At 36.7% G+C, this 144,179-nt stretch overlaps 1 protein-coding gene across 3 annotated transcripts; it reads right to left on the bottom strand.

The window, feature by feature from the left end:
* Positions 1–50,943: 50,943 nt before the first annotated feature.
* On the bottom strand, positions 50,944–97,901 carry LOC149238863 (lactoylglutathione lyase GLX1-like). 3 transcript variants are annotated; one of them, XM_089373206.1, is made up of 10 exons: positions 97,724–97,901; positions 90,394–90,553; positions 90,164–90,288; positions 89,819–89,883; positions 89,471–89,683; positions 87,312–87,359; positions 87,050–87,157; positions 86,799–86,951; positions 52,586–52,641; positions 50,944–51,213 (listed from the first exon to the last, which is right to left on the bottom strand). In XM_089373206.1, exons 2-10 carry the CDS (start codon positions 90,498–90,500, stop codon positions 51,186–51,188), a joined length of 903 nt encoding a protein of 300 aa, XP_089229332.1. In that variant the 5' UTR covers positions 90,501–90,553; positions 97,724–97,901; the 3' UTR covers positions 50,944–51,185. The 3 variants fall into 3 exon arrangements, with proteins under 3 accessions (XP_089229332.1, XP_089229333.1, XP_089229334.1); XM_089373207.1 differs by lacking the exon at positions 97,724–97,901 and adding an exon at positions 97,561–97,579; XM_089373208.1 differs by lacking the exon at positions 52,586–52,641 and having other exon boundaries at positions 97,724–97,900.
* Positions 97,902–144,179: the final 46,278 nt, after the last annotated feature.

Here is a 144,179-nt window from a genome sequence, read left to right as displayed (position 1 = left end):
ACAGTTAAGAATCAATTTTGAGTTAAGAGCAAAACAAATCATTTGAAAATGCAGTGTCATTGTTTGATAGGCAAGCCCAACTAAAAGGAAAACACTACCATTTCGTGCTAGGAAAAACTCAAGCAAAGGTTAGGATATAAGCTTCTTGTTGTGAAGACGTTCTTAGCAATTTTTCAATCTTGTTCGCATTTTAACTCATATCTAGTAAATATAAAGGCAATAAAAAAAATAGCTTTTATATAGAAAGCATGAAACTAAGTTGAGATATTTATATCGATGAAGGGCCACAAGGGCATCCTTCATCACCATTTCTTATTTTACTTTGTTGGAGAGGGTTTAAGCAAGATGGTTACAACATCCTAAAGGGAAGGCTCTTTTAGGGGCATAAAACTAGGGAATTCTATGAATTAGACTCATTTACTATTTGTATATGATGATTTATTGTTTAGGAAAATATTTCATAAAAAGGTTTATGTACAATTATCATTATAAATAATCATTATTATTTAATGCATAGATTGAAAATCTAGAAAAAAAATGCTCTCAAACATTATCATACACATTTGAAAGATTTTAGTGTGAATTAAAAATCTGCCACTGAGTAAGAATGAATTAAAATTCTAATTGAGAGTGCAGATCACTTTTATAACTATTTCCTAAGCATAATAAAACTTACCATTGAATGTTGTTTTTCCCTTTTATATTTATGGGTAGGAAATTTTATTATTTTGTTGTGTTTACGTGTTGTGAAATCAGGATATCATGTTTCCTTATTTTGTTAAGGTGGTACTTCTCACACCCCACAATTATTGTGCTAAGTATTTTTACTTTGTAGAAACCAAAGGTAACCACTCATCTATGCACCACAACCTACAACCACCAATCCACTAAAAGTATGCTCTAGGAATACGACCTCTTGTTGTGCACTAATTGTAACTCAGGAAAAATTATATATATGCAAATTAGGTTGAGTCTAGGTTGGGGCCAATCCCAATGTTGTATGGAAGAACTATCTGCCCACCAATGGGACATTATCACCACGACCATGCAGAGCTTAGTTGAGCTTGGGCACCCCTTGGGATAGTTGAATTCTCCCAAAGGTAGCTCCCATCCTCAATCGTTCCCCATGAGATTTGAACCTATAACCTAGTGGGACTAAACCCCACACAAACCAATTAGTCTACACCTCATAGGTGTGTGTGTGTGTGTGTAGAGAGAGAGAGAGATGAGTTGAATATCTCACCTGCAACGGACATTAATTGGGAAAATGTTTCATAGGAGAAAGAGCTAGAAATCACTTTTGTTGTAAGACATAGTTTACATTAATATTTAATTGGATTAAAAGAATCATGAGCAGACTCTTGAAGCCAAATTATAGCACAGTTGACTTGAATTAATTGGTGACCATTGGCTTTGGCAACACAATCAGTAGAGAAATCGTGAAAAACCCATCTTAGAAACAGAGTAATTACAGAGTTTCTAAGTACATAAACAAATTGAAAAAAACAAAAACCCTTGCATTAATTGAAACTAAATTCAAATTACAAAGAAATTGAATTCTATTTTTGCAAAGTATCTGTGTCGATGAGATATATCGGCAACCTATCATTTACCCAGTTGTAACCAAGTATTTACTCTTGCCTTCAAAGTATTTAACCCTACCTCATGTGTATGTTAAATTCAAACTCGTGATTCAACGATCAAATTTGCGATATCTATTACATGGTTTATTGTTGATGCATATGAAGTTAACTTTTGTTGTTTTTTAATCAATTTAAAATTATCATTTTTTTCATATGAACTTAGACTTTGTGATGTCAGCCTAAGCCAACAATACCCACATTATGCAAATAAAATTGCATGTCACTGGTCTCAGGCCTTAATCACCTGATCCATGGTGAAAACCTTCTCAAATAAAGGGTTAAGGCCCCTTAATTAAATCTCATGCGGAACCGTTTATTTGACTATTCAATAGTCTAAACTTTAGTCAACCTTTCCAGCGGAAAGGTTGTTTTAAGTTAGAAATTCCCCAACTCTACGTGCCAACTCATCATTTATTGCAATCGCGGAGATTCAAAGGACTCTTAATAATATGGCATTCAGGACTTCCGATTTGCGATATGAAATTTCTCTTTCTGCCATTCCACGACCTTGCACATTTTCTGGTGCTCACCTTTATCGCATTCAATCTTCCACCGTCTATTTCACTTCCTCAGATCAACAGCTGCTATGCAATTTCCATTCATCCTCCGGAACTCAAACAAACTTAAACTCACATACATAAACTTCTTGGGTCTGCTCAAGCCCAAGTCCTATCGGCTTCAATCTCTACTGTTGATCTTACCATTCAATCCGACAATTATTGATACACCCAAGCATCGCACATCGCAAATCACATTTTCTTAAGGCTAAGGTTAACCCACTCATGAAATATTGTGATGTGAAACTAATTGACGATCTCCCACCGTTGATCAAAGCACTCTTGATCCAACAGTTAACAGCGATATCAGGTTAGGCACTTGCACAAGGATTACCCGACCTTATGGAGCCAATAAGGAATATAAATCCTTGATCTATAAATGTTCGGGTCTGATTTTGAACTTAAATTTTGATCACTTTATGACCCGATATCCGTTGGATATACGAGGCCATCAAATCTACAGGTTTGTGGGACTTCAACTAGCATATGGTTTAAAAACAGGCTTAACCCCCGTCATTGACTGTGATCTAAAAGGTTGAATATGAGATCGACAACTAGGAGTTGTTGACCTTGATCGTCATTGATGTCAATATGGAAATATTTTGGATGAGTAAACAATGATGTGAGGCCAAGGAGAAGTAGAGCACATCCGTGAAGAAACAGGAGCAAGAAGCCATGAGGAGAAACCAAAGGAAATCCAAGAAAGTCAAGCCATTGGAGAGAATATCGGAAGTCATAGGAGCTATCAAAGCAGAGTTATCAAAGCAGAGAAAAGGTATTGGAGTGGTATCGAAAGCCACATGAAAGCCAAGTAAGTGTAAGAGCGGAAGTAGGAGCCATATCGGTAGTATCACATGTAATATATGCCAAAGAAGTTAACAGAGGAGCCAAAAGAGCGGAGGAGTATATAATATCGGTAGAAATCAAGAAGATGGATGAAGAATGAATGCACGTGGTTATATTCCAAAATGCGGGTTTGTAATAGTGGCAGTGGTTTACAGGCAAACGCTAGGCGGTAAGTGGTATTTAGAGGAGAGTGCCCGATTCCATTAACCGAGCGACACATAGCATGAGGGTGGAGAGAGAAAACCGCTTTATCGGGCGGGTATTCTCCGTGCTATTTGTCCACCCGAAATCTTTGATAGTCGTTGGATCTAGCGCGAGTTAATCTACGGTGGAGAATGAGCCTGATAAAGGTAATCATCGATAAACGTGCCAAGGCTATGGAAAGACGAAAAATGCAAATTCCTATGTGTTTGTGTATATTCCCATTATACGAGGGCTATAATAGAATTAAAGTGGATAAAGGGTTATGAGTTAAGTCTGCATTAACAAAAGTTAAGAACGAAGGAGTATATATATATTATATAGATGCGATACAATACACGGGCCCGAGGATTCCATTGTAATACACTTTAAAGTTACATCGCATCCGCCATATCGCAAGCCTCTTTAAAGCCTTGCCACATTAAAATGTCAATTGCGATACGTATGCAGACCCGCTGCAACGTTATAACATGCCCTATTGTAATATCACATCCGTTGCAATATCGCAAGCCTTGTTAAAGTTTTTGCCACATTGAAATCCACCGATTGCGATATAATTGCGGACCCGACTACACCATTATAGCATGGCTTAATCAAATGTCGCATCTGCGGTAATCGCAATGTACAAAGGAATGTCAATCCGAGGATTGCGATAAGGGTATGGACCTGACGGACTTATTAATAATTGTTTAATACCATATCGCATTCGCTCCGTCGGAAATTTGGAATCGGCTATGTTATGTGCGAACCTCCGAAAGCGACGATTGCAATAAAAAGATGACGTGGCATGTGGGACCTCTATATGGCTATAGTCTCTCTTATATGGTTTCAGTGAACAATTAATCTATATTGTATGAATATTAAAAATGGCCTCTCTGATATTCTTTAATATTCAACACTATTGTAATTCGGCCTTTCTTCCACATTAACGTGTCCTGTGTGTATTGATGGATTTGAAGAGACAGAGGAAGCCGAAGAGTGAGCACAGAGGAAGCTGAAAGATCAAGCGAGCGTTGAGGAAGCTGAAGAGCCAGCGGAGAAAGGAAGCCAAAGGTCAGGGGTATCAGGAATATAAAACAGAGAACAAGGAAAGTTTAGGTGCACTGGAAAACTGTAAGAAAATAAAGGAAGCCGAAGCTCTGGCAGAAATGGAAGGAACAGGAGGACAGAAGTAAGTCATAGGCCCAGCAGGGTTGGGAGTATAGAATTACAACCAAATAGATCCAGACAGTTTACAGCAGAGGGTTGGAGCCCTTGAGGTTGGTGCCTCAGAACTGAAAGGATTGGTGTCCTGGGAGTTGGTGCTCCTCAAATCAAGGTTGGTGCCTTGACAAGACAGAGTTGGTGCTCTGGAGGTCACAAAGAGTCCAAGTTGGTGCTTGCAAACTGATTGAAACCATATATATATATATATATATATATATCTATATATCTATATATATATATATATATATATATATATATATATATTATATATATATATATATATATATATATGCAAATATCACATTAATAAAAGCATTTATTCTTGTTATCTATTTTTGTGTTCCAATTATAAATGTTTTAACTAATAAAAATAATAATTGAAAAGAAACACTAATTCACCCCCCTCTCAGTATTTCCAACAAGAGCGAGTGCTCGACTTCAGCCATGATCAAGAAAATTCGTACTTTCCTATCCTCACAGTTGTTGATCACCATTAATCTATCAGATTTGTTGATATGACAATCCAAATCTATTCCTCTGCCATTCTTCTTCCACCATATATATTCGTCGATTTAAAAAATCTGACGGCTCCTGTGCACGTTTACTTCCTTCCTGCGTGCCTTTACCTTCTTCGCCTTTACGTGGTTTCTCAAAGTTTTTTGTGGTTTTGGGTTCCTCCAGGGTTTCAATATTTAGTTGTCCTGCAACACAACTCCCTCTTGATTTAACTCTGCATGCTCTTAACACAGTCCCTCCTGAATATCAATTGTTATCCTTCGAATGGATTCAAGCAATCCAATACTATCCTTCATATTCCTTCTTCTCTGTGTTCTGCTCGAACTCCACCTACAACCTCTGTTACACAGAACTTACTCTAGTTCACACACAGATTATAACTAACTTACTCCATACACACATATAAACTCATAATCGAGTTGTTTGGATTAATAAACAGGTATTTACACAGGAACTCTCTCCTTGGCATGATCTTCTGTATCAGTGGCCTCTTTTTTCCTAACTGCGTGTAGGCTTACAATCAACCTCTTCACACCCTCTAACTAGCTAACCAGCTAACTATCTAACTTGACTATGCCTTTTAGGCTTACATTTATACAAAAGGATTCTATAACTAGTTTATGGTTCAGATCCTTAATAATTTCAACTAAAACCTAAGAATCCTCTCAATCTTATAAATCATGAACTAATTTCTAATTCAAGATCTACAATTAATTTCCAAAGATATCAATCCCTATGAACTCTCAACTATCATGATTCTCTCATGTTCCCCTTCATTCGAGAACAGTTACAATATGCCTCACAATACTTAATTAATTCCTATTTTCATTAAAATCACTCAAAACCTAAGTAATTACATTAATTCAACACTTAGGAAACCAGCTTACTTAAAACACAAGACCCCCCTATGTCTACTAAAATACAATGATTCTTCTAAGCTAAATGCTCCTACATCAGACTCCCAAAGTAGAAAAGATACATGATCTCCTGATCATGTGTCTTCATAAGTTGATAGAAAACCTATAGGGTCCCAAACTTTATTTTGTAACTGCCCAAATTCCTTGCACTTTTGTTGTTGTTGTAGGTATGTTGTCTTCTGGTTCATCTTCCTCTCCTTATCAATCAGGTTCAAATTCTTATTGATCACACTTCCCACTGTCATTTTCCTCAACCTGGATTGTTTCATCATCAACTGCCATAGATCTTCAATCTCCATTTTCAGCACATCCTTGGGTTGGTCCATACTCTGCCATTTTCTGCTATCTCTTTCTCTCTGCTTCAAGTTGTTGTTGTTGTCCTCTAACTTCGGCACCTTCACATTCTGCATCTCACTGCACATTGTCCATTCATATTTAAACTATTGATTACTTTTCTCGGCCTTTTCTATTTCAGCTTCTACTATTACTCTTGATATAATTTCTCCAAGTACTACTGTAGATATTGCTTCCACCCAAAATTCTTGAATATCCTTGAAAATATCTTCCTCTGCAACATCTAATTTTTGCTCCTTGTCTGCAACAAAACCTGTAATTATAAAAAAAATGTTAAAATAAAATTCATAATGCTTTTGTGCCTTTTCTTCCTTTGGCAACAATTCATCTTGTTGCTCTAATTCTTCCTCCTCTGTCAGCACATCAGTATGTTGATTTGAATTCTCAAAAGAATTCACGAGACTGTCATCTAGTCTCTCCTCCACATCATTTGTTTCAATGATGTTTTCAAGTCCTTGTCCACTGTAGTGAACTTCTTCATTCTCTTTCAGTTCTGATTTTACAACCTGAACACTTACTTTTTGGTTTTCTAGCCTTTTCTCCAAAAGATTTAATTCATGCCATAAATTCGCCATCTCACTTGGAATTTCTCCTAAAAGATCTATACAATCCTCACTATCTTCTTCCTTGTCACAAGTATAACTTCTAGTTGACACTACTTCTTCATTCTTGATTAGAATAAAATTCTGATCCTCCATCTCTGTGATAGTTTTAGATGTATTTCCATCACTCTCCCTTTTTCCATTTAAGAAAATCAATTCTTCGTTGTTCTTACCAATAAAAAATTTCTTATCATAAGACATAATTGTCTCATCTCTACTGAATATATTTCCTCCACTAAGCAAGGAATTTATGAACTCCTTCTGTTGTAATAACTCAACTTGATCTTCATTTGAAAGACAGTCATCATCAGACTTTACTTGGCAACTTTCAGCTTCATTCAAGACAGTTCCATAAGATGGTTTGTCTTCTGCAATACCTGTGTTCACACACAACTTGTCAGTTGTAAAAAAACAAGACCCGATGAACTCATTTGATGACTCAATCATCAAGTCCTCCCATTGTTCCAAGTTCTTTACATGACTCAGAAATATTTCAATAATCTTCTCTTCTGTTATCTCAAAATTAAACCCTGATAGGCTGCTGTGATCAGGTAGACTTTAAGTAACTATTTCAAACCTACTTTAGGCTGAGGCTTAGCCTCCCCAACCTGAGAGGGCTCTCTCACAAGATTAAAGATTTGGATAATGAATAAGATGGCTAACTCTATGAAACAAAATGAACAAGTATAAGAGGTTGAAACACAATTAAAAAGTATCCATTGGGCTTATGGAGTCAGATATGCTTCAGTATTGACAGTAAGGTTAGCTTTGCATAGAAGTCAGGGCATTCAGAATCCAACATATGTAAACACACCAAACACATAGAGGACCAACACAGTTTACAAATGTATGAAGGAAATTAGAGCACTGTTAGTGATTTCTAAGTAATCAGACATTCATAACACTGTAGATAATAGGAAAAAGACAACACAAGACATTCAGAACATCGAATTCCTTTTGATTCCTGAGAAGCAAGGCCAATATTGTATTACTAGAAAACAGAGTCTTTACACAAAGCACAATATGAGAGCTTTTCTCAATAATTTTCCAACCCCTGGTACATTGCTCTCTCTCCTATATATAGAATTCTTGAGATTCCTCCTCCAGCATGAGGGGAACTCGAATTCTGCTTGCTATGACACCTACTCAAACTTTAACTAACTATTAAATGCAACATACTACTAACTGGAAGTTTTTAGAGACCTAAGACAATTAGGAATCTAACTCCACATCATGTTGGTAATAGTATTTATTACAATCAAAACTCGTTCTCTGACAAGTGGTCTCCTTCAGTTTAGCTTTGGTGGATGTTTAGAACTCCTTGATGGCTCTTAATGTCTCATCTCTTTACTGCTCCTGGAAAGTAGGAAACTGCTCCTGGAAAGTAGGAAACTGCCCCTGTTTTTCTGCTTTTGGTCTCCTCAAGGATATTCAAAATAAATTATCCATGCTTTTCTTCTTTGATTACACAAAAATAGGTTGGAGTGCCACGTTCTTCATGTGTTGTAGACCTTTCCCATATACCTGTGTGAAGACAAAACCTCTTCGAAGTTGTTTGAAATGTCATGGACAATACTAGCGGTGATCATTTGTATAACAAAAAGTTTAGAGTTCATATATCTTTTCCTCCGCTTGTTTTACCCTTGCTGGTTGCTTGCACATTGTAAATGATCCTTTTCTGAAATCCCCTTTCAAAAAAGTTTCCCCTTGATTACTCAAAATTGGTCGACTGATTTTAATTATGCAGCTACAACAGTTTCGTAGCGCGCTACGAAACTGCTGTGCATTATGCTTCACCTACAGCAGTTTCGTAGCGCGCTACGAAACTGCTATGTAATCACAAAACACAGTTTTAATACCAAAATTTGACTGTCTTGAGCCTCTTTATATTGAAATGTCCTTTTCAACTGCCCTGAAGCTATTCAAAACTGAATGGAGATGCATCATTCTTCAAGAAAAACTGCAACAAGGTAAATCATCAAAATTTTGGATATAACCTTACTTGCTGTGTGATTTCCTTAAGGAAATATTTCCTGTTGGCTTAGCTGTATCTTCAAATCCTCAATTTGCCTCTTCATAACTCTGATCCCAGCTCTCAGTTTCGTATTAACTCTTCTGATGAATTTTGCTTCCTTTATTGCAGGAACTAACCAGGTGTAGTATTGAGCATGACAGTCGACCACCTCGGGTATTTGAATTGTTTTGTCTTCCCACAGAGCCTCCATTTTGTTAAAATGAGCTTCCTTGATTGCATGTTTCCTTGAGGCTTTCTTTAGTTTAGCAATTTCCAGGTTTGCTAATTTCAACTTCTTTTTTAACTCTTCAACACTATTATCCTCCTGAGGGATAATTGCCTTACCTTTATCTTTTTTATGCAGCTGAGATGATATTTTTGATGAAGTCACGAGTCCTTCATGAGACTATGCTATCTCCTCTGTTTCACTTGCTTCTAGCAATGTCTCTTGTACCTGTCTTGAATGCCTCGTCACAGGTCTTCTTGGCTTAAAGACAAATTTAGCAACCGGATCATCAAACTTGAGCTTTTTCGAGGCTTTGATCTTTTTGGTCTTGTCCTTTCCTGATTCTATCAAATCTGCTCGAACCAAGGGAGATTCTTCAATATCAATAGCTTGCAGTAAGTCATTAAGACTTCCCTTTGAAACCGGGCTTTCCTCAGTAACCACTGTCTTGCCTTTTTCCTTAGCTAACTAGCTCCTTGTCATTCTTCTCTGGACTACTTCACCTGTAGATGATTCATGTACACCCTCTCTGATCTGAGTTTTCTCTTTCTGGGACTGTTGGGGTGTGTCTTGGATTATCAGTGGTTTGGTGGGTTCCTTTACCTGTTTCCTAGCCTTCAATTTTACAAATCTCCTGGATCTTGTTTCTGCACGTTGGCTAGTTGCTGTTGAAGAATCTTTTGCAGCTTGAGGACTGAGACTAGTCTCGTTCTTGAAACCAGACATAAACATGAACGTGGGCCAGTCCCTACCTACTTTCTGGAGCTCATGCAAAACGATTAATTCAACTAAGGCATGATGAAACAATGAGGTCTCACAGGCTTCCCTTTTTAACTGCACCTTGTCACACATTTTGCCTATGCTACGAAACAAGTAGAAAGGTAAATCAAGAGATACCTTTCCTGTGAAATGCAGTAGAAGCTTGAATTGATATGAATACACCTTATGATACCTCCCCTCACAGGTAAATTACCTCCGTATGCAGGTAAGTAAATTGGCATATGAGTCCTTGACAAAATGCCTGGGCACAGACTTGTTTAAATCTGAACCAATAAACTCCAGTTTCAGAAATTCCTTGCAGGGGGTCATGTCAAACTTGAAATTTTTTAACCATTTCTCCTTTCCCCTCAGAATCTCAGTGACTGTAGATATGACCTCTAGAGTGATTGGCAATTCAAGCATCCCAACTTTTGTATTCAGTCCTGTGAAATTCAACGCAAACTCCTTGGTGATTTGCATATGGCCTCCTTGAAGCTTTTCGCAGAAATTCCAACAGCCAACTTGCTTGAATGCGCATTCAACTTCTCTGTTCTTTAAGATAATGTCTAAACCTTCAGGTTCGTTCCTCAAGAACTTGCCTGACCTGTGCTCCTTTCCTTCTGTAGCCCTCTCCATGGGATTCCAACGGAATGAAAATTTGAAAGACTGGCACTGTAGTGGCCAACCTAGGGTGCTAGATTAGGCTAAATTTATTATCGACCAGGGTAAGTAAACTTCGAGGTATGCATCTAAAATCTATAAACATAAAGGATTCCTAACTAAGTGTTCATTGTGGTAGGTTACAGTACTTCTTTACGAAAGGTTAAGATATGTTTCCTATCACCTTGACACACAGGTCACTCAACTCATCTAACTGTCCTAAAGACACTGTGTATTGCTAGACCGAGGTTTTAATCCCCTTACAAGGATGTTGTGCATAAAAGCTCTGTCTAGTTAACACTCAGCATTAATGAAAGATCAAAAGCATACTACAAATTTAAATACATGTAAACAGAGTCTATGAGGATGCTTTAAAAATATAACAATGGATCAGATCTCTTACAAGATATGGTTCAATGATCTTAATGATAAATCCTTTAAGCTATCACCATAAACACCATTCATAAGGATTGCTAATTAAATCAACAAAATTATAAGCATAACTCTAATTACTATGCATGCTATTCAATATTCAAAAGCTGCTAATGAAATGAAAATGACAGAATACTAGTCCACGCAGGGCCCGTCCGCGTTTCAATGGTACACTAGAATACGCTCAAGCAACTAAGGTATTAACGCATGAATAAGGTTATCATAAAACCGTGACTATAATCGAGTTCTGGTATTAAGTTATGAAGATCTTACAAAAAGTTCTGTTCTCAAAACGATACACAGAGATCACCAACCACGTAACTGTAACTATATCTGTGTTTTTAAAAACAATTAATACACCATTTTCATTTGGATTGAATGTACATTCACTATGCAGTTGTTTCCGCTTTTACTATGGAATGATTTTTGGGTCATTTCCATTCTAAACCGATTTCCAAAAAGAAACAAAGCAAAACCGGTTTGGGAAACCTATGGTTGTTGCTGCGTTTGTCACCAAAACGCTGGGTCTTTGACCAGCGTTGACCGCATAACCAGGAGCATTTGATTTGTTGTAGGATCGATGTTTCTCCATGCTTGTACATTCCAGTTTTCGTTCCTATCCATTGCTTTAGCTTGCCTGTCATGCCACGTGTCAGATGATGAACCATTTACAGGATGTTGTGACTTCCTGAAACCTTTTTATTAAAAATTCCTAATTTCTAACATAAAAACTCATAAATTAACTTTAATGAAAACTAACAACTATAATGCTATTAATTAATCAATTTCAAGGAATATAAGGGATCTATGGAGGAAAAAGGTAGACAAATGATGATGTTTTTAAAAGGAAAAGATGGTAATGGAATGGTACCAACAGGCACTATTTCAATTTTCAATCATTGCCTCTCTTGAAAGCTGCCTCGCTTGAAAGTTGGCTCGCCTGATTTTCAAGGAATTCAAATTGAACACTTGACAATTTATTCCTTACGCATGAATCCAACCACAAATCATGACTGTGAATACTTGGCTCTTCTTGAAACTTGAAATTTGAGCGTACCAAGGTACCTAACGATTCTAATGATGAGGATAAGCGGTTGGACATGATAGGAAAAGTGTATAAACTGAAAAATGATGATGTAAACATAACGAGTTTTGATAGATATGACAGCTGAGCAAGATTTGGTACGAATCCGCACAAATCCCCGATTTCGTAGCGCAGCCAGTGCAAAATCTGGGTTTTGCGCTACGAAAACACCTAAATAGAGTTTATGCGCTATGAAAACTCCTAAACAGTTTCGTAACACATAAGAACCTTCAAACAAAGCTGATACATGGAAACTATGTGAGTTATGAGACCAGTGATGAATAAGAACGGATTATTGACCTTTGTTTAACCATACCACGAAGACTCCTAAGGCTTAGACACTACATTAAACATGGAAAGACTGAACTTAAACTAACACCTAACCTTTACAATCAGATTGATGTGAACAATTTAGAAATTGCTTCTTAAGTGATAACATCTTCAATCTCATCAATTCCTTCACTTGATTGCTTGATATTCTTCTCTACTTCTTCGTGCTTTTGGCCATCCTCATGAGTCCAACTTCCTCTACTTTTAGTCCATGCAACATGCTGAAAAACCTTTTCCCAGCTGTGTACAGGTATTTACACGAGACCTATCTATCTCATCTTCTTTCAGAACATAATTTAGATTTTGCCTTTCTTCTTCCTCCTTTATGTCAATATTAGCAAATTGTCCTTCTTCACATGTTTCACCTGCAAACATACACAAATTATCAGATTTAAAATTGTGTGACCCTTTGGTCTCACTTGAAGTTTCAGCCTTCAAGTCTTCATCTTCACCCCGTTCTGCTTCACAAATGGAAATTTTCATTTTCAACTTAGCTTCTCTGAGTTCTTCCACCAGGCCCTTCACTTGCCTCTGTTGTAGCCTTCTTTGTAACTTATGCCACTTCACTGGCTTTTTCTTCAAGACCCAACCTAGTCTTTGGCTTTCCTCGAGTATCATCATTAATACATTGAGTTGTTCTTTCGTCTCAACAATCTCTTTGTCAATTTCCTCTTGACTCATTCTCTTTCCAATTGCCTTGGCATTCACTTTCTTCACTTTTCTTTTGTCGTGGTCTTCCTCAGAACCTCCACTATGACTATCAGTATTCATCTTCTTCTCCATCTCTATGAGTTCTTCACTTACTCAGTATGAGCTACATTAAATCCTCTGCAACAGCAAGTCCTCCCTACTGCGACTTACCTCACCAAGATTTCCTCTATACTTAGTCTTTTGGCAAGCACTTGGTTCTCTATCTCTGGAACCTCTTTGAGCACTTCTCTCTGCTCCTTCTAGGCTTCAACTCATCTGCACCTTTCAAGAACACAATTATCCTCTTTATCCAACCTCTGTTAGAATTCCTCAAGGTTCTGCCACATTCTACTTTCATTTAGAAACTTTTACCAGCTTCTTTTATCCTTTAGCGATTCCACCCACATCCTCTATGGAATTACCTTTGTGAGCTGCAACAATACCTCTGCAGTAACCAGTCTCCTTCTTGCTACATATGCCTCACTAAGCTTCTCTCCTTTGAGCTCAGTCTTTTGGCATCTCTCTAGTTCTTTCCTATGTAACCAATTGAGTACTCCTTGCTCTAGGTTGTTGCAATATTCTCACCTTCTTATTTTGCTACCTTCAAGATCTCTGCATGATCTTGTTCTACCATTCTCCTGCATTTTCAATGGATTGTTATCTGTTTCTCGCATCTGTAATTTCTGCTGTACTTTATCCCTATGTGCCTACTACTTGTCAGATGAAAATTTGATCACCTCTTGCCTGCATACACATCTTAAAACATAACTCTGTTCTAAATTTCCCAAATACCTTTTACACAGAATTTCCTTATTCCGCTCTGACACCAAATGATGCCAGCCTAAGATGACAATACCCACATCATGAAAATAAAATTTCATGTCATTGTTCCCAGGCCTTAATCACCTAATCCATGGTGAAAACCTTCTCAAATAAAGGGCTAAGACCCCTTAATTAAATCTCATGCGGAACCGTTTATTTGACTATTCAATAGTCTGAACTTTAGTCAACCTTTCTAGTAGAAAGGTTGTTTTAAGTTAGAAATTCCCCAACTCTACGTGCCAACTCATCATTTATCGCAATCGTGGATATTCAAAGGACTCTTAAGAATATGGAATTCAAAACTTATGATTTGTGATATGCGATTTCTCTTTCTGCCATTCCATGACCTTGCACATTTTCTGACGCTCACCTTTATCGCATTCAATCTTCCACCGTTGATTTCACTTCCTCAGATCAACGGCTGCTACGTGATTTCCATTCATCCTCTGGAACTCAAAAAAACTTAAGCTCATGTTCATAAACTTCTCGAGTCCACTCAAGCCCAAATCCTATCGGCTTCAATCTCCGCCATCGATCTTACCATTCAATCCAATGGTTGTTGATACACCCGAGCATTGCACATCGCAAATCGCATTTTCTTAAGGCCAAGGTTCACCCACTCATGAAATATTGTGATGCCAAACTAATCGGCGATCTCCCACTGTTGATAAAAGCACACTTGATCTAACGATTAACAGCGATATCAAGTGAGGCACTTGCACGAGGATTACCTGACCTTATGGAGCCGATAAGGAATATAAATCCTTGATCTATAAATGTTCGGGTCCGATTTTGAACTTAAAGTTTGATCACTTTATGACCCAATATCTGTTGGATATATGAGACCATCAAATCTATGGGTTTGTGGGACTTCAATTAGCACATGGTTTAAAAATAGGCTTAACCCCCGCAGTTGACTATGATCTAAAAGGTTGAATATGAGATCGACGACTAGGAGCAAGTGGGGTACATGAGCCACGATAAAGAAAATCCATACTTTCCTACCGCTGCAGTCGCTGATCACCGTCGATCTATCGGATCTATTGATCTAACGATCCAAATCTATTCCTCTGTCATTCTTCTTCTGCTATATATATCCGTCGATCTAAACGATTCGATGGCTCCTGTGCATGTTTACTTCCTTCCTTCGTGCCTTTACCTTCTTCTCCTTTACATCGTTTCTCAAATTTCTTTGTGGTTTTTGGTTCCTCCAGGGTTTCAGTATTTAGTTGTCTTGCAACACAACTCCCCTTGATTTAACTCCGCATGCTCTTAACACAGTCCCTCCTGAATCTCGACTGTGATCCTTCGAATGGATTCAAGCGATCCAATACGATCCTTCATATCACTTCTTCTCTGTGTTTTGATCGAACTCCACCTGAAACCTTTGTTACATAGAACTTACTCTAGTTCACACACAGATTATAACTAAATTACTCCATACACACACATAAACTCATAATCGAGTTGTTTATATTAATAGACAGGTATTTACACAGGAACTCTCTCCTTCGCCTGATCTTCTGTATCAGTGGCCTCCTAACTGCCTGTAGGCTTACAATCAACCTCTTCACACCCTCTAACTAGCTAACCAGCTAACTATCTAACTTGACTATGCCTTTTAAGCTTACATTTATACAAAAGGATTCTATAACCAATTTCTGGTTCAGATCCTTAATAATTTCAACTAAAACCTAAGAATCCTCTCAATCCTATAAATCGTGAACTAATTCCTAATTCAAGATCTACAATTAATTTCCAAAGATATCAATCCCTCTGAACTCTCAACTATCATGATTCTCTCATGTTCCCCTTTATTCGAGAACATTTACAATATGCCTCACAATACTTAATTAATTCCTATTTTCATTAAAATCACTCAAAACCTAAGTAATTACATTAATTCAACACTTAAGAAACCAACTTCCTTAAAACACAAGACCCCCCTATGTCTACTAAAATACAATGATTCTTCTAAGTTGAATGCTCCTGCATCACCTTGCTTCTAACAAACTTTCAAAATGTATACCTTGGCAATATATGATATGATATGATTTCTTTGTAATTTTTAAGTTGCTTTTTGGTTTAATCCATCTTTCCTTTTATTTTTCCTCATCATTATGGCTATGCAATGTGCATGCATTTTTTAATTGTTGATATACATGAAAGGCAGTTTTTATATTTTTTAATTCATTTATCATGATCAATTTTGTATATGAATTTTGATTTTCCTTCGGAAAAAAACTTTCACCATGTGTACCTTGGCAATATATACCATGATATGGTTTCTTTGAATCGGTTGCCTATTAGAAAAATAATTCATTTATCATCGTCATTTTTTTATATGAATTTTGATTTTTTTCAAACAAACTTTCAACATGTGTACCTTGGCATTATATACCACTGTTGGAGGGGGGTTGAATCAATATTTATTTACAATTGTTAAATTATGCCAACTAAGATCATTAATTAAACCAGAACATAAGATGTACAACAAGAAAATAATTTTACTAATAAAAATGATGAGGACTCAAATCCTCTTACAAACAGCTAGGCTCCAACCTGTACAATAAATACAAACTCCTTCAAGGCTCCAACCTAGTCTCACTGAGACACCAACCTCTTATGAGGACTCCAATCCTCAAAGACAGTCTAGGCTTTAACCTAGTTTCCTACAATACTCCAACCTTGTATGAGGACTCCAATCCTCTAGGGATCCAACCTTGTATGAGGACTCTAACCCTCTCTACTTGCTTCATTATTTAAAGGTAGCTTCAATGCTACTTCAAGTCTTCCAAAGTATTCTTCAAAAAGAATTGAAATATCTTTTCAAAATACTCCAACAATGCTTCAAAAGATGTCTCCAATACTGCTCCAAGATCTACTTCAACAAGCTCTTCTAGAGCTGCTAAAAATTCATCTCCAAGTTATTTCAAGATCTGGTTCAATTCAAATTCAACTCCAGCAAGGCTTTCATATTCATTGAATGTGTTTCCAAGGCTTTTCACATCTACACAAGGAATACTCCATATATATTCAATGAATGCTATAGTATCAGCTCCAAATGTGTGTCGACTAGGTGGTTGCTTCAAAAGATTTCAAGTTCATCCAAGATATTTCAATAGGGATTCAAGTATTCAACTCTCTTCTCCAAAGTATATTCAAAATACCCTCAAAAAATTTTCCAAGGATGTCATTGGTCAACTCCACAAGAGGCGAGATAAAAATATACTCCAAGACCAAGTAGGTCTACTTAACAAGAGTGATCTAATAATCCCAAATACACTACTACTCATGTTCAAATCTTCTTTAATTAATCTATATTTCTGCAACTAGAGATCTTCTCTTAATAATTTTTAAGATTTGCTACATAATTTTGAGGTAAGGTTGAGCTCTATTCAGGGCTAATTGTACCAAGAATGAGCCACAAAAGGATACGGAATCTGAGGTCAGTCCTAAACTCAAGGCTGAGCCACTGAGGAGCAAAAAATAGAAGTCTATTCTAGCCTTAGTTCTGAGCCACATAGGGCCGAAAACAGACAAGAAGGAGGGGCTAAAAGTATACTCTTTTCTCATATATTTCTGCTCCAAAAGAGGCCAAGAAACTTCTCCAAAAATTTTTCTAAAAGGCCAAAAAAATTATTCAAGAAACCATGTAAAAACAGAGAATTTTATTCATACAAAAACCAAGACAGATCACACCTTCATTCTTCACTTTTGATCCTCCTACAGGTCCACTTTCGTTTTTGCTTACTTCGTCGGGTTGAATAAGTGAAATTATAAGTTTTTTATGTCAATTTATACAAGTCTAAGCACGGGTGAAATGACATGTTTGTTGGGGAGGGTCGACTTGAGTTGTAGGTTGACTTATTAGTGGAGGAGCTGACTTCTAATATTAACCTTTATATCCTGGCCTTTTAGACTTAGAGAAGTTGCTAAGGACCTCTTATAAATTTGATTGCAAGGGATGTGCCATTGTAGCTACCAGAAAGATGTGTATTGATACACATATTGCTTTCATCTCAACATTCATAGTTGGTGCATTAGGTGTTGTTTCTAATTATTTCTTGCTAGAATCAGTGAAGGATTTTGTGACCATTTCATAGCATTCATGAGCGAACCTTTTATTTTCCATGAACTAGACCTTACTTTGATATCAATGATAAATGTCTCAACAACCATGATATGATTTCTTTGTATTTTTTAGCTGTTGGTTGATTTAACCCAATTTTCTTTTCATTTTGCCTCATCTTTTGTCATTGTGGATGAATTTTATTTTTTTGTTATTTTGTGTATAAACATCTAAGTGAAAGAGATAAATCTACACAAGTTTCATACTCTAGGAACAATGTTATATTAATTTTTCAAGAAAAAATTACATATATTGATTAGAAGAGTTTCAACATACAGAAACTCCAATTAAATGTTACTAAGAGAATTTACCAAACAACAAAATAATTTTAACATATTACAATTCCCTACACTCAAGGCAATGGCACAAAGATGGATCAAGAAATTTGTAAACATTAATGAGTCATGAATTATCTCAAATAAAAGGAGCGGGAAAAATTACCAAAAATTGTTGTGTGGGGAAAAATTATAGTGCTTGGAAATAATGCAAGGAAGATGACATGGTGATAAAAAGACTCGTTTGAATTTCAATATACATAAACTACAAGTAAATTTTTTTAGAGTTTAACCAAACAAAAGGAAAATATCCTAATTCCTTATACTCAAAACATCAGCATGAAGATAAAAAACTATTGATACTCAAGAACTAATAAAATAAAGTTGTGAATAACATGTCCCAAGGGCATCTCAATTAGTGATGGTAGTGAAAATGAAGTGTTATGTGCAAGGAGGTTCGAAGTTCAAATCCCCTGATTCACCTATCTCCAAAAGGAGCATACGTGTGAACCTAAATATTATAGTGGTATGGTTGGAATAAACCTCGTGTCATGTGAATATTAAACCCCATGAAGAAGAAATAGAGAGAGAGAAAAAATAAGTATGAAGAAAATAGATTGTACCCAAAAAAAAAGTATGAAGAAAAGTGATCTTACCCAAAAACAATGCACATGAAATGATACATTTAATGCTTTGAATATTCTAAGAGCTTCAATGTAAAAAAAAAAAAAAAAAAATATATATATATATATATATATATAAGCAAAGGCTTTTAAGGACATTTATCAAGAAAGAAAGGAATTTCAAAATACCCCACTATCCTATGTTGGGGAAATTTCTATGGAGACAAGGTGTTATTAATACTTAGTAAATTAACAAAAATTGAGTGATGCAGGAGCATTTAGCTCAGAAGAATCATTGTATGTTAGTAGACACAAGGGGGTCTTGTGTTTTAAGGAAGTTGGTTTCCTGAGTGTTGAATTAATTTAATTATTAAGGTTTTGAGTGATTTTAATGAGAAAAGCTAGAATAGGGATTTAATTAAGTATAGCGAGGCATATTTGTAAATGTTCTCGAACGTTGGAGAACATGAGAGATTTAGGATAGCTGGAATATTTGAGAATCAGTTGTAAATCTTAGATTGGGAGTTGGTTTCATGATTTGTGGATTAAAGAGGATCCTTAGGGATAAAGATGAGATTTTAGGATTTTGTTGAGAAGTTTATGGATCTAAACTAGGAATTGGTTATAGAATCCTTTTGTATAAGTGTAAGCCAAAAAGGCAGAGGAAAAGTTAGTCAAGTTAGATAGTTAGTCAAGTCAGCTAGTTAGAGGTTGTGAATTAGAGGTTTGATTGTAAGCCTATGGGCAGGTAGGAAAATAGAGGCCACTGATACTAAAGATCAGGCCAAGGAGAGAGTTCCTGTGTAAATACCTGTTTATTAATACAAACAACTCGATTCTGAGTTTATGTGTGTGTATGGAGTAATTGAGTTATAATATGTGTGTGAACTAGAGTAAGTTCTATGTAACAGAGGTTGCAGGTGGAGTTCGAGCATAACACAGAGAAGAAGAATGATATGAAGGATCGTAATGGATCGCTTGAATCCATTCGAAGGATCACAGTTGAGATTTAGGAGTGATTGTGTTAAGAGCATGCAGAGTTAAGCTCAAGAGGGAGTTGTGATGCAGAACAACTAAAGACACAAAACCCTGAAGTAAACTCGACACCACAGAGAACTTTGAGAAACCACGTAAAGGTCAAAGGAATGAAGTGACGATGAACGGGAACCATCGAATCCTTGAGATTGACGGATATTAATGTCAAAAGAAAATGACGGAGGAGTAGATCTGGATCGTCAAATCGACAAATCCATTAGATCAACGGTGATTAGTAGCTATGGGAGGTAGGAGTGAACGAATTTCTTAATCATGGTTGAAGCTCCGCACTCGCTCCTAGCCTTCAATCTCATATTCAACCTTTTAGATCACAGTCAACTGTGGGGGGTTAAGGTGTTTTTAAACCATGTGCTAGTTGAAGACCCGCAGGCCGTAGATTTGATGACCTCGTATATCCAACGGATATCGGGTCATAAAGTGATCGGACGTTAATCTCAAAACGGACCTAAACTTTTATAGATTAAGGATTTATAATCCTTATCGGCTCCATAAGGGTGGGTAAACGTCGAGCAAGATTCTGTGCAATATCACTACTGACCGTTGGATCAATTGTGTCTTGATAAAACGATGGAGGATCACCGATTAAATTGGTTGATCGGGTGTATCATCAACTGTCGGATTGAAGGGTGAAGATCAACGGTGGAGATTGAAGCCGATAAGGCTTGGGCCTAAGCGGACCCGAAAATTTTATCGACGCGAGTTAAAGTTATTTGACTTCCAGAGGATGAGTGGAGATCACGCGATAATTGTTGATCTGATGGAATGAAATCGATGGTGGAGGATGAATGTGATAAATGTAGAGCGTCGGAAAATGTGCAAAGACCATGGATTGGCGGAAAGGTAAGGTTTATGTATGCTTTGTGGAGTATTTCTATTATGTAAGAATTATAATAGAAATAAAGCGGATAAAGGTTTTATGGGTTAAGGTTGAATACAACCAAAGTTAAAAAATGGGGTTTGGTTAATATGCACGGGCATAAGATTAACTAAAGTTTATGAGGGTGTATAAAGTCCCGATGGAAAGGATTAATTAAGGGTCAAACTGTGGTTAGTCAAATATAATGTTTCCACATGAGATTTAATTAAGAACATTAAACCTTGGGTTAAGAAGGTTTTCATCATGGATTAGGTGACATGCAGTTTTATTTGCATAATGTGGGTATTGTCGGCTTAGGCTGACATCATTTTGGTATCAGAGCAGAATTGTGGTTGAAACAATTGATATCAGAACATAATAAGGAAATTTTGTGTAAAAGGTCTTTGAAAATTTAGAACAGAGTTATGTTTCAAGATGTGTATGCAGGCAAGAGGAGATCAGATTTTAATATGACAAACAGTCGGCACATAGAGATAATGTGTAGCAGAACTTGCAGATGCAAAAGAAACAGAAAACAATCCATTCAAAGTGCAGGAGAATGCTAGAACAAGATCATGCAGATATCTTGGAGGTGATATGATATGTTTTTTTTTAATTTTATTTGAATACTTGAGAATGTGTGGTTTTTATATTGATGCACAGGTGGCAGCATAAGAAGGTGATACGATTGTAGCAACCTAGAGCAAGGAGTGCTCAATTGGTTCCAAAGGAAAGAACCGGAGAAATGCTAATAGGCTGAGCTCATAGGAAAGAAGCTTAGTGAGGCATATGTAGCAAGAAGGAGACTTGTTATTGTAAGGGTTTTGTTGCAGCTCACAAAGGAAATTCCACAGAGGATGTGGGCAGAATTGCTAAGCAATGAAAGAAGCCTGTAGAGTTTCTAAGTGAAAGAAGGGGTGGTTAGAACCAAGTACTTCATTGTGATTGAAATACAAGAGGAAAATTGTGTTCTTAAAAGGTGCAGACGAGTTGAAGCCCAGGAAGAGCAGAGAGAAGTGCTCAAAATAGGTTCCAGAGATAGAGAACCAAGGGCTTGCCAAAAGACCTAGTATAGAGGAAAGCTTGCTGAGGTAAGTGGTAGCAGGGAGGACTTGTTGTTGCAGCAGCTTTGATGCAGCTCATAGTAAGTGAGTAAAGATCTCATGAAGATAGAGAAGGAGAAGATGACTATTGATAGTCATAACAGAGGTTCTAAAGAAAACCACAGCAGAAGAAAAGTGAAGAAGGAAGATGCCAAGGCAAATGGCAAGAGAATGAGTCAAGAGGAGATGGACAAAGAGATTGCAGAGATAAAAGAACAACTTGATGCATTAAGGAAGATACTTTAGGAAAACCAAAGACTAGGTTGGGTATTAAAAAAGAAGCCAATAAAGTGGCATAAGTTACAGAGAAGGCTACAACAGAGGCAAGTAAAGTGGCTGATGGAAAAACTCAGAGAAGCTGAGTTAGAAATGGAAGTTTCTATTTGTGAACCAGAGTAGGGTGAAGTTCTGGGTGAAGAAGAAGGAATTATTGATGATTTTATGAACTATTGGACAAATGCAGACCAACAGGAGAATGTAAAACCTTATATTGTTGAATCTAATAATTTTGATGTGATTACAGGTTTTGCAGAGGATGAGAAATCTTTTGAAGCTGTCAAAAGTATGGAAGAGTATCTTTTAGAAGATAAAAACTCTAAAGTAAAGAATGATGGAGAATGTCTCTTGAATGAGAAAAGCAATGAATTATTGCAGCATAAAGAATTTAGTAATACATTGATGTTTGAAGTTGTGACAACACAGGAAAAAATTCTTGTGAAAGGAGATGAAATTCAGTCTGAAGAACTGATATGTGAAGCAACAATTGAGACTGTTGAACCTTGCAATTTTCAAACTGATAATTTGTGTATAAATGTAGGAATCATAAGTAATTATAAGGAGTTCACTACAGTGGACAAGATCAGAAAGACATAATTAGGTCAGATGATGTGGAGGGGAGACTAACTGATAGTCTTGAGAGTACTTTAGAGAATTCTTTAAAGAGGTTGAATCAGCATACGGATGTGTTGATAGAAGAGGAGAAATCAGAGCAGCATACTGAAGTGTTGCCAAAGGAAGAAAAGGCACTGAGGCCTTATGTTTTTTATTTAATAATTGTTTTGTTAGTGCAGGTTTAGCTGCAGATGCTAGAGGAAATTTGGCATAGATGAGTAGCCAAGTAAAGACGGTAGAAGAGGATTCTGTGGAAGAATTTAATCCATGGAACAGAGATGTTAAATTGTTGGAGAGAATGCTAGAAAGTTGGGATTCAATGCAGAAAGAGATAACCATGAAAGAGGGTAAGAATGAAAGGAAGGAAAAAAAAGTAAGAATAAGCGGAGAAAGAGTAAGAGTAAGAATTAGACAGCTTCAAAGAGAAGAACAGTGGTTTGAATGGTTAGTGGACAGTAGTAACAACCTAAAACAAAGAGAAAAAGTTAGAAGTAAGTGGCAGAGTATGGACCAGTCCAAGGATGTGTTGAAAATGGAGATTGAAGAATTATGGCAGTTGATGATGAAACGGTCCATATGGAGGAGATTGACAGCAGCAGGAAGGATGATAAATCAGAACTTGAACCTGATTGACAAGGAGAGGAATATGAAACAGAAGACAGCAGACATACAACAACAGCAAAGGTGCAGAGAATTCAGACAACTACAAACTAAAGTTTGGGACCCTAGAGGCTTTCTATCAACATATGAAGACCCCTGATCAGGAGATCGTGAATGTTTTCTACTTTGGGAGTCTGATGCAGGAGCATTCAGCTCAGAAGAATCATTGTATTTTAGTAGACATAGGGGGGTCTTGTGTTTTAAGGAAGTTGGTTTCATAACTGTTGAATTATTGTAATTATTAATGTTTTGAGTGATTTTAATGAGAGAAGCTAGAATAGGGATTTAATTAAGTATAGCGAGGCATATTTGTAAATGTTCTTGAATGTTGGAGAACATGAGAGATTTAGGATAGATGGAAGATTTGAGAATCAGTTGTAAATCTTATATTAGGAGTTGGTTTCATGATTTGTGGATTAAAGAGGATCCTTAGGGATAAAGATGAGATTTTAGGATTTTGATGAGAAGTTTATGGATCTAAACCAAGAATTGGTTATAGAATCCTTTTGTATAAGTGTAAGCCAAAAAGGCAAAGGAAAAGTTGGTCAAGTTAGATAGTTAGTCAAGTCAGCTAGTTAGAGGTTGTGAATTAGAGGTTTGATTGTAAGCCTACGGGCAGGTAGGAAAACAGAGGCCACTGATACTGAAGATTAGGCCAAGGAGAGAGTTCCTGTGTAAATACTTGTTTATTAATACAAACAACTCGATTCTGACTTTATGTGTGTATGGAGTAATTGAGTTATAATTTGTGTGTGAACTAGAGTAAGTTCTATGTAACAGAGGTTGCAGGTGGAGTTCAAGCATAACACAAAGAATAAGAATGATATGAAGGATCATAATGGATCACTTGAATCCATTCGAAGGATCACAGTCGAGATTCAGGAGTGACTGTGTTAAGAGCATGCAGAGTTAAGCTCAAGAGGGAGTTGTGTTGCAGAACAACTAAAGACCTGAAACCCTAAAGTAAACCAAACACCACAAAGAACTTTGAGAAACCACGTAAAGGTCAAAGGAATGAAGCGACGATGAACGGGAACCATCGGCTCCTTGAGATCGACAGATATTAATGTCAGAATAAAATGACGAAGGAGTAGATCTGGATCGTCAGATCAAAAGATCCATTATATCGATGGTAATTAGCAGCTGCGGGAGGTAGGAGTGAATGGATTTCTTAATCGTGGTTGAAGCTCCACACTCGCTCCTAGTCGTCGATCTCATATTCAACCTTTTAGATCACAGTCAATTGCTGGGAGTTAAGGTGTTTTTAAACCATGTTCTAGTTGAAGACCCACAGGCCGTAGATTTAATGACCTCGTATATCCAATGGGTATCCGGTCATAAAATAATCGGACGTTAATCTCAGAAAGGACCTAAACTTTTATAGATTAAGGATTTATAATCCTTATCGGCTCCGTAAGGGCAGGTGAACGTCGCGTAAGATTTCGTGTGATATCGCTACTGATAGTTGGATCAAGTGTGTCTTGATCAAACAGTGGAGAATCGCCGATTAAGTTGGTTGATCGGGTGTATCATCAACCATCAGATTGAAGGGTGAAGATCAACGGTGGAGATTTAAGCCGATAAGGCTTGGGCCTGAGCGGACCCACAAAGTTTATCGATGCGAGTTAAAGTTATTTGACTTCCAGAGGATGAGTGGAGATCACGCGACAACCATTGATCTGATGGAATGAAATCGATGGTGGAGGATGAATGCGATAAAGGTAGAGCGTCGGGAAATGTGCAAAGACCGTGGATTGGCGAAAAGGTAAGGTTTACGTATGCATTGTGGAGTATTTCTATTATGTAAGAATTATAATAGAAATAAAGCAGATAAAGGTTTTATGGGTTAAGGTTGAATATAACAAAAGTTAAAGAATGGGGTTTGGTTAATATGCGCAGCCATAAGATTAACTAAAAATTTTATGGAGGTGTATAAAGTCCCGATGGAAAGGATTAATTAAGGGTCAAACTGTGGCTAGTCAAATAAAATGTTTCCGCATGAGATTTAATTAATAACATTAAACCTTGGGTTAAGAAGGTTTTCACTGTAGAAATTCCCACCTGTAGATCACCTGATAATGCAATAGACTAAAGCAACATACTTGATCTACTTTTACAACCAATTTAGCGGAAGCTTAATCGAACATGAGCAACATCAATAAGAACACATATAACTGATATGGAGAAATCAAACACGCATAACACAGAATAATTTACCCGAGGAAAGCCTTAGCCTAAAACCCCAACTCTCTATTATCATTCATAGGATTTATACAAAGCCTTAGCTCTCACACAACTAGCCAGCTCTCAGTACAATACTCACAGATGAAGGTGGAAATACATCAGGATTACACAAAGCCTTAGGTCTCACAGCTAGCCAGCTCTTAGTGCAATCCTCCTAAATGTCACAGGCAATCAAGACTTCTCCTAAGCCTTCTCCTCTGCCCTCCAAGCCTCTTATTTCCTTGCGCAATTTTTTCTGGGTGATCCTCCTGTTACCAAGTGTAACATTGATCTCTCACACTAATCTCACACCCTGCAAAACTGCACAATCCTCAAGGAACCTTGATCCTTCTGCTTGGATGATTTTCCTTTATAGGAAAAATCCATCCAACTGATAGTACAATGTCCCTCCTCTGATCTCAACTGGGTCTTTCTCTAAACTGACCTGCATGAGTTATTCATGAGAGAATATTCAGTTATTTGAAGTGAAGCAGTTATATGCAAGCATGCATTAACTAATTGAACTCACATTAATTTAAACAAACTGTTTAAATAAATTATAACTGGACTTGAATCAGTTAACAAAGCCAACTAATTACAACTCAAATTAGAACTCATCCTTATCTCTTTAACTGATGGATAAATTCCTCAATTAATAGATAAATTGTTGCATGTTCTCACATAGACTTCAAGTTTGTTTTTCCTTAACTAATTAACTCATGGAGAATTAATTTATTTATTTTCAAACAGCTGCTAAGACCAAATTCAAATTTTACTTCCTATTTTTAGTCCAGGGACTGACTAAAATAGGAATCTATCTTGAACTGCTAAAAATAGAATTTATTTTTAGCACTTCCATTTTTCATTCCCTATTGCTCAATCCAGCACTAGTGCCCAAACTGTTATTTTTAGCAGTGCTATTTTTAGTGATTTTTTCAGCATTTATTGTTGCCATTTTCAACACTCCCTCTTAACAAGAAAGGCATTCAACTCAAACCTGATCGTGTACCTATGGAATGTTCTGCATGCAACACTTCTACCAAGTGTCGTTGCTCCAGCAACTCTCGGAACAAAAAACTCCCCACTGACCTCTCTGTTGGGATAGAAACATACTCTGATGCTAAAGCTCTACCTGCTGCTGACAAGTGCTCCCTCTCTAACCTCTGAGCTGCTACAACACTCCATGTATCTCGCACTGTTGCACACCTCTCTGTGCCATCTTGCACTGGTGCAACACTCCTGTGCCTCTCGCATTGTTGTAGCCTACTAGCTCTACATAGTCCTAGGACTCCTGCACTGTAGCTCTCTCTGCCGCTCCATCCGCATCTGTCTCTACCCAATTAGCCAGTCCTGCTACTCCTCGTCGGGGCTCCTGTATCAAAGTCGAATCAAAGAGGTTGGGTACCTCAAGGATCCTGACCCTATTCCAGCCTTCTTGGGACGATCACTCCACATCGCCCAACTTCCTACCTGGAGGTACGGCTGCATGTGATCCCTCTGCCCACCTGGCTCGAAGTTTCCCCCTACTGGAGGTCTCTACATGAGTGGATATCTCTATTCGATCTCCTCTCAGCTTCTCTAGTTGTGGCTGCTCCACAAGCTCCTGAAGCTGCTTCACCAATCGTGACTCCTCCACAATCGTCTGAGACTTCTTCTGGCACTGCATGTTGAGAGGTAATTTACTCTCCCTCTCAACCACCAAGTATCTAACCTTTGCCTTGCTCCTCAAGGCTTTGCATGCATCTTGTACCTCAAGTGCATACAGGTTCTTGGCTAGCACACCAATCTGTTTCATCTTTCCTGCTGTCACAAAATTTACTAGAAAAAGCGCTGATTTTAAATCAGCGATATCTCCCTCATCCGAACTCTGATTCAACCATTTTTTTTTTTGAATTTGGGTGTTTTTCTGCAAGGAATCCAAATCTGCTAATTATTTCTGAAAATTTTGCACAAAAATTTTCAAATCTGCTCTGAAAACTCGCAGCCCAAATTTTTTTACTTCAAATTCTCTTCATCATATACTGTTCACTGCTTTGATCACCTCTGCTCTGATACCATGTAGAAATTCCCACTTGTAGATCACCTGATAATGTAATAGACTAAAGCAAAATACTTGATCTACTTCTACAACCAATTTAGCGGCAACTTAATCAAACATGAGCAACATAAATAAGAACATATATAACTGATATGGAGAAATTAAACACACATAACACAGAAAAATTTACCCGGAGAAAGCCTCAGCCTAAACCCCCAACTCTGTATTATCATACATAGGATTTATACAAAGCCTTAGCTCTCACACAGCTAGCCAGCTCTCAGTACAATCCTCGCAGATGAAAGTGGAAATACATCAGGATTACACAAAGCCTTAGCCCTCACAGCTAGCCAGCTCTCAGTGCAATCATCCTGGATGCTCACAGGCAATCAAGACTTATCCTAAGCCTTCTCCTCTGCTCTCCAAGCCTCCTATTTCCTTGCGCATTTTTTCCTAGGTGATCCTCCTGTTACCAAGTGTAACATTGTTCTCACACCCTGTAAAACTGCACAATCCTCAAGGAACCTTGATCCTTCTGCTTGGATGATTTTCCTTTATAAGAAAAATACATCCAATTGATAGTACATTGTCCCTCCTCTGATCTCAACTAGGTCTTTCTCTGAACTGACATGAATGAGTTATTCATGAGAGAATATTCAGTTATCTGAAGTGCAGCAGTTATATGCCAGCATGCACTAACTAACTGAACTCACATTAATTTAAACAAATTGTTTAAATCAATTATAATTGGACTTGACTCAGTTAACTGAGCCAACTAATTACAACTCAAATTAGAACTCATCCTTACCTCTTTAACTTATGGATAAATTCCTCAATTAATAGATAAATTGTTGCATGTCCTCACATAGAATTCAAGTTTGTTTTTCCTTAACTAATTAACTCATGGAGAATTAATTTATTTATTTTCAAATAGCTGTTAAGACCAAATTCGAATTTTACTTCCTACTTTTAGTCCAGGGACTGACTAAAATAGGAATCCATCCTGAACTGCTAAAAATAGAATGCTATTTTTAGCACTTTCATTTTTCATTCCCTATTGCTCAATCCAACACTAGTACCCAAACTGCGATTTTTAGCAATGCTATTTTTAGCACTTCTATTTTTAGCATTTCTTGTTGCCATTTTCAACAATCACCATGGAGTAGGTGATTAAGGCTAAGGACCAGTGACATGCAATTTTATTTGCATAATGTGGGTATTGTCGCCTTAGGCTGGCATCATTGAGTCATGAATAATCCATAGTAATTAATTATGAAGACTAGACTAAGTGTATATGTATAAATTAGTGTTTAGAATCTATGTCACAAGGTTCGTCGAACATTAACCTTGAGGTTCAAATTTTGGAGAACATCAATAAAAAATTGAGGTTCGACGAACCTCATAGCAATTGACCAAGTTCATAGATCAAAACTCATAACTTCATGTCACAACTGAAGTTTGTAATGTATCCTTCCATTTTCCATGTCCATGATAGCAATTTTTATGTTTACTAATGATGATTTCTTACTATTTTATCCTATAATTCATTATCTATATGTGTGTGTGTGTGTGTGTGTGTGTGTGTGTGTGAAGCTAATGGTGAACGTCATTTGAACCTCATCAAAAAATCCGAATTGAAACTGAACCTAATCATTGTTGAACCTGAATCATGTGACATTTCTTGGAATAATGCATGAACGATGACTTCTTGTAGTGCCCAAAGTATTTAAGAAGCTTCAATGCACAAACACTCGAACACGAGGTTTATGAAAACATTCACTGAGCAACGGAAGAATGCCAAAATGTCCCATCACCTAGCACAAAATATACAAGAAAATTTGTGCATTGTTTAGAGCAATACATAAATTTGTGATATTGAATTTATTACCATGCATTCAATGCATTTAATTTTTCTAATTTTGGCCCATAAATAATAGTATTTGGTCTCATTATTGAACGTTTTAGATTTGGGCTCATTATTGAATGTTTTGAAAAAAGTCTAGTTCAAGGCTCCCTTACTCAAGGTCTCTACCACACCTTTGCTATAAAAATTAAATTGGTGAGTCAAACAAAAATGGGATTCCAAAGTAGAGATTGGTGTAAGGAGATAATATAAGAACTTATCCCCATTTAGAATCTTATAGATATAAATCTTCAAAAAATAAAATTTCACTTGGTTTAATAGAAAGATATGCTTTGGGTTTATTATTTGACCATTTTGTTAAATTAATAGATTAGGATTTTTTTAGGTGAAGGTTTGTATCTCTTCAAGAATTAATTATTTGTGTTAAACATAAGCATGTAATTTTAGAGATCTTTAGTGGCCATGAGTTTGGGCCAACTTCATTCAAGTTCAATCCCCAAATTAGTTCAAGTTAGATTATTACAAAATTTCTATACAAGATTCATGGAATGCCCCTCTAGTTAAAGGTAATTATACAATTTAGTATAAAAGGGGAAATGTCATAGAGTTAAAAGAGAATATTAAATTATAGGTTCCAAAAATTTCCATCTATCAAGGGATAAAAAAATTTGGGAGGGTGAATGAAAAGCCTACAATAGGGATTTGAAAAAGTGAACTATTTATATGAGTTATTGAAAAAATAGAAAGATCTAAATGATAGGCAATTGACAACCCAATTTAAATAATTGCCTTATTGGAGGGTAAAATTAAAGACATTATGGTTCAAAGTTGGGGTTAAAACACTAAATCCTTCCATATGAAGATAAAGCAAGAGCCCCAAGGGTTAACACAATTATTGATTTATCCACCATAGACACGATGCTAATGAGGAGGCCATAGATCCAAGGTTCAAATCCAATCATGTCCATGGGAATTACCAAGCACTAATGTGGTTGGTGGTTGAGCTTCCCTCCATCTACATATTCCAAGGAATAGGAGGGGGATCCCCCAAGATTTTCCTTGGGTAAGAAAGCTAATGCAAGAAGGATTCAAAACATCATCTTGGAGATATAACTTGCTAGCTGAATGGAGACTAAGGATTTCCAAGGCATAGCAAAGAACTTTCACCATGTTCTTTGATCTCTTCTCTCGCATAGATTTTTATATAAATGATGCCCAATATGAAATATTCGGAATATATCCCATTGTTAATGCAAGATGAGGACAATGTTTCCCTTGCTTAGACCAAACTCACTTGAATAGTTGGAAAAGTTGAAATTTATGAATCCTAACAAAGCATCTAGGTCATGCATATCCATTGTTTCCTTCTATAAAAACTATTAGGATATAATCAAATTTGATTTTCTTAATTATGTTGAAAAATTCAAACAAACTAAGGGATTAAAAGCTACATTTACTCATTCTTCTTAACTCTTAACCTAAGAAAAGAAACCCTTAAAAAAATCTCAGGATTCCACCCAATTTCTCCATGTAATGTCTCTTACCAAATTACTATTAAGATTATGAAAAAAATGTCGAAACAATTGATCAAATTTTTAAAATTCCCATCTACGAAACAAGGTGGCTTTGTTCATGTAAAAATTAAATCTTTGAGAAAAAAAGTCGTGTCAAGGAAACCATTCATAATATAAAAACAAGTAATAGGAGAAATATGGTTCTAAATATACAAATGGATAATAAATTGGCAGAGTCATCTTTGCTTGTGTAAATAATTGGGAAATTTTAGCCTCAAAGATGATTGGATCAAAAAGGTTAAATCTTGAATTAGTAAACCATGGATTTCCCCTTTCATAAATGGTGCATGAGAAGGATCCTTCAAAGTAACCAGAGATATAATGAAATCCTAACCATTTTCCCTCACCTTTATATCAATGTAGCAAAATCTTTGGGTAGGAGGATTGAAAGGGAAAAAAGAAGAAGATTTATCCTTGAAGTTGAAATGGTTTTAGGAATGAAATCTTTAAACAACTCTTTATATGTGGATGACACACTTCTTCTTGGAAGAGAATCTACCATAGTCACTGATGGGTTCAACAAAATCATGGACATAATCCTTCTAGTATATAGAAGTAACTTAAACAACTAGAAACATCAAATGCATGGTTCGAATGTTCCTATCTATATGCTTAATGAAATTTTCCAAAGTATTAGATTTTTTTGTAGAACCAAACTAGAAATCTTCCAATATTTGATAGTCATGTCTCCTTTTAGTAGCTTTGGATTTTAGAATAAAATCCTACTTTGGATTGGTCAAAAAGTGTACATTCTACTTGGGGTACTTAGTCGTTTGCATCTAATGGAATTTATGATAAAGAATCCTCTTCACCTCTCTCAATTTATTTAACCTCCATCTTGGTAGCCCCGGTGAGATTTCTTAGAGAACTTTGAAATGTCACATGTAGAATCCTTATGGTATGCCTCTTCATCTGGTCCTGATGATGAACCACACTTATTGGTTCGAAACGCGTCGGCCAAAAATTTCTCTTATGTGATTTATACCGAAAGACTTGCTTAGAAGGGAAATTATAAAATAAAAAATACTTCTTAGTGGCGTTGGAGAAATATATGTTGCAAACTTTAATGGGAGATCTTCATATAAGACCTTGCTAATATGAGCATCCCATTAGAGGCAAATATTGCATGGAATATAACATCAAAAGACACCTCATATTTGATGGAGTTTCTAAAATACTATTATGATTCCCCAATATAAAAAGGGTTTTAGATCATTAAGTGCTTGCCGAAGATGACTTTATCATTAATCAATAAGTCCTTTCCCATGGCAAATCCTCTATTGATCACTAGATCCTTGCTCGAGGTGGCTACTTCGTAAATCAATAATTCCATTCCCAATGTGGCTCCTCATTAGCAAAATGGTTAATCTTTCAAGATTTCTAATTAATGAACATATATCTTGGGAACTAACCAGGGGAAGCATATTCTACTATAAGAGGATAAATGCTTTCAAATTAAGCCTTAGCAAAAATTGCTTATATCTCTAATGGTATATAAAGGACGAGGGGGAAGGAAATTTTCACCTTGTATATTTGTTTGCATGAAACTCAAGAATTCTCGTAAGATGGAATCAATTAAAATGTATATTTCCTATATTTCTCCCATGATCATTTAGATGAATTATATGCCTTGAATTTTCCATTTATGATCTCAACATCTCTCCAACAAATCATGGAAGATAGAATGGTATGGGTTGGTGAATAGTTTTTAGAGTGTTCTTAGTTAAGGAAGGAGTACAACAAGAAAAGATTAAATCATTATAATTGGAATTAAATATAGGAAAAATAATCACTAACAAAAATTAATGCATTATGTTTACTCAATTCCATAATAATATTTTCACGTCATAAACCTTCATAAAATAGAAAATGAAGGCCCCTCCTTGTGTAGCATGTGCAAGGAAAATGATAAAACAACTTTGTCTCTTCTTGGAATGCAAGATGACTAATAAAAGAAGGATTTGTGTTCACAATTGGGCTTCCCTATGTCAGTGTTCCCCTATCGAGATTTAGTCTTCGATTCTTGGAAGCATTCGTATCAAAGAAATTTTAAGAAGAAATGTATCACAAAGCTTTAGCTCCTCTTGCCCAAGTATGTTTTTGAAAGACATAAGTAGCTAGAAATAAAGAAATATTCAACAGTAAATAGTTGAACATTAATATCATCATTATCTCAACAACTTCTCAAGAAAAAATATTAATCTCAAACTTTACCAGAGATATAATAATTAATGAACTATTGGATCTTAAAAAGAATTTTTGAAGCAATGGGACCTTTATGACTAATCCAAGTTTTATTGAGCTCGCAAAAATTATGTGAATCCTATTGCATCCTCCCAAGTTCAAATAAAGCCTCCAAATGGAAAAATGGCTTCTTCGACAAGACCAAACCTCAGATTCAAAGTGGTTCTTTAATGCTTCTTCACAGGGAAAACCTAGAATGGTTGGAGCATGAGGCCTCATTCTGGAGCTAGGAAGATGTATAATGTTAAATCACTTGGAGTCTAACCTATGCTATAAATAACATAACAAAAGAGGACACAATTTGCAATGAATCTCATTTTACATTTAAAGTTTACCTCAAGTCTCGTCTCCTATATTAGAGACTCCACACTTATTATAAGTATTGTAAACAAGAGAGATCAAGGAAAGAACCTCTAGATTGCATGAATTCTTGAAAAGTGTAATCTCCTCCTATGAAATTTCAACGACCATACTATTAGACATAAAAGAACATGTTATAACAAAGAAGATTGTGGGTTGGTGAATGAAGCCACAAAAATGCAATCAAGGACTTTTACATGATGGAATGATGGAGGGAGGTGGAGCAATGGCGGTATGTCCATATCTATATAGATAGGACACCACATTCCAAGTTATATTCTTGAGTAGCATACTTAGATGATATGTTATCATAGTGTCTATGCTTCCCAATTAACAATAATTTGGCACCATGATTACAGTGCATCCCAAACATAGTACATGTTAGGGTTAGTTCCCTAGATTTGGTACCCAAGTTTCAAACAATTTGGCACATACACAACACTTAAAGAACATTTCACCCACCTAATTTTATTACAATGAATTTATGGAACATAAGAAACCGGAGATCATTTTCCTCCTTTGCACCTCCTACAAAGAGAAAAAGTCAATACTTATTCTTCACATTATTAATATATAATTTTGAATTTGTGACCAATTGTCAAAAGTCACATTGAATAAGAAATTTGTGCCATCATGGAACAACCTTGTCTTCATATGCACCAAATCAAATGGTATAATTTTAAGCATGATGGTGGTGGAAGTGAAGGCTCAAGGATACTCGTGTGTGGGGTGGGTTAGATATATTTAGTTGCCATGATAAAAACATGTTGAAAATATGAGATCCATCTACTCCCTTCCATAGATAATGTCGGGTAAGAAGGAAAATGATGATTCACAAAGGAGAGAATATTTTAGTGGGAGCACCATGTTGATGGCAATCTGACCATAGGCATGATGAGAATAACTCCAAACTCTAATCCAACACCTAGCTTCAACAATAGTGAGAACCAAAAAGAAACATGGTTGAGTCTAACAGAGACCATGTAGAAGCAAGAAATTCTTAACATCAGTGGTTTGGCTAGGTCCATAAATTATGTGCCAATGATACTTGAGGGAGTATGTTAACACATTGATGTTTTCTTGTTGTATTTTGTCATCTTTTTAAACCTGTCAATGGTTTATTGGATAGAGTGATAATGGAGGATAGACATAGTCCTAACTTTAATTTTTGTTATATACACTTAAATATCTCAGTATTGTCAAAAATCCAATAGTTAAAATCACTATTATTTCTTAGAATTTCATAAAATTATTATAATTTTTTAGAATATTTATCTTTTGTAATTTAAATTAACTATAATCAAGGTTTTTAAATTTATATTATAAATATTAATTAAAATACTTTGTGTATATTAAATACAAAACATAATATTAAGATACATAAAATACTTAATTAAAACAAAAACCAAAAAAACAAACAAACATTTTTATTAAAAAACAATCCATAGTAAGATTATTGTAAAACAAGCCATTTAAATTTGAGTCTATATAAGAACATAATATTGTAAAACAAGCCATTTAAATTTTAGTCTATATAAAAAACGTAACGTAAAAAAGCTAAGTAAACAAACAAATAAACATTTTATAACTAATTACTCCATATTAATTAATATAAACTATTAAAAAACTATATTAATAAAAAAAGTACTTGCAAATTATTTAAATTTAATAAACACAATGTTCCTTTTAAAAACTAGGAAAAATACTTTCAAAACATGGCCCCTATGTAGTCATTCATCCTTACATATGATGCCATGAAAATAACTAATATTGTTTTCACATATTAACTTCATAATCGCAAACTTGGGGGCAGAGTGGAAGCCAAACTGCAACTGGTTGGGATGGGTGGGTCCCTTGTTATTCGATGTTTGTTTGTAGAGTGTGGCTAAAGTGGTATGGGATGGGTGGGTCCCTTGTTATTCGATGTTTGTTTGTAGAGTGTGGCTAAAGTGGTATGGGATGGGTGGGTCCCTTGTTATTCGATGTTTGTTTGTAGAGTGTGGCTAAAGTGGTATGGGATGGGTGGGTCCCTTGTTATTCGATGTTTGTTTGTAGAGTGTGCTAAAGTGGTATGGGATGGGTGGGTCCCTTGTTATTCGATGTTTGTTTGTAGAGTGTGGCTAAAGTGGTATGGGATGGGTGGGTCCCTTGTTATTCGATGTTTGTTTGTAGAGTGTGGCTAAAGTGGTAGTGGTAGTGGTTGTGCCTAGTGTACCTTGTTTTCTAAGATCACGCATATGCTGGGCTCCAAACCAAAGCATATTCCTTCGGAGATATGCGCAGCTAAGATTGTGGTAATGGTAATGGTAATGGCATAGGAGTATAAATTAAATCAAAAACAGCAGCCTTGTCCCACGAATTTGATCATGCCAATCATCGACTTCACTTATCCGGGGGGTTCTTCAATGGGCCCAGTCAAGGCCATCCGGCTCAGTTTAGAGTGGGATTGATCCTCTATCTTACCCATAACCATTCTATTAAACATATATATATATATGTATGCCAAGAAGAGGATCAAATATTAATATCACTCTTTCTTTGTAAACTATATATTATTTTAGTTAAGTATAATAAAACTAAATATAATCATCAAATCTATAAAAATATTAACTTGAATATGATAATAAATAAAAACATAAATTATTAGTAAATATTATTAAATTTAAAAATGTATTTATCTCCCCCATGGCAGGTGGAAATCCAAGCCCCTCGCGGACGCCAGACAGTTATCACAGTGATGGGACAAGCACTTGGAATCACAGTTATCACAGTGATGGGACAAGCACTTGGAATCATAATGAATAGCCGCCTGATGTAAAGAGGTACAAACCACCTCAGCCAGCCATATTAATGTGAGGTGGTGGATGTTAATGAACCCTTGTGCTGACAGGAGGATTGTAATGTTGGTCTAATGTTTCACCTCGGCTCTGCATTCAACCAAGATCAGAGAATGTACTTGGTTGATCCATGCTTGCACCTGGTTACGGTTTGTCCCAATTAAATTATTGCAGGATGTGCATAATAGTGGAGGGTAGTGACTTAGATAGGAAGTTTGATCGGATCCCAGCGAACTATGGGGTATATTATAAGCATGGGATGGAGTCTGACAGCATGTTCTGCACCAATCTACCGAGAATTGAGAAAAAAAATTGCCTTCACGGCTATTTACCTTCTCAGTCATGTACAATCTGCTTGTAGGTTGGTGTCAGGATTTTGATACCTGGCATAGCAATGGCAAGTTCCTTCAATTGCCTTCTTTCAATGGTGTTGGGGATTTCTCAGGGTTGGTCTGTAACGATGGGATTATCCATCTCATTGAACAATGGACGTCCAATGCCAGTGATGGAGATGAATCTGGAACTGGAGCAAGGGCACCCAAGAATACAGTGTCTAGTATGGCTTACAAATATGATAAGCTACATGCTTATGATCCGTCGAAGGTAATGCGGGATAATTATATCATTTAAATTCTGAGAAGCAAGGTAGCTTATGGCATAATTATATCATTTAAATTCTGAGAAGCAAGGTAGCTTATGGCATAATTATATCATTTAAATTCTGAGAAGCAAGGTAGCTTATGGCAGTGTCTGCATAATTTTTTCCTTCTCGTGGTAAGAGGTAACATGTGGGAAATTCAGCACGGTGGGGTTTGTTATGAACTCCTGGGCCGTGAGAGCGTTGGGAATGAAGCAAGGACTTGTAAACCACCTAGCCGATGTGTGGAGCAATTCTGATATTTGGTGAAGGATAGACTCTGGTCGCGGATGGACTGTAGTTACATAAACGGATGTGGTTCTCGAGCGAGCAGTTCTGCTCAGGATGTGGACGTGTACCAATCTTGCTCAACCAGTGCAAAGCATGGACTTAGGTCCCTTTATCAATAGACATTATGTACAGCTTTTTTGGTATATGGTCAATGCTGTGTGACCTCCCTAATATATGCAAGATAAATGCAATCTATAGACCTCTGCACTATATAGCAAGTATAAGCGAGGTTTTTTGTTTATCAAATCGCCTTATAAGGCATCATACTTACAATATCAAGAAATTAAGACTATACCACTGGTTTGGTTTCCCTACGCACATAGTAGTATAGTGAAGCACAAATTATAAGCATTTTTCTAGTAATTGAAAGCTGAAACTTACACACATTAAAAAAAAAAGTTATAATAATAATAATAACAAATATATATAAAGGGGTAGGAAGGTGGGGAAGAGGCTGTATAAGACTTGAACCTACATTAAGGCGAGTTAGGGTTTTTTTCTAGGTTTACTGCATACTGACAACTCTGGTCACGCTTTCTTTCCTACAATCTGACGACACCGGTGCCCTTTTCGTAGTCTCTTCGGGGGTTTCGGCAGCTGGCATGGTTTCCTCACGGTTCGTCAGCGATCGGAAGTATGGAGACGGATCTAGTGGATTACTCGGAAGATCCCTTCACATCGGTCCCCATTTGGACAACCACACCCCCCCTGATATTGGATGTGTCTTTGCCCTCCCCTCCTGCATCCCTTGATGGTTACCCCTTGGCGGTTTCTATGCCATATCTTTCAGACCCTGGCCCCTCGTTTCCAGTCGATCAACTACTCGACGTCTCCCTCCCTTGGCCGGATTTTGTTACCCCTCCTCCCTCTCTGGCATCCCTACACTTCATGGCATATTGCATAGACCCTTCTTACTCGTTTTACCCATCAGGGTATCCCATTTCTCCCCCTGTCGGCATTTCATCCCTCCCCTCATCCTCTGTGTCGATATCCAACCCTCCGGTTATTCCCTCTAGGAAATCCTCTGATCATCTGATTAACCTTGTATCCGTCCCTCCCTCATCGGGGTATTTTGAAGGGACTCTAAACTACCCGGTGGAAGGAGAATCCGAACAGCGGGCGGAAGAGCAGGAACTTCCCCCTGAGCCTTCCTTGGGTGCTCAAATCAGCAAGCAAGGGAAGAAATCAAAGTGTGTAAAGGCTAAGAATCAGGACATATCTCTCTATTTCGGGGAAGGAATACAGATGGGGGAAGTCGTGGATACTGCAGACCAGGCACTTGTTGGGCGTGTTCAGGGGTGTACCTATTCATCTGTCAGAATTCAACAATGGATCTCTGAGATTTGGGGGCACATTCTATCAAAGTCACCGACTATTACTACCCTTGCACGGGGTTCGTTTGCTCTATGCTTTCAGCGGGCATATTATACATCGTGGGTGCTCTCCAAGTACTGGCATATTGAACTCACTATGGTCTTGTTAAAGAGATGGAGCCCTATGTTTGATCCAGAGCGGGAGCAATTGGGAGTTGAACCCCTTTGGGTGAGACTACCGGGCCTGCCTTTGCATTTTTGGTCTGACGACATTTTCAAGCGCATTGGTAATGCATTGGGCACCTATAAATCCTATATTTCTTCTAGCAATATGTCTCTGGCTCGTATATTGGTTCACCTGGACACGCGGGAAGGGTTGGAGGAGCATATTACCCTCTACTGGAAACACTTCACTCGCATACAAATTCTGGATTACGAAGGGGTACCCTTCACGTGTCGACGTCGCCACAAAGTTGGGCATTTTTTTAAGGAATGCCCCCTGGTTAAAAACTCTTATGCATCTATGCATCAGACTAAGGAAGAGGAGAATTCTCTGGGAGCACAAGACCGTCACACTCCTACAGGCTATGTTCCCTTGTCTTCTGCAAAGGCACGAGAGAAGAAGTGTGGCACCTCTCAAATCCAGCCTCCCTCGCCACCTCTTACCAGGGCTCGGACGGCGGCTGCTGCTGTGCTTTCTTCGGGTAATTCCAATCTTTGTTCCTTTGTCAATTCCCTTTCTTCTTCTACATCTATGTTTTTTTCCACTTCATCTCTTTGTAGCTCTACATTTGCATCTACCCCCCGCCCCCCCCCTGACCTACCCCCTGAATCAACCCTCCCTTATTTTTTCTTGTACCACCCCTCCCTCCCGGAGCTCAACCCATCGGCTACTCCCTCGGAGGCTTCAGACTCCTCTCTCCCTTCCCATTCCTATAACCTTCGCTCCTTGAATCACCCCCTAGCCCAGGGTACCTATGGAATTGGAATCATCTCCCCCCACCTGCCTCCTAAGCCTCCTCGGGGACGCCCATCCTCTATTTCGAGAGCTATTATACAAGATGGTATTGATGTGGTTGTTGGTCGAAAACTAGCTATTGATCGGGTTCTTAGAGCACAAAATACCCTGGTGTCTTCCCCCCATGAAGTGGCTCTCCCTTAACTGTCGAGGGTTAGCTAGTCCCGCTAAAAAACTAGCCTTTCGAAGACTCATGGATTCAAAAAGTGTGGATGTCATTTTCTACATAACACACTTGAGCTTATTGATCATATTATTCCTGCACTTGAAACATTGTTCCTGGTTGGCATTTTCATGCTCTGGATGTGCGTGGGAGATCTGGGGGCATCGCTTTTGGATATAATCCTAGACTGGTCAAGCTAACCAATATCTGGGGAGGATATGGATACATTGGGGCGGACATTTATTCTTCTGATCTTTGTCCGGCTGATCAATGTATATGGTCCCTGCCACAATAGGGCTACCTTCTAGGAACATCTCCTCAGATCTAGTCCCCTACAAGCTGATAATATCATATTGGGTGGCGATCTTAATTTTTCCATTGGACATGTTGAATCTTGGGGTCACAATGCCCAGATTGACTCCCTATCTGATACAATTGAAACACTCCTTGAGGAGCATGGGTTTATTAACATACCCATGGCTCGTCTACAGCCGACTTGGAGGAACCGGAGAACTGGGGAAGCATTGTTGGCTCGCAAATTAGATCATATCCTCATCAAGGACTCTTAGGGAACGTACACAACTACAGACAACGTGTTGGAACGGCGGTTTTATCTGATCACTCTCCCATTTTTCTTGAAATTTGCGGCCTGCACCATTCAAATTCAATGTTACTTGGTTGAAGGATCCTGATTATCTTCGTCTTGTATCTGACTTTTGGAAGGCTAATCCCCCCAGTATGGGCCGATCTATCTCGAAGGGGTTCTTTTATAACCTCATAAACCTCAAGTGTATTTCTATGAAATAGGCCCATAACAAAATATTGCATGATGATAACTCTTTTCATTCTATTGAGACTGAGATAGCTAGCTTAGAGGATGAGCATGGAAGAGGCTATCTGTCTGATGATACAAAGTCACATCTCATATCCCTAGAATCTGAACAGGATAGAATCTTGAAGGACAGGGAGGAATCATGGAGACTCTGGAGCAGAGCAATTTGGCTGAAAGAGGGTGATGATAATACAAAATTCTATCATAAATTTTCCAATGGCCATCGTGCTATCAATACTATTTGGCAGATGACTAATGATCATGGACAGCGAGTCCAATCATTTCAGTGATTGGTCTCCCTAGTCTCATCTCACTTCAAGAAATATAGGGCTCCTCGCAATGCATCGTTCGCTGAAGTTATAAGACTGGTTAGTTTATTTCCTCGCTATGTGGAACAGGAGGATGTTGAGGATCTGCTTAACCCTGTCTCGATGGGGGAGCTGGAGAATACTCTTAAATGGTTTAAGAAGGATAAAAGCCCTAGACCAGATGGTTGGCTTGTTGAGTTCTATATTGCTTTCTTTGACATATTAGGGGAGGACCTTCTTAGCATTATTGAGGATTGCCGCACTTCGGGGCACATGTATGAAGCATTCAACTCCACCTTTATTGCTCTCATTTCGAAGACAAACTGTCCTGAATCCTTCAATGACTTTCAACCTATATCCCTCTGCAATTGTATCTACAAAATAATGGCCAAAATCATTGCCAATCGTCTCTGACCCATCCTCTCAGCTCATATTTCACCTGAGCAATTTGCATTCCTCAATAATCGCCAGATTCATGATGTTATTGGTACAACCCAAGAGGTTCTCCACTCCATCAAGACAGAGATTGAAAGGTATGATTCTTAATATTGATCTTACAAAAGCTTTTGATCATGCTAGCTGGCTATATCTGAGAATGTTATTAACACATCTGGGATTTCCTCTAGAGTTCATCAATTGGATAATGTGTTGTATCACTAAGGTTTCTTTCAGTGTACTCATAAATGGCTCTGCATCCCTTTTTTTCATGTTGAAAGGGGACTTAGACAAGGATGTCCTCTCTCTCCTCTATTATTTCTGCTTATTATGGAAGGCCTTAGTCGCCTCATCTCAGAAGAGCGACGCTTGGGGCGCATACAGGGCATCAAGATTACCAATAATTGCACCTTAACACACTTATTATTTGTAGATGATGTCCTTATATTTCTCAATGGAAGTATTGGGGATCTGACAGATTTACACTCTATTATGCTACTATTTAGTACAGCTATAGGCATGGAGTGCAATAACAGAAAATCCACCATTACAACATTTGGATGTTCTCCCAACAAGATTCAATATGCTCTCCACAGATTCCCCTTTACTATTCAATTTTTGGATGATGGCCTCAAGTACCTTGGTTTTAGACTTAAGCCCTTACATTATAGAATCACATATTGGATCTGGCTGGTCACAAAGATTGAGCGCAAACTCAATATCTAGCATCATAAATACCTCTCCAGGGTTGGTTGCCTTGTACTCATCAAATCTGTTTTGGAAGCAACTCCAGTCTACTGGATGTCCATGGCCTGGATCCCAAGGGGCATTCTAATGAGAATTCAAAAACTATGTTGCAGATTTCTATGGAAGGGAAGACAGGATGGTTGAATCTATGCATGGGTCTGATGGGAGTTGATAGCCCTCCCAAAGAAATGGGGAGGGTGGGGATTAAAAAACCTGGTTCATTTCTCCACAGCCCTGGTAGCCAAAATGGGGTGGTAGATCCTTACTGCACATAGCCTGTGGACTGAGGTTGTATTTCATAAATACATTTGTCCCCTTCGAACATTGGATTGGATTCGGTTACCCACTTGGAACAAGATAGACATCTTAGTGATCTGGAAAGCAGTTATCAATTCTATTTCATATATACGTGATGGACTAACCTGGAGGATTAGGTTAGGCACCTTTGTTCAGGTGGGACTAGACCCCTGGATAGGCAGTGATAATGCTTATCGTCTTCCACAAGATCTGATCACCTTCTTATCAAATGTGAGCATCAGACATCTTGATCATATCGCAAACCCTAGGAACACCAACCTATTCTCCCAAGCTTGGAGATCATCTATGCAAATTGGAATCCCAAACATACAGCATCATGATTGGCTTAACTATATAAATGCACTTACTGAATCACATGTCAAGATCATTGATGGGACGAAAAATTGATATGGGCAAAGGCAAAGCATGGGATATACACCCCCAAGGATGGATATCCTATTATATTTTATGCTCATCGACCACCTGTTATTGAGTGGTGGTGGAGCATTCTATGGAAGATGAAAGCCCCTCCACCCCCTGCTCTAGACTATTCATGTGGACAGTCCTCCAAAACAAATCACCCACAAGTGAACCTAATGAAGCAATCCTTCACTGGACCTACATGGTGTTGTTTATGCCAACAAGACTCTGAATCCATTGAACATCTCTTTCTTCACTTTCCTATCACAAAGGAGTTATAGGGGTTGATTCTTTCTTCTCTCCCTTTATCTACCAGTTGGCAAGGCAATTCTATCCAAGAGGCTTGGCAAACTTGGTGGTCATTGGTAAGGCCACTTAAGGCCCAAAATCTTCCTATACTAGTCTGTTGGGCCATTTGGCTTGTCAGGAATAAGCTCATTTTTAGTAACATTTCACCTCTCTAGAATCTTGTATATGCCTGTGTCTTGTCCATCTACTCCTTAATTCCAGATGAAGATAAACATGTCCTCCAGCGTACTATCATCCCTAAAGTGATTGATAAAAGTATCCCCTGGGCCTATTTTGATGGGTCTGCACAAGTTACGGGATGTGGGGGGGAGCCATATGGGATTGGGCAATGGGACAAATAATTTTGCTGAATTGATCACCCTCAGACATCTTCTACAATTTTCTTTAGAGAAACAATGTAGGCATCTGCAAATTTATGGGGACTCCAAGATCATTATAAATTGGTTCAACAACATATCTATCTGTCATGCATTTTCTCTGAGACACATATTGGATGATGCACTTCGTTTAAGGGCCCATTTTGATACCATTGTACATCACCATATTTACAAGGAATGCAATCAAGTTTCCGACCAGCGTTCCAAGGACGTTGCGGTCAGGCCTCGAGTTACATCGCTGATTCTAGAGTAGCGAGACAGGGAACACTACAAGTACCACCACAGGCCATATATTGACATCAGAGTATAGGGGCCTGAAGGGCTTGTGATTTTATGTTTATTTTGATCTGTATCTTGTATATATTTTTATTGAACATTATATTTTCTATATATATTTAGACATGTAAATATGATATCATTATTAACACTCCCTATGGGGTTTTTTGTACTTTGTATATTTGAAGGGCAAGTCGCCCCATCCTACAACATATGCTTCTTTAAACATCTACAACATATAATTTTCAAATATTAATGAAAATTACGATTTTTCCTTCCCCTATATATATATATATATATATATATATATATAAAATAAACATACTCAAATTTGAATCATACTATATATTTATATTTGAATTTTATAAACCACATAATTAAATAATTGATTTGATCTATGAGCCAAAAAATAATTACATGTAATTATATAGCGAAATCATATTTAAACCATACTATATTTTTGTATTTAAATTTTATAAACAACCAACTTAAATAATTGATTTGATCCTAGCCCCAAGAGTTAGCTCAATTGGTCAAATCAAGTGCCTCGCCAATGGGAGGTCACAAGGTCGAATCCCGAAAGCTCTTGGGGTCAGGTCAATAAATAGGCCGAGGGGTGTTGATGCCCTTCGGGTGGCGTCCACTCAGTGTTAAACAACCCTGGACGTAGCGGCTACCCACTGACCCGAGTATCCGTGAACTAGTATGTGGAAAAAAAAATAATTGATTTGATCCATATGCCAAAAAATAATTACATATAGTCAACTTTGAACCATACTATATCTTTATATTTGAATTTTATAAACAACTTACTTAAATAATTAATTTAGTCCCTATTCCTAAAAAATTATTACAACTTATAACCATGAGATCTCAGGGGAAGTGATGTTGTTCACAATGAAGTGATAAATAAATAATTTAAAATTTTATTGAATTGTTTTAATATCAAATATTAAGAGTATTTATATTTTTAAATTAACTTAAATGAATTTTTCAAACAATATATATATATTTATGGATTAAATTTAGGTTGGTAAGAGCGAGAGGGATAATTTTATGCTTCGATAATCAAAAAGAGTCACAATTTGCGTGGAGATTGGGTACTTTAACTAGTAAACAAGCAAAATATTGGCTTTATGGCAAGGACTAAAAATAGCTATAACAAGAAGAATTCGAAGGGTAATGGTTTTTGGTGACTCATTGATAGTAATCAAATAGGTAAGGCATGTCAAAGGAAAACTTAATCATTCCCTTCTGTCTCATTCTGCAAAGGATAGTACTGCAAATTTAGCAATTCAAGGAAATTGAATTTTACCATATGACACTTGAACACCATGGTTGATGCACTTGCGAACAGAGTAATCTTGGGTCAGGGAAGGATGGAGCAAGATCAAAGCCACATATTATATATGCATTTGCCATGAATTGTAGGAATCATTCTCCTATCAATAAATATGAGCATCTACAGTTGTGGATCATGTCGACAGATAATTGAATGGTGAATCAGTAATAAATATCAGCATTTAAGCTTCTCGATGATGTTTATTCACCCATTCAAATGGAGAGTAGAATGGCGACCCAATTTACACCGGAAATAAATGGGCTTGTTGGAAGAGTACCCTGACTTGATGGCATGCGCCTTTGGTTAAAACATGGCAAAACTTGGAAAGACAAGTGGCAGCGAGTTGAATATTTATGAGGTGATGCGTGGAGGTTGCCGACAAGGTTACTTATAGCCCTAAAGAAGCAAGCAAGCCATTTCAGAGATGATTTAAATGCACAAACTCTCCATATAGGTCTTTGCCCAAATGATTCAATAGAGGCGAACTACAATATCAGTGCCATGGATCTGGAAGATATGGAATTTAATATCCTTGAATGGTGACCTCAAGGAAGGAGTTGGACAACATACCACGGCACTATTAACAAAAGGATAACATTAGCTATCACACTTCAAGTGCCAAGTAAAGATGCCAAGACGCCGAATATGATAGGTATCATCCAAAGCGTTTTGATGCACAGGAGAGTTATAATGGTGACAAGTGACTTGAAATCCCTTGAATAAGCACAAGAGAGGATGAACAAATTGTTGGAAAGATTGTTAGAGGCCATGGAGAACATGTTGGACATAATGAGGCATATGAGCGACATGGAAGATAAGGAAAGGAGGGCACAATTGGCACTATTTGATACAAAAATGAGCTATTGCAATGGAAATTTGAGAAAATACAATGCATGGAGTCTGAAGTGGTTGTTTTGGACATCATAATGAACAAGATGGAGACAGACTTCAGCGGTGAGACAAAGAGCCATCAAACAACTTGGACACCAATGAGAAACCGCCAAGGAAGAAGACCAGAAGTGCAATTGAACGAGAATTGAAGGCTAAGGATGATGTTGAAATTGGACCTTCAGTGCCCAAATAATTTGAACTACTCCATCTTTTGTTGATGTATTGCAAATTTATGTTGTTGTTAGTAGTTTATTACAAGGTATATGGTAGAATTATGCATAGGGTAGTGGGTAAAATTGGCCATAGGCATAGGAATGAAATCTTTTGGAGACGCGTAAACAGTGCAACATTAGAACAAGCTAAAATTTGTAAAGGTTTTGGCCTAGAATCCACATTTTGTTTATAATATGAAGTTGTTACCTGTTCCTTTAAAAAAAATACAATTAGATATATGTAGAGTACATATTATGTTTCAATTAGCAAATTCATATAAATTAAGTTAAATGATTAATAAACATTGATAGTAATCGAAATACTTATATGTAATTTGTAACTATGAGTATTTATAAGGGATGGCACAAGGGAGATGAAACATAAAAACTATTGGGAAACCCTTGACTTCATTCAATGGATTGTGTATATCACTAGAAATATTCTCAAATAATTAATTTTGATTATATCAACTGGGATTGTGTATACCACGCCTATCAACTTAATTAATATTTTGAATTTTAACTCAAGAATAACCATAGTTAAATACTCTAGAGTACATATTATGCCCACAACTGAATGCTTCTCAAATTTCAATACAAGCATTTAGTAGTTATCATGATATATATAATTCAATTATAATGTATAGTAAAAATCAAAACTCATCTAAATACTTCTATAATTATATAAATGTTATCAACGCGAAATTCCCTATAAATTTTTCCATGCAAATCAACTTTCTTGACGGTATACTTTGCTTTTACGAAAGATCTGGTACCACATACACTATACCAATATTCAATTAAATTCCTTATAAATTTTCCCTCCAAAGCAACTTTCTTGATGGCATACTTTGTTTTTAAGAAAGATATTGTAACATATACATTATACCATTATACCAATTTTCAATTAAGTTATGTATATTTAATTATATCAACTTATTATTATATTAATTATCTTACTTTCATATTTTAAATGTACATTTTTTAATCTATAATTAATTAAATTTCATTTATATTCTTCAAATTAATTATGTTATAAAAGTAATTATATTAGGTGACCAAGGGTTAGCTCAATTGTCAAATTCTCATTGCTAAGTATCTCACCGATCGAGAAGTCATGGGATCAATTCTCCTCGACATCCTTGGGATTAAGTATAACTTATTTCTTATTAAAATTCCAAATATATTATACACTTTTAACTTAATCCCCATTTTTAAATAAAAGTATATATCTCCCTGATTCTCATTATTTTAATTTAATATTATCTTATCTTATCTTAGATTTTGGGTGAAAAAGTAGAGCTTAGTATTTCTTTTACCATGCCAACTTCGAATTAACATTTTTGTGAAAAAGTATGATAAAGTGTTCTTGGGTTTTGGGTTAGATTATATTATATTTCATTTTGAATAATGTTTTAGGTTAAATTATATTATATTTCATCTTGAATAATGTTTTGGGTTAGATTATATTATATTTCATTTAGAATAAAAATTAACATTTTTGTGAAAAAGTATGATAAAGTGTTCTTAGGTTTTGGGTTAGATTATATTATATTTCATTTTGAATAAAATTTAGTTATTATGTTTTGGGTAAAGAATATATTATATTATTTAATATTTTTTAAATAATATTATTATATTTCAATAAATAAAATAAAATAGTAATATTATATATTTTAATATAAATACAAATACAAATGTCTTTTCCATTTCCATTTGAATGTAAAACATGTTATTTTTTGTTTCTACATAACATTGAAATACTTGAAAATACATGTTCGTCAGGTTTACACAATCTGGGCCAAAACATAATATCGTTGTATCGTTTACAAATAATTAGCATAAGCTTATTTTAATTCAGATTTATTACCTATTGAAAGGGATCCAAAAAGAGCTTTATATTTTTGTCTCTAAGATACTATCTAATAAGTAAAGTTTCATTAGTGCAATTAGATAAGTAAAGTTTCATTAGTGCAATTAGATTTTGATGGTTTCATTCTGTAAGAATCCCATGGGCTATTGGCAAGGAAAAAAGGGTCAGCAAAATAAATTAATAAATAATCAAATAAAAATGGTAAGGGTCATTTTGGAAAAATAAAAAGTGACTAATGGTTTTTTTTGCTTACCACCTATGGTTTTTAAAGGAAAATATTATAAAAAAAGGAGACTCAAAGGGTCAAAGGGTATATGTGAAGAATTATTTAAGAAAATATTATAAGAGAAAGGAGACTCGAGGGGATATGTGAAAATTTATTTGTGAATCTCAAATGGCTTACTAAGTGGTGGAGGTGGAGAAACCCTGGGCATTTCTCAGTTTCAATGTTGGATCATACACCCTAGTTGGTTTGGTGGTGGCAGTTGGTTTCGATGGTTGTAAAGCCACCCTACCTTTGGATCATACACCCTTGATCCACCCTAGTTGGTTTGTTGGTGGCAGTTGGTTTCGATGGTTGTAAAGCCACCCTACCCTACCTAATCATTGCTCTTGCAAGGAATTTGAATTGATCTGGTAAGAAGGCTACTTTATCTTATCCATCTAGAGAGAAGATCGAATTTCAGGACACCGAATCAAAATATAATCACAGATGTCGAATTGTGTCCCTCAAGAAGCAAGTTGACCTCTGGTGAAGAGGCCGAACGTTTGAGCATTAAGGGAGGTTGAGTCCCATCCATTGAAGGACGGATTAATCTTAAGAAGACGTGAATTACCAATCCTTGAAGGAGCAAATTATTAGAGGTCGAGTTAATTAATTGCCATCAATTTGTGTGGCCAAATTCTTCTGAAAAGACGCCAACTTCTTGGGCCGGATTGTTGAAGTTTCAGGAAGGTTTATTGCTTATATTGGAGCTTAGAGGCCGAACTGCATTTGGAGAGGGCCAAATATTGTGAAGGCTGAGCCACATCTGTAGGAAGGCTGAAATTGTCAAGTTTTGGGAGGCCGAATTGTTCCATATTAAAGGAGGCCGAGTTGATTCAGCGAGAGGCCCATTTCTATCATCAAAGGAAGGTCGAATTGATCTTCATTAGAAGGCCGAATCACATTATTAAGGAGGTCCAAATCGCCTGTTGCAAAACGGCCGAAATACTCTATTGAAGAACCAAATTAGCAAGGCATTCAGGAGCAAGCATTTTCAGGGGTTCATCCATCATGTTTTGTTTGTCTAAAGAATTTATGTAAAAAATTCTTCAGAAGTCCATTAGTAAAAGAAGCTAGGGTTTTGCAATATTCTCTCACATTTTTGGGTTTTCAACTTAATTCAAGTGCTGGTAAAATTTATTGTGCAACTGAACAATTTATTTGTGAAACTGGAAAAATATATATAGTGTATTTATTTGAAAATAATTTAGCCATATAAATTGAAAATGTATCTTACAGAAACTCAGTGGTTTTTAGGACACACCTAAAAAAAATCAATCATTTTAAGGGTTGGTGTGCCCTAAACCAAGTGTGATCATCGGTTGATTTTGAAAGTTTAAATGCCTCTGGATCACAGTTTCTTAGACCACAGGCTAGTTCCTCAAGTCACTGACACACTAGTTTGATCTTATTTATCTTTTTGTGTGTAATAGATCCAAAAGTTGAGATGGATCTATACCAGTTTAAATATGATATAACATATAAACAAACATTTTATTTATCCTTCTGTGTAATAGATCCAAAGTTGAGATGGATCTATACCAATTTAAATATGACATAATATATAAAGAAACATCAGTATTTTAGTGTTACAATATAACATATAAACAAACATTTTATTTATCCTTCTGTGTAATAGATCCAAAGTTGAGATGGATCTATACCAATTTAAATATGACATAATATATAAAGAAACATCAGTATTTTACTGTTACAGTAATCAAAAATATAAGAGTCAGTTTTTTCAATTTTATTTTATTGGCATTACACACAAGCTCAGACACCGTAGAGTACCTCACTCCTATCACAACCTTGAGGCATAGAGAAATTGGAACCCAATTCAACGGTTCAATGATTTACACAGCGCAGCAGACGATTTCAGTATAATGTGAAAGAGACCAGTCTGAATGCCACGGATTAAATAGTTTCAACTTTTACTCAGCAAAGATCAATAAAGTAACAAGAATTAGTTCCTTTCGCATGCATATAAATAAACCCATCTAAATCCCTGTAGACTCTATAATTTTGATAGTCATTTTACATTTGCTATTCGCTACAAATTCCACCTTCAAAGAGAACTTTGGATTTATATACAGCAATTGGCATGCAACTTTGCTTCTCAAAGTACCAAGTTGGTATATATTTTTTAAAACAAAAAATAGATACTACATGTGTTTAAATAGATACAGTTATATACATGCATGAGATACCGAGTAAATACACAATACAATGTTATGCCTTGAAGACTATGTAATTTTAATTTTGGTGGCTATTTAAATATACGAATTCTTTATATAAGCAACAATACAAGTAACAATACAATGTATACATAAAATGCATAATAAACGAAGTAAAAATACATGAAATATATATATATATATATATAAATATATATATAATATAAAGCATATCATAAAAAATATGTCTGTATGAAATTCAGTCTGAAAAATACCGTATAGTGCTATGCCTTTAGAGATACACCGTCCAACCATTACTAACTGTGGCAGATATTTAAAGATGTTTATATCAGCAAAAGGAAGTGTACTATAACCTCCTGGAACTTAATCTTCCTGTTTGAGCTCTTTCAAGAAGTCATTGTTATCAACAAAGACCTGCAGATATAAAATAAGACATGAACATTATTGATACCAGATGAGATATGAAATATTGATTTGGTATTGAGACAACAATGCAAAGCGCACTTTGAAGTTGCATACATTATTGTTTTCTCAGATGACATCCAACACTGATCGATTACCTACAAGATGCTAACTTGCAATAATATGTGCATAATATTGAAATGTTTCGTGATAACTCTTTTCTTGTATACTGTGTACAGGGTGCATTCAAATTTCAATAGAGAAAATAATCAAGCCTCCACAGGACAAGCAAAATTCACACTTTAAAGCAGCATATGAAAAATCTTCCATGGGATGTGTTGCATTCATGATCATCCTTCAAACACAGATGTCCAATTAAAATCAATTAAATAATGCATAACAGACAAATTCATAAAGATGAGTTCAGCCATGTTTAAAAGCACTAAATTGAATTTCATATCTAAAACCTAAATGCTCATCTAGCTGCTTCTAGATGTGAATCCAATACAACAAAGTTTCTATAGTGAAAAAAGTCAGAAACAACCATCTTTGCCTCATAACTTAGACGTCCATATGATATCCTGAGATCAATTTGAGATTTGAACATAAGTTTCTAGGCAAACAAAAAGATATCAAAAGCATCTAAATTAATCATTTTCTTGCAAACAAGAACTCTATCGCCATAAACATCCCTCAGTGGACCTAATGGTTGAAAATGTGTGTTTCTCCTAGAAGGTTACATGTTCAAATCGAGAGGGGTAGAATATGTAATCCTCTATAGACTTTAGCAATCAAATCGCTACGTGGAGAGGTGTCCCTTGTCCTGTAAACAGGGAGATCTCATACACCAATTTGGTGTCTGGCTTGACTGTGACCTTAAAATTAGATTATTATTATTATTATTATTATTTCTACTACTACTGTCCAAAAAGTGGGAAAAATATTTTGCAGGTTCACTCTGCATTTCAAATGCCTGTTTGACTTTTTCCAGCCCAACATATATGTTTTCAAACAGATTTATGGTCTCTTTCAGCTGCAGTTTGGTAACAACATTTAGGCTTTCTGGGATTTTTCTTTTGAACCTACAACTGAAAGCTGGAAAGATAGCTTAAAAGAAACTAAAAGCACTATAGTAGGATCAACAAGCACCATTTCCTTGATTTCGTTTACTATAAATGTAAAAGCTCATACATACAAGATTTTTCACTGTCATGTTTGCTTGCAGCTGTAAAAGCTTTCAGATTAGTGAGCAATTCCTTGTTTACTTCGTTACGTAGAAGAAAGGTGCAGCTCAAAAATAAGTCATTACATATTGTTCAAGAAAAATCCTCTTCTAATCTGCTCTTATGTCTACTTCAGTAAGTTACTGAACTCTGAAAATTACCTAAAATTCTCCATCCTCTGCATAGATATGAGATGTGTGATATAAGTTTTAAATATCTGATACATACGATAACATGAAACAAGCCATCAGTTAAATTTAGTATCCAGGTGTAAATGACAATCCAAAACTAAAACATATGGATATAAAAGGTGCCTGAATGTCTTATCTAATATGGATGAAATTAATGCAACAAAATACAGTTTCCTATCTTAATCGAATCTCAATCAGAAAACATTTGCTCATAAGACATTGAAAGACAAAAAACTTCTCGCAGCTCCCAGAGGAATGGTCAAAAAGCCGAACCATTGTAAAAATTATAAAGACAGCAAAAACAACAGTTTCATTCATTCAATCACATGCAGACCTAATGCCAGAAGTATATGGGACTTCGAATACAGTTTTAATTTGCAGAACTCACCCTCAGAAACCCCCCCTCTCCCCAACAACCCCGACACCCAAAATCATATCTGTGACCTGACACCTGTAAGTATTGATATGCATATAAAAAATCACATCTTCTAGAAATCCCAATATAAAACGTTCAAAAGCATGAAATGCTGTAAAAATTATAAAGATAGCATAAAACAGGAGTTTCATTCATTCATTCACCTGTTTATGTGAAGGCCTAACGCCAAATGTATATGGGACTCGAATACAGTTCTAAGTTTGCAGGAATCACCCTACACCCCCTCCATCATATCCATTTGCCAAAACCTTCGAGTGTCAATATGCATGTGCAACACACCAGAAATGTCCTGAAACATCAGGCCCTGCTTCATGATTTGGAAATGTGGCCCAAAATGCTTCAGGACATTTTGGGCACCTTTCACACCCGCAGTTGTGTGTTTCAGGCCTATTCTAGCATGTTTTCAGACCTGAAAAAGTCATTCGGAACTGTATATAAATTTTCATATTAATTCTTAAAGTTAATGTTGATATTTATCTTTACTTGTTAAATTTCAACATTAACTTGACTTTTGACATTAAAAGTTAACTGAGGCCCCATGTCAATACGTTTGGTGATCAAATCAAATTCGTTTGTTCTCCTTCCCATGTGCCGTCCTCTTCAGGCAAGTCCGTCCACCTAATGAGATATTCTGAGATCATTCTACCTTTCAATCTTCTCTCTCCAACTGCCATGATAGCCTCTGGAATCAACTCTGAGTCTCTGACTGACCTTCCTCGTCCAGAAAAGCATGTAGCTCATCTAAAGTAGTAACCTGCTGACCGGAGGGCTTCTTAGGGCATGACACATGGAAGACATTGTAAATTTTGCCTCTTTCTAGCAGCCCCAGCTCATATGTTACTTCACCAATTGGTCAGAGTACTTTGTAAGGCCTGTAAAATCTTGGATTTAGTTTTTCTGCACCACTCTTCTTGAGTGAAGACTGTCTATATGGCTGCTACTTTAGGAAAACTAAGTCTCACACCTCAAAGTTGTGATATGTTTTGTGTCTGTATGCATACATCTTAAGTTGGTTATGGACAGTCTGCAGATTCTCCATGGGGACCTTAAGGATGTTCTATCTCTCGTGTATCTAATCTTTGGTTTTTGGAGCCCCGTAATATCCAAATGCCAAATAGACAAAAGATGGGCCATTATCCTCATATAGTAACCTGAATGAGGTCATCCCAATAGATAGATGATAAGTGGTGTTGTAGTAGTGCTCCCCAAGATGTAACCATTTTGATCCATTCTTTTTGCTGCCCCGCATATAGTTACGCATATACCTCTCAATCCATATATTCACAATCTCGGTCTACCCATCTGTTTGAGGATGATAGCTAGTACTAGGGGTCAATTATGTTCCCATCAATCTGAAAAGCTCTTGCCAAAATGCACTCATAAACCTGACATCTCGATTACTAACTATATTTTCAGGAAACCCATAGAGTCTAAATAAAGCCTTGAATAACAATCCTACTACTTGTGCGACCTTATAATAGCTAGGATCGCGAAGAAATGCACGAACTTGGTCAACCAATCAACCACCACGTAAATGCAATCCTTTCCTTGTGTCGTGGGTAAACCTATGATGAAACACATCAAGATGCTCTCCCACTTTAGTTCCGGAATAGACAAGGGTTGTAGCAATCATGCAGGATGAGTATGCTCGGGCTCGGGCGAGATTAAGTGACATTCTCCTTAATCTTCATTTTCATCCTTTTACTTAAATTTTTAACATTACCATGAAATGACTCTGGATGTTTGAGAGTGGTTCCAGCCTCATTGGATTTCATATGGAGAAAGTAGAATTTTAGATTTCATTCAAAATCCAGCAGACTTATCAATTTTTCAAGATTTCAGGATTGGGGGATTCCAATGTTTCCATTGAATTTTGTCATGTATTAGGGTATGGAACTCGTATTTAATCAAGAGCACCAATCCCTCTATGTACCTTGATGTTAGTGACATTGGTTGTCGAACTCCTCCGGGATTCGCTCCCAAACCGGGAGCTTCTAAAAATGTCGCTCCCGCTCCCATTTTCGCTCTCGCTCCCACTCCCAAGTAACACTGAGCCAGATGATGCTGGCAACTCTAGCAGTAGCCAGTAGTACTAGTCACAAACTTTTGTTGTAGAGGCCATTTATAGCCTCCTTTGTTATGTATTTTTGTTTTGATCTCTATATCATCATCGTGTATGTATTGGACAGTGCACTGGGTGCCATTTTGATATAATGGATATATTCACGAGCCTACTTTGATCATTGTTGTCTTCTATCTATATTCTAATGTTGTGTGTTTGGAAACATGAATGAAAATCTTTAAAATTATGTGTTTTTATAAAAAATAAATATTTAATGTATTTTTTACAATGATCGAGTCATTGAAATCGAGCCTGCCGAGTCAATACCGAGTCGGAGTCGGAGTTTTAAAACATTGGTTTAAATAGTTCAATCACCATTATTAGACATCCTTCTCAATACTACCTCGCTACCATTCAATGCCCTGAATTTGATCTCCATTACCTGGTAGTTCATTAAGAACTTTCCCAACAAGTATAACCACTACACCCCCAACACAACATTGATGTCTGCAAGATCTACAACATAAAAGTCATTAGTAAGTAGTTACCTAGCATCACGCTCAATCATGGGATCAAATTCCTCTGTGGAGATATTTCTTCTTGTGACCAAAGCTGCATCGATGAAATGTGCGTGGTTCCAACATCGCCCAAAGCTGTGATTCGTTCCTGGAGGTGTGGTATCTAGGGACTCTAAAAAGAGTGGCAATAGTAACACCCTTAATTCTTGTACGGGGTTGCTCATCTCTTTTCTCCTCCTCAAGGGACTACTCTTCTTCAAAACTGCTAGGTTTATTGCTCGGTGTTGGTGTTGTATCATCTTCATCGTCATTGTCTGACACTACTTCAATATAGTGGACCTTCCCCTTTCCCAAGCATCTATGACTTAGTTCCCATGATTCCTTGCAAGTGAAGCAAAGTTTTTTCCTCCTTAGCTCACTATAGGTCTCATCATCCAACATGTCCTTCCTAGTCCAATCTCTATATAATGGCTTATTTTCTTTGTCCTTGTAAGGGATGAGTGATTTAGATGGGAACTTACCTTTGAGCATGGCATGTCCCATATCTTGTGACTTGGTGATGGCATCTTGTAAAAGAGTGGGCTTCAAAGCCTTACCCCAACCACACAAGGGTTCGACTAAACCTTCCATGAAGAGCATGAAAAATCTTTGCTCAGATATGTCTGTCACCATGACAGCTACCCATTGAATTTCTAAAATATAGGACTCTGATGTCCCAATCTACTTGATTTGTGCTAGCTCTCTCATGTGTATCTCTGAATCCTTCCTACCAAACCAGTCTATCAATCTTTGTGTGAGATCGTCGTAGGAGGTGATGCTAAAATGTCCCAGGGTGACCAACCCATGCTACCACCATTCAAGTGCTTCCCCTTCCAAATGTAATGTGGCAAACTTGATACCCCTTGCTTCCAACATTGGGTAAAGTTGGAAGTAGGCGTCTAGATTTCGTACCCAAGCTCTTGTTGAACACTTAGGTGACCCATCAAAAGAGGGAACGGACACTTTCCCAACCTTGCAAAGTAGATTATGGTTTTGTTGTGTGCCCTTAAGTCTATTTTTGTACGTCATGATATTAAACTCATTAAAGATCATGATTGCTCAAACATCTTAGTGATGCATCTTCCTAGGAATATTTTGTAAAATATCCATTCCAATCTACGGTTCCTTGGGTTACTTCCCTCTGACCACCTGGAAACTGGGGTAATATAGGCCTATGGATCCTTCTACTAGTTGCCCCTGTGTTAGATTGTGAAAAGATGTCAAAGGAGCCAAGATTATGGTTGTTTCTCCTATCTGCAAAACTTCTATTACCTTGATTAGATCCACTAGCAGCATTATTACTAGTATTGTTTAGATTTACCATGACCTAGGCAAAAAAATTGGCCATTTGTTGTTGTCCTTGGGCAATCTGTGGTTGCCCTTGTGCCAACAATTGAGTTATTTGTTGTTTCCCTCTTGCTAGCTCCGCCAAGATGCCAAAAGTGTTATCTTGTTCTTTCTTATCTGCCATGACTGAGTTGTCGGTGCCCTTCTTCTTTGTCACTATAATGTTTCCTTTGTATTCTAGAAGCATCCAGAATTCATATACTCATAGGCTGGCAGGATGCGCAGCTCTAATACCATTGTAATATCCCTTGGGAAAAGTTGCCCTTAGGGTTGAAAAGAGCACATGACGAGATTTGTATTCTAACTAGTATCACAGTATTCTTTCAATTTTTGTAAATAGAGACAATATTGAAGTAAACATTGTAACTAATCTTTAATCCCATCAACAACTCATACACATGAAATCAATCCAGCAGTACATAATACGATATAAACCCACTGCCCTTCCAAATTTCTCACAACAATTTCTTGCACATCAGCAACCCCTATTGTCCTAATACCCTTAATTTAACCTTACAACCAGCCTCAGGAACCAGCAAGATTTCGCAACCTCTTTGTTGTTGCCACAAATCCGCCTTGGATAGTGTCATAGGGTTGATCTGCTGCCCAAAACAAGCCTTGGTCTTAAAGCACTGGCACAAACTTTCTTCGGGAAGGTTATAGAGGTTTAGTCGTTGCTCTAGCAAGCCTTGAACCAGCAAGCACAACCCTAAACAGTGCTTTTTTCCCAATCAGAATTCAAAAGGGTTTGTTGTCACAGTTTTCCTCCTCCAACAGGTCCGCTGACCTCAACAAAATCTTAGGAATGCCCAAAAATTAATGTGTTGTCACAAATAAGCTTCAGATGTGATTTAGCTACCATAGATATATCCTTAAAAGTGAGTCATTGCCATAAGCATACCTCAAGAGTGGCCCACAGCGACCAAATCGGTTACTCAAACCCTCGCTGCCTCAAGATAGGAGATTTACAAGCATGGGTGGCCTTAGAAACCTTTGCTACCTAGAACAAGGCCTCAAACTTCCATGTCGCCATAGGAATATGCGTTCTAAGCCCACGCTACCACAAGAAATGTCTTAAAGGTAAGTCGCTACCTCAAAAACCCTTGTTACCACAGAATAGATCAATGTTGCCTCAAAAATTATGTTAGACAAAGTAGAGAGGGGATTGGCTAGGGTGGAATCTTTCACCACTAAAACCAATCAAAGAAAGGAGTCTTTAAACCCTCCAAGAGCCTCAACTCAAAAATCAAAAATATCCACAATCCATGATGATCATAATCTCCTCTCTCCTTTTATAGATTCCCTTTGGAGTTTTCCCTCCTAATTTTAATTTGAGGGGCTAAAAAGTTTCCCTCCATTTTGCCCCCAATTTTGGCTTCTACCACAAGTTTTCCTCCAATAATCCCAAAAACGTCAAATAATAGGTTTCCCCCTTAACAAATGACTATAGCCTATAGGGTTGGACAGGCTACTTCATCCTCCCTTGGGAAATTTAATTAGAAGAGGATATTACACAGCCTAGACCATCTCAAAAAGGCCCACAAAAGTGGCTCATAAAACACTTGAAAATGTTGATCCTAATAAGATCGAAAAGATAGGAACCAAAGGTTCCACCAAACAAGATGATGGAGATGATGTAGATAATTCAAATTCAGGTGATGTAGACGATACGGATGTTTCATATAATTATGAATTGAATTTATATACAAACTTTGAACCAGCTTCCTTTCAAGAAGTTGCATCTCATTATGAGTGGAAAGAAGACATGCAGAATGAGTATGATGCTCTCATAGAAAATGGGACGTAAAAGTTCATGCACTCTCCATTTGGAACCAAACCAATTGACTACAAGTGGGGCTACAAGAACAAGTACAAATCATATAGCTCACTTGACAAACACAAAGCAAGGCTCGTTGCAAAAGGATTTGCATAAAAAAAAATACATTGACTATGAGGAGAGTTTTGGCCCCATACCAAAATAGGCTCCACTTGTACCCCATTTGCCTTGGTAGCACAAAAGGGATGCAAAGACTGCTTTCTTGAATGGAGACCATGAAAAAAAATGTCTTCATGTCTCAACCAACAGGTTTTCTTATGAAGGGACAAGAACAAAATTATGTAAACTCATCAAATCCTTATTGGCATGTTGGCATGTTGAAGCTTCTAAGACATCATTCCATATAAGTCATACCTTCTAAGAATTTCATAATTATGTGGCACTGATGGTTTCTCAAAAATGCAGCGTCTTCTAGTTTTGGGGACGCAGCAAGTCAACTGGTTTGGTAGGGTTTTAGGACCCCTGTTTCTTTTGACTAGTTTTTGTGGAGGAGATCCCACCCTAGCTAGTCCCTTTCTACTTCTATGAAACCTGTTTGGCATAACTCTCTACAACACTTTCTTCATTTGGATTATCTGGCTCTTAAGGAGGGAAGATGTGAATTGTCGAAGTATTATGTATGCAGCGAGTCAAAACTGAGAATCGTGAGCCCTTCTAGAGTTGTTTGTACCAACACAAAGTCCCCACGAGCTAACCTAAGCAACGAGCAATCCCCTTAATTGTTTATGTTACAGCGAGTTACATTTGAAGTGGGTAACAGACTTACCCTAGGCACACAAAGATTGTGTAGAGTTACAAGTGTAACCTTCAGTTGCGACGAAGATTCAAACGTGACAGTTTGGCACAACGAATCATTGCATGAGGGTAATCTAGGCATGCTTGTGACTGCATTACCCTGAGACAAATCTATGGCACCCTTAGTACACTAATGTGAGGTATTTCCCACGGTAGCCACATAGAGGAGCGAGGGCTCATTACCACCACCAATCAACACAATTGGTATAGCAGGGAGACTAAAATGTAGTGATACAATATAAATTCATTTATTGAGAAAACTAAGCGCAAATCAGGGTAGCATGGGATTTTCCGTGGATAACAATATTGAGTCCTAAACATTGTCGTAGCATCAAATTAACTATAGAGAATATATTGGAGGCTATTGAAGGTCGAAGGTTCAAATCCCTAAGGTTGTAAGCTCGGGTCCACTGGAGTAGTGACTTACCACCACACTGAGTACAAGCACTTCTGAAGAAGCAGCATTCACTATAGGACCAGAGGACTAGTATAAGCTCAAATTGTCCATTGTTTCACCTTAGACAACGAGCGCAACTGTTACAACAAGAGGCTACTAAAAATTGCAATTGGAGATTCCAAACTGTTGAAAAAGGGTAACTAGGTTCAGTATTCACAATTATCATTGTACTTGTATCATTATGTATTTTATGTAAAAAGCAAAAAGAAGAAAAAGAAATTTTATTATTATTTTATTAGATAAGCATGTTCTTCATGCTTTTAGGATTTGTTGAGTCAAAGACTCGAAGTCCTATTTGAACCTATTGTAAAGAAAAAGGAAAAAGAATTTTTGAAAAATGTAATTTGGGTAAAGTTACCTCAAGAAGTCAAGTCGACCCTCCTAATGTCAAGTTGACTCAATGAAAAGTTGTGTCTTTTTGCATATGAGAACAACTATATATACGTATATGTCATCCAATTCGCAAGCAATTTGGTGCTTCTCTATGACAAGTTCTAAGGTACAAAGTGATACAAATTTCAGAGGTTACATCTCTGTGAAGGAGTATGAGGTGCTGGGGTGATCTAAAAAGTGTGAGCTTCCTGAGCTACAAAAGATGTGAAACAATGCGAATATGTTAGGCTACAAAAGGTCTGAAATTTTTTGTGGATTTTGGAGGGCTTGACTTGGCTTCTTGTAAGATGGATTTGTTGTAAAATGTAACTAGGTTCGGTCTTCATTTAATGTATTTGAGTCATCTTGTAATGTACTTGTCAAAGGAATAAAGAAAAGAATTTTTATTATTATTATTATTATTATTATTATTATGACTTATTAAAGCATAGGTTTCATGCTTGGGTCATCATTATATTAGTCAAAGTCCCCATTGTGGACTCCTAGGATTAATATTGAGTTTATAGAGTCATTTTATATTGAAAGAGACCCTTCTTGGGCCTTTAAATCATGTAAAAGGGTTTAGTATTGGGTCAAATATAATTTATGTATCCTCCACACCAAGTCGGCCTAGAAGAGATCAAGTCAGCCTAAGTACATCAATTTGAGCTCCCTTGAAGCCTATAAATAGAAGCAAGTCGAATTCATTTGGAGCATCTCATTTCAAGCTAGTTCGATATCTCTAAGGAAGCTCGAGAAGTGCGAAGTGGGTCTAAGGAAGCCAAAGGAAGTGCCAGTTGGGTGGAGTCTAAGGAAAAGAAGAAAATCAAACTTTTGGTGCCTCTCTCTCTTTGTTTCGTGCCCTAGTTAGGAGATCGATGTCTTCCAAGTTTCGTTGATGTTGGAAGCTGCTTGATGCCCAAAGCTGCTACATAGTCGAAGTTGCTGGAAAAGAGGTCAAAGATCTAGGAGGCTAACTTGGTGTGGAGGGAAGGTTTGGTCTTTGTCTAGGGTGAATAGTCTCAAAGAATACTATTGAAAGGAAGGTAATCTTGACTGGAATTTCCCCTCGAGGGGGGTTTTGCCTTGGCATAGTGTCTATATCTAATGTCCATTGTTTTATGTGTTTTTGCTTTGGTAATTGCTTGATGAACTAAAAAAAAAAAGATATAAAGAAAACCTAATAAAGAAGTCAAGAACATCACAAGTAATTATCAAGTATAAGAAAACATTTTTGCTTTTTGATATTCTAACATGGTATCAGAGCTTTAGTGAAGAAAGAAGAAAAACGCAGTCTCAAGCACTTGATCAAGGAATCATTCAAAAGGATTATTCAAGGGAAGAAGTCTACCATCTTCAAAGACAATGTCTAACACAATCAATTTGGGTCTTGGATTCCTCACTTTGATCTGATTCTATAAGAAGAGATTTTATGGGTTTTCCCCTTGAAGGGGTTTTGCCATGGCTTGGAGCCTATATCTTGTGTTCATTGTTTTTCTATGACCTTCATGTTTATGTTTTTGGTAATAGTTTGATGAAAAGAACATATTAAAAGAAATAATAAGCCAACAAATTCACAAATAATTACCATGCTAAGAGAAATCAACCCTAACACATAACATATTGATTTATCAACATGGAATCAAAGCTAAGGTGACGAAAAACGTTGGTTGAAGATCACTCTTGTTGGCATCCTAAGATCATCATTCTAAATACCATCATCTGTGGTTTGTATGGTAACATTTTATGTGATCCAAATAGGCATATCTAAGGTAGTTCGTGTATATCTCCGAGGCAAATTCTTCTAAGGAAACTCATCTTGTTTCTATGGCTCGAGAAGACTCACATATCTTTCTTTGAGACTTGCATATTTTATTCCAATGGCTCGTATCATACTTCTGTGTGGCATCGCTGGCATCTCTCTGTGGCATGTTATTCTATACAATGACTCTATGGCTCGATCTATCCTGTGGCTCACTTTTAACAGATATCTGTGATTCACTATCTCTTCAAGGCTCACTCTATAGCGTAGAATATGGCTCAACAACTTGAATTGTGTGGTTCAAATATGACAGGAGCTCGCATTTTGCAAAAACTTATTGACATTTTTTTGTGATACATTACATTAACTATGACGAGTCGCATGCATCTATATCTGAGGTATGACATGCTTATATGGTAAAATTATGAGATCGCTTTAAGTCATCTACAACACAAATTCATGTGATTCTATTACTCTACACTTGTGGCTCATATTTGGATCTGATCTGAGTTGTTACACTATGAGGCTTGATACACCTATGGCTCAAAGTTCATTATATTCTTTAGTTCGGATCATTACAGCATTATATGGCTCGTTAATTACATTAATCCACATTGCTTCATTTGAGGCTCGATATTAACACAGTGGCTCGCACTTGGTTCATTGACATCGCACAGCACATAGTGACAATGCACTGTGATTTACTCGATACATATCACTCATATGGTATTTAGATGAGTGGCATAATTGTTATACAGTAGGCATTGTTATAAGGTGATCTCGCTCTGTACTATAATGGTTTGTGGCATCAGCACTATATGACTCGTAAGACATCACTCTATGGCCCGTTATTTCAATGGTTCATAATTGTAATAGCTCAATGATTTATCTCTAGGACTCATTAGCTTGCATCCAGAAAAGACTCCTTAAGAAATCTTTGTGTTTAGTTCTATTCAATAACCTGAAGTCCGATTATTGAAGCTCACACCATACTTCTATGACTCGCATCATGATGTATGGACAGTGACCCTTGGTTGGCAAGTCACAGAGACTTTTATATAGCTATGAATGGTACCTATTACAATGTTTATATGACAGTGAGAACGTGACCTCTATGATAGTTATAAAAGTGGTCGATATGACAAGCAAGATCGTGACCCACATGACAGTGAGATAGTAAACTATGGTAGTTGTATGGTTGTGATCTTTGAAATGATAACAGAAACTCGTAATATTGCAGTATTTATGGAAGTAACAGTCTACAGGACCTTTCATCCTCATACCTATGTTTTACAAATATATGACAGTGACCGGATAAGGCAGTGACCTTCATGTGACGATATTGTGAGACTTGACAGTGATGTATGGGTGATCATCTCTAATTGGACAAGGAATCTAGATGAAAGAAGTATGATGACTTGGTTCATATCCTAGCTTGAAGATCAAAGCGACGAAGCTCTATGGATGGATTAGCTTATCTCTACAACATCAGTACTTGAGGTAGCCATGATATTCAGATCTCCTCCCTATACATAATAAAAGAAAGAATGCAATCAATGAAGTCGACCTGAAGTCTGAAAGAAATGTTGTTGTCTCTTTTGAATGAAGTTGATAAATGTCAACTCGAGGAACAAACCCAGACCTTTGCAAAGAAGGACAAGTAAAATTCAAAGAGCTATGTATAATTTTTGTGCACTCCATGACCTATGTCAATGGCTTATAATGTTAAGTCCTTTAGGTGATGGTGATGATCATGAAAAGGGTCTGCAAAAATATAAATTAGAGACAGTGAGTTTGATATGAAGACTAGGTTTTGTAATCAAATGAAAGGGATAAAAAATCATGTCAAACAGTTCCGTTAAGGTTTTTGATGCAGGAGCATCCTGCTCAAATGTCATTGTTTATTTGGTTGATTTAGGGGGTGATGTTTTTCTTAATTATTTTATAAATTATGTACATTTTAAGAGAAAAATCTGAGTGTGTGGTTTATTGTAAATATTCTCTTATAATTGAGAATATGAGAGGAGTTGGGTTGTATAGATATGTTAGGGATTATGAGCTCCTTGAATAGAAATTAGTTGAGTCAAAAGAGGGATAAGATATTTTAGGGATTTAGTTGAGTGATCTATAGAGAAAATCATGGATGTAGAATAATCCATAACTATGTAATTAATTCTATAAATGTAAGCCTGTGTATGAGGATAGATAGGATAAAGAGGATAGGGAGAAGTAGTGATAGAGGAAAAAGACAGAGATGAGTGTGTGGAAATTTGTGAGAGCCATTTCAAATGTAGAAATCAAGCCAAGCATTTTATGTATATAGTTTGATTAATGAAAGAAAGTTTTCATTATGTTATTTCATCTTGGATGATTGTTGATTGATTAAATTCCTGTTGAAGTCTTTGATAAGAGATTAGCTCCTTTAATGTTCTGTGTTGAAGCAATTCTATCATTTTAAAATACCATTGTAATAACTCGAATCTTTAAGATCTGAACATATGCATTGAAGAAGCCTGTGAGGTCGAGCTGAAGTTATCAACGCAGAAGGTATTTGCAGAGGTCATGAAATTTGACCAAATATTACGAGATCTCTTAGTGATTAGAGCAGTGTAAAGCGTTTCAAAAATTTGGAGTGCATATGGGTAATTTCTTTACAGCATTGAAGGAGGTATCTTGTCTTTCCACGAAGATTGAGTCACATCCATGAAAGAGGACTTTGTTTTATGCAGAGTAAGAAAGTGAAATCAAGTTAGGAGTTCGACAATCAAATAAATTGTCATATATGTATGACATGTTGATTCTCTGATTGGGTAAGGTTGGTAGATGAATCTGTGTCTGAGTTGAATAAGTGATATTCCATGTCGCGGGATCGTTGATCGACCATCGATCACTATAAGGATCGATGGTAATCCAGCGTTAATACGATATATGTGTGTGAGGGTTTAAACAGAGTGTGGAAGAGTTAATCTGCATGGAAATGTGAATTCCATCATAAGCGAACAAGCACAGACAGAGCGTTGGATCGTTTAGATCGACGGATATGAATGGCAGAAGAGGAATGGCGGAGAAATAGACCGCGGTGATAGTAAAGCGTTTCAAAAATTTGGAGTGCATATGGGTAATTTCTTTACAGCATTGAAGGAGGTATCTTGTCTTTCCACGAAGATTGAGTCACATCCATGAAAGAGGACTTTGTTTTATGCAGAGTAAGAAGGTGAAATCAAGTTAGGAGTTCGACAATCAAATAAATTGTCATATATGTATGACATGTTGATTCTCTGATTGGGTAAGGTTGGTAGATGAATCTGTGTCTGAGTTGAATAAGTGATATTCCATGTCGCGGGATCGTTGATCGACCATCGATCACTATAAGGATCGATGGTAATCCAGCGTTAATATGATATATGTGTGTGAGGGTTTAAACAGAGTGTGGAAGAGTTAATCTGCATGGAAATGTGAATTCCATCATAAGCGAACAAGCACAGACAAAGCGTTGGATCGTTTAGATCGACGGATATGAATGGCAGAAGAGGAATGGCGGAGAAATAGACCGCAGTGATAGGAGAATCGGAATTTCTTGATCGTGGTTGGAGACCCGCACTCACTCCTAACTGTCGATCTCACTTTCAAACTTTTAGGTCACAATCAATGGTGGGGGTTAGGCCTGTTTTTAACCCGTGTGCTAATTGAAGACCCGCAAGCCGTAGATTTGATGACCTCGTATATCCAACAGATATCGGGTCATAAAGTGATCGGACGTTAATCTCAGAACGAACCCGAACATTTATAGATTAAGGATTTATAATGCTTATCGGCTCTGTAAGGCCGAGTAAACGTCGTGCAAGTGTTCCGCGCGATATCGCTATTGACCATTGGATTGATCAAACGGTGGAGGATCATCGCTTAGGTTGGGAGATCGGGTGTAATAACAACTGTCGGATTGAATGCTAAAATGAACAGCGGAGAATTAATCCGATAAGACTTGGGCCTGAGCAGACCCAAGAATTTTATGGATGCGAGCTTATTTTATTTGGGGTCTGATCTTGTGCATTCGAAGTGGGACCGGCGTTCATTGGCAAATTATGTGTTAGTCGTTGTTTGGTGATTGGTCAGGTTTTCGTTAAAACCCACCAATGTAAACGCTTCCGATTTGTATAGGTGGGCCATAACCCACAAGTTCACGTAAGGTTATTATGAAAGTCAGCGAAATTGCCTTTAGGTGGTTTTTCTTGCGTCAAAGTGGTATCAAAGCAAGGATGTTCTTGCTTATGGAGCTTTATGAAAACAAAGGTATGAAAGTTCGCAGCAGTTGAATGAATGGCAAAGTTTGGTATAAGACTACAGCAGTAAGACTGTAGGAATAACTTTTGGAAGTTCTTAGAGATTGTAGCAAAACCTCATTCAAGCTAAGGCATGGAATAGACAGGGACAGAGGAGTCCTTAAGAGAAGTGAGTGTAGCGACCAGAGAGAGAGCAAGATTGCTCAGTGCAAGTTCTAAGGAGAAAAGAACTTGGAAACAAGGCAGAGGAGAAGCTTGGTGAGATGAACAACTCAGAAGGAAGTTGATTGGTTGCAGGTGTAGAAGCTCACACAGAAGAGAAGATGGCTATGGAAATTCATATGGAAGGTTCAGAAGAAGGCTACAAGATGAAGGAAAAGGGTGCTAAAACAATCTACAGGAAACGGATGAGTCAAGCGGAGCTTGACAAGGAGATGGTTGAGATAAGAGAAGAACTCGATGTGTTAACAATGCTGCTAGGGGAAAACCAAAGACAAGGTTGGGTCTTGAAGAAAAAACAGTGAAGTGGCCTAAGTTACAGAGAAGGCTACGACAGAGACAAGTGAAGCGGTTGATGGAAAACCTCAGAGAAGCAGAGTCAGAAATGGAAGTTTCCATTTGTGGACCAGAACAGGGTGAAATTTTGGGTGAAGAGGATAATGGGAGATCAGCTGAAGATCTCATGGACTATTGGAATAGTTCAGAACAATTCGAAGATATGTTGACAAGGGAAGCAGATGAGGCTATGAAGCCTTGTGTTTTTAAATCTCATAGTTTGTGTGTGTTTGCAGGATGTGCAGAAGATGATGGACAGTTTGGTGAAACTGTCACAAAGATGAATAAAGCTCTTGAGGTGAAGTATGATGGAGAATGCCTTTTAAAGGAGGAAGGTGTTGATTTATTGCAGCAGAAAGAATTCATAGATGAATTTCTGTTTGGTGTAAGATAGTCAGTTGAAATTGTTATGGACCAAAAGCATAATGAAAATTTCGTAGTGGTATTCCAAGGAGGTAAACAAATTAATTTGTTTAATGAAATTGATGAAAGAATTTTGCAATGTGATGGTAGAGAAAACAGGATAACTCAGGAGGATTGCCAGAAAAAGAATGAAGGTTGTGATGAAATGCTGGAAAGATTTCACATGGAAATAGAGTTCTTGGAAAGATTGCTCAAGGAACCTGAAGGAGAAACGAAGCTTTCAGAACCTGATAAAGAAGAGATTGCGATTACCATGCATGATAAGGATGAAATGTCTCTAACGTTTATAGAGTTAAGTGAATGTTTTGACTCTTCAATTAATAATGTGGCTATAGGTATAGAAGACAACATTAATAAATATGATGTTGAAATCAGAGAAATTGAGCAGAGATTATTTGAAGATGAGATGAAAGATCAAGAGCAGCAAGAAAGTTATGTCCTTAGAGACATGAAGGAAACAGAAGTATTAATCCAGCAGGATAAAGATGGAAGAAACCAGCAATTTAAAAGAGATGATCAACAACATGAGAGTAAATTTGAGGAAGGCATTAGATTGTGGGAGTATAGCAATTGGCAGCAGAATGAAGAGCGTGAGATTAGTCTAGCAGTAATGAGAGCAGAAGTAGATATATTAATGGAGTGGCTACAAAGAAAGACAAATGAAGACTGAAGATACAGATGGAGAATGAAGAAACGGGTCAAGTGGAAGCTATTGCAACAGAAGTGGAATGGCAAGCTAATAAACGAGTTCAGAGAACTTGAACAAATTCATATTGATTTGTTAGAGAAGGAGAGACTCAAAGGAATGGAGTCACAACAAAGAGGATCTGCTGAAATCCACAAGGTCTATGATGGGAGATTGGTGCTTGAAGCATCAAAAGAGGGCGAAAGGTCTTGTATTTTAAAAACTAATGATGAATGCAGGTACAATATCGGATGAGAAATTTGTTACTATAGGGACAGTCAATGACTATAGTTGTGATCAAGAAGAAGTTTTTGATTATTCTTCATTACAGAAAGTTGAGTGTCCAGCGCAATTGGAGAAGGAAGCAGCAGACAAAGAGCCAGAGGCCGAAGAAGATAAGACCAGAGAAATTGCAACGGAAGGAGGAGAAGACACTATAGAAAACATCAATTGTATTGATGTAATTGACAAAGAGGAATTACTCCGAGGAATTGGAGGAAGTGATTGATGTAAAAACCGACGGAATCCAGAGGACAGAGTGAGTGATGCTGGTGATGGTGAGCTTTCAGATTTAGCTCTTATTAATTTCAACACTATCGAGTCAACTGATAAAGCTAAAATGCTGATGTAAAGCTAGTTCGAAACCCATTCAAAATTCGGAGACCAAAAAAGTGGGTATTCGAGTTTCCACTTGCAATTCACAAGTCTATATTTCCAGAGGTAAAGATGGTGTGGCATGGAAAGTCGAGAATCATGTTCAATAATTCTCTAAAAATACTATTTTGGGAATTCTGTGCAAAATTACAGAATGGAGTTGATACTTTAAAGGACCGGTGGCAAAACAGAGTTTGGAATCCTGGAGGTAGCAAGTCACTAAGACTTGTGGCTGTCGCATTATTACAGAAAAGTGACAGACCTCATAGACAGGAGTCTATGGAATCTTTTCTACATGGGGAGTCTGATGCAGGAGCATCCTGCTCAAATGTCATTGTTTATTTGGTTGATTTAGGGGGTGATGTTTTTCTTAATTATTTTATAAATTATGTACATTTTAAGAGAAAAATCTGAGTGTGTGGTTTATTGTAAATATTCTCTTATAATTGAGAATATGAGAGGAGTTGGGTTGTATAGATATGTTAGGGATTATGAGCTCCTTGAATAGAAATTAGTTGAGTCAAAAGAGGGATAAGATATTTTAGGGATTTAGTTGAGTGATCTATAGAGAAAATCATGGATGTAGAATAATCCATAACTATGTAATTAATTCTATAAATGTAAGCCTACGTATGAGGATAGATAGGATAGAGAGGATAGGGAGAAGTAGCGATAGAGGAAAAAGATAGAGATGGGTGTGAGGAAATGTGTGAGGGCCATTTCAAATGTAGAAATCGGGCCAAGCATTTTATGTATATAGTTTGATTAATGAAAGAAAGTTTTCATTATGTTATTTCATCTTGGATGATTGTTGATTGATTGAATTCCTGTTGAAGTCTTGGATAAGAGATTAGCTCCTTTAATGTTCTGTGTTGAAGCAATTCTATCATTTTAAAAGACCATTGTAATAAGTCGAATCTTTAGATCTGAAAATATGCATTGAAGAAGCCTGTGATGTTGAGCTGAAGTTATCAACGCAGAAGGTATTTGCAGAGGTCATGAAATTTGACCAGCTATTACGAGATCTCTTAGTGATTGGAGCAGTGTAAAGTGTTTCAAGAATTTGGAGTGTGTATGGGTAATTTCTTTACAGCATTGAAGGAGGTATCTTGTCTTTCCACGAAGATCGAGTCACATCCATGAAGGAGAACTTTGTTTTATGCAGAGTAAGAAGGTGAAATCAAGTTAGGAGTTTGACAATCAAATAAACTGTCATATATGTATGACATGTCGATTCTCTGATTGGGTAAGGTTGGTAGATGAATCTGTGTCTGTGTTGAATAAGTGAAATTCCATGTTGCAGGATTGTTGATCGACCATCGATCACTATAAGGATCGATGGAAATCCAGCGTTAATACGATATATGTGTGTGAGGGTTTATATCATGTTGATGTAAAGACAAGGTTTTATGAAAAAGAGTCCAAGATTAACGGGGAGTCAACCTTCCCCCAGAGATAAGTATTTAACATCTTCTTGATTATTACTAATGCTATTGTCTTTATATTCTGTCTACTTGTTCTTTCATAAGTAATCTAACCAAAGTTACAGGTCAAGGCAAGTTCAATCTAAAGCTTGAGTAAGCAGATGAAAGTTTTGAAGGAACGTGGCAGAGCATGAAGACTGTAAAGGAAAGAGCAATTTGATGTATGCATCAAAGAAGATTATTATATGCCTAGAAGATTACTTACCTCAAAAGCAAAAAGGGAGTTGTAAAGACCTTGATGATTACGATATTGAAGTTTGGTTCGTTCCAGATTGATGATTAAAAGCTAAAGAGCATGAAGCAGAACTTTGTTACGATATGAGATAGATCATACAAAGGAATGTTGACCTCAGACGGAGCAAGTAGCAAATTTTGACACCTTGACTTGAGGCCATTGTGATTTGTTGTGTTGTATGATCATGGAACATATGGATTGTGTCAATAGCACCTATTGATGGCTTGGAAGAGCATAAGGGCAAAATTCATATTTGAAATTGATATGACTTATTAAAAAACACGAGGCAGAACACTATTATGAAGAAAGAAGGCATGTGCTAGCAGTTGTAAGGAAGTTTGGCTCCTTGAAGATGACAGATGAACTATTCGATAACAATATTGTTTGATGATTAACAAGATCCAAGAAGCTCGTACTTCGATATGATATGATGTTTGTTAAGGAGCCGAGAAACCTTGTCATGAAGAGAGACTGTGAAAGGTTTGGCTCCCTAAATTGTTTGACATCCAAGAAGATCAAAGCTCAAGTATGATTCAATGCGAGAAAGGAGCCCTACACTACAACTATATCTCCATGAAAAAACAAGTATTTGATGTATTGATGAAGTATGAAACAAGCTAAGAATCTCCTCCTGGTTGAGAGGAAGTAATGTGGGACACTGTGTTCTCCATGTGCCATAATAGTTGTACGTTTAGTGAAGGCACTGGTAGGGAGAATGAAGGATTGGATAAGCTTTTGGGTCTGATACTCCTTAAGGATTTCGAATCCAAGATAGGTAGTAGTCCTGTGGACTGACACTCCTTGAGGATTGGACAGGGTATCCAAGATAAGAGTTGTTGAAGAGGACCGATATTCTTTGAGAATTGAGAATCCAAGATGAGAATAGTCCTAGAATGACATACCTAGTGAACATTCAGATGGGGTATGTGCCTTAAGAGGAGATGGTGGTGTCCATATGTATGCCTCCCAACATTGTGCTCTAATCTAGTGGAGAGATAGAGTTTGTTAGTCAAGGCCTTGCTATATTGCTATCTGACAATGTTGGTTATAATGTTGATGCTTAAAGATGGCTTATCAATCTGACTCTTCTTATGAGAATATTTCAATTTGAGAGTATCCTTGTACCAATTATGTAATTATGAATACCTCCCTAGTTAAGAGGGAGTGTTGAAAAAGGGTAACTAGGTTTACTCTTCATAACTATCATTGTACTTGTATCATTATGAATTTTATGTAAAAAGCAAAAAGAAGAAAAAGAATTTTATTATCTTATTAGATAAGTATGTTCTTCATGCTTCTATGATTTGTTGAGTCAGAGTCAGTCCTATTTGGACCTGTTACCCACCATTTTGTGGGTAATATCCCTAGGAGAAAAAAAATTATCCAGGATGGTCCTCAGCCGGCAGCCCCTTGTAGCCACCAAATAGCTCATTGTGTCGTTTTCTCCACCACCTGAGCCAGCCATGTGGTCCCTCGCCCATCTGCCATGATCATATGTTTGAAGATGGCCCTCCCAAATCTAAAGGTATGCCTTGTCATTTGGAAATTGAGTATTGCAGTTTGCTTATCATGGACACTTCTAGACATGATTAATGAGGAATTCGGCAAGAAGAATGGGCTAGGTCTGTGTTTTTGTCCCCTTGACCCCTTTTAAGAATTAAACTTGGATTCTAGTCCCGTTGGATCTCTTTTACTAGCCATTTGGTTCTGGTGATGGTATTTCACGGGAAACCCTGATTTTGGTTACGTGGTCCCACTCCCTTATCCGCTTATATTACCACCCTCTTTCCATTCATTATTACCCCATTCATCATTTCTCACGCCTAAGTCCACATTCCTCCATTGGGTCCACATAGGGTTAGCTTGAGCCTTCCCCTTTGCCCACACCTTGGGTCATGGCTTGGAATGAAGCCCAGAGGTTGATGCAGTTGAAAAGAAAGATAAAAACATATATGGCCACATCCAACATTAGAATGTACCACAAAATGCAAAAGATGGCCAGGGCAAATACATTTAGCACATAGGCAAAAGCCAATACATGAGTTCTACCCCATCATCATGGCCATCACCCTGGTTCCAACAAGTTCTTTGAGCCTTCTCCATCATATAGGAACCCATGACTATCCCAACCCCTGGTGGGTAATGAACGGCCACACTTTAAAAGGGGGAATTCACTGCTATATATTATACATCATGCTCTAACCCCTTCAACCTCGAGTAATTAATCAAAGAAAAACATAAAAAGGCAAAAGGCATAAAAAGAAGGGTGGAAAAATCAAGGTCAGGGCACCTCATGTACCACGATTGCTCCCTCCTACACATTATGAACCCAAGTGTGGGCTTCCCTCTTATTGGTTACTCTTGTACCCCAGCATGTGACCTAAGGATGCCCCTTCTCATTCCCTACTTCATTCACCTATCTGTCACATGCCACCACCTTTTGAAGGACTTACCTTGACTATATTATCTCCTTTAGAAGTAGAAAGTTAGAAACCACCTAATAGGATTATTGGTTAACCCCATTTAAAGTTTAGGAGACATTGGCACATCCCGAAGCCAATTATGGAAGGGCAGGCCATTAAGAAGTCCCCACCTATGGTCCATGATTAGGTAATTTCATTTACTCAATTTCTCTAATGACTTGTTGTATTGGAAGGCTAGGGGGCGCATTGGATCTTATACAGGATTGCAGATGGTTTCCATCTTGGGTTTGGTCTCCCTATACAAGGTCCTAATCCTCCAAAGGGCAACATTGGCACATGTAGGGTGAGCGTTGAAAGCCTTGGGCCTCCATAGCAGCAAATTGCACTCCATGGATCCCCATAGCCCTTCAAAGATTGCTCGTGCTTCACTTATTGGATGAGGAGGATGCACCTAATCCATCATGCCCAGGTGGCCCCAGATCTACACCATACACTTGGCGGATGATCCAAGACTTGCACGATGATGTGGCATCACCTACACCATCATCCTAGCCCTTGTAAGTGATCTGCAGGCATCTTTGATTTGTTTGGAGACCCATGAGGACACATGTGTGCCCCCACATGTCATTTGGAGCAACACAGGTATAAGGGGCCAACCCCTTGTCCATTGCTTTTGAGGGTCCTATTCTTAATTGCGGCACCCATGGACCTCATTAGCCCTCTTAGAGGGCCCTACGACATGCATAGATTATTATTCGACCTCTTGAGAGGCTTACTTTTTCATTCATGAGCTAGTTTGGTGGGCTTGTCACTAAAAGTTGAATTATTAGAACATTATTTTATTTTTGGGGCTTATGTAGACCAAGGAGGTTAATTCGAACTCCTAAGTTGTGTATAAATACAAGTGAGATGAGTTCATTTCTTATCATCACTTTGGTTTGGATCTTTTATCTCTCTTGAGATTTTCGCACTTTTTCTACAAGATGAATTGGAGCTTTATGGATGAATTTTGATATGTGGATATTGGTCTATCTTTTCTTGGAGCTTCTCTCTTGACAATTTTGAATGGTTGGATATACTTTGTTACATGTAAGTACATGCCTTTTAATGTTATTCTCATTTACTTTATCATATACGTTGAAATGGGATTTTCGTTGTTCTAGGGCTAATTGTTGCATGCATTTACTGCTTAAAAGTAGAATTTGTCTCTATTTTAACATCTCTCAATGTATGGGCCATGTAATATGAGCAAAATCTCCTAGGGGTAATCCTATCAAAGAATTTGACCTTGATAAGAAATTCCTTTTGCACATCAAAGTATAAAAGCTGCAAGATTGCTTCTTCTTTACCTAGAAGGTAAGCGAAGTGATCTTGAGGCCTCCTTGATTGGTAACCAAGAAATCCTACTCATATTCATCATAGACTCCATTCTCCCAAAAATTAAAGCACTAATCTACCAAGGGTGGTCACTAAAACTCATATTCTTTAACCTCCTTCCAAGTCTAGCCAAGTTGGGGTACCTAGGGCATCAATTTCTCGACAAGCTAGCCATCAAAAAAAAACTGATCTTATGGGATATCCTGCGCTGGCCTTTTCTCTAGCTCTCCTCCAATTTTGAAGCCATTCTGACGGAGGAGTTAAGAGAAAAGCCAAGCCCTAACTCCAGGATCAAAATTTGCCCTGCCATCCCCAAGGCTAGTACCTCATAGGGTCAAAACAACATCTTCAAAGTGAAATTCTTTCTTTGATCCTTTCCCCCACCTTGTCTAAGGTAAGAATACAATTGGTTGATACATACTTTTCTCATACGCTAGACCGGGTCCACTTGGCCTCATATGGTCCCGCTCCTTTGAAAGATCATTCTTCAAGAACCATCTGGGATACCAATTCTAACAAGGATTTTAGGGAGTGGAAAGTTCCTTCACAAGTCATATCCCATAAACCTAAACCTCAAATCCTCCCTTCCTTTCCCTAGAAGACATTGTACCTTACTTAGAAAGCAAGCAAGCTTTATCTTTCTAACTCTTCCGGGAAAGGTATTATTTGGGTCACTCCACATCCTTTCATTGACTTATCCTTCATCAGTGACTCCATAATCTACCAAATCTCCTTCCATCGGTGAAAGTCTGTAAATAAAAGGGAGCCTTATCTGAGGTGACAGTGGGCTAAGTCTCCATTTGTTGCCCTTGTTCTAGCATTTGCCCTTTAGGGATCCCCCTTAGGTCCCCTGCTAGTTTGGGTGGTAACAGGGCCTATTGTAAAGAAAAAGGAAAAAGAATTTTTGAAAAATGTAATTTGGGTAAATTTACCTCAAAAAGTCAAGTCAACCCTTCTAATGTCATGTTGGCTCAATGAAAAGTTGTGTCTTTTCACATGTGAGAACAACTATATATAGGCATGTGTCCTCCTCCAATTGGTAAGAAATTTTGTGCTTCTTTGTGACAAGTTATGAGGCATAAAGGGATACGAGGTTACATCTTTGTGAAGGAGTGTGAGGTCTTGCAGTTATACATCTGAAAATAAGTGCAAATTTCTATGAGGGATGATCTAAAAAGTGTGAGCTTCCTGGGCTACAAAAGATGTGATACAGTGCGAATTTTTTGGGCTACAAAAGGCTTGAAATTTTCTGTGGAATTTGGAGGGCTTGACTTGCCTTCTTGGAGGATGTATTTGAGTCTTGGATTCCTCATTTTGACCTAATTCTATAAGAAGAAGAGATTTTTTGGGTTCCCCCCTTAAAGGGGTTTTTCCCTGGCTTGGAGCCTATATCTTGTGTTCGTTGTTTTTCTATGATCTTCATCTTTATGTTTTTAGTAATTGTTTGATGAAAAAAACATATTAAAAGAAATAATAAGCCAACAAATTCACAAATAATTACCATGCTAGGAGAAACCAACCCTAACATATAAGCGCATTGATTTCTCAACATGAGCAAGGGAAAGCAGCCCAGATAAGTAGTAGTATAGAAAATGAAGATGTTAAATTAGTAACCACAAACTTGAATAGATTAGTGTGGATTACAATTGTTTGTTGGTTTATTGAATATTGACAATACAATCTAAACTACACTGGTGGATATCTGGTTCTTTGGGCAATTAGCCCTACTTATGGTGTTTGTTGAAGAATCATATTGTAGTTGAGGATCTTTATTACTATTGTAAATCGTTATGTTATTCAATGATACCTATGGTTGAATAAATATTGCAAGTGCATTACGTGTTGTATAATCTTTTTTGAGTGGGAGCCCTAGATAAATAGAACCCTAATGTAACATACCCCTAACTATCCCTAGCCCCTACTAAAGGTAGGAGGAGGGAGTTACTATTCTGACCTAACTCTCAATGTTTTATTATGGAAATGGGGTCTAACAATTTTGCCCTTTTTCGAACTCTTCAAAACCCAAAACAGGTGACACCATTGTGTTCATCTCGTCAAGACGATTCCGGCAATATAAAATTTTATCCCAACCGAGCTCTGAAATCAAAATTTATGGCTTCCCAAAGTTTTAACTAATAAACCATGAAGTCATCACCTGCCACATGGCACCCACCCCTACTATCCCTAGCTCCTACTAAGGGCAAATAATGCCCTTGGGACATTCCAAATGCCATGATGGACTACAACTCCCTCATGAATAATGATGTGGGAAATTGTGCCTAGACCAAAGGGGAAGCCAATGATTGACTCTACATGGCTCTACAAGGTTAGGCTTGCAAAAGATGGCAACATAAAGAAGTTCAAAGCTTGATTTGTGGCTAAACAGTTCTTCTAAAAAGAGGGAGTTGACCACAAGGAGACTTTTGCTCCTCTTGCCATGTATGCTTCCATCAAAATCTTTGTCTTTAGCAATAGTTTTTGGTTGATATTAAACCCATCTTTGTAGGGTGAAAAAGACCCTTTATGGGTTGAGGTAAGCACCAAATGCATGGTACTCCAAGTTCGACGAGTATTTTTTCAGTTTGGGTTTCTCTACAACACATGTAAATTCCAATTAGTCCTATATGAAGATGATCCTATACTAATAAGAATTTTAGAAAAACTCGTAGAATGGTGCAAGGCAAAGTTATCTAGAGAAATAGATATGAAGGGCATTGGCTTGATGCATCATTTCATGGGCCACGAAGTGAAGCAAAGTGCAAATGAGATTTTGAAGGGTTAACAAATGATGGACTGTAAGCCCATGGCTACTCCTATGGTGGCATCTAGAAGTTTAAATTAAATTCATGAGTGCACAATTTGCTTATCATAAACTAGTTTTTGACACCAAGACATGCTTACATACCACGTTCAAATCAAGATAAGGTGAAATCTGGAAAAGGCGAGGGGCAGAAGAAACAACAATGTTTATCTTTTGTATTAAAGTAATATTGTCATATTTATTATTTAATGGTCATTTAGGAATCTTTAGTTAGTTTAGATAGTTTCATTTTTTCTTTTAGTTAACGGTTATTTCTTTTTAGAAACATCTTGTAATCTCTATTTCCTTTTCTTTTTTCAGTTAGCGATTGTTTCTTTTTAGAAACATTGTCTTGTAATCTCTATTTATAGAGCCTTTCATCTCCATTGCAATTCATTAGATTACCATTTCATTATGTGGTAACAATTATGTTTTTCAATCAAAATTGCATTGCAATGTTGCACGAAATAGTAGCATTTTTTGGAAGTGAAGCATCGAAAGCATCATTTTCCAAAAATCGTCAAAAGCAAAGTATCTCGAAAGCATGTGTGTGTAGTAGTATATTTTTTTGCATTTTTATTCAAAAAAACTTTAAAATACCAAATTAGTGGTCGAAGATATGAAAACATGTGTATTTGTATATAGATCAAGATAGATATGGCATCCATTGTACATCAATGATTAATTATTCAAGCATCAACAATCTAGACTCTAGCCATTAGAAACATACATCAAATTTTTAAGCATGTCCTAGATTAAAAAAGGTAGAAAGTACCAAAATCTTAAGCCTAGGGCCAAACTCCATGTGGGTTGACTTATTTCTGGCAACTGATATTTTTATTGGATCCCTCTCGTCGAGAGGTGTAGGATTGATCCAAAGATCATCCGATTCCGATAAGTATTTATGGAGATATGAATTTATTTTGTTTGTAATTATTATCAAGCCGACCAGCACATATGTAGGCTCTAGAAGCCCAACCGACGTGTCTATTCAACCTCTACATTTTTAGTATAAATAGATGAGGATTTTATGTCATTTAAACACACCTTCATGAGTAGTCTCCTCCTCTCCACGTCTGGGTTTTTGGTGAAGGAGAGAGACACCATGAGTGATACGCTGGTCTTCAAGTGATGCCCTAGCTGCTGTACGTTACCCTAGCTGCAGAGATCTGGCTGCAGTAAAGGAGGACTCATACGCATCCAAAGGAAAGGCCCTATCCGCATTAAGAAGACTCTAATACGCTGAAATGCCCAGCAATATATGCACAAGAGGGAAACCTTACGCAGTTAGACATCCACGCAGTATACGCTGTCATGAGGACAATGTATGCACAGTTTTGGAAACACTATACGATGAGCAGGCAATGTAGATATCTACGCTGTTCATATATACTGTTCTTTACGCAGGATTGATACGTAGTCAAGGTGACAACATATACGTTGATCATGGAAGACACCTAGCCGCAGTAACATCAGGCCTAATACACTGGATGCACAGGTCGTGGAAATAACATATTAAAGCGTGGCAAAGACATATTACAGCGTGGAAATGATATATTACAGTATGGCAAATGAATACGCTGGGCATAGAAATTAATACGCAGGCATAGAAACTTATACTGTACATGGAAGACCTCAACACTGTATATGTATACGCTGTCTCACTAGCGTAATGAAGCAAAGCAACGCAGTCAATTACTGATACTATACATGGAAGACCTCAAACGTTGCATATGTTACACTGTCTCACGCTGTATATGAAGACGCTGCTCTCATACGTTGTATAGAAGACATGCAAATGCAGTCATCGAAACATGGCAAACGCTGTACATGGTGACATACAAAACGCAGTCTATATATGAAACCACAGCAAATACAAAGCCGTAGTCAATGCACGAAGCCGCAGTGAATATATGAAGCCACAACCAATGCACGAAGCCACAGTCATGGTTGTAAAGTCGCAGTAATGGTCACGAAGCCTAGCCGTAGTCATTTCTTGTGAGGAGGTCTGGAAAGGAGACCTGTAGCTAAAGGAGACCTGTCCTTGAGAGGAGCAGATCCGCACCATGTATAGATACACAGTCAATTCACAGTCAATGAAAAGCTATGATGAGGGTTTCAAGTAATGCCATGTGCTGCTTTGATAATGACAGTCATAGTTACATTCTCTGCATATCTCAACATATTAACGCAGTCAATGAGAAGTTGTGATGATCAGTGACAAAGTCATGATCTAGATTTCCTCTAAGGTAATTTCAGGGACCGTCATGGTGCAGCAATGATGATAACAGCAGTACTGAAGATATCAGTGATGAAGTACAACACAGTGCAGTATGATTATGGACAGCATGATGTATGGGCTGTATGATGTAGATCATGGACAGCATGATGGATGGGCAGCGTGATGTATGAGATCATGAGCAGCATGATAATCATGATTAGTGCAGCATGATGCAGTATGCAGTGGCGTAGCTTGAGAACCTGATGTAGGATGATGATAGGTGAAGGAGTCACCCTGGAGGATCAGTTGAAGCAGAATGTCTTCAACTGATCTCATCGTTATAGAAGATGATCTATGCTCAGATCTAGACAAGTCAAAGTGTTGACTTCTGTTGTAAATGTACTCTCTCTCTCTTTCTCTGCTAAACTTTGAAGATAAAGGAAGAATTGATCAAGGGTTTCCCCACACATTGTGGGGTTTGTCGTTGGCTCGCGCCATATCTTGTGTCCTCTTGTCTTGGCTTGTCTTCTGCATATTATATTTATGTTCTATCTGCAGTTTATCGTAATACTGATGTGATTGCTAACTGTGAAATTTTTAAAAAAATTGCTCTAGCATAGAACATACCAAATCTTAACAATATTTTTTTGCATTTTTATTCAAAAAAACTTCTAAAATACCAAATTAGTTGTCAAAGATATGAAAACATGTGTATTTGTATATAGATCAAGATAGATATGGCATCCATTGTACATCAACGATTAATTATTCAAGCATCAACAATCTAGACTCTAGCCATTAGAAACATGCATCAAATTTTTAAGCATGTCCTAGATTGAAAAAGGTAGAAAGTACCAAAATCTTAAGCATATAATAGAAAGTAGACGTTTTGAAGATAAAATCATAAAACAATCGAATAACTTATCTAGCAAGTGAGCAACTGTCAACATGAGCCATGACCAAATAATAATGTTTACAAAATAGGCCACCTGATCACCACCAACTACACACTGAACTAGGAGTAAGACTCAAAAGTTCAAATTCACAACACTAAAGTCTACACTCTAGAGTCTAATCTATCATTTATAGAGTTTAGACTATGACAAAGGTAGTGAACTGTGAATATATCTACTAATCTCTCCTCCTTACACCATTATCATTACGTGAGCCTCGACATGATGGCAGTGAAGAAGATGGTGGTTGTGGAAGTTGTCGAACTGTTGAAGTTGAAGCCCCTGCTGTTGTTCTTGAAGAATAGAACCCAATGACCATGGCACCAGATGGGGGTGTTGTCTCATATCGATCATCATCATCCTAAATAAGAGCATCCTCCAATTGCTCTAATTGCACCACTCCATCCTCAAAATCAGCCTCCTTTGGAATTTTGTCCCAAAGCAAGTCTTTATTATTCTTTGCCTCCTCACAGTAACGGAACAACAATCGCAAGTTGTAATGAGCATAAACCAAGCTCTTTGCCCAACCTATAGTTAACTTGTTCCTTTTAACATTATGGATGAAACTATAAGTGCTCCAAAAACTCTCTATGGAAGAAGTGCTCACTATTAAAAATGTAGCAAAGGGAGGTCTTCTCGCTTGAGCCTTAGCCAGTAAAGACTTTGAATTGTCTTTCTCTAGCATGAATGCTAATTCATGAGATAGACTTCAATGTGATGAGTTGATTTTCAGTTCATTGGAATGGTCATCAATAAGATTGCATGCATAGTGTTGAATTTTCAATTCGTTGGAGTTTTCTTCAATTAGACTACAGGAAGAGGTGGCAGAGACAAGTCCAGTTAGGGCATGTTAGGACTGCAGAGACAAGTTCAGTTAAAACAAGTTAAGACTTCAAAGACAAGTGAAGAGAGGACGAGTTAAGTCCTTAGTTAACTCGAGTCACAACTAAAGATAATCAAGGAGAAACTCAAGCCAATTAACTAAGTGCTAGTCCAAGTGTAACTAAGACTTACTCGTATTAACTGGCAAAAGGAACTCATTGCACTTGTGTGAACAGCTATTCGAACTTGGCCTCCTTGCATGCATTGAAAGTCTATTAAGGCAAGAAAGGGACAAAGGCACAGAGATTCGTGATGCTTTGTTAATGGAATAACGCATTGGTTGAGGAGCAAAGATCGAGAATTCGAGGAGCAATTCGAGACTAGTTTCAGCAAGACACAATTGTGTGAGTAGGCTAAGATCAAAACATAGGGTCGAGAGCAATTTCTCAAGGTCGAGAGTAGTGATAGGCTGAGAACAATTGGTGGATCTAAGATTAGTGAGAAGGAAGACGAGAGCTTTCTCAGAGGCTATTTGTTGGTTGTAGTAGCAACGCACTGAATTGTAAAAGATTTATTTGCTCAAAGAACAATCAATAAGAAGACCACAGCAAAGAACGCGGGTTTTTACATTTGGGTTTCCTAGGTAAAACATTGGTGTCAAATCTATGTGTGTGCGTGTGTTTTTATTTCAAGTATTTTTCACTGCATGTTGAATGTTAAGAAACTTTGTATCATGGTGAAAGTAAAACTTGGTTTCAGTTTTAGTTTCCATTGATTTTTTCGAGAAAATTAACATTTACCACCTATGATAGCACTCGCATTGCCAAAGATTGTAGAAGTGGAGTAGCACCTCCATACCTTTATGCATGTTCCACCACTCAAGAGAAGACAAATTCCCTCGTTCTATAATTGCATGATTGGTCCCAAATGCAGTAGTGCCAAGGATATAGTTGCTCAATTGTTTCTGTAGCATGTCATACTCCTCATCAAGGAATAATTTATCCAATGCTTTCATATAACCAAATAGAACCTCTGGATCTTGGTGTGGTTTTCTCTTGGTCCCCCCCACCAGGTACTGGTGTTGAAAGCCATGAGGGATGAGAGTATTGAGGTGTCAGAACATATGCTAAGGCCTGCAATGGAATGTTTAGCATTTCCCATCATTTTTCCACCTCTGCATGAATATAATTGTGCAAAGAGATATCTCTAGGTTCAACAAAGTCTTTAATCTTCCCCAACATGCTATCCATCTTCTCATACACCTCCACAATTATTGATCGATCTAAACCTACAAACTTGATCATGTAATAAATTGGTTTGGTGAATTACAAAACATATATAATATGTGACAAAAAGTAATTGTCAAGAACAGTGTCCTTGACTATATTAGCACCATCTCTATCAGTGCTCATCTCATCCCATGAATCACATGTCACCATAGCAATTAAAGCTTGTCTCACCTTCACTAGTCACCTAAAGATGAGGTAATGGCTTGCAAATCTAGTTTTTGAAAGTTTAAGCAACTGCAACTTAGAGTAAGTGCCCTAAAAGTAGTTTATTTGTGTATGCCATGTCACATATTTAATGAGTTGCTTCCCTTTTTTGTAACATTGATTAATCCGTCCACATTCTTTATGCTTCGCAATATCATGCACCAAAAGGTTCAATGTGTGCACCAAGCACCTAGACCAAAAGATGTGTGGATGAGTACGCTCAATGATTTTTCCTGCTCCCTTACAATTTGTTGCATTATCAGTGATCACTTGAACCACATTAATAGGACCAACATCTTTGATTGTTTTCAATAGGAGATCTGCAATGTTTTGAGAAGATGCAATGATAGAGGAGTCATGACTTGCAAGAAACATTGAACCATTAACAGAAACACCAAGAACATTTATCAGGTGTTGGTTTTTAACATTTGTCCAACCATCTGATATACTAGATACCCCACAATCCACCCACTCATTTGTAAAACGTGTCAAAGCTCCTTGAACCTCTGCTTTTTCTAGTAACAAAGTTACAGCTTTCTCATAGTTGGGGCTCTTGTATCCTTTTGTGGCTTCATTGATGACCTTAACCAAATCATTCCAATTGGGAGAGTGAAGCACATTGAATGGCATATCACAAGCACAAAGAAACCGGACCACTTTTCCATCCACATCATCCCTCCCACCAATATTCAAGAAATCTGCTATTGTTCTTCCAACATCAAAGGTTGCAAAAGTACCATGAGGAGATGAACCACCAAATCTCTATGTTACCGGATCCGTCGGGCATAATAGCTGGATCTGCGGATCCCCGGATCGGAGACGGATTCGGATCCGGATCCGCAGAGATCCGTCTATTTTCTATTCGTGGGTAAAAAATCATTGGGAGCACAAAATTCCAAAACGAGAAATTCAACGCAAGTCAATGGAATGGTAAGAAATAGATTAATGAATTGCTGGGCGACATAAAATTTATTATTTTTATGTTGAATTTACTATTTTTATGTCGAACATATTATAAATTTTAATAAAAGACGCTATAAATCTTCATGCAATTTCGTGGCGAAACTTTAATGAAGTTCGTGGCGACAATTTATTATTTCTATGTTGGCCATATTATAGACTTTAATGGTATTAAAGTCATATTATAAACTTTATTATAAACTTTAATACACGTCACGTGAACTCATATTTATTAAAGTACTCATATTTATTAAAGTTTAATAGTATTAAAGACATTATAAACTTTAATACATGTAACGTGAACTCCTATTTATTTAGAAGATATTTTAAAGTTCAAAAAGTAAGTTAATATTTTAATCAATTTTAATTCCTTTTCAAATTTAAAGGTAACTTTTCTAAAATAACTATAAGTTTAATAATTTGCTTAATATAAATAATTGTAACTTAGTGTTTAAATATTTTATAAATGATGCATTAATTATATTATGATTAATTTAATAATTATTTTTAAAGCATTAAATTGGAGTTATAGATTTAAAAATTTATATATATATTTTTTATTTTTATACAAATTTAATTAATGTTTAATTAATATTTATAAATGATACATTAAGAATTATATATATAATAATTATTTATTGTATGTAAAAATTATATATTAAAAAATTAGCATATGTTTTTATTTTTATATTTGTATAAATTTAGTTTTTATTTTTATATTTATATAAATTTTAATTTTAAAAATTATAAAATATTTTATATTTGCTTGTACTTGCCGTTTCTTTGCCGTTTCCGGATCCTGGGTTTTCAAAAAACTGACGGATCCGTATCCGAATCCGGATCCGGATCCGGATCCGAATCCGAATCCTGGTAACTTAGCCAAATCTAGACAGAATTTTTTATTTCTTGCTTTTATTTTGTGCAGCCTCCTCTAATCGAATGTATCTTCCCCTTTGTTCCACTGAAACCATTAGGGCACACTGATATCCTTATGGGACCCTTTTTTTCATCACTGTCCAATATCCCAAAAATATCACACGGGTATATGAACTACTATAAGGTTTTCCTCCATGACAAACATGAGCGCACAAAAACTTGTAGCTTCCACCACCTCTCCCCCCTCAATTTGTGTTACATATGCAGCTTTTCCCCCTTGCATTCTAATGCCCTCTTCATCCCTTCCTCTTCAAAACCTTCCCCCTCATCATACAGTGGGCCACTCATAGTGCGACCACTATCCACTTCTTCTTCTTCCCTTCTATGCCTACTCCCCACCAACACCATGAAAACCAAAAGTGGAATGACAATCCAAGATATCAACCTGCAATAAAATGTGCAAGAATGGGAAGAAAAATACAAACAAGAATGACAAGAAAATGAGGGAGATTGGGGTGTGCACTTACCTCTTCAGCTCTTGTAGATGGCAGCCCTTCTTTACTCCTCCAAGCTTCTCCTCCCTCACTCCTCCAAGCTCTCCTCAAATCTCTAACAAATCTAATCTCAAAAGTTGGGTATCCCCTCTCTTCCCAAGCTCTCCAAAGATGCGAAAATGAGGAAAAGGGGGGAAATGCCTTTTAACCTCATCCTCTCTTTTCCCCAACTCAACATTAACTATCTTGAACCCCAAGTGAAAAATTAGTTAAGTAAAAAATTAAAATAAAAACTTTCCCACATAATTGTCTAACCCTGTACCGGAACCGGTTGTGAACCGCATTGGATCTGTTCTGGAATTGTGATTCGGGTCAACAGAACCATCGGAATTCCAATTTTCCAAGAACCATGAAAAAAGGAGAGAACTGTTGTTCCAAATTTCAGAACCATGAATCCACTCGAGGATCGCCTGCAAAATTGCAAATGTGTCTGGGACTTAAATCCGCCTCCTGAACCAGGGGGGTCACTGTTCCTACAACTATGTTGCACTGTTAGAGCAAACAAAATTTGATTGTGTGTGTGTTAGCCAATTCAATTAGAATAAAGGTATCTTCACAAAAATAAGGATAAAAATAATCAGAAAACCGTAATATCTAGCCCCAAAGGAGACAGCATTTGATGTTGGAAGTCTTATAAGATCTGGGCTATTTTAATGTGAAGCCCTGATTTTACATTTTAATTAGAGATCAAACATTTGTACTCTAAATTTTATGATTAAATAAGTAAATCAGAATTGAATTGAGATCAAAATTCACATATAAATACTTACTTGGATATTGTGTTTGGAATCTGGATAGTTCTGGGAGTTGTTGCTCCCAATTCGATCCTATTAGCAAACCGACCAAATCCACCTTGCCAATCTGGGTTCAACCTCTTCGGTACACTTTAAAATTAAGGTCCTCTGCCCCAATGCCCAAAACTCCAAGGATTGAAGCTCAATTTTTCCAAATCTTCAGCTTATTTCTCAGTTTCACAGTATTCTCTCCAACTCCCACACTCAGAAGAAACGTTCCCCCTTTTAATGTTCCCCCGACTCCCTTATATGCATAAAGTCCACCGACTCTCCATCCTTCGGGTGTCAGTTTCTTACCTTCTAGTATCCTCCTTTCTTTTAGAGTCGGTCACCGTCCTAATTTTTATGATACGTAGGTTGACTCTTTTAATTTAGATAGAATTAACTTTATTTTGTTTAATTAAAATTTAAATAATTTATTTTCTTTATTTTTAATCAAATTAAATTGTAAATTAAATGAATTTACTTCATAATTCATATATTTCATATTTTCTTTTGATTAAGGAATATCATACATATGGCAAGGACCCCATTCAATATACTCCTTATAATTCTGGTGAGTTAGCAATTTACTTCGATAAACGATTTATTAACCTAACTTAAACAGTTTCCAATATTAGCTAGTACGTATACTAGTGCAATACATGTGGTTCATGCATATGTAGCTATCATATGGATGTCACGTATGCATGCTAATATTCGCGTTCTATTTGTAATTGTAGACGGGTCATTACATTTATTGTTTCTATAATTTTTAGGGTGAGAACATGAAACCCTCCATTTTGCACAACCTGTGATCGTTGTTTAATAAGAAAATCTTGTTTACTTATTCAAAAAAAAAAACTACTTGTCGGTTTCTGTAATCTTTATTTGATAGGATTATTGTATTCTGCATATTATTTGTCATCGGTGTAACTTCAATTGAATATGAAATGCCTACAGGCTACAGACATAAGAAAGGAATCTCACCACTTTCCAGCCATCAGGGTCAAGAAAAGAAGTTATTTCAGTGTTGATCCCTGGTATTGGCCCCGGTTCCCGTGTTATTTTCCCTCCATGTTCTTGTGTAACTACCCGAAGAGCCTCTGCACTCTTGTATACATCATCTGTGCCAATGGCAACCTACAAATACAAATTCCAAAACATTATATTATGGAAAATCAAAAGGCAAGGTTAAACGAAAAGATAGCATAAGAATGTCTATGCAATCAACTCTTTACCTGTGCATATGCATTGCCTCTGGTGTATTCCTTTACACCATAATTGTATGTTAGCTCGAGAACTGTTGTCTCTTCCTCATTGGCATATCCCAGCATTGCTATTGTATACTGCAAGTGATAGAAACAAATTTTGACAATCTTTATCAAGCCATTAATAACCAAATTCAGTAAATTTCTTAAATAGTATTCACGATGTCCAATTGTAGTGTTCATTCATCAAGACTGAACAAAAGAAAACAATGTAACTTAACACTCAGATTACCTCATAAGAAGGCTTATCTGATTTTCTCAGGAGTTTCATCCCACATGCCTGCATGTAGAATAAGAATTTGAAAATGAAACAAAACAACAGTTTCTGAATGACATCAATACGGAAAAATGGAACTTATATAATATAATAATATATATCAGATCCAAACAGCAAAACATTGGCAATAAACCATGAAAAGAGTGATTCGTTGTCCAAGCTAAGAAATTGTCAAACAACAGAGAAACAGAAAATTATTTATTTGTTTTCCTAAATACAGACAAAGGGTTTGTCCACGGAAGAACAATATGGGCCAATAAAGCATGGGGATCTTACTGGAGCTGGGATCCAAAAGAGACTTGGGCATTAATTACTTACCATATTCACAATCTATCTGCATACTAGAATAAGGGTTGGCAGGGTGAGGAACTGGCAATTGTGGCTACTTTAAGGATTTTTTAAGTAAGGAAAGCTCTATGTCTTGAACAACATGCATAATAGTTGAATAGGCAACCAACAATATATATTCTTGATGAAATTTAAATACTAACTTCACTGAATTATGGCATTTCTTTTCAGCATCTCTTGCTGAAAAGCCATGGCGGTATTATCATGAAATAAAACAATATACAGTGCTAAATGAATATTCAGCATAATGTACCCGGATGCGGGTGCATACACTAGTCTTTAAGATGGCACACGCCATGCCACATGGTCGCAGGACGGCATGCCAGCCCAGGTACGCGGAGGACGGTGGAAGGTTTAAAGTTTTAATGCACAAGGCCAGTGCATTTAGTTCGTTGCAGAGTCGAAGGGACGCTGCTCTCAGGTGGTTACAGTGTAGGCGGGACGCCGCATTCATGCCAAGCATGTCTGCTCAGCGTTCAAAGCAGTATAGGAGAGGCGCCAAAGGCCCTTCCCCCGTGGTAAACATGGAGGCTACTCCTTATATTGAAATCCGCATTATAATTCTTGCTCAGAACCTGTATACTGCTGCTCTGTGCATTCAAGGAAAGGTCACCCCGGCTTCTGGTTATCGAAGGTGTTACAAAGGCGTGGGTTCTCAAGCCATTAGAGTCATGCCGCGCAGCAGAGGTATCCCCAGACGCGGTGGAAGATCTGGGGTCCGGGTCAGTTCTGAAATGGGAAACGTGCAGCCAATTTCGCCCATCAATGCGGCACCACCCTCCTCAGAGACGGACGATTCAGAGCAGGAAAGTCTGCTCCCTCAAGGAACCTACCAGTCTTTCCGCTTCAGGTTCCCCAGCCGCCTGGTCAGGCCAGAGGTTGTGGTCAATTTTACTGTTTTCATTACGGAGGAAGATCCTGGTAGGCACAATTCTAGCTCCCCTGCAAGGGCTCATGACAGTGATATCTTCTTAGGTGATATGACCGGCTTGGTTTACAGAACCCGCAATTTCGAGGCTGCACCAACCCAGAACGCCCCGGTCCAGCATGCATCGCCTCAGGATGTCTCGGGCAATGACGTTTCCATCCAAGAAATTCTGCAATTGCCCAATCTGAACATGGAAGCGGAGGTCTTCGGCGCTCAGGCTCAGCCAGATCCAGGAGAGTTGCTTCGGGACAAGGATGGGATGGTCATCTGGCTAGACTCGCCAAGCCAGGACAATGGCGTGCAGACGGACTCGACCAGCCAGCCAGCCTAGTTTTTCATCGGGTGCTTTGTTCTGTCTTTTTGTAATCATGTTATTACATATGGTGTCTTCTTCTTGTATACATTTCAGTTCACAGTCTCATTATAGCTACTGCTGTAAGTCTCAAGCCTCAGCAGTCAGCTCTTTTTGTTTCAATGTTTACAATGTAAACTGGCACTGTCCTGCCAGTAGCCATGATGTCTATGTTAGATGGAGTCCAGGTTATTCGCTGTCCAAAAACCATGGTTATGGACTTAGTTTTGACACTCAGTTAAAGCAGATAGACAGAAATGTCAAGCTTCTCCAGCTTGAGGACTGGCCTCGGCCTCCTCACGAGATCTAAACTCTGTACATATTTTTCTTTTCTTAATATAGCAGTAGCCTTTACATAGAAAAAAAAAAATATATTCAGCATAATGCCATAAGCTATTACACATTGGAATGCAGTGTACATTGTCCCGCAAGTTTGCTGAAAAGAAATCACGTCATTCAGTGAATATAAATTCAATTTTTTGTTACCTTTTCATAAAAATTGATGGATCGATCAAGATCACCAACACGAAGCATGATTTGACATAGTGGCTCTGGTGTTGGACCTCTTTGAATAAGCTCAAACAGGTAGCCATCTGGATCCTTCACAAAAGCTATCGCTGTGCTCCCCCCTTTAACAGGACCTGGTTCTCTTGTGACATTACCTCCCTTTGCTCGAATGTCCTCGACCAACTTGAAAATCTGCAGCACATTCCATATTTGCATATGCTTCATCAATGCAGAAAACCAGATGAAAAAATGACAAAAGGATTATTGCTTTGCCAGGTTTCTAGTTATATCTTCAAAATCTGCAACAAACTATAAAGGGATACCTACATCTTCAGTTGCAATTGCAAAGTGTCCAAACCCTGTGCCAATATCATAACTCTCAACTCCATAATCTGCCAAGAGCGAGACCACTATAGCAAGTGAGAACTACAACGGATCGTCACAGGAAATAGAAAACATATCAATCAAAGAAAATTCAATTTTACTGCAATGGAAAAAACAAAACAGCACCACTGGAAATCTAAAAACTATAAAAATTGGAAGACCTTTTGCTTTAGTCTTCCTACACGGGGATGAATATAAGCCAAAACACACATGCTTAAAACTGTTGCAGAGGCTTATATTATTCAAAGACTAAATAATTTCACGATTCCAAGCAGATATGCAACTTACTATATGTCAACTCCAAAACAAAATGAGAGTCCTCTGGTCCATACCCAAGGAAAGCATTTGAGTATTTCTCCTCGGGAATGTCTCTCTGTCTTAACAGCTTCATTCCTAAGCATTCAGTGTAGAATCTGGATAAAAACATAAATGCATATAAACATCAAGGAATCTTGCCACTTAGAAGTTTTAAGCCTTTGGAATGCAATCCATTCACCCAACAATAGCAAATAACATACTTGATGGTTCTCTCCAGGTTGCCAACTCGATAAACAGCATGAAGAAACCTGTGATTATCTTTTTGGACCCACTCCAATACATTCTCAGGGGCTTCTCCTGAAGCCATTCTTCAAAATGCAGATGCTCAAAATATTAAAAGTTTTAATAATGAGTCGTTGCCTGCAGAAGTATGTATAAGGTCAATATAATTATGTCCCAGCAGCATCAATTAACCATAGCTGAAATATAAGAACATCAGAAAAGCTCTTCCATGATATCAGGAAGTTTGTTTTGCCTTATTTAAAAATAATAGCCTAGTACTTTGTAAGTTGAATAGACAATAATGAGACCCACCAACAAGAATAGAATAAAAATGTCATAGAGCTTTTCTCTCCCAAAAATGCTACTAGGAGTAATCAACAAAGTTGAATTGTTCTAGTAGTTACAGAAGCATTTTGTAACAAATCATCCATTTGTGATTGTTGAAACTCCCATTAATAAGATAATGCTCAATTCTACAAAATAATACATTGTCTTTAGAGAGGAAATATAATGTTATCAGGCAGGTTCAAAACATTCTGAAACTTATCTATAAAACAATTTGTAAACTTTAACAAAGACTCGTGGTGTCAGTGCTTCATATCTTCAAACTTGGGAGCTGGTATGCATCCCCCATAAGGAAAAGGGTTGAGAATCGATTGCTGAAAATGGATAGATTTTTTAGGAAAGAGCACAATTAGTTTTTGAGGAGTACAGCATAAGAAGAGACCATCTCTTAATCCCGCAATCCATTGTAATAATGCAGGATTCATATGAACAGTCAAAACCATGGTCCAAGCGAGAAAAAAAAAGTGATTCCAGAAAGCATTATGATTCCTTTCTGTGTTGCAGGAGCATCCCTGCCCAGTTGAGATCATGTGCAAACTTTCATTTTCATAGTTAATCAGGTTTATTGGTAATATAAGCCTTTGTCATCATTCCTGAGCAGAGTATATTATCTAGGGCAGACTTATTCATCATGTCTGTGCTTCAGAGCTCACCCAGTATTTCTCCAAAACTGCCTAGAAGTACCAAAAAAATATTGAATATCAATGAAAATACTATTTCTGCAGGTCTATAACTTTTAGCTCATGATAGTTTTGACGAAACTGGAAGTGTAAAGTGTTGCACCGTGTGTCAAACACTACAGCCATATGCCTTCACAAGTTATCATAGGTTCTTTGATAAATAGTACGTGCATTTCCATATGCCATCTCAGCAAGATTTGCACTTCTATGTCAAGAAAGTACATTATGTTTTGCTACAGCAGCAACCTTTTGGACCTGAATTGCAAATATTATCATATGGGAATTAGATCAGATAGGTCATGATGAACACTCAACAAGTTTAATACCATCAATTGGATGCATATTGAGGCTTGGGCGTGCATTTTTCTAATTCTAACAAAAACAGGCAAAATCATTGAAATCCCAAGCTCTATAACTTCCAACTGGAGACGGTTTTGGGGCACCTGATTACATATGGGGTTGTCACCCATGTGAAATACTTCAGTATTGTACCTCTAGATTGAAAGGAGTGTGCATTTGAATTTTGATCAAGTTTAGCGTGCATTTTTGGATGCACGTTAGCTTGCTGGAAATAGTTTGCTTCTATATTAGATTTGCACCTTTAACAATTAATGGAGGTTTTACACCTTAGGACTGCTAGATCATTAGGGCAATGTTTCACAGATGATGGAGCACCCAGCTTGCTAAATAAGCCTTCATGAGTGCTTACACAATGCAAGAATGCATTTTCTCAGATTTTGCACATTTTGCACTTGTGAAATTATTCCAAGCCAAATATTCTTATAACTTACTAAATTAATATTACTTTGCAATGCCCAGTAAGGCTCTATTTCAAATTTGCATATTAGTAATTAGGTGAAGTTCGAGTGGTTAAGTTCCCATGTATCGAACCCAATTTGAAGCCATTTGTACAAATATGACAAGAGTTATTAGAAAGGTGCTTTTGGTTCTTTATCAAAGATGCTAAGAAACCAGATTCATCCAAACACCCCCCCGTGTCCCGAATCCCACGAATCGGACACGTGTCCGATTCTTGTGTCCATCGTATCCTGGAACATGGGATTCGAAGGGCACGCGAATCCGAAGATCGTGTCCATCGTGTCCCGATTTTGGGACACATGTCCCACAAAAATGCATGTCGCACAGCCTTTGAAAACTGATTTGGGCTCATTTGTCACTCATTCTTGAGAGTCTCTCTTGTTGTGGGTGTGTGGGAGCTTCTAGCAAAGGGTTTGGAAGCAATTTGGAGGTGATTCAAGAAAAAGGTAAGTGTATTTTGCTTCTTTTTTCTTGCATTTTTGCTACAGCAGTTTGCATGTCCATTTTTTTTACAAGTTTGTGCATTTTTCTTTATTTTTTACAGCATTCATGGCTCAATCAAGGGCAACAGGGAAAGGGAAGAATGTCGCCATTGGTGATGCCCCTCCTGTTCCAATTTCATCAGGGTCTGCAAGTGTTCCCTCTATTGGAAGTGGGGCTGCAACAACAGCTTCAAATGTTGAGGGCAGAATGAATTTAGAAAGACAGCAGGCTCAAGAAAACAAATATCCCTTGTGGAAGTATGTCACAAGAGATCAAGGGCCAGGCAGCAAGTTGAAGGGAGGAGGCAATGTTGCTTGGAAATGCAACTATTGCAACAATCACTTCAAGATCAATTATTACCGTGTGAAAGCTCATTTGTTGGCCTTACCAGGTTTTAGAATTGCAGCATGTACACAGGTGTCTTTAGCTAAAAGGAAAGAAATGGAAAAAGATGCCAATGTTGGTGTGGCAAGGGTGGCTGCATCATCTAAAGAAAACAAAAATGATGATCCCCTTCCATTCTTGAGGAAAAGCAACAACAAATTTCCATTTGAGAGTTTTGGTGGGGGTGTAGGTCAAGCAGCAAAAAGAAAGGTAGTGGCACTTGGTCCAATGGACAAAAATTTTCAAAAAGAGAGACGGGAAGAGCTTGATCTCACCATTGCATTCTTTTTCTATCAGAGCTTCATATCCTTTAATGTTGCATATTCACGTTTATTTCTTGAGATGTGTCGAGCTCTAACTCAAGGGGCTCCATCAGGGTATGTGCCTCCTGGGTCAGAGAAGCTTAGAACCACATTGTTGACTAAGGCAAAGAAAAAGGTGGACAAAATGCTTGAGCATATTAAATCAGCATGGCCAACATCTGGGGTTAGTATTTTTCTGATGGATGGACAAATCTAACTCGCCACCTACTCATCAACTTCATGATGTCTTCCTTGAATGAACCAGTTTTCTTGAAATTAGTGGATGCACTTGGACAATACAAAAATGCACAATATATTGGTGAGTTGTTCATTAAAGTTATTGGAGATGTAAGTGTTGATTCTTGTGAGCAAATCATTAAAGACAATGCACCTGTTTGCAAGGTTGTTGGCATGATTGTGGAAGCTAAATATCCACAAGTATTTTAGACACCTTGCATTGTCCATTTAGCACTTAAATCTATTGCTTCTAATGTGCCTTGGATTGCAAGTATTATTGAAGATGCACGACATATCCACAACTTGGTACAAAATCATAAAAATGCCCTCACAGTCTACAAGGAGTACACCCATCTATCATTGTTGAAGATTGCAGATATATGGTTTGCCTCTTCATTCATCATGTTAAAGAGGTTGAGGGAGGTCAAGACCGCTCTTGGGGCCATAGTTATTTCTGGGTTTTGGTCTTTTTGGAGAAAGACAGATCAAGCAGCCTCAAAAAGAGTTAAGGACATAGTGTTAGATGATACTTGGTGGGAGAGGGTAGATCTCACCATTAAGATCATGGACTATCATTGCTTCGCTATGATTTGAGGATACAAACCAACCCATCCTAGGTGAGGTTTACGAGGGATGGGATTCCATGATTGAGTCCATGAGGACCATTATTTTACAGAGTGAGTGCCCTGAGTATGATACATCATTAGAGGCCTTCACCACCATACAGGATATTCTTGTCAGCAGATGGGACAAGGATTGCACACCTTTGTATTGTTTGGCTCACTCATTGAAACCAAATTACTACAGCCATGAGTGGTTGAATGGTGGACCTTCCCGCAGATTCCCTCCTCCCATGGATGGTGAAATTTCATAGGGGAGGAAGGATGCCTTGAGGCAAATATTTCAAGATAGAGCATCCCTTGATGAGGTGGAGGATGCCTTTGCAAATTTTTCCACTGGCTTTGAGCGATTTGCAGGCTATGATTTGATTAGAGACACGGGACTAAGCAGCCTTATTCTTGGTGGGCAACTCAAGCCCTTCTCTACAACAGTTAGACATGAGGCTCCTCTCTCAGGTGACTTCATCCTCTTGTTGCAAGAGGAGTTGGAGCACATATGGGAATTTGTCTAGTGTCAAGAAGAGCAGGCTTGAGCAGTCCAGGGCAGAGACAATGGTGTATGTGCACACCATCCTTCGTCTTATTTACAGGCAAAGGGATGAGTGGTTGAAGGGAAAGACAAAGATGTGAGATGTCTTTCCTGATGATATGGGTTTGGACAGCAGTGTTGAGTTGGCATTGGCCAACTTGGATCTTAATAACCCAGTGCTAGAGCCTAACTCTTTTGACAATGGTGATACTCTTAAGGGGTCATCCTCCCAATGTTTTAAAACTCTAACTTGGACTCCGACTCGGCCGAGGGTCGACTCCAACTCGGTATCGACTCGGCCGGCTCGATTTCAATGACTTGGTCGTTGTAAAAAATACATTAAATATTTATTTTTTATAAAAACACAATTTTAAAGATTTTCATTCATGTTTCCAAACACACAGCATTAGAATATAGATAGAAGACAACAGATGATCAAAGTAGGCTCATGAACATATCCATTATATTAAAATGGCATCCAATGCATTGTCCAATACTTACACGATGATGATATAGAGATCAAAACAAAAACACATAACCAAGGAGGCTAGAAATGGCCTCTACAACAAAATTCTGTGACTAGTACTACTGGCTACTACTAGAGTTGCCAACATCATCTGGCTTAGTGTTAATTGGGAGCGGGAGCGAAAGCGGGGAGCGGGAGCGACATTTTCGGAAGCTCCTGGTTTGGGAGCGAATCCCGGAGTTCGACAACCAATGTCACTAACATCAAGGTACATAGAGGGATTGGTACTCTTGATTAAATACGAGTTCCATACCCTAATACATGACAAATTCAATGGAAACATTGCAATCCTGAAATCCTGAAAAACCGATAAGTTTGTTGGATTTTGAATGAAATCTAAAATTCTACTTTCTCCATATGAAATCCAAAGAGGACGAAACCACTCTCAAACATCCCGAGTCATTTCATGGTAATGTCAAAAATTTAAGCAAAAGGATGAAAATGAAGATTCTTAACATTCCCATGAATAGCATAGCCTTAGTAGGGTAGTATGATCAAATACTAGGGTTTGGGAGAGGGGAATGGACCCCAAAGACCAGCAAACTAATTCATAAACCCCTTTGGAGTCCCCCGCGCTTAGAAAAATTTAAAAAAAAAATCAAAAAAATGCGTGTTTTTATGGTTCACTGGCCACTGTTAGCTACCCAGCCGAGTAGTTACGGATCCGGCCGAGTCGGCCGAGTTATGACTGACTCGGCCGAGTCATGCTATGACTCGGCCAGGTCAGTCATAACTCGGCCAACCGAACCGAATTTTCTGCCGAGTTGAAATTTTTTTTCCGGCTTGGACCAACTCAGCGGAGTCAGTTTCAAGCCGGCCAGATCTTAAAACAATGCATCCTCCACACCAGAAAATGCATAGATTTCATTGGATGCAAAGGAGAGGATGAAGCAGAGGAGAGCGGTGGTGACCATGACAGTGATATGCCGATTTTGATGATGATATTGATGATTGATGAGCTACCTACTACCTTGTAGTTGTTTTGTATTTGCCATTGGCATGCATTGCTACTACCTATGTAACACCCCAGAGGAAACTGCAGTTTCTTGTCTTTTGCCTATTGGATCATTGATGAATCTGTCACAATTGTATTTGCATGCATGATGTTACTTTGTAAAACTTACAAATTTTAAATTTACAATGTAAAATCTAGATCTATGTCTGAATTTGTATCATGAATGAAAATTTGTGTGAGAAATGCGTGTCCTAACGTGTCCTATATTAATTGCAATTGTTGTTGAGTTTAATTTCCGCTGTGTATTCTGCTTTGCAGGTCCTAGGCACTGCATCACTCTGTTACAAATATTTCGAACTGCCTAACTTCCTGTCTCATCTGATCATCCTACCGTAATCTTGAAATTTGTTGCCATCAAAAAAGCTATTTATTTCAAGCTAATTTCTGGTGCAGTGCAGAACTTTGTCATGTGGACTACTTTGTTTTGGATAGGCATGTCCATGAGCACATGTATCCATTTATGGCTTCCACGTTAAGAAATTGGACAGGCAGGGTTGAGACCAAAAAATATGGTTAGAACGAATATCCAGCAAAGCCTACAGTCATCATAGATATCTTTGCAAAGCACCCTTGCAAGATTGGCGGTAATGAGGATAAAAACATGAACGGTGAACCTCATTTCCAGGGAAGCACAAACTATTTGCTACTGCGATATTATAACTTAGTGAATGGACTGACAGATCGTTAGACAATATTGACAATGTCGCCATCCGAGTAACCGCAAGTCAATTGTCTGCTTCGGATCTTACATTACCAGAAGCCTCACAAGTCAGGCACGTACCCCGACTTCACCCAATAAGGGTTTCATGTAATCATTCCTCTTGTCTCGAGAAACCACTCTAACAGACTTAAATCTGAACCCCAAAAATAAATAAGTGAAAAAAAGCTTTAATTTATAAAAATAATAGTTAAAGTTAGGCATTTTGAAAGAATGAAGTATTGTTAGAGGTTAACAAAGTAGAGGTTTGCCAAAGCATTTGTAAAGAAAAAATGAAATAGCACATTTCACATTAACCCTCTAATTTGTGCATCCTCTTCTAATAATGTGGACATGGATTACATCACGGTATTTTCCTGTATTTTAAAGACGCGCCATTAATACTGACTAGCAATGGTGAAAATTGCGGTGAAAACCAACAAAATTTACAACTGAACGAATAATGATATGGCTCTCCCAACGGGAGGAAGGGGAGGGGAACCACGACCTCAATCAGAGGATACGACTGTTTATCTCCCATCAATGACACCCTTATTTCTCCCTTCCGTGCACTTGATAGCCAAATGGAGAAAGAATAGAGAAATCAAAACAACATTGCATTGCATTACAGGGTTAAAATAAAGGCTTTGGAAGGTTGTGATCGATCTTACTTGTAAAAGTAGAAGTGCTCACAGTGCTCTCTGGAAAAAAAGTGCTCACAGTGAAGCAGCAGCTCGTGCAAATTACTGTTGCAAATGCTATGCTGTGTGGCTCCTACTGTCTTCTTATACTCGCTCCTCGCTCCTCGCTCCTCGCTCCTCGCTCCTCGTTTATCTTCCCAGAGAATAAAATAATTGAGTTTTCGCTGTTCTTTGCCTTTTAAGGAGGATATGGATATGATTGTGACATTGTCAAAGTGCGTTCGATCACCAGTTTTTCTTGCCTCCGCGGGAGTGGCCAACGTTTCACCAACGTTAGTGGGATGGCTAGAATGTTCCAAAGACTTTAAAGAAAGGGGTCCATACCTTTAAAATTATGACGGGGGTGCCCACTCGATTATAAATTAATTATTTCAAAAAAATGATACATACACTGAATTTGGACAATTTTACATCCACACCCCCGTTGCTTTTAAGATGTAAAGCTTCACCATATCGAAAAAACTTGTACTTCAGGTATGAAAATTTACGAGATGATAACCGGATGAGGTGCCACCATCACTATCCTACCCAACGTGATTCCACGTCATCGCCCATCATCCTCACCAGCGTGGACAGTTCATGGTTGGTATAATCCTTTTCACATATAGCACCGTTTGGGTTCATGGCACTTGGGTGCAATGGTTTTTTTTCTTATTAGTGAAAAAAAATTGGGTAAATTAAATTAAATAAAAAGATTAAAAGGTAAAAGTTATTTAATTATTTTAATTTGTTAAAAGTAAAATTAGTTTATGTTATTGATTCATGGTATTCATGTGGAATATAGCTTATTTAAAATGAAAATTAAACTAATTAATTATGGATTTACCAAACTCAAAGAGGACCAAATATTTTGATAAAATTAAAAGAGATTTAATCCTTCTAGGTGCTAGATAGATCCTAAGTTAAGATGGATCTAGGCTAGTGAATAGCCTATTTAAGCATCGTAAGTTATAAAATAAATAGTTGGTATATGTTAGTAGACATCAATGCATAATAAATATCAAAATATTTATTTATACATTTCGCATTGTTAAATTTTAAAAAATTATAATAATTAACTAAATTATAATTGTATTTAAAATAATATAATAATCTATGGGGTGTAAAATAGATAGAAAGAGGGTGTTTTGCTAAGACACTTTGTGGTTAAAAGGTTATCATTTTGAAACTTTATGGGCAAAAATACCCCTGTGTCAGGGCTACTCAAGCCATTCTCTAGGCATGTCAATATCTCGATACTCATTTTACCTAGCAAACTAATATATATATATATATATATATATATATATAACAAGTTTCTTAACTATGGAAATTCACATCCAATTTATGATACAGAAAATAGGCTTTGTTAAAATCACAGTTAAACACATATATTTTTTTAAATATGTAACAAGATTCTTAACTATGGAGATTCACGCCCATTTTATGATGCAGAAAATAGGCTTTGTTAAAATCTCATGGGCCAATACTATGGCTTATCAATACCACATGCCCAAAAAAACATAATTGTTTTCATGTGACACATGTTTATATGATTTTTTTAATTAATGAATTTAATTAAAAGGGTAAAAAGGGCATAAATAATTTTGAGATAAATCTCAACCTTTGATTTGTGCATACTACTAAGAATATTTTATGGAGGCTAAATCCCTACCATTCATTTAATTATTATGAGGTGGATACATGTGTCTATTTTGGAATGGTGCTTCTATAATGTTAATTTAATTATCAATAATTATTAGGTGGATGAGAGAGATTTAACATTCACAGAATTCATAGTAACATACAGAAATCAAAGGTTGAGATTTATCTCCAAAGTAGTTAAGCCCTTTTTGCCTTTTTAATTAAACTCATTAATTTAAAAAAAAATCTCATATGAACAAATATCATATGAAGTGATGTGTTTTGGACGACAGCGCTGGTAGAAAACACGTAAAGCTAGGGTTTGCAACAAAAGTTCAGTTTTGAGCACCATGGAGAGACGAGAGGGGGGGAGTTCCACTCCTTCCTATAGTCAGACAATCTCTAATCAATTCAAGAAACCTCTGGAGGCTAAAACCGGAGTTTTAGGAGGAGGGAAACAGGAAAACAGAAGCTCACAGGGGCAGGAAAATGCGCAGGAAGAAGTCAAAAGAGAAAAGCGAACAGACGAAGAAAAACAGAATGTTGAAACCAAAAAACGGATTGGACCTTGTAAGCCTAGAACGACCATCACACCCCGAGTGGTGTTAAGTGATCCAGCGCTACAGGCGCATAGGGAACACATGGTGACTTATGCAGTCATTTGTAAATTCATGGGGTTATGGCCAACGGAGAAGGCTTTACAGGCATGGATAAAGAATCATTGGAAACCTAAGGGGGATATAGATTTGCACCTTGGATCCAAGGGTTTCTTCACTATAGTTTTTACAAACGTAGAGGACAAAGGCAGGGTGTTTGAAGGAGGGCCTTACTTCTATGCTACTGCAAGCCTCTATATGCAGCCTTGGGTGATGAGTTTTGTCTCGGAGTGTGAGACGTTCACTTCGGTTCCGGTTTGAGTAGGCTCTATTCCCTACCTTTTGATTATTAGCAGCGAAAATCATTAAAAGCAATAGGAAATAAACTAGGGCATTTTGTAAAAATATTAGAGGCCACTATGCGGGGAAAGTATACCTCCTTTGCCCGTATATGCGTAAAGATGGACCTCTCTGGAGCTCTCCCGGATGAAATAATTCTAGAAGTTTTTTATGAAGAATGGGTGCAAGCGGTAGACTATGATCATGTTCCTTTCAGATGTCGCAAATGCCATGAACATGGGCATCTATTCTCAGACTACCCCTTAAACAAGATGGAAAGCATAACTAAAACTACCTCAGGGAAAGAAACTGAAAGCTTTAACAAAGTGGGGAACAGAGGTAAAGGAGGGAGAAAGTACCAAAAGAAAATCAACAAGGAAAAGCAGTTAAGTCATAATAGGTACAAGGTATTAGAAGAAGAAGAGGAGCACAATAAAGCGAACCCGATATTGGAGGACAGCCCTATAAAGAAGGAAAACAAAGAGAGAATGGAGGATACATATGAAAACAACCAACAAAAGGAGGATCTGTCAAACACTGTGGAACTTGATAGGGACCAAGAGATGACCCCGAGCGAGGTGGGAATAGAGGATCATGAACTGCAGGATATTCTTGATAGGGAACATCTAGATTTGGAAAAGTTCCTGGAGCAGGGAACCACCAAAGGAATGGATTCGCTACCACAAGAGGAGTTTAATAGAGTGCAACAGCTATTTCTATGGAGAACTCGGGCAAAAGGTTCGAGAGTCAAAAGAAATCATGATATTCAGGACAATGAAGGGGTGAAAACAATGAAGGCAACTTCGGGACTAGCTCCTAGGAACCCAGGCAGGAAAAGAGGTAGGAAAAAATAGAATGAGTTGCTGACAGAGTGTGGAAAATTCATGATCGATTCAGGTAAGATGAAAGACCTAACTAGTTACTCATTTTCCAATCTTTCTTAATGAAGCTCGCAACATGGAATATTAGGGGTCTAGGAAGTAAAAGGAAACAAAGAAACCTTAGCAATAGAATGAAAGAAGAAAAACCAGATACGATTTTCATTCAGGAAACAAAATGTTAAGTAGAAAAAAATTAGGAGAGATACATAGCAAATGGCTTATCAAATATGAATATCTAGAAGTTAAAACAGACAAAGCGGTAGGAGGGATTCTCACACTCTGGAACCCTCAGAAACTGGGTATCCTAGCTGCTAAAGCATCTAGGAACTATTTATCAATGGTCATCCAACCTTTGGGGGACAAGGAAGTTTATTTGCTCACTAATGTTTATGGTCCACAAAAGTCGGAAGATAAAATTAGACTTCTAACCTCATTGGAGGAGTTAAGAGGAAGACATCTATGTATCCCCCGGATTCTGGGAGGGGACTTCAATATGATCAGATCTCTAATGGAAAAAAAAAAGTGGGAACCAGATCACTAGGAAGAGATTTTATAGCTTTTCAGAATTTCATAAATAACATGAAGCTTGTAGATACATAAACAAGTAATGGCATCTTTACCTGGAATAATAAGAGGGGAGGAGCATCTCAAGTGGCCTCTAAACTTGATAGATTCATTATCTCGGAGGACCTCATCCTCATAGGCCATAACTTAGCAGCAATGATACTTCCTTTTGGATGCTCGGACCACTAGCCTATTCAACTTGAAGCGTCCTTTATAGGAACTCCAAGAAACAGACCTTTCCGGTTTGAAAACATTTGGCTTACCCATCTTGACTTCATCAGCAATATTGCAAGATGGTGGACAGAGGATACCCACATTCAGGGTATCCTCTGTTACCTGAACTTCTAGCTCCTTGACTGCTTTCATCATTTCTTCCATTCTCATGCTAGATTCAGGTGTTGTTGTTGTTGCTGCTGTAGCATCTGTAGTTGTTGTAGTTGCTGGGATAATAGGAGGGATTGTTGCTGCTTGTGTGGGAGGAATAGTGACCACGGTTGGATCTATTTGAGGTGGCTGGGAGGTCGACTCTCCCTGCTTGCCTTGTAATGATTTCTCCAACTCTTCTTCCATTCGAATGATTCTTTGGTTCATGCTCATTAGTAAATCCATGGTATCCTCTTTTTCCTTTTCTTGAACAAGTTCTACAATTTGAGGGTGCATTGTTGAAGGCAGCCTCAATTGTTTTTTGAGTGCAGCAATATCATCCTCTTTCTTCCTTATGAGGGCTTGGATGGCTTTGGCGTCCTTCTTAGGATCATGCCCTAGGTCCACAATAATTTCCTCCAATATCTTTATTCTATTATCTTTGGCAGAGGAAGACATTCTTTCCAAATCTAATTGAGTATTTGTGTTTTTCAATGATTCCTTCAGTTGATGGGCCAACATGGCCTTGTCTGCTAGAGTGGCATAGACCATCTCACCCGTTTGCTTATGCAGCTCTATTTGGTCCATCGGGTGTATGTCCTTGGAGAGGACCTCTAAGCTTGTCTTTATATAATCTGCAGCTGTCTGGGGTTGTGGTATCTTAGGCTTGAAATGGCTCAAAATCATCTTTTCCTCCTTAAAGTCATAGGCTGCCATTAATCTCCGCTGTTTGGAGGGTGTTGCCTTGAGGAATTGATCACATAGTTGTACTCTTAACAATTCATTCTGAGCCTTGATCTCCATGAAAGTTGCTTTGATGCTAGGTGGTTGCTTGCTTTGCTGCCTTGAGGAGGACACCTCCATACCATGCTGCCTTTCTTGCTCTTGCTGGAATGAGCTGGTAGGTGTTTGCTGGCTTGTTTCTCTTCCACCCCTCGGGCTTTCTAGGACTTCTTCACTTATCTCCTCCTCGACTTGAGGATCAACTCTCTGTCTTTTGGCTTCTGGTTGTTGTGTTGAGCCACTAGCTGGTGTAGTTTCTTCCCTATCTCGCTTCTTGCATCTTTCTTCATTGGCAGGAGTTTGCAATGCTAGAATCTGTGGAGGCTCAGTCTGTTGTGGAGGGGCTTGCCCTTGACTCTGCTCCGTTGAGGTAGCAGGTTGTTCTGTCACTGTTTCTTGTTCTACATCCATTAGCTCCTTGCCTTTAGTTGTACCTATTGCTGGTGTAGACCTTTGTTGGGCAGCTTGGGAAGCTGCAGCAATTAATGGGCCTTCTCTAACTTGGTGTGGCAGTTTGAATGTTACCTTCTCAAAAGAATCCAAGTCAAGAGTTTTTTCCAAATCCTTAACATTTTGCTCCATTATTTCTTCTTGGGTGAACTCTTCAACTAGTGTACCTTGCACCCACTCATCTTTATTAGCAAACTGTTCAATCTGTGGGATTTTACAATGTTCATAGGCTGTCAGCCTATATTTTATTTTTCTGGCATTGATAAAGCCATCTGGGTCATAAGGGACCCACCAAAAACTCCTTTTAAACTTGAGTTTCTCCCCCAATATTTGATCAGCATCTTGCCAACCTTCTTTCTTGTTCATGACAAAGGGGCCTAGTTGGTCTTTGAATTTCAGGCGAGCCTTCTTCTTGGCACTGTGAAAATGAGTTAAATCTGAATTCATGAGTTACCTATAATACTCCAAGGCAAACAGTCTCATTGGTACATATCTTGGGAGCCGGTAGGGGCAGAGCTCACAGCCATAGATCCTAATGATAGTGTGATTCTGGTAAAAGTACCAATCACCTATTTTGTAGTTCTTTGAAAGCTGCAATATTTTCTGCATGTCATAGGATAACCTAGCAGGAGGAGTTCTCATTAGGAGACAAGAGACTGGGTAGACAAACAAGTCAATAAACTCACAGTAAGAGTAAGGGGAATTCTTGACTTCATGAAAGACCGAGGTCCAGAAAATTACAGACCTCTTTTCTCCTTTAGAGTCCAATCTTTTGATGGGGCATTGGAAGCAATCTGACTGATAATACATAAACAAATGATAGATATAGGATGAGTATTTGAAGACTCCCTCCCTATCCAGTTTTACTAGTTGGTCATGTATTTTGTTGGAGATAAATTTGGCATAGTTGTACTTGACAGCAGGGGGCTGCCCTAGGCTATATGCAGATAGCAAGACCAATATGGTTAGATCAATGTGCTCACTTGTTTTGAACCCTAGTACATAGGATATCATATCAACTAGTAACTTGCCCACTTCATTGAAGCATTCATAGAGAAAAGGAGGTGGCCCTGTAGGCTGGCGGTCTGCTCTCATGAAAACTTTGGCAATTCGGGCTATTTCTGAGCTGGAGAGTTTAGGACCTTCATCAAGCAGAAATTTCATAGAAAGAGGGACCAGAAGGTGAGTTTGCTTGAAGTTTAGCATTTGGTTGATTGAATCAGGAGTTATTTGGAAGAGGGTGCTCCCAGATGGAGACTTGACTGCTCTTTGAGATGGGTCATAATTTTCACAGCAGAGGCGAATAATTTCAGGGAAAATATTGATAGAAGGGAGGAAGTAAATGGGCAAGTTAGATTCCCAAATGCCATGGATGTCACTGTTGTTCAGGTAACTGTTTCTCAGCTGACAGAAGATCTGCAAGTGGTTTCTCTCCCCAACCAGGTCTTGAATTAGGTGGTCCCTATCAGCTAATGGCAATGCTTCAAGTTCCTTGTGAGGTGCATTGAGAGGAGTGATGTTCAAGGCTGCTGGAGTGGCCATGTTGAATGCTCTGTGTCTGTAAATTAAAATTTGGATTGGTGTGACAGCTGAACAGTGAAAATTTCCTCTGAAGTTTTGTCAGGAAGCTATAGAATGGGCTTAGATATGGAACTGGCCTTCACTGTGTACAATTTATGGTAAAAGAGCAGATTCTGCAGAGTTTAGACAGTCTTTTTAAATGAAATCATTGGATTGACAGGCTCTGTGGGTAGACTGCAGAGGGAATGGGATCGATTTCTAGCCAAAGGAGGGAGATTTTACAGAGAATTTAAAAAAAGGAAGTAAATGCTTGGACAGTTTATACACTTTGCCGGCGAAACGGCCTTGACATGTATTTTAATGGCGAAATTTACAGAGGAGGGCAAATTTGTCGGGCTGGTCTTGAACAGGGGGTCAATCAGCGAGTTAACAGGTGGAATTTCAGGAGTTCAAGTGCCTTTTCGGTTGAATTTGTAGGTGTTTAAACAACTTCAATGGAGGAAACTGCGAAAAAATAGGGTTCAGAGGCAAACAGATGGTAAATACCTGTTTATATGGCGCGGAGAACGGTTAGCAGGTACAGCTTCGAGCTGCAGGGTCGGACTATGGAACCGAATTCACCGGGTGATGCACTGTGTAGGTTGTTGGGCAATTTGGACGTAAAATTTCATGTAAAAGGCTCCACGGGCGCATAATAGAAAACAAACAGAATAGTCTTTTTCACGACTTTTTATTGAATTTGGGACATTTTAGCGCATTTGGCGCTTTTCGGGGATGACGTCAGCATGACGTATTTTTGGCGCGGAGCGGGTACGGAAGACGACGTGGCAGTCGACGTGGCGGACGACACGTTGGCGGGGTGGTGATGTGGCGGACGACACAGGGCAGCGGCGGGCCAACGCGGATGTTGACGTCATTGGTGACATGGGAGCTGACGTCAGGTGGCAGGTGGCGGGCGGTTTCCGGTTTTCCCCGCACCGCTTTTGGCCCAGGGTGGTATTGGAGAGGGGGCCTCCGATCACGCCAGGAGATTGACGTGTGGTGGGGGTACAACAGCAATACCGCCAATCCCCTAGACGCTAATCTCCGACAGATCGGGGCAAGTGTTTTAATGCTTATTAGTTCCTCTCAATACCTTAATATTGTATTATAAATGATAATATAATATTGTATTAGTTTGGCATTAACCAATGCAATTTATAATGTTTAACTTCTAAAAATAAATATTTATTTTTCAATATGTGAATGAAAGCTTTTGTGAGTAGAGTGATGGGTAAACTTTAATCACAAGTTTGATGGGTAAACTCTTCACAATCGAAGTGCCACAGGGGTTTTTGAGGGTGTTGAACCCATATACGCAATAAAAAAACTAGTTTAAACAATACAAGTCAAGATTTGGCCACATTTTTTTGGTCGGATTCTTGCTAGAAATCCACCTGAAACTCCAAAAAGTCGCACTTAAGACTCCAAAAAGTCCCATTTTTTGTTTTTAGCATTTGAAGGAAGTAAATAATATATTTACCATTAGTTACTTCCCACCATAATTTAACCAAGTGTTTGCATAAAAAATGGATAAAAATAAGTTGTAATTAACGAGATATTTACCAAAAGTTATCCCATTATTTATGTTTTACTCAACACTTATTTATGAGTAAAATTGTAAATGTGTAAACTTACTAGTAGTTACTATCCACCTAAATTTATGCAAGTCCATGTGCATAAGCAAGCAATTATTTATCCACTCCACATCTCAATTTATTAGTTCCTCCGAAAGCAAGACTTATTTTTATTGTGTTGAGAGACTCTCTCCAACCAAGTATGGAGGATATGTTGTATTATCATATAAACAATACAAAAAAAAAAATAGCGATATGTTTTTTTTGTAAGCTAAAAATAGTGATATGTATAATAAAATAAAAATAATTTTTGAGTCATTGGAGTCACCCATGGTTTTTACCATAGTATTCTTAACCCACATTTTTCCCATAGTATTCTTCTCTAATGTAGACTATTTAGAAGCATGATTGATTTTTTTTTATTTTTTTATTTTTTTCTAATAGAAGGATTTGAGCACATTATATGAATAATAATGAGAATGAGAGCCATAGCCATAGTTATAATGGTTGGTTCATGTTCCATGGTTAAACATTGAAGCAGAAGAGTAATAACAATCAAAATAGTCAAAGGTGAAATTCTTCTTTTTGTAAATTATTAGTAAACTATTTTAATTGATGTGGTTTTCTTGAACAATAGTGATGACTTAGTTTACATTACCAAGAGCAATAACAAATAACAATTATTTTTACCCATTAACAAATGAGTTATGATAAGTTTTACCACCTTTTTGAAAAAAAGAAGAAGATAAATTAAAGTTGTAATAAATTACTTTAAAAATATAAATAAAAGTAGTTATTTGTATTTTATTAATTAAAAAATAATATTTACTAGCCTAGATCCATCTTAACTTTGGATATACCAAGCTCCTAAAGGGATCAAATCTCTTGAAGTGCAAATCTCTTTCACAATGAAAATAAATTTGATCCCTTGTAGATCCTAAATTAAGATGGATCTAGGCTGATAGTTAGACAATTTTTTGGAATAGGGCTTTCAAAATTTTCATTTAACTATTAATCATTATTATGTGGATGATAAATATTTAATATCCATGAAATATTCTATAATATTCTTGATAATAGTCACAAATCAAAGGTTGAGATTTATCACAAAAGTAGCTATGTCATATTTTGTCTTTTATTTTAAATGCATAATTAAAAAAATCATATGAACAAGTGTCATATGAAAAGATATATGGTTTTGTGGGCATTTGGTATAGATAAACTATAGTATTGGTCCATAGTATTGTAACAAAGCCCATTTTTAAAATTTAATTTAAAGCTTATTTTTAACTCATATTAATTTTTTATTTTTATTTATTATTATTATTATTATTATTTTTTTATCCAGAGGACTCCAATAGCCCGCCTCACACCTAACAACTAGTAAACCTCTGGGGTCTAAGGTATGTCCTCCTCTCCAATGGGTGGCAAACAGGGCTATTTGAACTTTTCATATTACTTAGATCACCAATTGAGTTGCCATGGGGACTAATTCTTTTTATAATTAATAATAATAATAATTTAATATTTAGTAATTATAGTATTATTTATGTGAATGTTGTAGTTTAAAATCTCATTAGTTAACTTTTAACACTAATTTATATTATATATCTTAAAGCATTAAATTGTCCAAAAGACATGGAGAAACAAATAAAAGTAAAATTCATGGATTCCTCCACACCATGTATTATTGCCAAAAGACCTAACTAGAAAAGAGAGAGCTTCTTTGGACAACTTATTTTTCTTTGTGTTAAGTTCTCGGAGAACATGATTGAAGGAAAGACATTCAAAAGAAAGTGTGGCCTCCTAAATTTCATAAAGAAGGGGAAGTATCTACACATTTTTTAGTGAGATTTTGTTGACAATAACAATAAGAATGTTAAAAATAACATCTAGAAATTCCAATTTAATTTGTCCTTGAATAAAATTGTGAATTAAATTGTAATTCTTTTCTCATAACAACTTGTAATAGTTAACTAAGTTAAGTTGACTTAGTTAGCTTAGGAATTTTGAGTGGAAAGTCCATTTGGAGTTATGTAAGTGTGATCCCTTAATTTTAGGGGTCTAGATTGAGTTTATTTGAGTTGTAATTAAATAATTCAGTTTGATTGAGTTATAGTCAATTAAACTAGTTCTAATTGTTGGAGGAACTAATAGAGGTTTAGTAGTGAGTCAATGCACCAGTGCATTCACAGTGCTACACCAGTTAACTGAAGATTCATTCATAGATAACTCATGCATGTCCGTTCAGAGGAAGACCTAGTTGAGATTAGAGTGCAGTGATAGTGTACTATCAGTGGTATAATTTTCCGAGTTGTATATATGGTGAATGCAATCAGTTGAGGACCTAAGTTTGGATTACACAGTTATGGAGGAAGGATTTCCCTTTAAATACGAGCTAATTCTCTCAGGAATTGGGCAAAGTATTAGAATCTTGAAGGTTGGATATTTGGCTAAGTATTGGCCAAAGGAAGTGCAAGTTGAGCTCAAGGTTGAGCATAGCATATAGTATTCATCCAAATTCTTTGACCAAGAGCGCAAGGAAATAGGGGCTTGGAGAGCAGCAAAATACGCTAAGGTTTGGCTTGAGCTAGCTTGTAAGCAAAGAGTTGATCATACTTGTGCAAGAATTTTTCTTGTGAGAACAAGCTTTGTATTATCATTTAGATTTCTAATTAATGAAATATAGATAGTAGGGGTTTTGAACAGTGGCTTTCCCTAGATAATATGGTGTTATGTGCCATTGATTATCTTCCTCTTGTTGATTATTGCTTTCATCGATCATTGGTTTCCGATGTTTGAAGGTAGAGTAGGTTCTTTTCTTGTATTTTAGTACATTACATGAGTTGTGAATCTACAGGAAAATCTACAAAAAAAAAAATAATATTTGCTTAGTTAATTAGCAACTTTGAATCCCTAAGCACATGTAGTTCTTTTACTCCTTTCAACAAAGCCATCGAGAGGAGAGTTCTTAGAGCAATAAATTCCACCCCATTATTTGTCCCTCTGCAAGGGGTATATTGACTATGCATGACATCATTCTGGTTTAGAAATAAAACAACATTGATCCCACATACAGGAGGAAGGACTTAAGAGGCACCATCAAAGAACCCTATGGAATCCATAGTTAAGAATAAGCATGACCAACCTTCTATGTCTATATTGTATTGGGTCCACTTTCAATTCATTGCATATTTGATAATAAAAAATTGCATAAACTTTAATGGGGATATCCACATACTTGAAAATACAATAGTTGTGAGCCCACTAAATCCCATAAACCAGAATGCATGGGAAAGCCTCAAATTGCTTCATAGAAATTTCAACCAACCAATCTTTCACACATTCTTCCAAAATGTCCTTTGACCAAACAACTTGTTGATTAAGCTTTACAACAACTAGCTTGACTACCTGCACTAAATAAGGAAAAAAATAAAAATATGAGAGGTATTTTCTTCAAAAATGTTACATAAAGGGAATTTGTTGGTGTCGAGCAATCCCCTTTTCAAACTAGTGTCCTAGGTAAAGAGTGTATTATTCAAAGCTAGCCACATATTAATTTCACATTTGGGTAGCACATGAAACTTTTAGAGAAGACTCCACCATCACTTAATTTCACCAACAAATCATGATTCCATGAAGGATGAATGGCCAAAAATAATAGTAAAATCACCATTGCCTAGATTCTTTCCCTAGACGAGAGCATCCTCATTATCATCCTGAAGCATAATAAAATTTGAGACCAGAAGGTCAACATAATTATCCCATTCTACAGATTTTAGATATATAAAATGAAGATTGGTTGAGGATATCCATCCTGGTCTACCATCCATCTAAGGATTTTGGTATTTGAAATTAGCTAGAAATAGGAAATTGTCCTGATGGAGATTGAAATGAAAGATGGAACTTGTCACCAACACCAAGCCATGAATCCTCCCCTAAATTCACTTTTCTTCCATTTATCGCACGCCACGTGGCCCAATTACTAATCAAAGGGAAGGTGGACACGAGGGTCCTCCAAATGATAGATCCCTTAGATTGTTTCTCAAGTTGTCTGTACCAATCCTTAATTGGATGATTGTATAGGTATTTCACTTTCAAGACTTGAACCCATAGGGAGAAGTTATCTCTGATTCTCCATCATAAAATACACATAACCAAAGCCTTACTAAAGAGGTAAATATTTTTTTAACCCCCATCCTCCTAATTTCTTTGGGGAAGCCACCCCGCTCCAGTTCATTATTGGAGTATTTCTAGCTTGTTGCGAGCCTACTCAAAGGAAATGGAAACTAACTTTCATAATCTTTGTTAAGATACCTTTGGCATTGAAGCAATTGGCATCTAATACACAAGAATGCTTCCAACAATGACTTTGAGTAGAGCTAACCTTCCTCCTTTAAAAAAGAGTATATTGACCCAAAGCGAGATATGAGATTTAATTTTACTAAACAACCATAGTCGATTTGCAAATCTGTATCGGTTTGGCTTAAGGAAAAATCCCATATACTTGAATCCTTCATGAAAATCCTTTTTTGTGGGAAAGAAAACAAAGGCTCGACTTGATGAAGAAGGTCATCGGGCAAAGCATAAGAAATAAGGCATGATTTGTTTATGTTTATCACCATACCAATAGCTTTACATAACAAATCTAAGATAGATTTCAATGATGAGAGATCCCATAAAGAGCCTAAAGAGAAACATGAGATATCATCTACAAAACTAAGGTGAGGAAGAAATTGTTGAAATTTACCTTAATGTCCGTAAGAGCCTAAACAACATAAATAAATTTATTGAGTGCCTCTACGACAAGAAGGAAAAGAAAGGAGGATAGAGGACAACCTTTCATGAGTCCACAAGAAGCCTTGAAAAAAGAGGAAGGGCTTCCATTTATGACAACAACATAAGAAATTGATTGCATTCATCCCATAACCTAATTAATCGATTAGAGCCCCATTCCTAATTTAAGGAGGACAAGACGAAGAAAATTCCAACTCACCATTTCATATGATCTAGAGAAATCAGGTTTGAGAGCTATCGTAGGAAAATTGTACTATGTCATAGAGTGAATAGCCTCTTGTGCAATAAGACAACATCATGGATTTGTCCTCCTTGGAAGAACCTAAATTGCCCTTCGGCTTTAAATGATTAGTCAAAAATCATTGAGAGAAACTCCATCCAACTATTTTTGGATAAGGGTAATAAAGGTGGAGTTTAACACCCTCAACAATTTTCTAGAGTGCTTTGATTTTAACAACACTTTTAATAAGTCATATTTAAAGAGGTCATAAAAAGTGATATCAAATTTGACCGGAAGACCATCAAGACCGAGGCTTTTACCCTTTTGCATAGAGTGAATGGTGGCCTTGACTGCTTCCTCAATAACCTCCTCTTCTAAGGCCTTGCTCATGTCCTTAGTGAAGGTTGAGGGAAAACTTGATGATACCTCCAAATTTTCCTAAATTGGACATCCTATTGGTTCCTTGAATAATGATTCAAAGTGGCAGATTCCTTCCATTGTCTTGTCCCTAAACAAGTACACCATAGAGCCATTGAATTATTTAATTTCCATATTACATTTAAATTCTTCCTATACAAAGTGATATGATGAAAAAAATTAGTGTTATTTCCCCCCTGCTCGATCCAGATGGTTCCACTCTTCAAACACCATGCAATTTCCTCTTTTCCCAACAATGCTTGACAACATGATTCCATGGCTCAAAACTAAGATAATTCAATATTTGAGAAAAATCCCGAACTATTTTCATCATATATATATATATATATATATATATATATATATATATATATATATCCCTTGCTCCACCTCCTTCAACTGAGCTTGAGATTCTTACTTATAGGGACCAAGCCATTTCTTAGCTACTATCTTCGTCCTCGAAAGATTCTCTATAAACTAGGCCATGTAGGATGTAGAAGGGGGAAATACTAGAGGTTACCAAGAGTCCTCCACTAATTTATTAAATCTTCCTAAAACCAAAATTGATTATATTTAAAAAAGGAGGCAACAATTCTATATGCATAACTATTATGAAGAAAATATAAAGATGGGTTGAACACCCTCTAGAAGAAACCAACGATTTTGATTTGAAGGAAAGACTTAAGAAACTAGAAAATTGTTTAACTTCTTTGAGACTGCATCACCTACAAAGAAATTTCGCCAAGTAGGGGATAACCTAATTGAATCCACTTTCTCTAAATGATGTATCTTAAGGAAATCCTTGAAAAACCACTAAACTAATCTAGCATAGGACTTTTCTCCCATACTTGTTGCAACAACAAACTAAAATTAAAATAACTACAATGAGTAAAAGAGGAGCATTTACAAAATATATCTCCATAAGATCTTCTAAAAACACGACCCTACTTGAATATAGGCCATGAATGTTCATAACCGACAAATCAATTCTCAATTCCTTCACTTCAAATCAAACTGAAATAGTGGAATTTTGAAAGGACGCAAAAAGTACATGGGAAGCGGGGCTCCAACTCATAATTAGACCCCCTAAAATTCCTTTTGCATCCACTATGTTGATGGACTAAAATGACCTCATAAAAATTAGGGAGACCACCCAGTCAGAGCCCCAAATTAGACTCTTTTCCGTTTGGGTTGGTGGTTTCAACTAGTTCAAATGGGTCCAGTTACCCTTTTCCTAAAACTAACCTAAACTAAATGTTAATCTAACCTAAACAAATCTATATGTACAAAACTAATTATAACAATGCCCTTTGCCCACAAATGCGAGATCTTGCTTGTTGTTATAAGCAGATAGAGGAGAAGGCATTACTTTCTTGCAATTGCTTAAAGAAAGTAATCCTTTGTTGAAACAATGGCTCAATAAAGCCACATCGATGTTTGCCTCTTCAAAAGAGGACATTGAAAAATTAATGAAATTAATCTAAAATGAAATGCAAACAGTAAAAGAAGCCTAATCTATCTTGATGAAAAGGGAATAATCCTCATTTTCCTCAAGAGCAAGATGCAAAGGGGAATGATTGTTTATTTATTTAGAAAGATTTGATATAAAGTGTTCCATTACATTAAAGAAATAGTTCATTCAAAGCAATGGAGATTAAAACAAAACAGACTTGTAGATTGACTGATAAATAGTGGCCAGTAACCACAAACAAGTCTCTTTGAATCCAACATCCAATCCAAATTTAAATATGTTCAGTCCTACAAAGAGAGCTTTAGCAGAATCTCGAAATGATATAAAAACAACAGAAGATAACAATAATGCTAGTAAATCTATCATTTATATATCAATTCAGAACAAAATTTAATCCAAATTGAAACGAGACATTAAAGAAGTCTTGAAATCTTACAATAATGCATGGAAATTAACACTCGTAATTAGCTCCAATTGTTTTCATTACAGTACAGTCTTCAAAGTCTAAAAAGCTCTCAGTAATCGATTTTACAATAGTGTATAATTAATTGCATGACAAAAATTTGAACTCTCACAATTTTACAGAAATACCTCACCACTACAATAATACAAGCAACAAGTATATCTCTGCAAAATTTCCCCTGTAGTCTCTAGATCTGGGAACCTTGCATTATTATAGAGCTTCTATTTATAAAATTACAAATGGAATCTCCAAAAGAGATCTATTGCAAAAATAATTTAGCTCCATGATCTTAGAGTTGTAAATTTTCCTCTTATTTCTATGTTGCTTCACTCCAATTGATCCAAGAATAATGGGCCTCATTTACTCCACCTTGCTCTATAAAAATCCAACAAAAATAAATTTCAAATCAATTAAATTTGCGCACCAAAATCAAAATACAAAACAATCACCACAAATTCTCCAATTATAATTAAATTTAATGAATTAAATAAAAGAATACCCATGTTTCTGATTATTCCTTATGGAGATTTCTCTAGCAAAATTGTTAATCTAAAACAAATTTGCAACAATAGGATATTTTGGGCCAATAAAATTTCCAAAACAAAACTCAAAAAATTGATTTTTGATTACAAATCCGTAGTTGTAACTTTTGCTATTTTTTGTAGTTAATGACCCAATCTAATCAAGCAACCACCTCCATATCCTTCTCCATGGAATTAACTTTCCAATGAGCTCTCATTTGCTCAATTTCGTTTAGTACAACTCCAGATATCAATTGTCAAAGTTAAATCATAAAAAATATGTGCTTACCCGAAAAATCAGTGTTGGGCATCTTTAGTTTTTAATTTTTGTTATTTTTTAACTTTTTTTAATTTTAATAAAATTAAAATTTAAAAATATTAAAATAAACTTTAATTAAATTAAATAATATTATGATTAAATAACACTAATTTTTTTTCATAAAACAAAGATAAAAAAAAGCATGAGAGCATCTAAAATAAGGTTTATATTTTTTGAAGATCAAATACATAGAGAGGTTACATAAAGGAACATAAGTGGAGGAGAGGACTTAGGAGGAACCCATGTGGAGAGTGGGACCCCTTCCCCACTTACTATTTGAAACTTATAACATAACATATGTGCCTCCCTTTGTCTTATGTAATATGAAACCCTGCACACATGTCACCTCATACTCTCAGAGGATGAGGATCTCAGAAGATATGATATGAGGGTTATCGGAAGAAATATCTTAGGAGCACCGTGAAGTTTCTCCCGAGATCCTTTTTTCGAGAAACCTCGGAGGATTTTCAATCTACCCATTAAAATACTAATATATTTAAATTATTTTATTTTTAATATTACAATATTTTATTTATTAATTGCTTTTTATTATAATGTTATATATATACAAAATTAAAATATATTTATTTTTATAAAATGTTTTTCGGATAAATCGCATAAATGTTTTTCATATTGACGTGTTTCGAACCATATAGTGTGGTTCATCACTAGGATCAATATAGAAAGACTAATCTCAAAATGAAAATATATAATGCAAAGATGCAACGAATAAATTCCAATGGAATATCTATAGTGTCACGTGATTCTACTAGGAGCTAGATCTAAAGAGAGAAGATCTCTACCCTTGGTGCATGGATTAACTCGTGGTTAATTGGTTTGGCTTATTTGAATGGTGTTAGTGCTGCTCTGAACTATTCATGGAATTGTTTAGGCCTGAATGGTAACAACGCTTCTCCCTTTTGTCAGCCTCCTCAAGCTCCATCACCCAACGAGATCCATTCTGTCAATTCTGGAATTGGTAGAGTTATCATTGATTCTAGTGGTGGTCCCACAAGTTTAGTTATTTTCTCCAACATGGACCGCACGTATCCCCCTTGACACTTTTCTCTGTTGACCATTATTGACCTGCCTATGTTATGTGTTCCCAACCCCAATTGTTGCGTTGAACTCCTCTTGGTATCCCCACCCTTCGAAAATATTGGTAACCCTTCTCTCCCTTGTCGGCCTTCATTGTGCATTGGAGATGAGGTCACTCACTCCTAGCCTATTTATTTGTTCCAATCAACCTGTCCCCCGAAATTCGAACTCATCCCCTATCAAGGTCCTTCCCGCCTCTTTTCCTTCTATTTTGTCTCGTGTTGATGATTGTCTGCCACTGAATCATGGAGTTGATCCCCTCTTACTATCCTCACTCTCCAATATTTTAGGTAACCTTTCCTACCCTAGTTAATGATCGTGGTGCAATGAGATGAGGTCAATTCAAACTTGTCCCCCATTGTAGTCGCTCCCTCATATCCCTATGTTCCCTCGTTTTCCTCCCTGCTGAATGCTATTCTTCAAACTCGGATTCCCCCTCCACCTCCTTCAATTATTCTCCCTTAATTACTAAACCCTGTTCTTCGATCCTTGCTTCTTAGTACCCTCCTTTAACAATTAATTATTTTCCACCTATGTTAATAAGAGAGTTGTCAATCTCTCCAAAATTTCTTTTGATCCTCTAGTGTACAAACTTTTGGAAAAAGGGTTAAACTTTTCCCTTGCTTTGAGAAAAATATTGGTGGAGGATATCATTTGTGACGTTGAGTATGGGATTAAGGACTTACTTGATAACATTAAAGATTTTATTAGACAAGATTGCGTGATGGTTCTTAGGAAATGCAAACCTCCTAAAAGTAACATAAGCAAGTCGGAATTTGAAGCCCTTAAGGCCTTAAACATGAACCATGACATTGTTATTCTCAAAGATGACAAAGGTGGGGCGGTTGTGATCTTAGATAGGGATGATTAAAGAAGAAAAAAAATAGATCACCTTCACAACAATGGTAGCTACAGGAAGCTTAATAATAACCCTTTAAAGAAAATCTTGAAAGTTGTTGTTTTAACTATTAAATCTAATATCATGATTAATTCAATAAGCCACAAGCTTATTGAGAGAAACCCTCTTACTCCTGGAATCTATGGGTTGCCCAAGATCCTTAAGGAAGGAGCTCCTCTTAGACCCGTTGTCAATACAATAGGTGGGCCAACTTATCCTCTAGCTAAACATTTAGCTCGAAAGATATAGCTCCTTAATGGCCTCACCAAATCCTTTATTGAGGACTCTTCTTCCTTTGTCTATGAGTTGAAGGGTTTACAACTTGAACATAATGATATTCTTATGGCATTTGATGTGGTTTATATGTACACCATTATTCCTATAAATGAGGCTATTGAGGTGATCAATCAAGTTATGTATACCATCACAACCAAGTTGGTCGAGATCTACCTTACCTCTACCTTTTTCAACTTTGAAGGTGAATTATATGAACAAACTTGCAGAATGGAAATGGGTTATCCACTCTCCCCAATCGTAGTTAACTTGTTCATGGAAGATGTTAAATCCAAGTTCCTGGTTTCAGCCCAGTTACAACCCAAATTATGAAAAAGGTTTGTAGATGGTACCTTCATCATATGGCCTCATGGTTGTGAAAAATTAGATTTATTTTTCAAAATCTTAACAACCAATCTAACTCCATCAAGTTTACTATGGAGTCAGAGGTCAATGGTGTCCTGTCTTTTCTTGACATGCTTATTTTTAATGGTTCATTTTCTCACCAGGTCTTTCATAAGAAGACTCACATTGCGAAGTATCTTCATGCCAGTTTCCACCATTACCCTGCCCAGAAGCTTGGATTTCTCAACGCATTGGCTACTCTTGCTTTAAGGGTTTCAAATTAGAGTCACTTGGAAAATGAGAAATCCCATCTTCTTAAATTATTCGAAGAAAATTGTTACGATAAGCACCTTGGTCTCAAAGCTTTCGTAAAAGTGAGCAATGATCCAAGGATAAGGAAAGAGCCTGAATATTGGGTTACCAAGATTTAACTTCTATTTATCCAAGGAACCACTAACAATATTGCTTGAATTTGTAGAAATTAATGTGTAGATTCAAAATTGCTCATGAAATTTGCTAAATCACAAGACTTGAAGCTACTCTCCTGATATGCGAAAGTTAATACACCATCTAGAACAAGAACCATAGACATGCAAAAGGAAATATCACACACGCACATAGATTTATCTAGGGGAAAGCAACTACTCAAAACCTCTTACTATGTATGTTGCATTAATTAGAGAACATACATGAAATACATATGCTTGCTCAAGCCTGAGCACACCCTGCAAGTGTATAGTCTATCCCTCTTCTTGACTGACTGAATTTGGCCAACACTTAGACAATTTTCAAGCCCTCCAAGCTCATATTTCCTTGCATTGTTACCTTTGGAAATTGGCCCGTATTATTTAGGACTTTCACACTATTGAATTGTGTAATTCCCTAGGGTCCTTCCTCTGACTGCATGCACCACCTGTATACATTGGAATATGCTACAATTGATAGTACACTGCCTTGGAATCTCCATCTCAACTAGGTAACTCGAATTATTTTCATGCAATAATTATTTTGGGTTGTTGATCAATTAACTCATTGATCACTGAGTGCGGTTGAAGTTCCACTTCCATAACTTGATCGCCACTAGTTCTTCTGGCAGTTAGAACTAGTTAAACTAATAATAACTCAAATTAATTGAAATAGATTGCTACAAATTAGCAATCAAACATATTGAACTAAACTCAAGCTTCCCCAACTTGAATTAACTAAGTTAACTAAGTGACAAGTGCCATGTCACCTCAGTTAACTACCTCAAAGATTTATGTTGAAATAGAAATTTGAATTTTCTCTAGTTTGACCAAGGCAAAGTCAAACTGAGATTTTCTTGCTGCATTTTCAACACTCCCTCTGAGAAAGAAGGGGATTATCAACCACCCCTATCCTACACCTATGGAACTCGAACTTCCCTCTTGACAAGGCCTTTGTTAAACTATCAACATCTTGTTCCTATATTGGAATGTACTGTAACAACATAATCTGCCTCTACATATAATCGTGTGGATGGTGATACTGAATATCAATATGCTTGGATCGACTGTGAAAAATAGGATTCTCAGAGAGTTTGATGCAACTCTTATTATCACAGTAAATCATAGTAGGATCCATCATCTAAACAAAACAAGCTAAGTATTTTTCTTGTCCATATCAACTCACATGCTGCTTGACTTGAAGCCATGTATTCTGCCTCTGTTAAGCTGAGTGCCATAGATCTTTGCTTCTTGCTATGCCAATAAATTGTTGCAGACCTAAAATTGAAAGTTTCAATGGATATACTTTTCCATTCAAATGGACTTCCCACCCAATATGCATCAATGAAGCCACACAACTTCACTCCCTCTGTCTATCTGTACCAAAGTCCAAACTGGGTAGAGCCTTTGAGGTACCATAGAACATGCTTAGCTACCCTCCAAAACAGTTTGGTTGGCCTAACCATAGCATGATTCAGTTGGTTGACTGCAAAGCACATGTCTGGTCGTGTGTTCACAAGATACATGAGTTAACCCACCAATTGTTGGTAAATAGCCGCATCCACTTCCTCACCTGAAGTGGTGTCCTCTTTCCTCTAGTTAGTTGCTAGAGTAGTCTCCATGGGTTTGCACATGTCCATGCAGAACCTCTAAAGTATCTCGTAGGCATACTTTCCCTGAGAGGCAAACAATTCCCTGTCACCTTGTCACACTTCCAATTCGAGGAAGCAGTGCATGAGACCCATGTCCTTCATCTCGAACTCTCTTGCAAGGTCCTCCTTGCAAGATCTGATCAACTTCTCATCACTAGTCAAGATCAAGTCATCAAAATATAAAACAATAATCAATAATTTACCTTCTACCAAAATATGATAGAGGTTTAGATCCGCTTCATTTTTGGTGAAGCCCAAACCAGTGAGATAATTATTGATCCTAGTGTACCAAGGATGGGTTGCTTGCTTGAGACCATATAATGCTCGCTTGAGTCTGCACGCATGAGACTCTCAATCAAAAGCCTTGAAGCCTTCTGGTTGCTCGATAGACACCTCCTCCTCAATAACTCCATTAAGGAATGTAGTTTTCACATCCATCTCATGGATCTTCCACCCAATTTATGCAACCAAAACAAGGATTGATCTTATGGATGAGTACCTTGCTACAGGAGCCAAGGTCTCCTCATAGTCAATCCCCTCGACCTGAGAGTACCCCTTGGCCACAAATATGGCCTTGTAATTTTCTATGCTTTTGTCTGCTACCTGCTTCACTTTGAAGATCCATATTAAACCCCCAACTAATTTGTCTGTTGGTCTTGGGACCACTTCCCAAACACTATTCTTCACAATGGATTCGTACTCCTCCATCATTACATCAACCCATATAGGTTTCTCTACTGGATCCTCGAAAGAGGATGGCTTAGTCTCTACTAGCATAGTCATTAAATCCATGTAGCAAATGTATTGATCTAGTGACCTTCTCTGCCTGTGTTGATTTGAAGGAGCACCCACATTCTCCCTCACATCCTGCACAAGTATCTCAACTTCTCTGGTTCTCTTCATGCCTTCTTTGGATGGTTCTTCTTGAGTGGTTGTCTCCACTCTCTGCTCCTCAACTTGTGGTTGCTCCACAACATCCTGAGGCTCCTCCTTTGGAGATAAAATCTCCTCCTCTAGTGGGATCTAAAGATCCCTCTCAAGAGAGCACTACATGGCTTTGTCTTCATCAAATTTGACATCTCACCACACAACCGCCATTATGAGGGATGGAAAATACACATGGTAGTTGTGGGGAGTTTCTGTGTAACCCACAAATACCCCTAACTCTGTTGTTGACTCTAGCTTCTTCCTTGATTCTTTGGAGACATGGAAATAGACAAAGGCTCCAAAGATCCTGAAGTGTGACACATCTGACTTCCTCCCTGAGAAAGCCTCCTTTGGTGTGATCATGCCAACAATACAACAAAACCAACAATTTGCACCAGATTTAGCGCCAGATTTTAGTGCATTTTTATTTATTTATTTAATTAATTAATTAATTTATTTTATTTTATTTATTTATTTATTTATTTATTTTTATTTTATTATTAATAATATTATTATTTTATTATTAATATTATTTTTATTTTTATTTCTTTTTATTTGTTTATTTTTTATTTGTGATGAGCAACGTGGCCCTAAATCTAGCTCTATTGTACAATTTTTAAAGCGTCCTTTTTTGCGCTGATTTTTCATCCTTTTTTCACGCTAGATTTTGCATCAAAGTTTGAATCAAGAATTGCATCTTATTTTATGACAGGTTTTGCTTCTAGTTTTGCATCATTCTTGGCATCTGTTTTTCATCGTCTTTTGCTTCCTATTTTATGTCATTCTTTGCTTACATTTTTGCGCCATCATTTGCATGAAGTTTACATCGTATTTTGCATCCATTTTAACGGCTTTTTCTGCATCCATTTTGTGCCTGTTTTTGTATCTAGTCATCTAGTCTTATACTAGTTTTTTCTTCTAATTTTGTACCTATTTTTTCACTAGTTTTGGTGTCTATCTTTGCACCATGTGTTGAATCTGATTTAGCACCAAATTTTGCATCCATTTTGTGCCCATTTTTGCATCTTTTTTTGGACCATTTTTTACGTCCACTTTTACGTTTGATTTGTCTCTCTTTTTCACATCCCATTTTGCACCATATTTTGCATCATTTGTTGCATCCAAATTTGCATCATTTTTACACCATTTCTTGCATCCAATTTTACATCCTTTTGAGCATCAAAAAATGCATCTATATTTTCATCTTATGTTGAGTCATGTGTTGTGTCCACCTTTACATCCCATTTTGTGTCTAATGTTACATTCACTTTTGAACCATTTTTTATGTCCACTTTTGTATTTGTTTTTGCACCAAGTTTTGCATCACTTTTTGCATCCAACATTGCATCTCCATTTGCATCCAATTTTCAGTTATTTTATGCCCATTTTTGCACCCTTTTTTGTGTCTACTTATGTGTCCAATGTTGCACCATTATTTACATTGACTTTTTCATCCAATTTTGCATCATTTTTGGTGTCTAATTTACATCATTATAGCCATCCAAATTTGCATCATTTTTCTGCCTCATTTTGTGTCTAAGTTTGAGTCTGAATTTGCATCTGATTATGCATCATTTTTGGCATCCAATATGGCATCTTTGGTTTCACCTTTTTTTAGCCCCTTTGTGCATCTTGTTCTATGTATTTTCTTACATCCTTTTTTTTTTTTTTCACCCAAGTTTGCATCCCAAATTTACAACATTCTTTGCATCATCATTTGGCATCTTAATTTGCACATTTTTTGCTTCTTTTTAGCACCCAACTTTGCATCCTATTTTACATCTAGTTATCTGTCTTTTTTTGCATCTAGTTTGGTGTTAATTTATGCGTCCTTGTTTCTACCCAATTTGGCATCCTTTTGTATGCCATGTTTTGTTCCCTTGTTTGTGTCAACTATTGCACATTTTTCACTTCTAGTTCAAAACAATCTATATGCCATTGCTTGCATCTTGTTTTAATTCCTAGTTTAACATCCAATTTTACTCCCAATTTTTCATCCATGATTACATCAACATTTGACTTCTTGTGTAGAGTATATTTCTCTTTACATATATGACCCCCTTTATAGATTCATTTTACTAATTTCATTTGCATAGTGAAATATATCACCATGTCTAAATATCATTAAAGAATATATCACAATTCAAATTGATAAATGTTTGTAAAGAAATTTAAGGGAAATTCACAACATCCATTAAAAAAACCAATGTCATCATATACAATGATTCAGTGACAATTTTCAACACATATATATAAAATATCAACATAGTACTAATAATATCATTATCATTTTTAATCAAAATAACTAAAATTCAAATATGATTAATAGATCAAAATATTTCATGAATATCATTATTCTACGATAAATTAGCAACATACATCCAACGATGGTAATATCATCATACATAATAATTCTATTTCAAAATAATGGTGATAATTTCCAATAAATACATCAAATAAAATTATAATAATGATAATATCATCATCATCTTTAATCAAATCAAAGTGATCATATGATTACCCAATCAAAATGTTTCATTGATATAGGGTAAATTCACAACATCCATCTAAACATAACAATCTCATTCTATGCAACAATTCTTTATCAAAAATAGTGCATGTGCATGCCTAGCTACCACCACCAAGATCATACCCATGATCATCATACTGACCATCCTCATTAGTCTCATCCACATCATCATCACCAACACTACCGCCATCATCATCATCATCCCCTTCACCACCATCATCCCCATCCTCATCATCATCATCTCCTGATATATGTTGAGCATAGTTTGGATCATCATCGTGGTCATCATCTTGGCAATCATTACCTATAACATTATGGAAAAAAATCAATATTACATGTTAGTATTAATTCCATAGCACAACACATGTTTGTGTTATACAATGCTAACCACAAAATGAGGTAAGATATAATATCTAATAGAACTAAAAAATAAAACGAAAATATGGTTCAAAAATATATTGGAAATCCAACAAAGATTACATACCTCAGACTCCATCCATACAACAAAATCAACCCATCTCTTTTGTTGCAACACCTCTTTTTCCAAATGATTTGGAGATCTTCCATAGGGAGAAATTAGATAACACTGATTTTCTTCTAGTACAGATTTTATTAAAAAAAATATCACATATCTAATATACTTACAAAAGTTGTTTTTAGTGCTTTTAACCTTTATGACCACTACGATGAGTGACTTTTGTCTTTGCTAACCTCACCTTGGAGGCCTTGTCCTTAAACATAAGCCAATTCAATTTATTTTCACACAAATACATGTCTAAGATACTTATAGGTATTCATACATTCTAAATAACTTTTAATGAAAAATTCAATACCTGAACGCTCTCCTCGATGGCCTTTCTTTGTGCATCCAACTTCTCATATGATTTTACAAGTTTTTTCCATACTTTAAAAGGTATGTCAAATGTTCTTTGTTTCGGCCTTTGATATTGAGGTATTTTTTTATTTTTTCTTGTTTGGTTGCAACGAAACCTCTTACAGTTGAGCGACATTTGTAGTTTTACCTTCTTAACCAACCAACCAGTACCAAATTCATTCTCCATGTCTTGTACCACCATATTTTTTAGGTGAAGTGGAATCTTGGTGAAGGTGAAATGAAGATGATCTCTAAATCGTTGAAGGCATGCGTCCTTTAGCCTATTTATGAATTGTTTTCCTGAATATGTTCTTCTTATCTCCCCTGAAATAGGGTCATACTCTATCTTGGTACCTAAACCACCAATAGATGATGCATAAGCTGAGGATGAACAAGAATTTGCAGTCTTGGGAGTTGCCATCACACGATATGTCTCAACACAATGTTCTTCATTATTGGTGTTTGATGTTAATGACATTTTTTTCGATTTTCTTCTTGATCCAAGAGAGGATGGGGAATTTATCGATTCTCATAGAGCTTGTTGATTACATGGACCTAGTTGATTAGTTTTAGGTGTTTTTGTCTTAAGGAAATGGATTAGGGATTCAACATCCAAAGCATGAAGTTTTTTAAGTCCTTCTGTCCCAAAAACATCTTCAAGCAAGGACTTTGTTATGAGAGTCTTTCCTTGTCCAAGTTTCAATGATTTACCATAAAGTATAATTATAAAATTATAGTTCTATCTTCAAACCTAAAACAAAAATAAAAAATATTACATCATGTAATTATTCTATAAAAAAAAAGTAAGATTACCTTTTTGGATCCACTTGCACCTTCTTCTCCACTTGCCATATCCCCAAAGTAGAAGAGATTGGCAAGAAATGATGTTTTTTGGAAAAAAAACAAAGGTTTGTAGGTGAATAATCTCAATGGGGCTCTCTAGAAGGACTCGCTAGGGCGAAATATGAAGACAACTTAGCTAAAAATCCAAGTGAGTAATAAAAACTCTCTAAACGCTGAAGCTGAACCGTATTTTCTTTTTTTGACAATTTCTTTAGTTTTTTTTAACTGCTATTTTCAACTTGAGCTATGATCAATGACAGTAAAAAGCAAGAGACTAAAATGATTTTCTTCAATATTGCTTTAGACCAAAATTGTTTCTTGGAATTATATTCTCCAGTCCTAGGCGATAGAATGGTTCAACTCTTATGCTATCATGTTTATAAAGGACCTCATGCCATTGTGTTTTTCCTTCATTTTTTTTTTCTAAAAAAACATTTCCCTTTTTACATAGTTACAAAATATAAACAACGACATATTTTTACATAACTACATAATACACATAGCAACAGATTTTTACCAATTAGAAATTAGATTTTATCAAATTTCTAATTAGAAATTTGATAAAAATCTAATTTCTAATTGGTAAAACTCTGTTGTTGTATGCATTGCGTAATTCTTTAAAAATCTGTTGTTGTTTATATTTTGTAGTTATGTAAAAAACATTTAAAATTTTGATAAAAATCCAATTTCTAATTAGTAAACTTCTGTTGTTCTTTGTATAATGTAATTATGTAAAAAAATGTTGTTGTTTATAAAGGACCTCACTGAAAAACAATTATAAAGGACCTCATGCCATTGGTTTTCCCCTTCATGTTTTTTTCAAAAAAATAGCATTTCCCTTTTTACATAATTACAAAATGTAAATATCAGCAAATTTTTACGTAATTACATAATACAAACAACAACAATTTTTTACTAATTAAAAATTATATAAAAATCTAATTTCTAATTAGAAATTTGATAAAAATCTAATTTTTAATTTTATAAATATCTAATTAGCAAATAGATAAAAAAATTAATTTCTAATGATGTCGTGGCATCACCCATCCTAGTTAAAAGAAAAAGCTTAGGTAAAAGGGAGTAGACCCTTGAAGCAAATGTTAGAAAAAATCCCTTAAAGAAACTGTTAGAAAAAATCTACTCGTAAATTTTTATAAAATATTGCTAAGGGAATACAAAAGATATTATTCCTAGAAGGAAGAAGTCTAAGCTCAAGAGGAGTTGGTGGTGGCAACTCATTGGTTGGGAGGAATGAGCACTCTCCTATATATTTCCCAAAGGAATTCGTAAGTTGTTATCTGTGCTTAATAATAGACTTAAGCTTATTTTGAAGTGGTATATTGGTTTGTTTTCTCAACAAGGTTATTCTAGTAAAATCATTGTTGCGGTATCTAAAATTACATGAAACTTATCTGAGTTTATGTTCATGGTTGAATATGTATGTTCAAATAAAGAGGACAAATAATTTGTATTTAGGATTGCAGGAAATCATTAGCATATATAGATTGGAATTACATGCAGTTGAAGACAAAAACATGCTACATGAATTTCTAGAAGAGTTATACCACTTTCTATTAGTGCATGTTTGTAGAAGGCAGGGGTAATAGTTAAATCTAACCATTATATAGTACTAAGTTATGGTAATATTTAATTTGGTATCGTGGAAATCTATGATGAAGGTCCAAAAGAGCGCATACTTATATTCCAAGAGATGATCTTCTAATCGAACTGGCCATCTAATAGTACTTTTATTCAGCATGCTTTATTTAGGAAAACAACAGAGGCAAAATAATCTCCCCGGTAATAGTACATCTCAATCCACCAATTATTGCTAGAAGCAGTAGTTGTATTTGAAAGTTGAAACATTGGTATTCTCCTCCTACCTTAACAACAAAGAGTAGATAAATGTATTCATGACAGAAATCAATCAACTTATATAGTAAATACTAAATGCACATAAATGTACAAGTATATTCACTATATCATTTGCAGAAAAATACCACGTAGAATTAGTTGTAGAATTACAATTAACAATTGTAGAATTAGTTGAATTAGACCCTCTTCCATGATTCTAACTTGGTAGAAAAGGTCAATCAATGTTTTCTATTAATTGAAGTCTAATTTGACTTTGAATTTAGATATGAGGCAAATGAAAATAATATACTTGAATGGAGTATAATATTTTAATCTTGTCCTTAGAGGCTCATACGTAGATGGAATATAACCTACTGAGCCTCATATGAAAGGGTCTAGATAATAAGATAAGAAATTTTTATTAATGTCCAACGAATGACCAAAAATAGGGTCAATGGGACTGAAGGATACAACATGCAGGAGCACAATGTGGGAGTGCAAACATAACTCCTAGAAAATGTCAAAGCCTGTTTTTGGGTGACTACACGTGGAACTATTGATTGAGGAATTGATATAAGTTGTCCAATGGAATTTGGGTGTTGAATATATTGTGACTGAGTCGAGGGATGAATATCGAAGGCTGCGAAGTATGGTAGTTTTTCCAACTTTACAACATTCACTTTAGTTATTAGTGGTGATCTAGAGGGAACACTTAATGGCATTGTTGAGGTGGTTACTTGTAAGATTTTTCCTTCAACTGTGGCAGCATCACCTACCTTTGATAAAGAATCTTGACGAGTTGATAAAGCTACACTCTTGTGGGCACTTTCTCCATTTAATGGATGGATCTGCCTATCCAATATTACATTTGTAGTTTGCATAGATGCACTCATTTGTAAAGATCGATTTTGCATCCTTCGCAATAACTGGGTTGGTGGAGCCAATCTAAGTCCAATGCTTTGAGGAGAGAAAGGGCTTAATCAATGGTTATGACCAAAATGAGTAACTGAAACATCAGGTGAAGAACATTTTTTTTGGGTGAACAAATGCATTCTACTCACTAAATATAGTGCGCTTTAATGTGTCACTTTCATTTGGATTATCTGACTTACTTAGAAGGTCAATAATGTTTTGGCTCAACAAAAACAATTTATAAGCAGAAATTGAACATATCAGTATATTATAATATAGAAAACTAGTAAAGTTGGTGGAACAACAAATAGACAAATTACTTAATAAAAAAACATGAACCAAAACCTTGCCTTGATAAAAATGTTGGTTCGTTTGAACCATACATGTTTGTGGTGTTGTCTAATACATAAGAGTTTGTAGAAGCATAACCTATAGAAAAGCCCTTAGGATCTCCTCCTCCCAGTTGTTCTCTTAAATTGGTTTGTAAATTTGAATTCAGAACATCCTGCAAAGAAACAACTGCTTACTACAAAAGGGCTACAGACAAATCAAGCATATGATATCTACAATCTAAGCATGAAGAATTTTCAATTGAGATAAAAGGACACAAAATACTGAAAAATTGAACTTCTTACAAGGATACACAGTATTCATATATTAGATATTTCTTTCAAGTCCAAATAGAGCGAATAAATTTAATACCTCTCTCGCATTCATAGTATTGTTTTGTGAGCCTATCCTAACCACCTTTGACTGCACAAAGTTTGCCTGTTCAAGAGTATTTTTCCCTTGAGAATCCATGTTCATTATTCCTCTCAGAGATGATTCTTCTTTAAAACTTTCCACATGCCACTGGTTCATTGAATCCATTCCTACTGCCTATTCTCAGCATATCATTTCCACAACTTTCACTTGAAACAATACTCATTTTACTTAGTCAGTTATATCCCCCATTGATTCATATTACTTAAATATTGTAAATCATATTCCTTTGAGGACTTTTCCTAGTGTAATCAGTTCCAACTTTTTCACCTTTTAGGACTATTAGGGTATGTCCTTTTAGGATAAGGACTAGGGTAATGCTGCCAGTTTGTACCAAATGTATTAGAAGCCAATCCAATTTTTATTAACACTTACGAATATAAAACTCGAGTTGGGTGTTCCCCTCTAAGAACATAATCGAAACTTGGGCATAAGGTGATTGGAATGCCATGGATCCAACACACAATAACCAAGTGATTAGCCTGGGTCAGTGGAGTGTAGGATTGTGTTTGTAGTATTCTCTTAGGGGATTGAGGACCTCTCAACTGATAAAATTGTTGAGTGGCATTGTCTCATCAGCATGGACTTTCTCAACTTGCCTTTGTAGTTTTGGCCTTTTACATAGCAGTTTTCCTAACCCACTGGTAAATTCCTTTGCGAAGAACCATTGTGAACATTTAAAATACCAACCAAATAGGCACCATCTGCATTGAAGTCAACTTGTCAAATACATTACACCTCCAAATACCTAATTCCATTGTCATAAGTTGAACAAACAAGTCAAACTCAACAAAAAGATTAAGGATTGCCCATTATTTGGTGAAAATGTCAAGGTTTAGGCTCACCCCCCTTAGCTCAAGAAGCCCCTAAAGCAAAATAAGTATGTTGGACAACACTAGTAAATATTCACAACAAACAAGTACAAACTAAAAAATCTATATACCTGAAGGAAATAAAGCTCTGCCAACCAAGGGAGTAATATGAATAAAATGATATAGTCCTTGGGCTCTACTACAAAGTCACAAGGAAGCCACCTTGAGCTCTTACTCCACAGGCTATCGTAGCCTTCTCTTAAACATACCTAATGAATTACTCCTTATTAGAACACTCAAGGGAAATCATCTAATTAGGAAATGCAAAGCAATAACTCTACAATTTTATGATCAAGCCCACTAACACGATCCCCAAAATCAATTCAAGGCCGTGCAAGAATTAGATAAGTAGGGCATGAGCATAGAGACCCTCACTCAGACTTGTTGGTGCAAGTAGTCTACTGCAACATTTAGTAATCTGACGGGTTATGCACTTATTGGTTTTCTAGATACTATTTACTTGTGGGAAGTTATTAGGTTTGAGGCTACAAAATGTCCCAAGACATAACTCATAAACTATTAATATTACAAGTTACTCTTAGGTTAGAAAAATTGGTGAAAAGGACAACCATCTTGACCAAACAAACAAGCACTAGTGTTATGATAGCCCTCTATTAATAAAATGACAAAATACCAACTTAGAAACAAACCAAGATGACATGTAGACTATATATTTAATGTTACAATTGACAAATAATTTGCATCCCTAATGCCTTTCCCACTACCAATCAGAGTCTTCTACATGCTCCTAATTTATAACTTTTCCAAAAGAGATTAATAAAACCTTTGTTATAAATTTAGAGAGAATACCTACAAACCACCAATACATCCCCTCTAAAGGTCTCAACCTACATTCCTTCAAGCAATTTTTACTATATGAAATGATTTTAAAATTTCACTGAAGCATCTTCATCTCCATTTAATCCCTGATTTGATATCTTCTTGTATCAAAATTGGATAAAAAACCAAAGGTTTATTCCATATGATCTCAGGACTGCCCCATATGATAATTATGGTCATTTAAGTTTGAGACCTACAGAACATGTCTCTTCCTTGGAGATCACAGGTTCAAAAATAGAAAGGGGTAGAGCCTGTACATGTTGAATGATTAATATCAACTCACTGCAATGAGGCTCTAAGAGTTGGAATCCGCCCAGAGTGGGACAACCATATGAGACTTTCTCCATACATCTCAGCCCTTGCAAAGTCATAAGTTCTTGCTAATACTGGTTTGCGGGCTATCAATATAACTAGCTACACAATTTATTGTAAAAGAAAAAGAGAAGCAACAAATGCACATATAGCTATTGTAATAAGTTATTTAACCACTTCCATAACTAATTGATAGCTGATGTGGATCAATAACACTAATTAATATCCTCAACCTTAGGGCAATTAACAACACTATTTAACATGAGAAGACTCCTAACAAAACTTCATTGAGTGTTTTAGTACCACTATAAACAACTTGAGATATAGAGAGGTATGTTTTATTAAATAGGAGTCAATACATAAACATGTATTTATATAATACAACTTGTAATACATTATTTAACCAACCATACACCTTCTTTTTGAAGGACTTGATCATGAGCAACCTTACTATTTTATGAGTACAATCAGTTGTATTACATTGTTCCTTCACAAGCTCTTTCTTGCCAGACAAAGAAGGAAAAAAAGGTTAATAGAAACACAATACAGGATAGACAGAGGGCATTGGAATACATCTTGCCCCACCTCTGTACATGCAAATCACCAGGCTCCAACCACTCATGCATAACTATTAAACACTATATTGATATGTAAATTTCAAGAAATAACCCGCTACATTTGAGATTGCAGCCATAAACAATGTTGTATGTTACGAATAATTCAAGACAGTTCACTACAAATTCAAGGATCCAAAATGGAAAGTGCTGGCCAAATTGTATGACATAGATCTTGTTGTATGTTTAACCACTACATCTATGATTTCAACCATGAACAATGCTATATGTTACGCATGAAATTATGTAGTCTTAAACTCTGCTACATGACCACCTCACTAAATGATCTACACAATCAGTGGATGATATGGTTCTCAGGAGAGAGTAGACAAGAAGCAGGCCTCCTTAATACCAGGTCATTAGACATGCTTCCATATGTAGGCATGCCATACTGATAGTGGATAAAAATGATTTTGTCCCTAACATTTCGATGGACAGAATTGGCAAGTTTACTATGTATATAACTGCCCTGTCGTCACACAAGGGTGTACCATATGTACGGGGTACTATTGAATGTGTATTTGTAAGGCTAAAATTGCGATAAAAAAATTGGAAGAACCATTGCGAGAATAACCTAGGTTGCAAACCTAGCCACACAGTTTGTAGAACTATAAGGGACTGAGTTAGAGGATGTGAGAAGTTCATCTAACACAATAGCCAAGAAGCTCAGATGGGACCTCCATGAGCTATTGCACCTTCTTGATTGGGTTTTTGCACACATTTCAAATTGTTGGCATATGTTTTTTTTACAATAGCTTTGCCCTAATTATTCCTTGGATAAAAATTATAGTATTCATTTTATACCTATCTACTCTCTCTAATGGCTTCTCGCACTAATATATGCTAAATGTACTATGAGTCTATTGTTATTAGAGGCGATAGGATAAAAATGAAAGAAATCATTGTTAATTATAGCCTAATCACACAAGTTTCCAGAATATTAATAAGGGCTAGGTGTTAAGGCTGGTATTAACTTTGTATAACGCCTTAGCCATGAACTTGTTTGAGATCTATGACAACTATTGCACTTAGTTAGTTGGGTTGCCAACCCATAACTGATCCATATTGTGGGACATTGTCCCAACCATTGGAAGTTGTACTCCATCAGGAATAGGAACTCGAAATAGCATGGTGCACTCTGAGTCCTGCTTGGACCTACGCACATGCCTCATATATTGTGTAATGCCTTGTAGGCTATCCTCTCAAGCCCTGAATATTAGGCTGAAACCATGTTGATGAGAAGGTAGAAAGAAAAACAACTTCCAGAACTGATTTTTGTAAATGTGGGCTTCAAAATTCTAACCTCCAGTACACTCGGTTGTCTTTCCCACTTCCCAAGAAGCCAACCTCTAGCAATTAATTGCTTCTTCGTATATGAAGCATACAAAACAAAAACTAAATGTTGTTCCAACTATGAAAGAAGTAGGAACTGAATTAGGAGTACAACCTAAATAATTACTAAACACTAGAACTCAAAAGCCTAAGGAGGCCTAGAAAAAGGGAAATTGCCTATTTTCTGTACAAACCATTTATTGTACCTTGTTTTAATTTTGCTAGTAACAATTGGATATGGATCTTCCACGGTATAAATTCTCCTAGTAAATAATATATGCTCTCTTCAATGACTGTGAAAATAGGACTATGTTGCCACTAGTATTTATTAACGTCTGTACATATATTCATGTTCCATTCTTGCTAGATTAATGGATGCATTAGAGCATAGGATAAATGAAATTGATTAGGATATGTTGCAAACAATGTAAGAATTTTTGCATTCCTGCCATTTCCTTACCTGAGCATAGGTGTTAAGAGAGTTATTACGTGCCCTGAAACTTGAACCGACTATTGTTGACACACTAAAGGTAATTGCAACTAAGGTCCATTACATCGATGCCTTGATAATGATACGGATAGGGTGAATTAACTTGCATGATACTGACCTTGTGATAGTCTTGGTATAATTTACAGTTACCTTATTTAACTAAAAAATGGTTCGTATTCATGGTTGTAAGTGTAAGAAGTTCGATTTGTAGCACTGTTTAGACCTAGTAGGCTGAAATTTAGCTGGAAGTTGAGTAATCAATTTTTATTGCTCTGGATGATGGTTCAAGCTTCCATAGTTAATCTTTAGCAAACCACAAATTTTCCATTCTAGCAGGTTCCACCAGACTTTATTATAACAACCTAGCAGCAACAATTGTTTGTTCTCTTGTGGAACACGACAATTCTCTGGTGAATGACAGAATACTGGAAGAATAATGCATGCACGTACCAAGACCTGTGTCTATTATTAAAATTGATAATTATAGATGGTCAACTACTAGTACCCTTTAACAAGCCCTAGTCTGTAGCAACTACAATCACCACGACAAATCAATTTAGCTAGAGTCTAAGGATGTTGTGGCCACAAAGAGAAAATGGCACACATTACACTGATATATACATGAAACAAATCATAGCACTAGCTGGCCATACAACCTAGTCAGACCTTTAGGTCATGTTCAAGAATGTAAGTGTTGTTGCATGAACCTTGCAAGGGAAAAATGTCAATGTTATTGCATAAACCTTACGAGGGAATAATGTTAGTATTGTTGCACAAAACTTGCAGGAAGAACGTTAGTACTATTGCACAAACCTTGCAAGGCAGCGCCCAAGGCTGTGGTCCAATGGTTAAGTGGGAGGTTCAATCCCCACAGTCTCATGATTCAATTCCAGGTAGGGATGTGTATGCCTGAGAATTACGGTCAAATCCCTCTACAATTATGAAAGTTTTCATCCTTGAGAAGAAGAACCTTGCAAAACAACTTGTCACAGATAATAAATGTCAAAAAAGGAAAACTTAAAGTTAAAAATGTTTCCCTAATCAACTTTACAGCCTTGCAACATTATAATTGAAATTACAGCATTACCCCATCAAAATGTCCACGAGGTATGTCCTTTTAGGACTATTCTTATCTTGGATTCTTGGCCCTAAATCCTCAAAGAATATTGATCCTCTTCGCCCACTCTTATCTTGGATAGATGTGACATTCTCAAAGAGTGTCAGTCCCTTTCCTTTCTTGGATGTTCTATCCTCAAGGAAACAACAAATTCTTATCTTATCCTCTACTATTCTCTCTCCAAGGCCTTCACTTAGACTTATGGTTTTTAGTCTTGATCGTGCTTGACACATGAAGCAGAGAATGTACATGTGATGTCCAACATCACTCCCTCTCAATTAGAGAGAATATCCCTATTCTCTTTTTAACTTGAGAATATATTCTTGCTCCTATACAAGGAGACTTACTTCACTACCTCTCAAATCTAGAGGAGATTCATGACTTCCTTTCTACTTGGGAAGTCATATTCACAAGCCTTCTAGCTTGTCCTCATAAGAGTATCAGCTGTCAATTCTTCATAGTTGCCTGGCTCCCTCTTTTCTCCACATCTCATTGTTTCGAGCCTACTTTCTTTAGAGGTATCATGGAGCCATCTTCTTCAATCTTGTGACAGGTTCCAGGTCATTAATTTTTCATATCACTTTCAACTTTTCAATTTCACTGAAGGCATTATATTTGATCCTTTCCAAGTTTCTGGCTGATCATAGCTTCCCTAAGAAAGTGATCTCCTTTGACCTTCGGTTATCTTCTTGCACTGCTACCTTTCAATCCCAAGATGAGTGCATCTTGACTTCATAGTTTCCAGGTACCAGATATTGAGCTTCCCTCAATGTTCTTCATACATATAGTTGAACATGTCTCAACTGTCATCCTGCAACATTCTACTAGGTAGCAAGACAATATTTCAAACATATAACCAACAATAAATATTAATTTCAGAGTTACCTCATTGAGAAAACTTTCTCATCATCAACATATTCAAGGTTCATCTCAATACAATTCTTCCTTCATGCATCGACGTACCCAAAGATCCAACTGATTACCAAGTTACCATTTTCTTTCGGAGATTGTACTTGATATTGATTATTAGTAAATATATTTTAGCAAGAAAGTCTTAGCATTCTATTCATTTTGGAGTAAGTCAAATTAATCTATTTAGACATCATATAATCAAATGAAAGTTTCACTATGCTTGCGACCGACCTTTATTTCAGGATTATATGAATCATACCCAAAGGTTGCTTTTAAACATGCATTCCTAGCTTTTCACACAATCATCTAGTTATATGTATTTCTTAATGAGCCTTCAACTTGACCAACTACATTCCTTCATCATTTTCACATACTAGTCTTGTCATAATGCTTCTTTCAAGAGCCTTCCAAGACGATGACTCTTACAAGATCGTGATGATCCATGTAAGCAAAATGACTTCCTCTAACATAATGTTAGACATTGTATGGATGACACTTATGCAAAAGGGTCCCAAATCTTTTCATTAAATTAGGACGAGATGCTTTCAAGCAATTCAAACAAGTAGACTTTAAATATGCTACTATCACATGATTCTACCTATGATGCCATACTAGATCAAGACGCATTCTCACTCCTTTAGATATTAGTTTCTTCAGGGTCCTTTCAGTTCCCTCTGTTCATCGTGAAAGGACTTGTTTTTCTAGTCCATCGTTATCATGTTTCTTTCTTCATTATGTACCTACAATATTTACCAGCAAGTACGACCAAGCAAAATACAAGTACAGAAGCATGATAACGACCTAGGGTTTCATGATTTTTATAGATGTTATTCTCCTAGGATTCATAGAAATAAACCCTAACCTCCTTTGATATTTCTCATAGAAACATCAACCCTAGGGTTTAGAGGACATATCCTAGATTTCAGTTCCACCCTTGCTCAAGATTACCAAATATCCTAGATTATCTACAAACCCTAAAAGCCAAGAGTTAAAGTTTCTACGAGGGAACAATCAGATTAGACTTAGGGTTTCCACTAGGGTTTTACTAATCCAAGCACCTTATAAGGTTTGAAATCCCTAGATATAAAAACCTTCAACAAGATGAAGTCTGCGAACCTTAGAATTATAATATGCATCAAAACCCTAATACATTTCATGCAGACCCTTTACAAATACTATACTTAGAAATCATACTTACCTTAAGGACTACATACCTTTTTCTTTCATGATCACTGGAGGTTGCTTCAAATCCTTCTTCTTGATCTCATAGTCCTAGGCATTGTTATTGCCTTCAATATTTAACTATGGGCTTGCTTCAAATGATCCCAAGACACTTATAAATGCATTTGTTCAAGATGCTAAGCTACTGCCCCTTATGACTTCATGTTAGGGTACATTGTAATTACCATTATAGACCTTCTTCTTTATTGATTGTCTTAGAAATAGACTTGGTTTTTGTTTAGTGAATCTTTCTTGCAACTTCAACCCTCTTAGTTAGGGCCTACAACAGTCACTACACAACCTTGAGATTAGATTCATAGTTCCTTTCCAATCTTCGGTCTAATATGATTTACAAGGTGTCTTCCTTCACTGGCTAGAAAAATTGCTATGAGCTTGAGTCTAGACCTTACATACTTTGGCTTAGGTCTGAAACCATTACAGGGATAGGCGGCCTGCAATAGAGGCTTGTTCACACCTCTTAAATCTAGATTTATCTACAAGATTATGCAACTTGCTACCCTTTAAGACACCTCCATCACTTCCGGCCTTGTTTCTTTGTCCCTATAGCAGCCCTTAATGTGCCATAATAGACCCTCCTTTCTTTTTGTTTTATAACTTGAGATAGTTCGACCGATGAGTTTGTAAAATGTAAGACTTATGTCTTCCATAGCAACTTCAGAACTCGTACATAATTTCGATCTGATCTTTGCCTAACAATGACTTGGGAATAGTTCTTTCTAGCTCGACTTTTCTTCAAGGAGATTATAATCAGCCCCTTATTTTAGACTTTTGCAACATTGCAAAAATTATTATACCCTTTCCCTAAGCTTCGATACCATGTTGGAAAAAATTGATTATGGCAACATTTAATTTACTTTTCCAGACCATGACAATTATTTGTGATTTACATTATTCTTCTTGATTATTATGCTTATGTTATTATAATCAAATAAATGCCAAAATAGAAAGATCATAGCAATACACAATGACCATAAGATATAGGCTCCAAGCTAGGGAAAAACCCCTCTAAGGGGAAAACCCAAAAATAACTTCTCTTCTTATAGAATCAACTTCAAAGGAGACTTCTAAGACCAAACCCAAGACCCAAACTTCTTCCAAGAACTACATTAGCCACCCAATTATTTCCTTTCCATAGCAAGATAAGGTCTTCCAAGAGTAGTGAAATAATTTTCCTTTCAAGCAAGGCTCTTCTATTCTATTCATTTGATTCTCCAAGCGAAGTTTGCAACTTATCCTACAATTTTCAAACCTCAAGTGTATCCGAAATCCCTAGGTTTCTCACACGTGTGGGAAGAAACATGCAAATTTGGACCTTCGACTTCTTCGGGAGGTTCTTCCTTCTTTTCTCCAGCCTTCCCTGCTTTCTTAGGACCCTCACATTCCTCTTCAACTTCAGGCCAAATTCATGACGAGTGGTCATCAAATATTTGTCTCAATAATTCGAGTGTGTTCCCTTTTATAGCCCTTCTTAGGGCTCAAACATCCATCACAAGACCGACTTTATGTAGGTTGTCCAATTTGGTTCTTGGGAGCCTTCTAGATATTTTTCATATACAAAAATAATGATACAAATTCCCAAAAGGGTCTTTTATAATAACAATGACTCTTTGACTCGTGATAAACCTAGGAGGCCTAATGATAAATAATTTTAGCATGAAACCCATGCTTCAAAAATATTATTTCTTTTATTCCTTACATTGTTTTCTTTCTCCAAATAATAATTACATCATTGCACAAGTCAAATGACAATTATGAAGACCAAAACTAGTTACATTCTTCAATAAGAGGACGAGGAGAACTGTGCACTAGCATGCAAGAGTAGCAAAGCCAAGGGCAAGAAGGGCCAAGGAGAGGCCCAGTACAATGAGAAGGGAAAGAAAAAGGATCTAAGTAAGATCAAGTGATTCCATTTCCATGAGTTTGAACACTATGCTAGTAAGTGTCCTAATAAGAAGGAGTCGAGTAAGAGTCATGTTTTTGCATCAGCGAAGGGCTTGTTAACATGATTTTTGCACATATACATATATCTCAAAATGTAAATTAGTTAATAGCATACTAAAAACTAGGTGAATTTATTCCCCTCAACCTTCAATCTGCCTTAATGGATAACCAAACAAATTTAACTCAACCATTGTTTGACAAGCAAAAAGCTAGAGAGAAGCATGTCATAAACCAAAGGTGGTATTAATAAACCCTAACTTTTGTTGGCACTTTGTAATATGTAATATGTCACAACTCTAGAAATAGTCTGGAATACCAAGGTGTTACACATGGGACACTATAGAAAACGCAACCAGTGCACACAAGGTTAATTTCTTGCAAACAATGTTTTTCTTATATGCAATCAAACTAATCCACTGGACAAACCAAAATCATAACTAAATTCTAACCCTTATTTGTATTTATCTATACATGCCAACCAAAAATATGTAATCCACTAGAACACAGTTAATCTTCAATGAAAATTTGGTGAATGCCAGAGGAGGTCATACATGCAATAGTCCAATTTAAGTCCTTGACTTGTACGTCCAAGATGAATTAACAATCTTCAAAATTATTCCTCGACACATTGATCTATGAAAGGTCCATTTTCCATTGTCTAGGGGACAAGATTCTGTTGATACACTTTATCTTCAACATTACATTTGGATCTATGAGTTCAGGGTTAATAAACTTCTACTTAAATTGGTCAATGCATTGTTAGATAGATTGGTCAATTGATTGACAAAAGGAGCAACTATTGTTGGTGAGCTTCTCATGGAAGCCAAGCAGGAAGAAGTGTTCTCTGTTGATGGTATAAAAAATAGTATAATCAACAAACATGTCATATATAATTCATTATACATCAAATTCATTGAATACTCAAACTCCAAAAGAAGCAACAAGCACACCCATATACACTTACTGTCCTAGAGAAATATTTAAGTATCAGTGCAACTCTAAGTATTCCAATTTGTTTGGAAAAACATTAATGTTGTAAGAGCTCTAAATGACAATCACATGCCATTTGTAACATAACCATAAATTTGTATCAAGTCCTCAGGAAAAAAAAATTTAAGCATGTAGCATTCTAAGAGCCTAGGCTTGTGGAAACTGAGCTTAGCAGGCTAATGTAATGCAACAAAGGTGCTTGCTTGTCTCATACTGAATATCGACTGACCATGTTGACACGAAAAGGTTGCGTTGTGCACTACATTGCTATTTTAGAATTGTATTCCTACACAGAGGACTTCATTCTTGAAGAATAAATCCAAACAAAATGAATGGAAAGTATTACCATTTCCAGGCAATACAAATTGAAACTTCATAAGACTTAGATTCCCAAAAAAAATTAGGCCTTAATGCAAGTACTATCAGTTGCATTACTTCATACAGATAGTGAAGCAACAAGTCACAAAGCCTATGAACTGGGAGAGTGTCTACAACTATGGTTTGTAAGAAAATCAGTAGATATTCCTACAGTTTGCAATAGGCACTTCTTTGTTAACATGCCATAGTCATGCTTTAATATTAATTAGGTCATATCCGGATCCAAGTAGTTTTATGAGCACAACAAAATTAATGTGATATTTCGTAACAATAATTAAACATCAATTATATGCATATCCACGAATACATGGATCATAGATTTATTACTGAACATAATCAATCACTATCTTATTATGTAATAGGTGCAAAGAATAATGTCTGTATTATACCTCATTACATCTTTACATAAAAATATCTTATAATATCTCATTATGGGTAATTAAGCATTAGGATCTGTTTGTACACTCTTGTGGTCACCATTGGGTCTCGTTCTTATGAGTTTTATATACAATATCAATGTAACCAGACTTGAACTTCACAAGATTTAATGGTTGTTGTAATGAATATTGACTAACTGATATATTCCAAAATTTTATAGAATGTATGTGTCACATCCTCAAATGTCTTGTTTGAGCTTATAATGCTAGACTAGTTTTCTTTCCTTTTAAATGAAATGAAGTCCAGATTTCATGATTTGTTGACAGATATCAAATTTATCCAATCTCACGATGCAATTACAAGGCATCTCACAATTAGCAAAAAAAGGACAATTAGTTGTAATTGAACCAAGTTTCAACCAGTTAGTCTAGAGCAGCTAGGACAGTGTCAACAACTAGTTCTCAAACTTAACTCCTTAGTTCAAAACCAACTAAGAAAATTCTCCAATTTTTAAGGACATTGCAAACTTAGGTTTGTCATTAAAAGACTATAGAATAGACTCAAAAATTAATTTCTAAACACACCAAGGAAATGGTATCCCATCATGAGGTTCTTAGCATGAAATAAACGTGAAAGAAAAGGCATTAACATGTCCATGAGTCTTTGTCACCTTCCAAATACCTTATCAAAAATGATTAGTCTAAGTAACTGGTGTAGTAGAATGATACAACGTCCGACTCTTCATCAACTAAGTATATTATAGGATTACTAGTGCATGCTACAAAAACACTTATAATGGATGCCAACTTATATAATTGGCTTAACAAAGTTTCATAACAATAGTACATGCCATTATATCATTGCATCTTGCCTAATAATGGAGCGAGGTTGCACATTTTAGTTCATGTCACATCAAGTGCCATATTGAGATATTTCAAAGGTAATGACAACACTTTAGTAACAACATTTGTGATGTCATACCCATATATGAGTAAACTCTTGTCTTGCCTAGGGTTAAGATGCATTGGCACATTTATTTATGTGCCTAAATCATTGTTATGCAATACAACATATTAGGTTTCACTCCATAAGTTTTTAGTAGTATTTGGTAATAAAACAACTTATATTATATTTTTAGAATATTAAAGTGGAACAACATGTGCTAGGACATAGACAATCATAGCAATACATTATAACAATGAAATTTGTAGCCACAAGAATTGCACACAGGTTTTAGTAGCAGTTCCAGTTACACAATATTGTTGGATAATGTTACAGTAGGAATGGCATGCTGCGATGAGTACTTTCTTGCTATGAAATCACAGTAGCTAATTTAGTGTAATTCTCTCTCTCTCTCTTTTTTTTTTATTGTGTACATACAGTTCCAGTCACTAAAGCAAATACATGTGATTAAATTACATATAGTAGAGCTCCAAGTCAATGAACCTACTGCCAGGTAAATACCCCAACACGTCTAGACCATGATTGTTTGTTATCCATCATGCAAATGTACAATTGGTTACTAGTTCATAAATGTACAATTTTAGAATCCTTTAGACCATACAAGACTTACATGCAATACTGCCATAATTAACTCTATTTTTAGGTTTCTAACTCTGAGTAATCCAAATTGGCATTGGCATAAGGTCCCTAGTTCTCCTCCCAACCATTGATAATATGCAAGAAAATAAGCTGTCACCCACTAACTTAGGACCTGACCAGGCATTCTAAAGGCCTTTTCCACCCCCACCCTGCCTATATATGTATGCTTATACCAAGATTCTAAAGGAAATCTTCCTCCACCCATCAGCCATTGAAGGGATTCTAGAGATAAAAAAATCTCCACCCTCTTTTGATTCAATGGTTCCAAATATTTTCTCCACCTTTCAGGGTTTCTAGAGAATTTCTCCACCCAAAAAATTTCATCTTTAGTACCTCCACCCTATGTTGGGAATCCAGAGGACACCAAAATTGATTATTCAACAAGAGAAAATAGAGTAGGCCTCCACTCAAGGCCTTCAACTGTTAGATGTTGAGGGGTTACATAGTATGATCCTCCACCCTTAGTTCAGTCAAGAACCCTAGAAATCCAACCAGAAGCTATATCTAATGGGAAACAAAAAGTTCCAAGGTCTTTTCTAATGTTAAGGTATACGATAACTGTCTCAAATAATCACAAATTTCTTCTGCTAGAAGTGGCTAGCTAATAGAATGTCTACAATTCCTCTTCCCTATGAAAAATTAATGCTAACCTAGTGATACGAAACTAGGGCTTATAGTAATCCATTCATTAACAATAATGAAGAATCGCTCTATGCAGAGAAAGTTTAGGGGATTCCAACAATTGTTGACATAATGTGTATATGAAGTGCAAACAATGTTAAATATGTTGAAGGTAAGTTTGGCTGGGTCAAATGAACTCTATGTTGCGTCTTTCTAAGCCACACAAATTTATCCCGTTGCCTCCCCGACCCATGTAATTTTCTTCTCTCCTGCCATCGATACCCTTCAATCTATTGATCTAGTATTGCTTGCCCTTTTTTCGTTCCCACCACATCTTTTTCTGGTTATCCTCCAAGTCCCCTCCTTCTGCCTTTTTTCCAATTCAAAATCAGGGTTTTCCGAGAACAAATGATGTATGGTCAACATATTGAAGATGGGAGTGAGGGCCATAGGTTCCAACGTAGTCAGGGCCAACCCAAAAAAAATAACATATTCATTGGCCATCTATGTTTATTTCTTTAAATTACAATAATCACTCATATATAATAATAATAATAACAACGTATTCATTGACCATGTATGTTTATTTCTTTAAATTACAATAATCACTCCTATATATATATATATACACACACATATACATATATTCATCATCTGCAATTAACAACTATGCATTAAGCAAGTTCATGCACTCATATATGGATAAACATGCTTATTATCTTTCATGAAATTCATCAAAGAATTAGCATGTTATTCATTAACTCTTGCTTGTGAGAGAATGAATTCTAGTGTGAATTACCAAGTGTATGTTGTTTTTTTTTCAATTGTAGTTTTTACTTCCATTATTAATTTGGTCTAAGTTCTTTAGGTAGTCATCAATGACCCATTCGGTGCTATGTGGGGGTTTTAATTTTCAACAAATCCAAAGAACCTATGTTTCATTGGGATCTAGCAACCTTGTTGAAAAACCCTAGCAAACATCTTTGAAACCATCTACTAGCACTAGTTGAACTTGACATTTCCCAAAAACTCAAAGGAACAAATGAGGGTTGCTTTGCCAATCCACTCATAACCTAATTCACTTTGGTGATAAAGGGAAACCAAATATAAGATATCAAACACCTTCCTTCATGCACAACATGCATAGAGGCTCTACCCCTGTAAAGGTTTGAACATGTGTTGTTTACATGGTAGTGCTCATAGTTGTACCATTTATATTTTACTCTTGTTTCTTTGGGAGGACGAGATCACTTAGGCATAATTTTAGTATTTATTAATTTAGGAAATAATTATTTTATTAATTATTGACTTAGGTGGGAAATGCCATAATGGTTTTTTCCAATAAGAAAAAAAAATATTTGTGTATTAATATTAATGCAAAGGTGTAATTTATATCATCTAACATATATTAAATATACTTCACATGTATGACATGATATTATATTATGTGCAACATCTAATGTTCGATAAGTATCAAAATCCGCATAGGATTCAAAACAATTTCATGAGAGTCTAGTATCGTTATGTTCCTAATGTACGTTCAAACTAGATAAACAACTTTATATCCACGTTAAAAACTAGTATCTAAATTTCAATATATATGACCCTAATAATCAGAAGTGTAGATATGCATGAAAAGTTAAGTCTTCAACTCATGTTCAATCCTTATCTAAGAGTTTCACAACAATGGTGAAGATTTCCATAACTGAAAATGCAAATAACTAACATGAAAATTAGAATGATTAAAATAATGGAATAAGAAACAAGACTATAACAATCCCATAGATGACTTTAATAAAAATTGCTATCATTTTTGTGTATTGCAGGTGCTAGGAGAGGCCATGAAAACAAATAAATCTATTTCCAATGAAGATAGACAACATGGTTTAGGGCATCAGGTACTTAAATATTACATTAATTTATGAAATATTAATAAAATGAAATTTAGTTTCCCATCATTGTTTTCCTAACCCTAGTAATTTATATAGTTTATTATTCAAACTTGACAAAAAATAATGCATGTCGTTGATTACTTTAGGTTGAAAATGTGTTTGCAACAAATACAAAGTTGAACCCTTTTACTATAAAACAACCAAGATATGTACACAAGGGTGGACCCCATATTGTTAAAGCACATCGCATGAGAAAGTGGGTGGAAGAAGATATGATAGTTGAGTCTGCAAATACAATAGAAATCGGTGGCAATGAATAAGAGGTTAGTCATGATGATAATACATGGAATGAATACTTTGATACAATTGTTATACTTTTTGGGTGTTATAAAAAATTTAGCTATAAATTAATGTACAATATAAGTACATTATATAGTCTATTCTCTAACCTTGGAAAAAATAATGCATGTATCAATTATTTTAGGTTGACAATGCAATTAGAACAAATGAGGAGTTT

Source organism: Pinus tabuliformis, chromosome 8 (genome assembly GCF_031772625.1).
Source record: "Pinus tabuliformis cultivar Carrire ecotype Pingquan chromosome 8, CPIR1, whole genome shotgun sequence".
In the NCBI taxonomy this organism is placed as follows: Eukaryota; Viridiplantae; Streptophyta; class Pinopsida; order Pinales; family Pinaceae; genus Pinus; species Pinus tabuliformis.
Note: the sequence above shows the minus strand (reverse complement) of the source record. Positions and strands in the feature narration are given on the sequence as shown.

Excerpts from the sequence above, each read along its gene's own strand:
- LOC149238863 (XM_089373206.1), bottom strand. The coding sequence starts at position 90,500 with ATGGCTTCAGGAGAAGCCCCTGAGAATGTATTGGAGTGGGTCCAAAAA. Across the intron at positions 87,158-87,311 it reads CAGATAAGCCTTCTTATGAG|TATACAATAGCAATGCTGGG; the intron begins GTAATCTGAGTG and ends TATCACTTGCAG. Across the intron at positions 52,642-86,798 it reads ACCCTGATGGCTGGAAAGTG|ATATTTAAAACTTATATCAC; the intron begins GTGAGATTCCTT and ends CGTATGTATCAG.